Raw genomic sequence first — 141,766 nt, forward strand, 5'->3', positions numbered from 1 at the left:
TCTTCATTCTGATACTCAGATTAAACTTCAGCAAGCCTTGGGGATACAAGGGGATACAAGGACAAAGAAGTAAGGCGCATTTACCTTTAATGTGCATTTTCAAGCATTATTGTTCCTGTCAGCACTCCCTTCATTCAGTTTGCAGTTCTCTTCAGGTAATCTGTCATCTAGAAGGTTTCTGTCCTGAAATGTACACAATGAGTTTTCTAAATCTGGAGTTGAAGGTTGCAAAATACAAGTGAAATAAGTGTGTGTGACTATGAAAAGTAGTGTCTTTCACAGGTGTTATGCTCAATAACATCTCAAGATAAGGAAATGTCTCATCGGGAAGATAATTTGAGACCTCAAAGGAATTGTTGTTCCTAAGAAGAACTCCTTAAAGAAAATACCTCTGAAATCAGGTAAAGCATGGAAGTCAACTAAGTAAGTTTCATATCTTGTCAGCATTCCAGCAGTGACATGCTGTATCAAGTCAAAGTCCCCAGTCATGCAATCGAACCTCTAATTTTCACCAGCTGTAATAATCTTCCTCCAGATGTTGGGCTAAAAATACAAAGAGGAGGCTGGGCCTCTAAATAGCACATAAGTAGCAAGTGAAGGTGGACTTTCCAGATGGGAAATCGTTCAGCCCTGAAGACTACGTTGTTAATTATTGACAGCTCTAACTAACTTAGCAAACACATCGAGCTGGTCAAATATACCAAGTATGAAATGAAGACTTTGCATTAGATACAACAACAAAGAAACATTTGAAGTATTCCCCCCTCGTTTACACGATGAAAGCACAAAAGCAAAGACACACAGTTGGTTGAAAGTAGAGCCATCGAAGCCTTTTAATTGTTCAACAATTAGGACAACCTCACAACCACAGAAGCAGAAAGTACAGACGATAGAGGTACTGTTATGTGTCATCTGTACAACACAGGAAGACAATATGAACAAGAAATAGTCAAATATCTAAGAGTCCTCTCCTAGCATGTGGTCCTACTTTCTAATCAGGACACGTAAAACAAAAGTCAAGCTTTACTTTCTAGATTTTTAAATTATCATTGCTATTTCAATTGCATCTCACAACTTTTCTCAGCGCAAGACTAGCAGAAAAAGGTAATGGGTGGACAGTTAATTGGGACTTTAATGTAAAACTCAATATACCCAAACAGCTTAACAGCTTATTAAATCATTTGGTGATGGTTTCGAAATTGTTATCAAGAACCTGAACAAGTGTTTTCCTGAGCTTTAACCTTTTGGTTTCCACCACCAGAAGGCTGCCGGTTATTACATTGTTTTTTTGTTTAGAAGATGTTAAGCAGCTTCTTATCAAGCAGTGTCCTGTTTCTCAGTCATTTCCACTTTTTAAATTGTGTACAATTATTATCAACTGGTACCCCAAAGTGAGTTTCAGGCTTCTTCTGTGGTATTATTATTTAGCCTAACATGGCTCAAAATAGTTAATTATCAAAGCATACCAATAACAAAACATATCACTGTCCCAAAATTACAACCGGTACTAGAAGTCAACAGGATGCCTGAACTGTTTTTAAACAAATATACAATATCCATCACCATAATATTGATGCTTTAGTAAAGAAAACTGACAACTTGTACATGCAGCACATTGTTCGACTACATCTCCTCAAACAACAGTCGCTCAGGCTTTAAAAGTGCAGCAGTGGGGATGGGGGGGAGGGGGGGGTCCCTTTAGACGATGGTGGCCTTGTAAAGATCTGTGTTGCAGTCCTGGCCCTCCGGTGGGTTGCGGCCGTTCTGGGGCATCTGGGCGTTTCTCATTTTGCTCTGGCACTGTCGCAGCTCGGCGACATAGCCCTGAAAACTCAGACTCAACTCAGAGTCCTCACCCTGGGATGTCTCCGCTGTTCCTTCTTCTAGATGTACTCCCTCCACATCCATCACCTCCTGAATGGTATGTGCAGCGTTGGCTTTTTTAGGAGGTGACTTGGCATTAGGTATCGTTTCTGTCGCCTCTGTGCAAGGGAGAGAAAAACAAAGCAAAACATGGAAGATATAAGATAAATTGATTTAGAGACAAGAGATACTTGGATATTGCAGATGATGGGTGGGATGGCCCATTCTGCATTCAAATGATATAACATCATAAGGAACCATTCACTGTACTTTAAAGGGCTGTCCACCCAGGAAGTTACTAGCACCAACATGGCAACCACAGACCACCAAAAGTGACATTCAGTAACTGTAAGCGACAGAGAGCAAAATTTCTGCTAGTGAATGCAAAAAGTAGGTAGATGCCAAGTTAAACCTTTCTCAACTTTGAGGTGTGAGATTACCAATAAGAATGAAGGACAAGCAACCAAAGCCTGGAATGTCCACCAGTGATCACCCGTCAACTAAAAAGCAGCCAATAGGCAAATTGCTTCTAGTGTGAGCGCCCATGTCCACCAAGTCCACCAACAAAAGATCCTGGGGAATAGTTTTCTAACGTTATATGCAGGATGGTGTTGGGAAATGAATAAGCAGACCCAACAGCCAAGTAATCATACTTCTTTGAAGTCCACTGCCTCAGGCGCACGTGTAGTTAGCAGTAGATGGATGAGCCACAAAAAAAAAAAAAGGGGAGACACATGGATGTCCACACGGACCATCACTCTGTCTGATCCAAGCAGAAGGTATAATCACGCTTGAGAAATCCTACTACTCTGTAAGCTACACCCTCTTTCTGAAGTCAATGCAGGAAGTGCTAAAAAACCGCAGTTCCATTAATGGCCACTTGGACCTGACTCCAATCCCCAGAGACTGCCATGTTAAACAATTTGGTCTCAGCTAATTTCCTCTTCCTGACAGCATTTCATTTTGTTTTTTTGTTTTTTTGACAAATAATGTACAAACAGCCGGCCTGAAAACACTGCACTCCATTTTCAGTGGGTAAATTTCAAGTATTAACTTATATGTTAGCACTAATTAGCAGCTATCTAATTAGCAGCTATCTAATTAGCGCGATGTGCAGCCACACATTTTGTGCAGTTTCGCAGCTTGACAACCATGCTTGCCGGTGTTAACCAATATTCAATAACTTGATAATTTGTTTTGTCTGGGTAGCTACTTCCATCTTTTTGTTACAGTCCGTTTACACCGGGCTCAGTGCAGCTCCTCTTACCTTATACTTTATATGTTGATCTGTTGTTTAACAGAAACACTGAGTGCAGCTTTAGATAATCAATGTGGTTTCCAAAAATGTTCATTTACACAGGAGTGACTGCACAGATGTGCAAAACTATTCATTCTTGGCCTTCACATCTCTTTTACCTCTTATTACACTGGCTGACGGCCAGATGTTTAGCACAGCAATGCCAGATTTCAAAAGCACTCAAGCAAAATCTGTCACACCGTGCGAGTGCACATTTTAACTCCACTTTGCTTGATTTTAAGTTGAATAGTGGGCTTGTTTTTTTATATTTTAAGCATTCTATAGTTGTGTAATCATCCCAGCTGTTGTCATGATAGACTTGATGACATAACCACTTCTGCTTAAACTTGCTCAACTTTATAGCTGGTTCGTCAGAAAGATCGGACTAAAAACTGACAGGATTATATGCTGTACAGTAATTCAGTGCAATAAAATCTGATGCGACACATCTGAACATTACTGTCTTTATTTCCTTTAACCCCAGAGATGCATGACTTCATCGCAATACCCCTACAGGATAATAAATAAAACATGCTCAAACTTCCCCTCTCTTCGCTAATGCAAGCGCACTCAAGAAGCCACAAAGCCAGCGTTTCTTTTTGATGCTGGTGTTACAGCTATGGGTGATAAACTTTCCACATCTCATGTGAACCATGTGGCCTCCAGAGACTGTAAACACACGGACATAAGCACTACACTTCAACACACAGATGCTCTGAACTCGACTGGCTGTTATTCGTTGCTGTCCGATATATATGTAAACACTGTCAGTGAGCTCCAACAGCTGACCTTATGTAGACCCAGCAAACCTATCTAACCTGCAACAGCTTGAACAATCATACTTGGGGGGTGAGGGAGAAAACCTACAAGTACTTTTCCGGTTGTGTAATAGTTTCCAGCACTTGCGTTTGCTGGTTTACCTCATTTTGCTTACAAAGCATTTCTAGTGTTACTTGAATTTTGCTTTGCTTGCTAATAGGGCAATACAAGTGGATTATGTTCAGGCCAATTATTAAATAATAGTTAATGGCTATTTTACGCAATCTATAGAATGTGAGAGAAAATAGTGAAGACATAGGTTTTCACAAACCCTACCTTTAATTAAAGTCTTATTCTGTTGGTACAAAATAATTTGGGGGTAATTCAGTCCACAATCATAGAAGAGGAACGCAGCAAACCCTCACACCTACAGATAAAGTTTAGCCTGGCTGGAACAATTAATCAACTATAAAAATTAATTCATGTCAAAAGAATAATGAAGTCGCAGTTTGTTTTAGCTCTAGTCACAAACTAGAAAATTTGGGAAAGGCTTCTCTGTTCTCAGCCCCCACTCCTACAGTGAGGTTGTTAATATCGCAGTTCGTTAAAGACCACTGACTGAGCCACCTGGCTTTGTACTGATATGGTAAACCTTTTAATATTACTCACAATAAACCTACAAGATAGGGTTTAAATATGGTTTTTGCTTATAACATAAGCTTTACTTTGCTTAGTCATGGGAGATCAAACTCATGTAGCCATTACTCAAATGTAATTTCTGGACCTGGTGTGTGCACTTCTACCATTTACACATACACGCTTCTCATGCATGGATTCAGTGGTGTGCTTGCTGATTGGTCTGCACCATGTGATAATGAGGCACAACTGTTTAACATGGCCATTCCTCCTGTGGCAACTCCTTTCAGCAGCCATGGCGGCAGCAGGACGCTGAGCTCAAGCAGCCAGAACAGAACGGAACCAGCTCCAGTCCTCACTTAGTCTCCCTGCAAAAGATCCACATCAAGCCCTCCTCTGACCGCCAGATGGATGCTAAGGCAGGCCCGGGGATCAGCAGCTGTCTGCTTCGAGGACAGAAGACGAAGAAACGGGTGAAGCGGGCTTGAAGGACAGCTCAGTGGCATGGTGCCTCAGGTGCAGGCAGCTGAAATCGAGTCATTACAAAGCACTTTGTAATGCCCTGAGATAGAGTCTCAATTACCCCAAGGAATCCTTTAATCTTCCCTCAGCATGAGTGTATAAGAAGAAATAGAAAACTCAAGACAAACAAGCTCTTGTCGTGAACTTGCTGAATTATTCACTTCTGTAATTTATTGCTTAGTATTCAGACAAAGATGGCCGCCTGTTCTTGTTTATGAAGAGGGCAGCATTATTGTTGACTTAACTAAACACACTTTAAATTGAGTCTGAATCAGTGCTGTGTAGAGATACACTGTGTAATGTCGCCCCCTAGTGGGCATTCTATTCCCCACAGAGCCGTGGAGTAAGAGGGAGCATCAAGTTCAGCCCTGGTTCTCCTTTCTGATTTTGTCTTTTATAGTTTAATTAGGGCTTTAATTAAACTATAAAACTATTAAACTATAAAACTAGTACCCATTAAAGGTACTAAAAGCTTCAGATCACTGAAGAACTTTAGCCTTCTTTTGGATTCAAACCATATGCAGTTCAAGATATTTGTGTAACTGTCATGTGTGCACACTGGTGACTTTCCAGTAGAATTAGAGGAAATGTGAAAAATGGTACCGCGTGATGCACTTCTGCTGCTGTAGAAAGGATGTCTTTGACTTTCTGCATGGCATTAAAATGAGATCCATGTCAAGCTACCAAAGCAGCAATTACTGTATTCTTATTCTCTCGGAACAGCAGAGGGCGTCAGTCTAACAGTAATACAGAAAGCGAGGAGACATCTCTGCAGTGCCTGAAGTCAGCAGGATGACAGATAAAAGAAGAGGAACGCTGCTACTGCACAACATTGGCTTCGCTGCAGTTGGAATTAAAGATGCAACTGTACTCTGTGGGTGGTTTACTTTGTCTTAAACTAAAGAAAGCCAGCGAGCTTAACTTTCCACCCAAACTCAAATGTAACAACTTCATAAAGTCCAAAAAGTGAGAAAGTGAGAAAGTGGAGGCGTTTTAGCTCGCTGTAAAGATCCCAGCACAGCCTCGGTGATACCAAGGTGGCAAACTGCGCTTAAAGCGTGGCCATACCGAATCACTGCTCTGCTCCCGTTTTAGCAAGCGAGAGAAAAGAGAAACGGAGAGAAAGAGGCAGGGAGATAGATGAAAACCAGTAGTGACAGTTTCTATCTGTAGCTCAGACAACTCGTGGATAAGGTTACCATGGCGCCCGGTGGTGGGAAGAATCAGCCTGATGTGCTTAGCAACCAGAAAAGAGGAATGAGGCTGTATGAAAGCTGAAAAAGCTTCGATTTATCCTCCTCGTCTTGTGTGTGTAAGCCCTACTTTGCATTAAAAGCGTAGATATGAAGACAAGGCAATAAGGTCATGTTTGTGCCCCTTTAAAAAAGTGCTTTGAGGTGCATCAAAAAGAGCAGCCGGAGCTGCTCTGTAGCTGGAACACAGGAGTGTGGTTATCTTCTTTTCTGACGACTTCACAGCGTGTCAGGAAAGGCTTCAACTCGAAGCCGCGATCATCACATGTAGGATATCAAAGCAACACTGTCACAGATCAAATCACTACTTCACTTCACATAGCATCACAGACAACACACACATATGCACGGAGGAGCGGGAAAAAAAAACACATAAAGGCGGGAAATGTGTGCGAGAGATGGCCATGCACTCAGAGCACGATGAACCAATGCCGAGGCAAAGCTTTGCAAACCCAATGCAAAACCCACACACACGCGCGCGAACAGCAGTGGCTCAATTTAAAGAAATAAAAGCAATATGTGTTATATCATCAACAACAGCAACAACAAGAAGCAGGTCGGCTGAGCAACGACACAGAATAAACACACACCGAGAGATCCTAGGAGTAAAAAAAAAATAAAGACACCCAGCGAGCAGTGACACTTGTGAAATGAGCGCGCACGAGAAAGGACACGGAGGAGTGGGAGCTGATGAGAGGAGGAAGCCACTAGACAAGAACAACAACAAAAAACAGAAAAAGAAAAAACTAATTAAACAAAAAAAGCTAAGAGAGAACGGAAGGAGGCATGTGGAGGTGGAGAGGACAAGCGGCGGGTGGCGGGGAGAGAGAGGGGAGGAGTGGGGGGGAGGGACTGATCTGACAAACGTGTAAAAAGACAGACGAGAGTGATTTCCAATTCTAACATTTATTAGATCTATTCAATCACAGGTACAGAGATTATTGGCAGTGATTATCTACAAACAGGCACCTAGAGAGCGAATGAGCCTGGTAAAGAATGACAGGCACTTCAACAATGTCACCAGCGCCAAGGAGCACTTGTCCTCCAATGACTAATAATTTTTCACCGTTGCTCAAACTGCTACAGCATGAGCTGTTTAATGGCTCACCGGATTTGTAGCATTGCGTAAAAAGAGAATGAAAAAAACATCTAGCTTTTTGACACGGACATTGTTGAATTGCTCTTAAGTAGAGGAGGTGGGATGGATAGGGATACAGCATTTATATGTACCGACTGTTAGGTATTTGCAGGTCCAACACTGTGCAGCAGTCTGGCTCAATTTTCTTTTTTTTGTACATGAAAGCTGATCTTTTTTTTCTCCTCTGATTTCTAATCTTCGGTACAACATCTAGCGTCCACATAACTGTCAAATATTGATCATTAATCTCTACGCATTGTGTATATTTCATTGATATTCAACAGATCTGCAATCAGTCACATTTTGCATGCACCCAAAAGGACAAAATATATCACTGGAAATCCGCTTATGTCAGTCACATGTTCAACTCAACAATTTGTGGCGAGGGAGGTGATATACAAGTAAACGTTACTCACGGAACAAAATACACAGGTCATTATTTACAGATCAATCTTGAGTAGTGTAATCATCATGATCAATCACACACATGCTTTGCTGAGCTTGATAAAGACGAATCAGGCAAACTGAGAAAGAGTCGATATCAATTTGTCATTAAAGTGCATCAGAGTCAGTGTAGAGGGAGTTTTATTGTCAAAGTGGTCCTGTTCCTGACCACACACATGCATGTACAACACACACACGCACAAGCACACACGCAAACACACCGAGTGTTAGGTTGTTACACTGTAGAAATACCTGAACTGGACTTTCCCTCTTCACCCGTGTCTTTAGCCTGGGAGCAGGGCGGTGGCGGGGTGAAGTTGGCTGCCGGCAGGCTGCTATCGAAGGACGACACAGGGGATGGTGAAGGAGGCAGCAGGGTGGGGCTGCTGATGTCGCCTTCACCGATGAGAGTCAGGTCGGTGTTGGCGTCCTCCTCCACGGTGCGAAGGGTTGGACGGGTGTCTGAGGGCCGAAGGATGGGGGACATGTGAGTGCCGAAGGTTGGGTGGCGTGGAGGGGGCATGAGGCACCGCCTGGAGTGTCCGTTCGCACTGGAGCTAAGAGAGGAGTCGAGGCTCTCCGAGCGTAGGCTGGAAGTGAGGGGGCTCCGGGAGGGAATGCCATTCTCTCGAACCGGCTTCAGGGAGTTGGGGGTGGAGCAGGCCAGGTCGGAGGACACGGAGACAGAGGAAGTGGGCGGAGTCAGTCGCAGGAAGTCGGGAAGCACTAGGTCGTCTTTGTTCAGGAGACCACGCTGGTCGTTGGCTCGGGTGCTCTGCGCCCGGCTCAGCAGCTCAAAGAATTCTGGAAAACAGTTCAAGCACATTTCCTCACTTGAAAGTTTCCACACACACGCAAGAAAAGGATTAGCTGGGTGTGACGTGCAGCAGAGCAACCTCGCTCCTCTTAAGAGAAAAGAACCCTCGTGGAACTAACAAAGACACGAGTTAGTCTTAAAGGCAAAGCAAAGCTAAGAATTCCACCACAAGTTGAAAAAAAGAAAAGAAAGAAAGACAAATAAGGAGAAAAAGGGGGATTTACCTTCAGCTTCATCTATATTAATCTTTTTCTGTTTTCTCTTATCCCTTGGGAGTGCTGAGTCTGGTCCACTTGGCCTCACAGAAAAGTCCTTTGGTGCTGACCTCTCATCTCCCTGCAGATTCAACAATAACAAGGCACTCTATTAAGGGGATGGAGGGACGATGTGGTGTGTGGGGAGGTCGTAAGGGGTGGGGTGGGATGGGGGCGAAGCTAAGCACGAGCTGCTAAGCACCCTACTGAGCGGTTTGTCCAGATTTACTGAGACCTTCAGGTAAAGATGAGCTTGGTCCATCTGTCGGCTGTGTGTCTAAGGACCCTGATAGAATCCAGACTAAGCAGGATCTGCCTTCATATGGTGCAATAACTCGAGCGGAGAAAACAGGAGCGAGTGAGTCAGCCATAGGCAGTGTTAGGGAGAGGAAGACCCCAAAATAACAGTAATAATAATATTAAAAAAAAGGAAGTAAACACCAACTGATAGCTTAGCATTGGCTCAGTGTTAATAATGTTATTAAATGATGTTGCAGAAGCAGCAGCAGAAAAAGACAAAAACACCACTCTTTTTATCATTGTGTGAGAATAAAGATGTGACGAGTACTCACTGTCGCAGAAAAACTCCGGGTTGGGTGACTTTTTAAGGAGGAAGACTTGGATTTGTCTATTTGAGAGAGAGAGAGAGAGAGAAACAGAGAGATGTGTACATGAAAAAGCCTTCGGGGTGAGAAACTGATGAGGAAGAGCGTGAGACAGAGAGGGGAGGAGAGGGTGCTTGAGGCGTAATGAGAGAGACGTCTTGCAAAAACTCGTACACGTTAATCAGCAGGATGACTGAGGTGGGCGTGATTTACATTTTTCTGGTGCCTTGATGAGAAAGGACAAACCAGTTTTGTTTTCTTGTTCCATTCTACCTTTGACTGAACAGGGATCTGCTCGCTCCAGCACAACTCGCAGGCCGTCCAGACTCGATATGGGGGCACCCAGATCCAGAGGCTCAGTCTCGCCGCTCTATTATAAAATAAAATTTGAAGGTCAACATGTTAGTATCCTCACCTGTTGTGCGGAAATCTAAATACTGCTGCTGCGCGTGTTCCTTTGCTTAGTTTATAAACCACCTTTCAGCTCTGGTCTACTGTATAATACAGTTATAATGCCTGGAAACCCACAGGACTAAAATAAATCTGACAGGGGTTTAGGGGGAGGAGTAGAGAGTCGGCATGTTTGAGGAGTGTCGTCATTCTTAATTATAGCCCCGGTGTTTCGTCTTAGCAGGCTGGGCTGAGTCAGAGTGCTAACCACTGTGTAGAGATGGAAAAGGATGCGGTCGTTTTACCCCCCTAACCATGATACTCCACCCTGTGGCACAGTCACACACTACACAGGCTGCTGTCTGGACACACGGGAGCTTCAAAAGGATTAAGGCACTGGAGACAACTTACTATTTTGGCCACAAGATCAGCGAGGTGGAGACCATATTTGGCCACCACGGGCCGCAGGACCTCAGTGACTGGCTTGGTCGGCTTGGCTTTCAGCCCCACGGAGCGGTTAATGGGCACCAGATCCAACCTACCAGTGAGCCGAGAGCATCAAAGTAAATGTGACAGCAATGAAAGCAGAAACGCAAAATGAGAAACTGAAGGCGATTAACAGACTCAAGGGAACACTGATCGGTTGTTCATACCTAAACAATGTGCGCTTCTCCAGTCTCAGGTCTCTGGAGCTTAGTGTCATACAGTCTTGGTCCAACACTAAAGGCTAAAAGGGAAAAAAAGCATAAAACTGCACATTAGCAGTACATAAAGAGCCAGGATCAAACACAGTATTGAGCGCTATAAACAGCAATGAAAAAAATTATCTGTAATTCTCTTTTTGATTCACTTCACAACTTATATTTGCTAACAAGGACTCCTCAGGTGTGCTGTACCCAGATATTTAAGTGTCTGGATATTGGAAGTATTTGTTTTTTTGTAAATATGAAAAATATCTGCCATCTTAGCTCGAGTACAAGGCTTCTGTTTCACACTGAGCACTGATCATCACACTTCACCTCACCTCATTCTCGCCGTTATTAGAATCAGTGACTTTTCATGCACCTCTAATGAGCTGCTGTTAAAATTAACTGCCTAGTGAAAAATCTTCTGCTTCTTTCTCTTTCCGTCATCTTTTTACAAGGTCACACGGCCAAGATCGCGGCACATCCATCATCTTTTTTTAAACAATATTTTTGTTGTTTTTGCAGCAGCATACAAAGATTTGTTTTCACAGTAATATGCAGCAGTAGTAAAAACACTCCCCCCCTCACCTTCCACCCCTGCTCTCTCCCAAACCTACATCAAATAAAAACACATAAAATGTGCATACATTTGTGCAGTATGTGGTATTTATACATCCATCATCATTAAACTGTGTACACTAATTTTGTCAAGATGACATAAAAATTATAAAGTCACAAGACACACCCCGGCCTGCTGAAGTTCCTTTTTCAAGGTAATTATTAGACATGGCACATACCACTTTTTTATGTCCGATACCAATACCGATATCATAAATTTGGATATCGGCCGATACCGATATGAATCCGATATAGTGTTTTTTAATCAATAAAACTGGTTTTTTTATATCTTGCTGCATTTTGTATAAGTTAATACTCAAGTTTAAATAAACAACAACACTAAAGCTATTCTGTTATACCTGTATGCAAAAAATACACTGCACCCAAAATATTTCATAGTTCAGCAACACTGATCAATCTAATAAACTTAAACCTGCACCATCCTCCCTAATCTGGTATTTTAAAGAGTAAGCAACCTAACCAATAGGGTTAGTCATCGGGGTGAGAAACTGATGACCCCCCCCCCCCCACCTCATGATGCTTAATCGATGTAATCAACTTTAATTTGATGCAGTGTGAAAAAAAAAAATGGACAGATATCAATTATTTTTCAAGAAATATTAAATAGATTCAACATCTTTCTTCAACATAATTGCAGACTGCACAGATGGTACCTTCCCAAAGGAAAAAGTACTATAGCTTACTAGGGTATATATATATATTAGACTTAATAGTTACTATATACAGTAATGGACTTCTATACATTTTACATCAGATTAAAACTTTGGGTGTAAGATTCAGATAATTATTTATTAAAAGCTAGACATTTTAAATGAGAATAAAGAAAAGTATGTCTTTGTGCCCCCTTTTCCCTGTTCATGCCCTATCGGCCCCCCTGGCTAAACTTTGCTAGATCCGCCCCTGCACAGTTACCAGCCGTCAGGTACATAGAAAAAGATCCTGGTGTAGAAAGTAATATTAAATAAATTCTAACAATAGATTAAACGTGCTGCTGTTGTTCAGCCGCTGGTTTCCTCTTTCTGGCGCGAAGTGGGCCAAAAACAAAGAAGAGAGACGGACTCACGACAGAAAAGCCGATCAGCTGATCATTAATCAGTTTCATGATTGAAGTAGCAGCAGGAGAGGGAGGGAGAGAGAAGAGGCAGTCGCTCCATATATCGGTTGTTAAGCTTAACGCGGGAATGCTTTACAAACATTCACTTGCTTTACTTCTCTCTGGGTTAACTTCCTCGGAGATGAAATGCCGGATTGCTAGCGAGGCTACAAATACACACAGCTGCTCTATCACGTGACGCACACTGCTCCGACATGTTATGAGCCGAGTTACACCATGTCGCAAGTTTTGTGAGGTGCTTTTTTGATATTTAATGGATCGGATTACATTTTTTATTTCTCTCTGATATCCGATCCAGTAATTTTGGTCAGTATCGGACCGATACCAATACGCAATATCGGATCGGTCCATCTCTAGTAATTATGTGCATTTTTGTTTTGTTTTGCTTTTGTAATTGTGAAAAATGTCAGCTTGACACTCTCCTCATTCAAAGTAATGATTATCATGTTCACTGTTTCAAACTTCATCAGCTTTTACTGAATAATTATGGGTGCCCCAGCTTATATTAGAGAGAGCCTGACAGATATATCAATAGGGCTAATACTTCTTTGGGGGGTTCCTGGAAGCACACCTGCTTCATTATATTATTAAGCATGACACAAGCAATCCTTTATCTTAAAATTAGATTTTTGAAAACTGGGTTTTGGCATAGATGAGCTTCTCAGAAGGCCGATCATTTTCTGATCAATCGGTATCAGTATTTCTAAAGGCCAATAAAAGACAATTTTAAGAGGTTACACACTTTGTCCACAGAGGACACATTGGAGCATCCGTATTGGCAACAATTTTAGAACGCCACAAACGCAACGATCAGCTGATCCCAGCAAAACAAGGAGTGTAAATGAGTAATCTGTGAATCGTTGTAACAAGATTACGTTTAAACTGCGTTGTCATATTATGTCAGTAAGGAATCACAAATATTTGCACATAACAAATTTTAGGGAAATACATCTGTTTCATGTATCTGAAATTAAAAAGAAATATTTGCCAACATATTGGCTTTTCAAGTAACCGAATATTGGTATTGGTATCATTCTTAAAAATCCTATATCAGTCAGAGTAAGCAGTAAACAGAATGTGACCCCTATGTGAGATACTGTGTTTCTTCTACCCTTTCTTTGATGACTCTCAGATAGTTTTTTTGTAACCAAAGCTTTGTCTTTTTCCTTCTGATAAGTTCTACAGAACTCAAAAGTCTCTATTTGGGAGAGCCTCACCCCTAATGAAACAAAGCAACTCCTAAAGGCTACATTTTATTTTCTTAGTGTAAGCACAGCTGAATAACTCCGCTCAAATTCTTTCTGTAGCAGTGCTTAGCTTACTGGGACAGCAGCAGCAGATGTACGGTATGCAGCATTTGACAGCAGTTTGTTCTCACCTTGTCTCCTCCCACGAGGAAAAGGTCAACGGCGGCAACGTTGACACTAATGTTCTGGCAGAGTTCTTGGAGGACTTCCCTGATGGAGGCACCTGGCCGAAGGCTGACAGAAGAGCAGGAGCCGTTGGGTAGCAGCACGCTGCACTGTTTGGGAGCACGTTCCCACGCTCCAACCGAGTGGCGATTATCAGACTATGGTCAAAGAATTAAAAATAAACGCATATATAAATAAATACTTTTTAATATTATAAATATATATATATATGTGTGTGTTTTTTCTTCCATGTGACCCATAAACAAAAAAACTCCATGGTCTGAGAAGTATATAAAAAACTGCTGCGGCCCTATTATAATAGCTTCACCAGACACTGAGCTCTGTGTTGCCATGGTGACCTGTCCATAGGAGTCTTACCTCAATCTTGCCAGCGGAGCAGGAAATGGGCATCTCCAGACTGGTACCGGATGACAAGGAGCCCTGGGACTCCCTCCTCCCATTACTGCCCCAGTAATCTGCACAGCGCAGTGCAGAGTACGACAGATTAGTGCACGTCAGAGAGACATGAGCGCACTGCTCATTTTACATGACACTTACAATATGCAACACCGACGTGTAATATGACTAATAACAGTGTTTCAGTATCGAAGTTGGTCACTGGAAGATTTTGGCAAACAGAAAGGCGCGTTTTATCAAAGAGAATAAATAAAGGATATGAGTGGGAGTTGGAGTTTCATTTCAGGACAAATGCATTTAGAGAGAGTGTAAAATGTATATTTAGTCACATTAAGTAAGAACAGAATCGAGTTTTTTTGCACACAACTGGCATGAGAAAGAAACTACAAGTAATCATTACGGATGTAAGCCTAAAAGTCAGAAAATGGAATTGTAGATTAAAGTTTATGGCCAGTCTTAAATAAAATCAACCCAAAACATAATAACAACTTAAAAACAAAACAATAAAAAAAACACTAAGACTATCATTTAAACCCTTCCTTGGGCCTCCTCAGTGTGTCAGGACGCAACAGGTATGTTTTTGCCAGGGTACCAGTGGTATGTCTGTGTGTTTCTCAGTGTGTGAGAGACTTCCAGCTGTGTTTCTTCACTTCTACCCAGCATGTATCTCACTCCAGCCCTGGAGCTGGCACTGATTTGGTGTCTTATTCAAGGACAATTGAGCACTGCAGACGTTTGTGTCGGGGACGTTTGAAACATTCACCGTTGTCAGTTCACTCCTTACCGAGGTTAATGTCTCCGATGTCCTTCTTCTTTGGACCCTTCCCAAAGCTCCTGTTGCGCGACCAAGAGAAGAAGCCACGTTTCTTGTCGGCGCTCTCGTCTCTGCCGTCTTCATTCAGTGACCTCCCTGAGCGCTGCTTTCTGACGTCCTGTGGATTGGGAGGCAAATAGACCCGTTATCAGTCAGTCTGGACAACAACCGCACAACTCCGTGAGAAGTGTCTTTAATAAATGCTATACCTTTTTGGGGGTCGACAGGGTGGAGCGGTCAGAGCTGGCACTGTGCTTTGAGGGGGCGGGGCTGCAGGGGATTTGGTAGGGGTCCGGCAACGGCTGACCGTCCATCTCAGCACGCATGCACTCCTGGTAGAGGGAGGACTTGAGGAAACGCGAATAGCTGTCAAATTTCATCAAGTTGAAGATCTGCGGACGTGGTGAGAGGGGCCGATGAGTAAGACATCGCAAGTGAGGATTTGACCAAAAAAATACATAAATAAATAAAAAGAGAAGAGAAGATGTGCAATAGACAAAAAGCTGCTAGTGTTAACATATGGTTACAGCTCATGTTTTGACAGCAGCCTTAACGGTTAAAATTTAATCATACTCATGTGCACACTGAAAATATACAGATCTCTGACTGTGTGTCTATGGGGCTGTGTGTACAGTATGTGCTAGGTTCTCTGTGGGTGTATGCCAGTTTGTGTTTATCTCTCTGGTAAAGCCTCAGAGCCCTTTTGTAAACAAATGCAGATGGCCACCAAAAAAAAAGCCAATATGCTTGTGCTAAGTGACTAAAGGCTAGATGAGAACAGAACCCCCTACTGCACGCAGAATCCCTCCTCCATTAATACTGTCTAGAAAAAGCTTGATCCTCAGCTTGATACCGAACAACTGAAGAATTCAAATGAGGTTCTCACAAAGGGCCTGTCACTAAAAGTCAAACTGTTTGTTGAATGTTTTGATTACTGCGGGAGCACCGCATTATTTATCCGCTGCCTCATTTGGAACACTAATAAATAAACTCAACAGCTGTCTCGTTGCTACCTGTAGCTGCTGGGTCTTGAACATGTCAGGCCTTGGGGAGGTTAGCACGTCATCGGCCAGCTGGGCTTGGCTGTCGATGTTGACCGGCATGGTGGCCTTGCTGGACAGGAAGCTGTTATAGATCTCCCCTGCTCTCTGGGACAGCTGCAGGAAAGAGAATTGTTGAGAATTTGTGATGAGTGTGTGTGTTATGCTATGCCACAGTGACGCAAACACCATCATGCTTGTTTTATGGTTTGTTTAGCGATCCCCCCCCCCCCCAAAAAAAAGGGTATGCATCTAATGGAAACATGCTTGCATGCAGTCCTTAAACAACCCAGAACCATGCAGCTCTACATAACTTGAAGGTGATTGGTTGAAAAAGTGGACGGAAACAGGAACAGGGGAGTTAATGGGAAAAAGCACAAAAAAAAATCCAAAATAAGACCAAAATAAAGCATGAGAAGCACAGATGGTGGCCGCAGCACTTTTTTTTGACTGTTTTTAACACTTAGTTTCACTTCAGCTCTTCGCATGTTATAAGTTTGCCCTTTTCTATGGCTGGCTGAAGGACCAAAAATTTTACTTAGCCCACATACTGGCTGTTTGTGACACTGCCCCCTAGTGCAGTAATCAGCTACAACATGTAAGCGATATCTGTTACAGTTAGACGTATGCACAACTCTTTTTAGAACCTTTCTTGTAACCTGGGTAAGTGGCTTATGTCTTTGGCAGCATTCATTTATACTTTTGCGCGCTCTTAATGACCTTGTGCTTATGTCCAAGTGTTGTATATGCAGCGCCAGCCACAATAAAAACAAATCAAAATCCCGGGACACTGTTCTTTCCGGGGTCCTCACTTTTTCTTGTGCTTTTTTCCCCCTGTGAGCCTTCATAATGAGGGTATGACTTCTTCCTTATACTAAAGTCATTGTTGATAATATCTCAGTAATAAAAGTGCAATAGTTGCGGGTTGCGTAGATGCGTTGATGTAGTTACATTTCCAGGTACGTGCACATCAGGTCATGGCGTAAGTTACTTTGTAGGGTCTCAGGGGGGTTACCTAACTATGATGTAGATTCAACTGTAAAGCCGTCTGTAGGCAGTGCATACGACCACACCATGTTAGAGCCTTCCCCCTCTTTTTGGTTTCCCTTTCAAAATAAAAGTACATTTTAAGAGTCTACATCAGCTAAGTGAGCAGATTCGGTTTAGTCTGAACCTTTTAGAGAGAAGTAGGTAGATTAGCTAGAGTAGCTGAATCTTGAGTCACTGATGTAGATCAAAGCGATCGTGGCTCAAGAGTTGGGAGTTCGCCTTGTAATCGGAAGGTTGTCGGTTCGAGCCCCAGCTTGGACAGTCTCGGTCGTTGTGTCCTTGGGCAAGACACTTCACCCGTTGCCTACTGGTGGTGATCAGAGGGCCCGGTGGCGCCAGCGTCCGGTAGCCCCAGGGTGGCTGTGGCTACAATGTAGCTTGCCATCACCAGCGTGTGAATGGGTGGATGACTGGATGTGTAAAGCGCTTTGAGGTCCTTAGGGACTAGTAAAAGCGCTATACAAATACAGGCCATTTACCATTCAAAATAAAAGCTCCACATACGTTATAGGAAATTAGCAGTGTGCTTTAAAGTATGCTAGACTGTCAAGCTAAAAGAGAATAAATAAATAATACTTATTTTAATTGTGTGACAAATGATTTACAGAAAAAAAGAAAACTCAGGTCTTAAACACTTCATATTTTTTAGTATGACCTTTGGTTAAAGGGGATAATCCAACAATTCACAGTGGGCCCCCAAACAAAACTGTCACAGGATCTGCAGCTGCACACTGTAGCTTACCTGCTTTTTATCTGTTGCAGGGACATGACTGAAGTATTCACAGGCCTGCCAGAACAAGATATTCTCCTCGCTGAACTCTTTCTTGAGAAATTCCTGTGGAAACACACAGTAAAAGAGGGTTTTTTTTTTCCTCTGTCTATGTAATCTCAACTGGTGATCACATTCTCATCTTTCCAGTTCTGCTGCTGTTGAGACCAGTCGAGCGGGCAGATATTACTGGGTGTAATGTAACAAGATTGGTGTAAGTGTAGGCGCAGGATGGTGTAGGCGAGCGCAGCTCTGATCAGTACTGAGGGAAGGTGAGGAGGGAGGTGGTTCTGGGATGGAAGAACTTAATGTTGAGCTTTCTGAAGGTGTTGTGGGCTAAATTCAAAAGCACATCTTTTATGTGGGAGGAAATGGTACATGACAATAAACTCACTCACTCACTCACTCACTCACTCACCAGGGTTTAGTGTTGGTAAATGGCTCTTCACTTTAACCAGACGGAAAAGAATTCATTCATATATCACACTACAGCTTTTTTTTTTTTACACTATATCAACTCTTTAATACTAATATTAATAGTACATCTGGATGTAAATATTTCCCTCTGAAGACAGTGGAGCTCAGAATTGAGCTAAAATGGATGCATATTAGTCATCAGTTGAACAAGTACAGAACTAAAATAAACTGGCAGAGAGATAATTTGGAAGTGTTTGCTAACACGTCTGTCCGTGTTGCAGTTGGAGCTAGTTTCTATTAATCTCAGAAATATTAAATAATGCCTCAAGTATTCAAAATATTCTTTCCTTTTTTGCTCATTAGTCTCCAAAAGTAACATCTGGAATTACAGGACTTTGATCTACATCAGTGACTCAAATCTAAAGCACAGAGAAGCTTTCAGCAAACCCCTTAATAACACTCTTGATAACCTCCGAAAGGATTCTTTCTCCAAGCTTACCGAGAAGTAGCGCACACCCACGGGATCCTGGAGGAGACGCTCAAAGCAGGAGGACCAGCTGGCCACACGCTGCTCTGGAGCCCCTCGGTTGCTGCCTGCTCCTGGAAGGCTGCCATTACTGTTCAGGCTGCTCTGGCTGCAGCAGCTCTGCAGCTGGATCCCACTATAGTCTGCGAGACAGGAGAGTGCAGTGCAAAGGTTAGAGAGCGCTGATGCTAAAGGGTGGGTACCAGATCTAGATTCTCCACGGTGGCCTCTCACCCTTTCTAAATATAACAGTGGTGTTTTGTATGTTTTACTTCCTTTGAGCAGTTTTAACTTCACTGAATGTTTTTGAGAACAAAAGCTACAGTTGGACTGCAATTAAATCCATGGCAAATGGAAATGAGATCCTCGTTAATCAGAAATTTCCAAAGGTAGGTACATCAATCACATCTGGCGCTCGTGCTAATGCTATTCATGCAGTCCACTCAAAATTCTCACAACCTGTTCAATAATTTCCTTTCCTTTAGTTGAAGCAAATCTAAAATAAAGGAAAGAACACACAATTTGTCAGAAAATTAATGATCCTGTTAGAGAGGGGAAAATTTACCCTAAAGCTTTTTAGACTAGAAAGGCAAGAAGTGCACAAAGACACAGCAGAGGTTGCTCACATTGCACGAGGGAGCAGCAGAAAGAGAGTGCAGAGGATAAAAAGGAGGAAAGAAAGGCGACACAGCTGATTACAGGGAAGGCCACAGGGAAGTGTGGGTGACAATACAGGAGCTGGTACAAAGCTAAAGTGGTGGCCTCAGCCTACACAGTACCTGCTATCATGGCGGCAGATGGCCACTTTAGAGCTGTGAGCAGATCGAGTGAGGAGCGCACAGTAAAAACAAAAAGAACAAAAAGGGTCTCAGCCAAATTGGTTACACATACACGGTTGTCATTCTGTGGAAAGTCAATTCGCTGGCGCAGGCAACTGAAATTAAGCGGTTGTTTTTACATTTCAGAAAGGAATGGTAGCAGGGGCATGTAAGGTGTAGTACTGCATATCTTTATCTTGCCAATCCACCTGCATGAGTGGGCTAGATCTGCAAACAAAATAAAAGAACTCTAAATAGCAGATGACATCACTGACTGTGAGTAAGGCTGCGTTCTATTTACCTCGGGTAGTGACATCACTCCCAAGTTGAGCACATTCCAGTAGCTGGAATGTGTCGGAAAACCGAGGATTTATTTTGCTCCTTGGCGAGGTGGAACACTTCTAGCAAAACCATGCAGTACTTTTTTTTTTGTTGCACTTAAAAACTGTGCTTTCACAGGTCAGTCTGCATGTAGCTTATTTGTCGAGTCACAAATACACAACAGTGGTAGCACTGACTGCAAACGTACAAATAGTACAGCAGCACAAACTGCTTTACCAATGTTTAAAAGCACAGCCGCCATCTTGGATTGTTACGTCGGGCTCAATGGTGCCGCTCTGATGGGTCGTTCCAAAATAAGCTGGAAGTTCTCAGTTGGAATCTGAATGTGGAACACCGCCTGAATTTGTTAAGTCAGGGCAGCACCACCCACGGCTAGCTAACAATCTAAGATAGTAGCAGTGAATGTAAACAGTAGTAAACCCGTAAAACCTTTAATCCTTTCTGCCACTGTTGTGTATTTGTGACTCACTAAATTTGCCATATGCAGACCACTGAAAAGTCTCTATCCAAGGACGTGCTGTTTTTAAGCACACAAAAACAAGTACTGTGCTGTATTGTTAGCAATACCAGGCTCTGTGGTGCTAAGAACCAAAACAAATGTTTTTTTTTCCTTTTTCTTTTTTTTTAACATTACATTACAACTGGAACAAGCTAACTGGGGAGTGGTGTCACTCATGGGTTCCTAGGTGTCTGGAATGGAGGTATGACTTTCTGAGTTGGAAGTCCCACTTGAGGCTGTTGCTCCCATTAAAAATTCTGACTGGGAACTCGGAAATTCCCATTTCAAATGGAAAGAAACATAAGGTGGCCTCTGTATGACCTTCCAAGCCTACACCACATCCTAGTTAAAGTAGATGTCCAATTAAAATTAGACTAGTTTTCCATAAATTATGAGTAAACATATTTCTTTTAACAGTACAGTCAAATTAGTCCTGGTTTGAGGTTTTCTGACAAGCTATTTGTTTGGACTTGGCTTATTGTATTAGGACTGAGGGCCTATGTTTACTACACTGTTGGCTGCTCAGCTAATGAGACAGCTTTAGAAAGCAAACAGCCGTGCATGTCTGATCCACATCAACTGTGGAAGAAGCGGAGCTGCACTCCTCAACACAGCCTCGGTCAGCCTGTTAGCAAGCGCTGTTAAAACTGCTATGAAAGGGAAGACCAGACAGCATCCAAGCTTAGCCATGAAAGCAACCCAACCACGCTGGGTAAACAACATTTGTTAACGAGGCATGCTGCCTACAGCGAATACATCATGCTTGCTAAAAGACTTTTTATTAGGTCACTTTATTGAGCAGCTACAAAGTTCTGTGTTGAGGGCGGAATATAAAATGAGAAATAAAAAAGCAACAAAAATGAACCAAACGATGAATGCTGAAAAGACTTCAGTTTTAAGATTGTAAATATTCATAAGCACACAGATTGAATTCCTCTCCACACTCTCATAAAAAAAAAAAAAGAGTTGCACTTACCACCATCTGATGAAGCAGCAGACTGGAAGAGAACAAAGAGAGACATGAGTGAGGAGTTGCCCTCGTGACCTCCTGCGCAGACACAAGAGGCTGAATGCTGTGCTGGTAGCACTGTCCATTCAGGCATCCCTGTGAGCTGTGTGTCCTCCTGGTTTGTAAGTAAAACTGAGTGTGCTGCTTGGAAAGGGTTGGACCTTGGGGGGGCTTACACAATTACTTTATGTGGGTGGCTCTCGACCCGTACCATGGACAGCTGTTCACACCTCCACACTGGTACCCCACCCACAGCTCTGAACTAACGTGCGCATTCCTGCTAACTGAAGTCACAGGATCAGGAGTCATCAAGGCAGACTAGTTAACGATGAGCTTTTCACTTGTTAATTCGGAGAGTTGCAGTTTTATGCATGTGTAGCTGTCCCTAAGAAAGGCAAATGACATGAGCTCCCCTACTGGGCACGGACGTCTTTTTAGAAGTTTATGTAGAGCTGCAGGAATTAACCCATACACTGAAAGCAGACTGAGAGAAATTATCATTAGGAATCCCCAGCTGATTACTGGTTTGACTGACTATCTTCACATTTTCAGCTGAGACAAAGCAAGATGAATTGATTGGGATAAATAATATGTGGATTAATTCACAATGGAAATCATTTGTACTCAGAGCCCTAATTGGAGTGTAATTACAGCCAGAGAATAAGGCTCAATAAAAACACCACCCATGTCTGAGCTTAACATGGATAAGTGAATATTAACTTGGCAATACTTCAATTTAAAATCACTGCCTCAGCGTTAGGCTTGTGTAAACCCCACTAATAAAGAAAGATTTAACGTGCAAACTGGAGAGCCACAGCATAAATATATATTTACATGCAGGGGAGGATATGAGAGGCAGAATCTTAGGGCTTTGTCCAAGAAAACTCCAAAAAAAGAAGGAAAAAAAGTGTGCGTTGGAGGATTCATCTGAAAAGGAGGCACTATTTCCAGAGGAGTGTTTTCTGAGCTGCCACTTCAAAGTGTGAATACTCAGAGCTGATAAATACGACTAAACAAGGCTCTCATTGCCACGCTCCAGCTTTGGTTTCAGCAGCAAATAGACTTTGTGCTTTGGTACACTCACGTAATTCTGTATTGTGGAGCTGTAATATCATAAGAGGAATGACATAAACAACGAAAACAATGAACATCGACTGTTTTTGTCCCCCCGCTCTGATTTTACTCATTATATAAACTCTTATTTTTCAATTAGGAGCTTTAAATCAGTCAGCTTCAGCACAACCTCAGATGGCAGCCTATTCACTTTATGCACAAAGACTAGGGGGATCGGTCATGCTCACCGACGTGACGGCTTGTTTCCATTTTGGGAATGACCACATGTAAAAGCTCTATCAGACATAGACCGCTAAACCACTAATTGTCCATCACAGCCTTCTTTACAACTCTGCTGCTGCTGAGTCCAACCCCTATATCGTCAACACCCAAAAAAGCCACCCCTTCTGTGGTGGCTCGCATGTGTACAGTAATCATGGGTGGGTAGGATGAGGACCAACGTGAAGCCAAAACAGAAGAAAGAGAGAAAAGAGAGAACACCCACTCCATCTGTCTGTTCCTATGGGTCTAAAAACAGCTAAACCTCAAACCTTAAATATATAGTGCACCACAGCTGGAGTCCAGTTTAAGAAAAAAAGGTGGGAAAACCCCCCCAAAAAAAACTGTGACGTGAATTTTGGTTTGGACCAAACAAAAGGTTAAATACTGAAAAGAGCATTTTAGCTATTCTCGGTGCTTCAATACTCACATCTATATGGATGACAAATTAGATAACTATCCATGTTGTGCAAGAGCAGAAATTACACAAAAAGTGGGAGAGCAGCGATAAATCACTCGCTTGTGACATTTGTTGCAATCTCCTGGTTCCAACCACAATCATGACAGATTTATCCTAGTGACAGAAAAGTCTTAAATGTCTTAAAGCACCCAAATAAACTCAAATGTTGCAAAACCCTAATTATTTGATCTTATCCGACTAACAGCCACATGATAAATTATTATCCAATTTAATTAAAATTCATGTCATATTTTGAAATGGAACAGCGAGTTATCAAAATAAAGACGTTTCCAAGGCCGAAGGCAGTGGGTTCAAATGTCTTGTTTTGTCTATGCGATCGTCCCAAAAATACACAGACTGCATCACTGTGCCATAACCACCTTCAACCACCAAACGTTCATCGGCAAAGTTGAACATTTAGCCACATTTTGATCGTCTGAAAACCGGATGTGACGAGCGAGGAGGAGAGTAACTCACTGAGAAGTCGAAGGACTCTCTGTTCTTTACGCAGTTCTTACATCGGTGATTTGGGGGTTAGCTGTGGCTCACGAGGTCGAAAGGTCCCAGACAGCGAACTTTAAACCGAGATAGCAATTATTTTTGCATGCATGCCTCTATGTTAAGTCTTGATTATACGCTGTTGCTGGCACGAACAGACACCACAACCTGATTAGTCATACTTATTATAAGTCTTTGAGGTCGAAGCATTGTAATGTAAAGTCCACGTGGTCAAACGGACATCCACAGGAACCTCAGGCTCACAGTGTGATGACGAAGTTTGTGTCACTCGGACCCAAACAGACCAAATCGGACTTGTGGTCACTTAAAGTATAACAAAGACATAAATGGGTCCCTGTCAATTTACTTTCCTACCCCTTTTAATCACACAGCAGTTCCACCCTACAGCATACTCTGCTTTACGCTCAGTTTTATTGTAAATAGGAGTGCACTTTACTTGATACAGCTTAGTGTTAATGTGCTATGAGTGGCAACTAATTATTGACAACATAAACTGTTCAGGAAAGTGCTTACTGATGTTACACATATGCAAGCAATTGTGTCATTTTTCCACACATGTATTTCCAATTTTTATACAACTGCACTTCTTATTGCAAGCTGAAGAGTCACCCCCCTGCTGGCCATTAGAACTTATGAAGGTTTGCACTGGTCTCATTTTACAGACTCGGAAGCTCATGTCATCAATTTTCATGTCATCTAGAGCCTGACTGATATAGAATTTTTAAGACACATACCGATATTTGGTGGTTTAAAACTGCTATATACTGGCTGATATTTGTTTTTCTTTCAGACACTTGAAACATCAAAGGATTTTCCCAAAATTTGGATGTTTAGCTGATTACTTATATACACTCTCTGCTCAACTCACCTCAGATCATGGGTTTTTGCAGCATTCTTTTAACAGGGAAGGTGCAGAGTGTTCTCTGGTGGGCAGACTATGCAACTATGTATAACACGATTGAAAGATATTTTTTCTCAATCTCTTCAGTGGAGTTGTAATCTCATCCATGGGTTCACCAAATATGTGGCTGTTCAGCTTGTTCCTCTTTTTAAATATAATGATTTCTGCAGAAGTGGTTCCATACATGAATAAACTAACTTATTATCTAAAAGCTTTTTGTCAAATACAAAGACACATGTACAAATGTGTACTTCTAAAAGTTGGCAAGATAAGAAGCCAAAATGATATCTGCTGCTGGAGTTAGACCACACACAAGCACACATGTCAGTGTGTTGTGTTTTTCCAACTCATTATTGCTTCCTTGCCCACAAGTCTCTAACAATGAGGCCAAAGTGATGACCCTGGCACCTCTAGTCAGTAACACCTCCTTCCTCTGTTGACACCTCTGGTGACAAGCAAGAGCACTGTGGGTGGCGCAGTAGCACTGCAGGCCCTCTTTGATCCCTTTTATAGAGTCAAAAGTGAAAATACCCCATTTCCCAAATGGAATTCCCCTAAAAAGCTGCAAGTCTGTCAACCAAATGGCCAATATCACAACTGAAGTCATGGCGAGCTTGCTGGCTCTAAACAAAGCACGATCTGGCTCTCCAGCTGGAAACCACTCTTTCAGCTTTACTCGGGTACAGCCCCCCACGCCATACAGTCTGGCATCTCAAGACACCACATGCTGAAGGAACGTAGAGGATCACACCGACAGATCTTTGTTTGTGATCTACCACAACTGAAACTTTTATCAGTGTGAAATGGTTGAAGGACCAACTCCATTAACATCTAGTTAATCACACTCGCTATCACCTCTCACAGAGTGTGTTTCACATGTTTAAAAAGTGACTTCTTTTATCTTTTGAGCTTGTTTAGGCACGTCTCTGCCCTCAAAAAGTTAGGTCGAGACGTTGCCTTTCCAGAAATCCCTCACACTTCTGTACAAAAAGCCTGGTCTAAACTTTAACACAAATAATGGCCGATTCCAGCACTCCACAAAACAAAACAGCCGACAAGTCCCTGCCGCTTCAAACAGCTGTTCTGACTGAGAGAGTGAGAAGAGCGACAAAGAGGGAGATTAATGACAAAAACAGCTGAGTGAACACAAGTAGCCTCCTCATTTCACACAGGAGAGGAAGAGGAGAGGAAGAGGAGATTCAGCCGGCAAGCCACTGTTTACTTACAGTGTTGAAGTTCCAAGTCCTCTTGAAGGAAAGTCTCTTTTTGAGACTCATTGTTCCCTAGTCTGCAACACCAGCGGCACGCAGACAAAATATGTGTGTGTGTGTGTGTGTGTGAACGCATACCTGAACATTCCCCACCCAAAACTTTGCAAAGCATGTTTGTACAAGTTGGGAAGAGGGAATAAGGGAGGGAGGATGAGGAAGAAATCTGACAAGGTACTGGAGGGAGGGAGAGAGAGAGAAAGCGAGAGAAAGAAGGTGTGTGTGTGGGGGGGTGCAAAAAGAGGAAAGAAAGATTTCCTTACTCTGCAGCTGTTGCTACGGCAACCCGCTTGACAATACATACAGCCTCTGCCACAGTGGCATGAAGGAATCAGATGAATTAACCCCCTTTTATTCCCCTTGCAAAAACGCGCGCTCGCTATGTGAAAACCACACCGGCCTTCCCCCCTCTTTTGTTTCCAGCTGGGGCACTACTCCCTCTCGCTCCCTCTCTCAATTCACTCAAGAAAAAAAAAAAGAGAGAGAGAGAGACAAGAATGACCCAGTCAGCTAAAATTGAGACCATATGAATTTTGTTTAATCAAAATAAAAGTTTGTAGTCCACAAGCCAAATCCTGAGCTTCATTATCCGCTGTCACAGAGCGCTATTCTTAAACTCCAAATGGCAGCCGTGTCAACTGGCGTTTTTCTGCTGGCTATTAAAGCTCATGTACCAGAAAAAGTTTTTTTTTCCCCTTTCAAATCTGGCATCACTCCTCTCTGCTCTGCTGCAACACTGTGCCTCCACATAACTGGCAAATCTCTACAATCAACATGTCGACTGTTTTTAGACCCGCTATTATTCTTAAAGCAGGGGTTGCTCATTCTGAGGTTTTCCTGTGGCAAATGACCAAGCATTCGTCGGACTTAATAGACACTGTATCTCATCCACTCATTTCAGCAAAATTAACAGCTTGGTTTGCATGGTAGATTTCTCCTATTTATTAAATCTCCGCATGCTCGATCGCTTTGGAAGTTAAACATCTCATTTGAATGGCTGTGCTGATTATTTGGGGGTGGGGTTAGGGGTGGTAGTGGCATTCTTGTGGCTATCTGGAGTGGGTGTGCGCTCATGTATGTAAATGCATTTAAAAACAAATAGAAATGAGGGAAAGAAATTGCCGAGTATTGTTTCAAATACACTAGAATGCACATCTTTGGACAGTTTCTCCTTGCAGGCTCTCACATATATACACATATATCACTTCCTGTAGTATCAAAACCTGAGTTGTGCGTTTTAACCTGCACACACCCGGCATGGTTTTTTTTTTAAAGTTTCAGAAGTAGTCAAACTCAGGTTTGACATGCTGTCAGACAGGGAGCTTAAGGCCGTCTTAGTAGATGTTCAGACTAAAGCAAACCTACTCAATGTGACAGTCTGCTACGAGAAAAAACAACAACAACATAGCAGTACCTGTTGCCCATAGCTGCTTTATGCTGTGCAAAAAGCTCCTTCTTCTGCATTTTAAATCTTTTTCAGGCATCTTGAGGCAGGAAATAAAAAGCAGCACATGTTGATGAATCTGCTTTGAGATCATGCACATCTTCAGCTGCGTTTATTAACTCAAATGCAAATGAAACTACCCCATTTACCCCATTCAGTGCCACACGCACCAGGCTGGTATGTTATTATCAATCCTGTGTTTCATTGTGTTTAAAGTGCAAATCCCGGAAAATCTGTGTATCCATTTGTTGAGTTGTTGTTTCAAAGCAGTCACTGCCTTAACAGGCTTAGAGTGAATTTATTTAATCACAAACCCTACAATTTATATCCCGTTTCACCCAGGCTTTTAGCACCTGGTACTGTGAACCGATGCAGCAGAAAAACACCCACGCAGTGCATGCCTCCAAGACCTACCAATTTGCTCCAAACTAATCCACAAGGAATTCGCACCTTCATTTATCTCTTCATTTATCTAAGAGAAACACCCTCTCGCTGTAAGTTGTAGCAAAACACTTACACGTAATGTCATTTAGTTACGTTTTTTGTAAATATGGTCCTTTTTTTCCTGCCAGAGCTTGCTACGTAAAGCCCTCTGCATTAATGAAGTTGTCTTCCTGAAGTGAATGTGGGAACTACATTTACTGGTCTGAACAAAGCCTTACATCATCTGGTGTGCACTTCACACTTCCCAAAGAAACAAACAAACTGTGCTTTAGACTGGATCTTTTGAAAGGATTCTGCACAAAAAATAAATAAATCTTGCAACAGTGTCTGCCCGTAATTTAATAAATCTGTTTACTAGAGCTTGCTTTTATCCAGAAATTTAAAGAAAAAAGGGAGATGTATAAGACAAGCCGCTCACAGGTGAAAATTGTTATGATTTTAGACTGGGCTGACATAGCTCCAGGAACGTCTCAAACAACTAAGATTTGGGCTGTAAGTTTTGAGCACAATAATCTCTCTGTATACTTCAGTGCCATGATGGTGGGGACACAAAACCCAACCTCAGGATATCACAAGCTAGTGTAGTCCTTGTGTCCTTGTGTCGGTCCCAAATCCGGATAAATGGAAGGCTTTCGTCAGGAAGGGCATCTGGTGTAAAAAACTGAGCCAAATCAAATATGCGGATCCATCCGCTATGGTAACCCCACGGGAAATAACAGAGCAGATGAAAGTACCTTCTTGTACTTTACACTGTAGCGCAGAACTAAAAGGCTCAATGTGTACGCTTTCATGTAAAGCCACGCTGATATGTCAGCTGGAGAGGGTTTGTCTATCTTACTGATGTCAGCATTTGTGCTTGCTCTTTAGTTTTACAAAACATAATGTAAAAATTGTGGTATTACACATTTTATCCTGCAGAGCTGTTCGATGAATTTAGAAACCAACATAAAAGTGCCATCTGTACACAGCAAATTCAAAAGTGTTAAATTTTTTGGTGTTAATAGTCTCCTTGCAAAAGTAGAGTTAATTTTACTCTAAGCAGAGTCACATTCTTTTAATGTAACTCTGAGGTGTAAAATGATAGTAGTTAAAATCGAGTGTTAAAAATGAGTGTTTCTATTTCAAATCTGGAGGTGTTACAATGGAAACATTAACTCTTGACCTCTTAACTCTGAACTCCTAGAGGGGCTATGACACCAACAGAGTAAATTCACAGACTCCGCCCCCAGCACGGCTCCAATCGAAGCTGAAGTGAAGCCGTTTCAGAACATTTTGCTCTACATATTTGAGTTGTTTGCCATGCTTGGTAAGTCATTTTTTCAAAGATTGTTTCAATTGTTATTAGCTTTTACTTCTGTGGCTCTTTGGAGTTGAGACAAAGCTGTGTGAAAGGCAGTAGCCATGTTGCTCGCTGATAGCATAATATTCTGTTTTAGCTAGCTGAAAGGTATTGTTTGCGGGCAAATACCACAGCCTTGAAAAAAGCTTGCATGTGAATTTTCAGTCAAACTTTTGGTCAAATACACCTAAAACAATGTCTAGAATGTGAAATGTTGGTATAATGGTGCTACTTGAAGCCTGAAAACGATCGCCCATAAAAAAAAAATAAAAAAACGACCAAACAGCAGTAGCTGACGTCCTGACTGGATTCTACGTTAGCATAGATCCCTCCAGAGTTTTGTGCACACGGTTTAGGTAAAAATGAAAAAAGTTGAGGTTTTACATTTAGTTCAGTATTACCTGTTGCCTGTGTCCTTGTCTTTTGGGAAAATACTTTACACAAGTAATGGCTCAAAGAGGATTCCTTTTTTTTTTTACTGTGCTGCAATTGTTTACTGGATTATTTGTGCCGTTAATTAGTCTCAACTAATTTTTATTCAATCTCCACACAGGATATGCTTGTGAAGATGGAATATGGGGGAGAGCAGAAGTGCGTTGAAGTTCCACAAAGGGATGAATGAAGGACATGCATATTGTATTGAAGAAATAAGTGATGAGAATGCTGTTATTTGCATTTACCATGTCAGACCTTTTGATAAACAAAATTCTAATGAAAGTGAGAACATGTACACTGTTACATCTTTCAGAAAATGTTTTGAAATTGTGGTGCACAGTTCAGAATAAATGTTTTTCAAAAACCATTGCATCTTTTTAGTAAATGTTTATTTCCAAAAGAAATTTCTAGAAGTTCAGAACAGTAAAATTCCCGCTTTTTAGAATGAATTAGAAGATGACTCTTACGTAGTTAAACTAAAATACTCTTTGAGAGTTAATATATAAACTCTTAACACCAAGTGTTAAATTATCAACTCCAGACAGATTTGGTGTTTAACACTAAATCAGAGTTAACGTACCAACTCTCCAAAAAGAGTTAAATTAACACTCTCTGGTGTGGACCCATATAGACACTTTAATAGTGTTGAAATCAAATCCGACAGTGTTAATTTGGACATGCTGGATTTGCTGTGTATGAAGTGTTCTGGCATTGTTTTTACAACTCTTTGTCAGTTCATCTTACTTTAAATTTACTCTTATTTTTTGTTTGTTTTTGGAAGGATAGAACTAGAAACTGTATAATATGGACGTAGGCAGCGTGAAAATGGTTTATCGGACTTTTTTTTAATGTCTTGAGTTTGGTATTCTGGCTGCTGTTTTAAACCAAGCAAGTGCTGGATAACATAAAATCACCCAAAACTATAAGTTTCATTCTGTATTCAGGAAATCTTAAAAGTAGCGATTGAAACCATAAACTAAGTGAGTCAACCTTTGCTAGCCAGTATAAATAATGCTTATAGCGCCTTCCCTCATTCATCGTTACTAGCAGTGGGACATTAGATTGCAATGTCTCAAAGAAATGATGACATATGACATTTACATACATTTACAAACAAAAACAAATACTGAACATTTGAGTAACATCACCAGCTACTAGCATCTCTCCTCATCATGTGCCTTCATAGCCGGATTTGAGTCGACATTGTGTTTTTGACTCAGCTGGTGAAAACATTTTACAGTTTACTTTTTGCAGAGTATAGTTTATTATTTAAGGTTATTTAAGCTGCCTTTTTTTCAGTCCTAAATTGTCACCGGAGGCTGACAAAGGCCTCTCATTCTCAGACATGTCTGGGCTTGTCTCATTGTTGTGGGCACTAGCAAACATAAATGCGTGACATTGATTTATCATTGATGTCATGATATGAGATTTTTATATTACCTAGAAATTTATGGTGTGACATGAGGCTGCCCTAGTTGTTGCCTTATTTGACTGAAATGTATGAACTTCCATTCTTCTTAAATAAATGTACATTATTGGGCAAGTGAAACCCCAAACAACAAACTACTTAACAAATACAAAATCCGATTTAAACATTTGGTATGTGTAGCTAGTTAGGAATCCTTATAATATGGTCTAAACATAATCTTGCTTTGTTATTACAGCAAGCCATAGAGTGTTCTCTGGTGTACAAATGGAATGTCAATACTCATAATCTGGTTAAAGGCTGCGTCTCCCATCTCTTTTTTTTTACATTTTTAACTTTAGAATTTGTCCATCATAAATACAGATACCCATCTATCGCCAAACAGTTTCAGGTTCCTTTTTTGTACCCATAGGTAGATTTGTTCTGCAGTCGTCATTTATCTATCCTCACATGGACACTCTCAATACAACCACAACAGACAACAATTACACATATTACAAAACGGCTAATATCGACCACTATATTGGCATGTCAATATATCATTATGGTTCTAGAAGAGACCACAATGTTTCAACATAGGATGAAGTTGATCACTCATTTTGCATTTTCATCTAAGTGGACAAGAACTTAACAGAGCCACCAGATTCTCTCATTGTCGTGAGAGCAAATACAGTATAAGAGTACAAGAATATCTGCACATAGAGAGATATCAGGAACTTTTTTGCTCCCTAGAAATCAGCAGTGGCATGAAAAAAAACAATATAAGTGGGACTCTATTTTAAAGCAAGGATAAAATCTGTCATGCAGTAATTAGAAGCTATTTTTGGTGCAGAGCTGAGTCATCCATAGCTCCTGTCACAAAGGACACAGAACAGCCCTCCTCAGCCCTTTAAGTCTACTCCTGCCCTTTGACCTCCCTCGGGCGGAAAACCTTCTGCGTCCAGGTGAGCACGTCTCAGCACACAACAAGAGCAAAGCATGTTAAAATGCCTTGAGAAAGAGCTTTTTTCTGTTCTTTGCTTCAGCATTCACAGCTGAAGAAGCCGTCTGCTGCCACAAAGTGAATAGGTTTTGTGTGAGTGCTGAGCCTCTACTTAATTCAATCAACACACGAAAGATTTCTAGACAGGCTTTACAACAGCAATAAGTGCTGCTTGTCACAAGACTAATTGCATGGTAAGTTCTCAAACAACCAATCCTGACCCAAGACGGAAAATAATCTAGGCCTGCTATCTGTGGCTGCCGACAAACTATTCCCTGAAAATAACATCAGAAAGCGCCTTGCATGAAGGCAACTTCCTTTTGAGGGAGGGAGGTTGAGGGTGCGGCAGCTGATAAGAGGGAAGACACATCTCTTTTCCAAACATGCAAGGAGTGTAGGGAGACAAGGAAAGGGACTGATTTGGAAAATTATGAAACTCCTGACAGGCAACACTGTGTTTGATTTTTAGAGGATCCAATGTTTTTACTGTGATAATCTTATTTGTCACGACAAATCTGCAAGGCCGTCCTATCAAATTAGCGAGGATCTGATGAGGTCAGCATGGTTATGTGATGCAAAAGGGACAGGAATGGGAAAAACACGAACACAATGACCGTCTCGTAAGATCTGGTATCGCTGTTATGTCTGTGGTTCAAGGATTGTGAAACCACACTCAGACCCTTCGGAGAAGAAGATATTTGAGGACTTGTACAGAGCAAACAGTCATATTTGTGACTTAATGTCATGCACTGTTGAGTAATGCTGTTTGCCATAATAGGCCCAGAAATGAAGGCTGGACTGGTGATCCAACTGAGCTTCACATGTTCTTGGTTAGTTTTGATTTTACAGTGACAGTTTTGAAACTTGTTGATTCTTGCATGACGTTAGAAGGCATGTGACATCGCTAAAAAACACTGCTCAAACCATTCAGCATTTGAATTTGACAAAAATAAAATGTTTTTTGGTTTTCCTCCCCACTATTTCTAGATATAAACTTGGCAAAACCATTACAGCAAAAGGTCTCTGTTAATGTGTAATTATTCCATTATACTGACAGAGGAGTGGAAAAGAATAAAAGCATCGTCTTTTTGATCAAGACTGTTATCTCATCTCGCCATCTGCTTATTCCACAGAAATAATTTAGATTAAAACACAAAACAAAAACATACATGGAAAAAAAACTTGCTGAAGATACTGTAAATGTCATTTAGAAATTTTGATCTAAGCTTGTTGTGTTATTCATGCATACAAAGATCACTTCATCCTCCAGCGTGAGTAGGAAGCCAACATTTCCATTGTGCTACTGACCTCTGGGAAGTTTAAGTGAAACGATTTCTTATTTAAACAGATAACAATCCATAACAGTATAATGCTGCTGAAATGTCACATGTCTGGCCTTTGGCTATTAGCCACATGAAGGGTCCACTTAGTTTCCATTTAGTAAACAAATTATCTCTTCAAAGACTTGTATGAGTGATTTACATGGAAGAGACCGTCAGTACGCTGCCTTTCATCTCTTAATCCCAATGATCAGCAGTAATCTATTGCCTGTTCCTCAATAATTACAGGTTAGTCAGAGCAGATGGGTAAAGCTCTGCTTCTGTCTGGATTAAACTGGCATTTGTATGATTTGTGTGGTGCGACTCGTGTGCTTGTGCGCTTGTTGCTATTTTTTAAAAAGCTGAAAGGTACTTCTAGCATTCCTATAAATTGATGTGTTTACTCTACTGCTTTGCTTTTGCTTTACTCATTGGATGGTCAGAATTGTGTTGTCAGATCAGTTCTCACTACTGAAATTACTGTTTGATTTAGACACGAGGCCTTTAAACCAAACAGACACACAATTGCAATGAAAGCAATGACCTGTTTTATTCTTAACCATTAGATCATCAACTGGCTTATACTCGAGATAAATACAGTTCCATGCATGACATTGCATTCTCATATTCAGAGCTACTGTGTAATGATGAAAATGTAATAAAATTAATTACACAGGTTGCCATCATGTGTGAAAATGGTCTGACCACCAAGCCTAAAAGCATACATGAAAACATGACTTCAACTCTATTTGTTGTAAAGTAACACAGTGTTAAAGCAGGGCCGCATACAAAATAAGCAACAAATGAGAAGCCTTTCGATTTACAATTCACAGCTGAACTCCACAAAAACAGAACAACTTCAGAGAAGGCAACCAAAACCAGTGATCAGGACCTTTCCCACAGCAGTTTATTATCACAGTGAAAGGGCTGTGTACACATGAGCCTGGAGGGCTGGAGGTGAGTAAACCACATAAGACGCGACCACACCCTCCTGCTGCTCCCTTTCTTTTCCACAAAAAGAAAGAAAGAAAGAAAAACCACCAGAAATGGACTTTCCAACCTGAAACCAGACACCTATAATTAGCTCACAGTCCCTTCAGTTTTTTACCAAACGAATTTTTTTTTTAAAGTTTTCTGAAAAGTCTGGGTGTATGGCTACATTTGTTTTATGACGATAAGATTATACTAATACTATTTGCCATCTGGAAATGTAACAAGGCCATATGTTGCAGAATACAAGAAGTAGCATAATTCTTTACTTCCTCTTTAAGTCCTACTGACCTTAAACCCCTCTGTCTAATCCCTTTGGTCATGCTGGGAACCCAAAGCCACTTTAGTGAAATGGGAAAGAAGTGAAGGCAAGTTGGTCCAATGTTTATCACTCAGGCCTAAGATGTCCTGTAGATTGTAAGGATGTATGGTAAAGCTCACAATGTAAAATTACAAATAGGTCAGACAGTTATTTCTGTTTTGAAAACAATCAGTCAGCTTCTGTTTAAAGGTGACCTATAAAAACAATCACCATCATCATTTAACTGCAGCATCTACTGGAGCAGCTTTGCATGACTGCCAGTTCAAAATAATCCTTATTTATATTATACTGGGCCTTGATGCAGACATCATTGGAAGACTTTCTTCTGATTGGCTGCCCCTCCTAACTAGAAAAGCTGTGCTCTGAAGATGACTATATTAGGGATTTTCCCCTCTCTGTGACATCAGTGAGAGCCAAGAGTTGAAAAACTTTCTCAAACTGGGCATTTTATAGAGGCCTGAAGCCTGAGCTTTTGACTCACCGAGGTTACTTGTATGTACCCTGACCTAATTATTCAATACTCTGGCCATATTTAACTTGGGCATCCACCACTGCAACAATATACACATTTTAAAAAGGAAAACACTGAGAAAGGGTACAGTAAGTCAACTTTACTACACAATATGAGAATGATCTAGCACTACATAATTTGGCTAACCTTTTCTTTGAAACATCCTAACACATGTAGGTTGCAAACTGAGTAATAAGTGGTATTTTACACAGCCAAAAATAACAAGATCAGGCAATAACCAGGCTTTGGAAATACCACATTTGATGTTGACCAGAGAAAGATGATGTTAAAAAAATGTTTAAGAGGTAAAGTCAGTGTTTAGGCTTCACCAGTGGGCCATGTTTATGACTCCCACAGTGTAATATCGACAAGACCTTGGCCTGGTTCTGCATCATCTTGCGCCAACACAAGGCCAAAAAGATGCCAACAATATTAACTTTCCAAGCCTGTCTGCAGCCTTGCTCAATGTCTCATACGGGAAGTAAACATGCCCCGGCATTATCTGAGCTTCATGCGAGAGGTAAAAAGCTGAACACAACGAGCAGTCCACTGTACACCAGACATGTTTCAACTGTTACCAAGGAGGTTAAAAAAAGTCTGGCAGCTCTAGAGTCGTTCCTCATTGAATAACCTCCACACCCTTGGCAGTAGGTTCCTTTTCAGTGAAGCAGATAAGTATAATAATAGTAATAGTGAGCGAGGTAAACAGAGAGAGGGGAATGTATGAGCTTCAGAGCGTTCTGATTCACGCATACAAAATCAACAGGCATTGATGAAGGGCTGTGTGGTTAACTAAAAAAACAATTTTTTAAAACTCCCATAGTCTCAAATGTCGCTAAGTGATGTTGGTATGACAACAGCCAAGAGTGGAGCAGCAGTACGCCTGCATTTAGAGATGGTGAGGCAGCGGGTATTTTCCGTGGTTACAGTTGGGTCAAACAGCAAAGTCAGCAACCGCAGCCACATCTGTTCAGCTGGTTAAAGGCCGCTGCATATTCCAACACAGAGCAGCTGGACAGCAAAATAACTTTTATTGTGTTAATGCACCATTTTTGTTTGCTGGCTTTGTGTGTGTGTGTGTGTGTGTGTGTGTGTGTGTGTGTGTGTGTGTGTGTGTGTGTGTGTAGCCTAAGGACAAATATCGTGAGCACAGCTGTCCACCCACTCTAACAGAGCTGGCCATGTGATGTCAGAGACATAAAAGTGTGTCGTGTTCTCCTTACACTACTGCTAATTCACAGGAAGATTCGATACCTGCTCATCTTCTCAAGTCCCAACATCCGCATTAAAAAATAATAACCAAAAAAATAGGGCACAAATTTACATAATGAAGTATGGCATCTATGACTAAATCACTAGTCATTAAAGCTTAGTTTCATGTATGATTCCACATTACCAAAGAAAGTAGTTGTGAAATGTGTTAGGAAAGATATGTTATAGAGATGGCTGGTGAATCAAACACAAAGACATGCCTGCACAAAGCAAATAAGGGCAAGGTAAAACCACAGGCAACCATTTCAAGTTCAGACTAAACTGTGGTTGTTAGATGACTCCCTCAGAATAAAAAGCTACAGAGAATTCAATACCGATTTAATACCATCCGACAGCGACGACGCCGGATCTCAACGTCGCTTCAGCTAATCGAACTTCTCCCGGTGCTGCCGACTCGCTGCGGAAAGGGTCATTTCTCGGGGCAAGTGCAACAGAGCGCGCTTCATTGAAAAGGCCCCATGCAGTTTACAATAACATGCCTCCGGGTCACTTAACAAAACTCTTTCAGTACGACATCTAATTTAAAGTCGTCGTGCATCCTGATCTAGACGCAATGCCACATTTTCCTGCATACAGCAGTGTAGTGTGTGTCACACAGCACATGGGAGTCTCAGCTGGCACTGGTCAAAACATTCCTCTGACAGACCACACAAGCTAACCACTGTATGCTGCTCAGAAAGCTACAACAGGAGCTACAAAGAGCCCAAAGAAGAAGTAACAGTGTGGCAGCCAAGACATCCCTAGTGTGAAAGATGAAGGTGCCATCACCAAATGGGCAAAAAAAAGCACGCGTGGCAGGATTTTTGTGACTTACGGAGTTGAGCGTTAAAGTTTGCTCCATGTATGGCGCTGTGTGCTTTGCCCGTCTTCAGCGCTACTCCACACGCCTGGTGTGTGTAAGAGAGTCCATCCGCTGGATCTCGCGCGGTGCGTGTGCGAGTCTGTGTTTGCAGTGCAGAGAGGCAGAGCTGAGCGAGGGAGGAGAGAGCGTGCAGAGGAGCCGAAAATCCTGACAGCCACTGAGAGTTCAAAAGCTCCCCCTCTCTTCCTCTCTCTTTTCTCTCTCTCTCTATCAATATCCCTCCCCTCGTTTTCTCTCTCCCTCCCTCTCTCGCTCTCTTTGCTGTGAATTCCTCCTCATTCCTTCTCTATTTACCTCCCTCTCCGTCTGTGTCTTCATGCCCTGTCTGGGTTTCTGCTACGCCCACAGCATACATCTCTTACCCACAATCATGTAAACAAAAGCCGCTAATGTTTCCACACCTAAAAGGAAAGGAGAGGGAGAAACTTCAGGCACGGAGCAAAGAGGCAAAAAATTTCCCCAGCAAATTTACCCGAATCAAACGGCACGCATTAACCATTAACGGCTCGCAGGAACAGATGTTCTCAAATGCCGCAACACCTCCGAACATAGTCAGATTGAGCACAGTCGCAGCAGCCAGCTAATGGTGTCATCTTTGCAAAGTTGAACACACTGTCGTCTGCTGAGCGTGGAGGGCGCAAAGCATCTGTTTGCAGCTGAGTGTGTGATGAGTGAGACACAGGCTTACAGCACCGGGGCAGTGGGATGTGGGGGGCTGTGTGTGGGTGTGTGGGGTGGTGGGGGTTTGCAGTGGGGCTCTGAATGAGAAATAATACAAGGATGTACAAAACAGGACGCTCTTCAGCACGAAGAAAAGCTTAGCATCGGAGTACTCTCTGAGGGAAAAGCAGCAGGGGCAAAAAAAATGAATTACTACATACACAAGCACAGGGTTATATAGCAGTTTCTTCTTCTGGTGAAGAAGGAAGGCAAACACTGAAAAGCAACAATACTACTACTACTATGACATGTCAGAGCCGTGTGAGGAAAGATTCCAGAAGTATGCTCATTTCTGGCCACTGTGTCACCCATAGTTTCAGATTGTTATGGACACAAAATGCTACAAGAACGCATACAGAAGTTATCCATGAGGGGGAACTCGTAAAGAGCCTCACAGTGTCCTTGTGAGTCCAGATGCACTGAATGAGAGCTTATCGTGTGTTTTCTGAAAAGGCTTGTTATGAGAACAGTCCTTCACAACTATACACAAGTCAGAAAATCCTGCAGAAACCAAACACTTGGACAGGAGTTTCTCCCTGTATTAACCTGGACATCACATTTTGGGTTATTTAGACCAAAATACTCAATTTTGCTCTACAAGGGCCTTATTTCCACTTATGAAGACATTATACTGCTACTGTTCTATCAAGATTTTAAACAAATATCCTCATATGTGGCTCTAATTTTTCATAAAAACAAAAATAAGGCAAAAAAAAAAATGCATGCCGTAGAAGAGCTCGGATCTTAGGAGGTTAAAGAGTCTTCTGAGGTAAAGAGTTTACTACAGTGCATCAGCTTGCTGTGTCCATCATTTGTCACTTATTTTTGCTCTGAAGGGGACCACAACCTTCAAAGTAGGGGGGAAACAAGTCCTTAAATTTCACTTCATTCTTCAAAGATTCCCATGCTAAAAATCATTTCCTGAACAGGTCATTCTCCAAATCTGGTGCTTAAGAGGCACCACCCAATTCTGCATATGTGTAAGTCTATAAGAACCAAATTGGTGCCATTGGATGGCTTTAATTTGCTATGGGAGAACAGAGTTGCTTATAGAAAACCTGATATCTGGCCATGACTGCAAGATGAAAGCTTGTGAAATTAAAATCCAGAGCAGAGCCCGAGGTGCACACTGAAAAGTCTCTGAAAATCATAAATTCCCTAAACTCTTATTATTTGGAATGTATAGCAGTACCGTGACTTAATACTGCAGATTAAAAACAGATTTTATCACTGAAAATTTGAATTTGGGATTTTTGGAAATCACACACACCACATCATACTGACTAAAGAATAGTGATATCATACGGCTCGATCTGTGGAAGTGCATTAGTGCATGTGGCATGGGTAAAATACACATTTGTGAAGGCACCATTAATGCTGAACAATATATGCAGCTATATATCATCATATAGACATCTTATTAAAGGAGGGCCTATGCAAACCGCATTCTACATGTAGAAGCACAGCTCTGTAAAACAGAGTCTGGGTCTTAAACTGCCACCTGCTGAAAACATTTGGCACATTATGAAACAAAGACAAACAAACCCACAATACAGCAACCTGTTATGAAGCTCAGCTCTAATTTAAGCAAGGATGAGCAATATTTTTCTTTAAGCTACAGGCGTTAGTGTCGTCAGTTGGAAATACTCACACTGATGTTAAAAGAATCGTTAAACTGTCCATTTTGTTTTATATTGTTGCACAGCACAAAAAATGAGCCCTATATTTCAAAACAAGCAAAGTTACATTTTTTCATTTCATTGTATTCCATTTTTCTGTCATTTTATAGTGTTCCTACATAGATTATATATAAAACATGGACACAGCCACCATAAGATTACCCATTAATTAGTGAAATCTCATTGTGATACTCACAACTCATTATTTTCACTGTGGCACTGCTGGTGTTTTGAAACCAGGAGTAATGGGCACGTAAATGTGAGTGCAAAACTGAGAAAAACTAACTACTTGAGACTGAAAAGCTGTTAGTCTGACTCTTAATTTACAAAATGAAACCTTGTTTTATTTGAAATCTCCTGAAACTAGCATTTAAGCAAATAGGCCCGCTGTCTGTTTTGAATGCAAGTTTAAAAGCTCTTTTACAATGGCTTCATTTTTCAGACAATGAAGCTATAGTTATCTTTTAGATAGCATGTAATTACTAACAGAAGTCATGTAGTACTCTTGTCTGTAGATAATCAACACTTAGTATCAAAACATATGCTGTATTTAACTGAGCCAACTGAGACTAGCCTAAGCCTGCCTCTCTTTGTTTGTGCCACTGCAGGTCCCACCAGCATAGAGATGATAAAACAAAGATATCAAAGATCTACAAAACAATGTAACAGATCAAACTAACGCTGAGAGACAAGGGGGGGAAGAGATTAGATAATTTCACAGACTGCTTCAAGCATGAGAACACCTACCTTTCTATTCAGCCAATGTTATTTTGTACAAGCAGAGTATATGACAGCTCAAAACATCCCCTTTTAAATTTAACAGCAGGCAGGAATAGACACCTCATAACAGCACTAGAGAAGAGATGTCTTAGTTGCTAGGGGTGATGGCATACTCAGAGGCAATTTTACTCTTGATTGATGCAAAGTAATTAGCTATTTCTGGTAAGTCATAAAAAGTAAACAATGAAACACACCGTTAGACCCACGCACGGTGAGGAAATCTTTGCACACGAGCCAACAAGAAGTTATGAAACAAAATAAAAATACACTTTTTAATTTTTTCAATTTTTTTTTTACTGGTAAAAGTTTGTAACCTCGCTTAAAAACAAAAGCTACTCAGATTCGTACATGTGAACATACAGTGAGGATTAGGAGATGAAGTGGGAGGTGGGGTATTATAATCTATAGCTGATTAAGAAAGTAGCTTAAGACATCTTGGGGTAAACATTTTATTATTATTAACAGTGCTCTTTAGTGTGTGTTGAGACATTCCTGAGAAGCAGATTTGTGGTGTGATGTTTTGAGTGCAATGTGGATCCTGCAAGTGTGCTCCTATGTGGACCCACAATACAGTCTGCCACTTTCTGGATCATTTTTGCGCCTGTTTGTGTGCATTCGGAACAATTACAAGACATAAGAGCACGTGTGTGTGTAGTTTTGTGAATATGAATCAGAATCAGTGTGCCTAAGTAATACGTGCATGCACAGACCCACTGCAGAAAGAGGGTTCCTCAGAAACATTAATATGAGAAAATGTGAGCATGATATTCCATCGTGCAGCAGCGCTCATTAGTGACACCAAACAAACAGGAACATGCCTCTAGCTTACACAAAGACCACTTTGTGAGCCATCCCTTGCAAACACAGAGTTCAAGGCAACGGAAATGTGAGGTTAAAAAAAAGAAGAGAAAAAAAGCTGAAGTGTAAAAGGGAGGGGGTATGGTTCAAACGTCCACATTAATGAGGTAATTTTTGTACATACAGGCCAACCAGAATGGGAAGGACAGAAGAGCATCCGAGCATTAAAATGAAAAAACACTTTCCATGTTTCAAATTCATAGCATAAAGGGTGAGGAAGGAAAAAGAACTTACGTCAAGGTCATCCAGCGATCGCGCCAGGCTGAGACGTTTGGCAGAACGACGTTTAGACGCACGAATAGCGCCTATACCCCAAAACCTGGAACCCTGAAGGCAAGAGTATTTAAAATCACCATTACTGATTTAACTTTTGAACACAAGACACTGTCTCTCCTAGAAAATCAAGTTACCAAACTACAACTTAGTAACTGTTAAACTACTGTCACTGACATCTATTTATCTACAGAAATTTTTTGCTATGACTGTCGGAGATAATGTCATAATTTTCAGAGAACTGAAGTGTTTGTGACACGTTTTTGCCCGGAGAGTCAAAGATAATGGAGTTACTCGCGGATAGGAGAAAATGAAAATGTAACAGTATAAGCAAAGTGAGAATTGAATTTAAAATGAGTTTGTTCAAACACATCTTTCTGGGAATCTAAAATGATCCGCGAGATCTGACAGATTTCTCTCCTGGTGCCTCTACATTCAGATATAATTGCACACTAATGTCACAGTCTCTCGGACTGCAGATGGAAACACAATCGCTAATATCTTAAAGATACTGCATTCTAACCAGCCACCGCATACTCTTGTGACTGGAGAGGTTTTGTGTCTATTGCTTGCAGATAATTACTGCTGCATGACATGGGCTCTACCCTGTAATTTGTCTGGCTTCCTGTTCAAGATAGTCTTTTTTTCTGATCTAATGCAAGCTGCTGGGAAAAGATGCAATCAAGCTCTGACTTGGAAACACAGGGCAATGCTTCTCTTAAAGAAATAAACTTAAAAAAAATATATCACATGAGATTATTCTGTAGCCAAACTTAATCTAAAGCCCGCTGCACGTGTCCCTGATTACAAAGTTATTTACAAACACAAGCTCGCCTACATGCTGACTAATTCGAGTCTGTTGCTTAGTGAAAAAGCCGACTTCAGAGATACTTTAGACGTGTAATTGTGGTTCTTGGAGCTCATGGATACACAGGGACATCTTGTGGACAAAGAGGAAACCAACAGTAAAACAAACCTCTTTATAGAGTTGCACATTAACTTTCAGCAGGTGTTTTCTGAGCTCAATTGACACACTGCACCAACTGAGCGTTGAGCAGTGGTGTTTTATTTCATGTTAGGTGCCACCAAAAACAGACTTACTAACACCCCCTTGATGTCGGGAAACTCAATTCTTTCTGAGCATTTAATAGTTCAAGAGCCACTATAAGCACAGAAGCAGATGCTCTTGCCTCAAGGTGACAGGAATAATAAACTTTACATTTTAGCAAAGAAACCTGCACAGCACTTAAGTAAAAGCATTTAATTCAACAAGAATACAAAAAAAAAGTTTTAAAGAGTTTGTGAAAGACAGGACACCTCATGCTTGTTGCTGATCACATAAAATGTCTCTGTCAGGACACCTATAAAGATCCTATAAACATCACCAGGTACTTCAAGAGGACATATTAAGGACCTATTACAGGGACGTCATTTCTGACTTGTATTCTAGCTTGCTAGAGCTTTGCATGACTCACACCTCAAAATAATCCTTATTAATTTGATGATGGGCCTTGGTGCAGTTGCTCAGTCTGAAATAAACTATTTTACATCCTCCCCTTTAAAACTACTTTCTTGGATATGCTGCAGCATACAAAGAGCAGGTAGTTGGGCTGCTGTGTGCCATTTTTAATTTGAGCATCTGCAATTTTAAAAGTACATATGAGATAAAAACAGGGGGGGGGGAAGCATATAATGGCTCCCTCACAAGTGAAATTAAAAAAATATTTTCTAACATTTTTGCCCTTTTTTGTAAATAACTATCAAGAAATTGTAACCTTTTGGGTTCAAAAACATGATAAATATATGATTTTTCATATTTGACTCTTGTGGAAGTTAAATGCCTGAAACCTGTATTTCAGATCACAGGTTATTTATACATACTCATAAACCTCATTAACTACTTCAATGGCAGCATAAGAAATGTTTATTTTTAAATTCTTTAGATTGCAGCTTTAAAGTAAAAAAAAAAATTGAAAACAAGAAAGAGTGTCTTACTTACATTTCTAGTGCTGCCATCCTTTTGCTGCTTCTGTCTCTGTTCTACAAACTTTCTGGTCCATTCCTCCCTGGGAGGCAGCATCATGACTTCAGCTGACTGGTATCTTTCCGAGGGTATCTGGCTCATTGGAGGTGGCAGGTTATTGGTGCTGGCACTAAGACTATTGTGTGAGGGCCAGTTGTTGTTGGATGTTTCACATAGTGCTGGATCACTACTCAGGACTTTTGGCCACTTTGGCTTTGAGAACCACCGTTGGCTCCCTCTGAGAGGATCTCCAGAGAAGTTTGTTTTTTTATCCAAACGCATAAGAGGTGGTGGGGGCTTGAACTGGAACTGTAGTCTGGGTGGGGGTCCTCCATAAAAGCTAACTAAAGAATCTGGGCCAGGTAATGACTCTGAAAGGGAATCTGTGCTGGTAGTGTTCTCTGGATTAAGTTTTTGGCCATTCTTGGAGAGGGTTATTGGGGTGAGGCCCTCAGCCGGAGGATAATCCCATGGACAGCTGGGGAGGTGGGCCCCAGGATGGTTTTGGATCACCGAAGGGAAATCCCTGTCCGCTCTCTCCTCAGGGGGAGAAACATTTCCAATACCACTGTCCCCATTGCTGCTTGCACTGCCACGTTTGGCAGTGCTGACGTTCTCCTTGGCATGCTCCTGGGCTTCTGCGTCCAGTTTCACTCTTAGTCTTTCCACAGCTTCCCCCATGTCGCTGTAAAGTACTGTTACAAAGTTAAGAACATCCGGGGGAGTCTGTGGGAATTCCAGGCAGCCCGAGGCATCTGGATCTGGAGTGCAGTTGAAACCAAAACGGCCAGCAATCCCAGTGTGATCCTTGTGATTTCCCAGATCTGGGTCAATGAAAAAAACATGGCAGGAGGCACGCAGAGGACTATCTTCTGGCACACGGCCATTAATAATATGCCCTGTGGTGACCAGGCAAAAAAAACGTGGGTCTTCAGTACACACAGCCCCCAAGACCAGGTTCTCAGCAGGGAAAGCTGCCAAAACAGCTCCAGCGTCGTCACAAAGACGAATGCAATCAAACATGATCTTCATCATCACAAGGGTATGGGTGTCCTGCTCAGTGCCCAGCTGTCGGATTCTCTCCAGAATGGCCTTTGAACAGTCCTCTGATTCACTAGTGTTCAAAATCAGCTCTGTGGAGCTCAGGTAGCCAACCACCAAAGTCATGTTCAAAACACCCCAGTCTGGATTGGCTTCGTCTGTAATAACAGAGTCTGCATCCCCAGACGTGGAAGTCTCCTCCCTTGGCTGCTCAGCTAAAGCACTCCACTGCTGTGACCACTGTGACATATCCGGCTCTGAAACCGGCCTCTGTTTGGCGGCAACCGAACAACTCGCGTTAAAGGAGGAGTTGCTTGAGTCATCTGAGACTGTGCGGAAAACACTTGCCTTTTGGAAAACGCCACTTTTCTGAGGAAACCCAAATTTCACATCATTAAGGATTGGGTTTCCCAACACTCGGCCTTCAGCCTGCACCACCAAGCACAGGGGTCCTTTGCAGCTGCCAATCAGCTGCACCACAGCCTCATGAGAAGCAGTAGACACGTCACTTCCATTGATGACCATGATGCAATCTCCTTGTCTGAGCCCCACCAAGTATGCCGGGCTTCCTTCCAGGATGCCGCTCAACATGCACGGCCTCTGTCCTGAAATAGTAAAGCCATATCCAGCCCGACCACGGATGACCTCCACGCTCTTGAACTCACCGGATGCATTCATATCGAGACGCCTCCTCGCGCCCTCAGGCTGTCCCTGTATCCTCATCTTTGTTGCCGCATGTGGGAACTGTAACACTTGTCCGTTGCCAACACTATTGTGTTGTTGTCGTCTTATGGTAACACAAAGCAAAACACAAGGACAAAAAGTAAAGAAGACGACATGTTTTTCCACCACATCAAATTGTTCAAAGACTTAATAAATTACAACTCATGCATTAAAATGTCAAAAATACTTGCAAATAAACGACAGCTCTAAAGTTCTTTGTGAAAACTAATGAGAAGTTCTACAGCACATTTTATTAATTACATTAAATGGTTATTTTATTGATGAATACTGCTAATAAATAATGTAAAGACCATATACTGAAAACAGAATAACATTTTTTAAGCAGTGTTAGAAAAAGCAGGGTGTTTTTCTAGCTTTCTTTGCTCTCACCTAGTCAACAAATTAATTTAATTTAATCAGTTTCATTTAATAACCAAGTAACGCAACCCACATCAATCTTATATCTGCAATTATCTGTCAGAGCTAAAACAGAGGCAGCTTTTATGTGCAAACACGGCTCGCATATTACTCCCAGTCACCCCTCCACCCACTCCCCAAAACACACCGCCAGCTGGCTCCCTGCTCACCACCACTTTAATGAAGGACTCTGGTGTCGGTAAGCCAGTTTTTAAATGTTCCAACACTTAAGTCACCGCCCGAGTCATTTTATGAGGGCAAAAAAACCGAAACAAAAATAGCGAAAGCTAGCTCCTGCTTTACTTTTTTTTAGAGTTTTGGCAACTTTAAAGCGACAAAAAATGTTAACGTAGCTCGAAACTTTGACAACAATTAAGGCCTTATCGGGAAAAAAAAAATTAACAGTACCTGCTTTTAAAGTTGTGCCAGAAAAAAAAAGCCCACGGGTTTTACGTTTACGTTAACACGAGTCTACCACGTTTACATTTTCCGCTTCACGCGTCCATTTTTTTTCTCTATTCTCTCCCTGCAGTGATTCGGTATTCCATATGGCAGAGCTCGAGGGCACCACCTCCATCCATTCACTCATCACGGAAAACACAAAGCGTCTTTCACTGTAACCATGACAGCGTAACGTCTCCGGAACATGTGACTCCTCCCACTGGCCAATCAGCATCTCCTTTGCGTTCAATATTCAAACAGTGGGAGTGACGCTATTGGCTGACAATGATGGCAGTTGACAAGCTTCATTTTTCCCTTAAGTAAAGTAAAGTATGTATATATTTTTTTATTTATATATGATATTTTTAATAAATAACTCTGCTTAAGTATACAAGTGAGAGCACAGAAAGTTCTCTGGAGACTCTGTAATCACCCCTGACATATGTCTAAAAGGAGGAATATAATGAAATTTAAAAGGCACTGCCCATGCAATGGTGATAAGTTGATCACTTAAAAACCAAAAAGTAAAAATAAAAAAGGTCTTACCCATATGACTGCGGTTACTGCAGTATGTCTCATCCACTTTGCCTCTGGTTAACTCCTTCCCCTCCACTCGACTGCGGCTCTTTACGGCGGATGGTGTGTAAACACTAACTCTGGTCAAAGGGCTGCAACGGTTGCCTCACCCCTGGCCTTACTACTCATGTGCGGTGTAGCTTACTCATTTGCAAGAAGCTGACAGCCGTTTTGACAAACCACTATATAACAACAGGATTAGAAGTCTAATGCAATGACGTTGCACTTTATGATTTATTTATTACGGCTGTGAGCAATGAGCATACTATGCAAACACAGGCCACACAGTTCAGTGTGTTATAAGGAAACAAATGATGTTGCTTTCTCATTTTCATGAAGGAGTGACTTCCTTTGAGCTGGTGTAATGGAACTAGCCTAATCCCCCCTATTTCTCCAAATCCTCTTAAAATGGGCTGAAAGGCAAAGACCTTAATATTTCAGCTAACGTCAGCCTCCACCCTCTGTGTATTTTGCATCCCAATAATTGTACCGTAGAGTCACGGAGATGGGGGATGTTAGAGTGAAAGACAGCAGCAGGTTATCTTTGCATAGTTGTCAGTTCTCAAGAAACAAATCTGCGGGTTTCTGCCTTGAATGAAAGCTTCCATATATATCAAATCCTAAAACTAAATGCTGTAAAAATGCTGTTATATGACTTTTATTAGCCACTATCAGTGTCTTTGTTATGATACGAATAGAAGAATCTGTCTGACTTGTCAGAGTCTTATTATGACTAATGACCCATATTCCTAGAAATATTTATGTGGATATCAGTATAACACTATAAATATCAAGGTTACCAATCACTCTGTCACATTCTCACGCAAAAGAAAGTCAGGAATGTTTCATTAAAGCTACTATTTTGCACAAAAAGACATAGTCAAGCTTTCTTTTTCTGAGAAATCTCAAGCAGCTTGTGTTGCCATTTGCTGGCAGCTCTTTACCAAATGACTGCAGTAACAGTGGGGATTACGGCCTAAATTCCTGGTTCATGGTTGCTACAAATTGCCCTGTTTTGGCATCAGACCTCCCATGTAACATGTAATTATCCTGGCAAAGAATAAAAAGTGATGGCTGTTGTTCCCACAGTGATTTTTATTAGGGTACTTGGCAAATTATCAAGAAATCTTATACAACTGTTCCTAAAATGAAAATGTACAGTGGAGCCTGACTTAATGTTGATGCTAAAGTGCTAACAAATGCAATAACATGTTTATCTTCTACAAATGATACTCCTCCAGAAATGGTAAAAGCCTGTATTCATGCCTGTCTCTACCATTTCTACACAGAGCTTTACTCACAATAGGATAAACCTGGAATGCCAAAATAAAATACATCATTTTTTTGTATTCAACAAGGTTATAGGTGAGGCAATGCCCCCCAATAAAAAACAAAACAAAAAATATACACTTTATGGTTTTCCCGGATCCTTCACACCGCTCTGACCCCATGTGGCTGATGCAGTGGCGGGAAGCTGGATCATCTTCTCCAGGAGGTTCATCATGCGCTCCTGCAGCTGCAGGCACTGGACCTGGAGGAGGTTCTGTTGGTGCACGGCTCGACGCACCTCCCTGCACGTCTCCTCCATGGCCCGGCTCGACTTCTTCTGTTGCTGCAGCATAGCCTGCAAGACTCGCAGTTTCTTCCGCTTCAAGGACAGGTGCTTGCTGGCCTTCCTCTTCCTGGCCGAGATAGGATGTGAGCTGGGGGAGCAGAGAGGGGAACCTTTCAGAGCAGGCAGTGCCTAGTAAAAAGAGATCACACTGGGTTCGCATTTTCACAGGTTAGTTCCACGACCTTCAACATAACATTGGTTTGTGTGCATCGGCTCCTCGCGCCGAAGGCAGAAATCATAGAAGTAAATCATTGCAAGTGTTTTACAATGCTATGGACGGCATTTAAAGGGAGTGAAACATGGCTTATTACTGGTAGCTACAATCTACAGATTTTTCTGACAATTAAGACAGACAATTGAGAGGCACAGTTTTAATAAGAAGACAGCCCTGAGGACACATCAGCTGGATGCATGTTTCTGATTTTGCCTAACCAGTACAGGCAGATTGTGGGCTGCAGCTTTCTAGAGAAGCAGCATGAGTAGGGATGGGTATTGATAAGATTTTCACGATTCCGATCCAATTTTGATTCTGTTTAACGATTCGATTCTTTATCGATTATTTTTAAAAAAGGAGAACACTAAGGTCGATTAGCTTAGAACTTTGTTTTATATCTTCTCTTTGAACAAGATAGAAATTTAGGAGTAACATGGCCTTACAAACCCAACAGTGAGATCTTAAGAGATACACAGCCTACGGCTCTTCAATGGGGTGTCACAGGGTCCCCAGGAAAAAAATTGTAAATGTAAAATAATAACATAAATATTCTTCTGTAGCAATAATTACAATTACACAAGAATATCCAGTAATGTCCCTGCCTACAATTAAACACATCTGCTGTGGCAAATGGGTGCAAACCTTTGACCACAAACTTAGTCACTGCTCGGTGACATTCGTCTATCCTGGCCTGAAAGGAGACGCTACCGGTAGACTGCAGCGAGAACTGGCAGCATCTGAGCCAGACTCTGTCTGTCTGTCTCATCATGGTCACCTAAATGCACAGTAATGGCAGGTTTTGTAAGAAGGCAGATCACGTTAACATAATATGCACTGTTAGTTGATTATTTACCTGCTGCATTAACGGGAGAGGACGTGCAAACGTTACCGCTGCTGCTGGGTTGAGATTCACGAGTCCGGAGCGGAATTAAAAACACGACATTCATTTAAGGTCATCGTGTGTTTTGTGAGCAAATGCTTTTGCATATTCGTAGTGTTTCCTCCCTGAAATGAAATATCTACTTTTCAAGTATTGCAAGTTACCCTGTTGTCATCCGTTCTCGTAAAGTATAACCAAACTTTTGAGCGTTTGAGCCGCCATGTTTCCTGCCAGGTACATGACGTAATTCGTGGCGACGGGAATCGATAAGGGAATCGTTTGCAAAAATGGCAAACAATTCCAAGGAATTGAAACAGAGGAACCGGTTCTCAGCAAGAACCGGTTTTCGATACCCATCCCTAAGCATGAGTGAGCGTTTGCTGTGGTGTGCCACAGGAAACTAATGCCAACAACAACAATAATGACAAGAAAACACATCCAGATTGAATTTTAGTGCATCAGAGTGATGAGGGGTTTTTTTTAAAGCCAGAACTTTTTGACTCATTTTTCAGCCCATTAAAAGTTGATTTGAGGGCTAAGGCTTGGTTTTAGGGTTAAAGAATTAGGGTGAATTTAAGACTTTAGCACTTAGCTGTTATGGCTAAACGTAGAGTTAAGAGGCTTGGGATTGCATGAATGTCCCCAGAAAGATAGTGTGTGTGTCTGTCAGTGTGGAAACACTTTTAACAAGGAACTACATTTAGCCCCCCCCCCAAAAAAAAAGAGAACCGCTCATCTAAACAACCTCAAAATTGAGCACTGCCCTTGCCAGAGTCCCCAGCGACAGACTCACCAAGTCTGGAGTGGATCAGAGGAACAGACAGACCTACACAGATTATTAGTAAGTAAGTAAAGTAAGTATACTTTACAGAAACTAACAAAACTGTTAAAACGCAGAGAGAAAAAAGCAATCGTGTATATAATTTTAGCATTCAAGGTTTAAATAAAGCATAGCAACAAGTAACCCAGCTGAGGAAAGGTAGTCACTTTCAGTTATAGCTGGCAAGCTGAAAACTGCATAAAACTGTATATCTGGTGGGTTGCTTCTCTGAAACAATAGCATACAAAGGTCAGTTCATCTATTATTATCTTTATGAGTGTTTCAAAAGTGCACATATTCACTATGACACACACATGCACTGTGTGTCTCCTCTATTTCCTGTTACCTGGAGCCCTGTGTGTGCTCACTATCAGAGCTCAGCGAGTCCAGCTCTTGTTTGATCTCCATCTCGTCCGAGGAGCCTGTGTACTCTGGCAGGAATCCCATCAGCCCCTCGTCTGACTGTGGCACCAGGTTGTCTGTCGACTGGGAGGAAGTGGAGGGACCCGCTGCAGAGGCCTGAAACTCCAAAGAGTTCACCCTGCCGTTCTCCAGCGGCTTGGAGAGGATCTTCTCTATGGCCTTGTAGTACGGCCAATCCGGCGCCTCGCTGCCTTCGCCAACTGTAGCTTTCAGTCGCCTGTTAAAGCAGAGAAAATGTAAAACAAAAACAAAAAAAATGGGTGGTGGTGGTGGTGGTGGGGGGGGGGTTGGTCATGCAGCAGCTGGAGCCACGACTTTGGACCGGGGTTTTGCACTTGCCTGTACTGAAAAGACATATTGGTGATTTTCATCTTGATCTCTTCCTTGAAGCGCTGCTCTCCTGTCAGCTGAAAGAACCTCTGGGACATCTTCTCGTAAACCTTAGCGTTCCTCTTGCTCATTTTCAGCTCGTTGTGGTGTTCCTCCCACACGTACAGGAGGGCTTTCATTTCGCCATCGGTCCAGTTCGGGGCCCGTCTGTGTTTCTCACTGTGGCCTGGCATCAGGTAGCTGAAACCATCCTCTGATGCCATTTTTTTAAAAAAAAATTTTAAATGACTCTCTTGACCTGTGCTGGTTCTGTTTGCAGAGCTTTAGAGGTTGGTTTTGAAAGCCTTTTACTTCGCTAAAGAGCCGTGTTGAGTCTCCAGTAATGGAGGGATAGAAGCAGGAAGGCACACACACACACCACCACCCTGCCTGTGCCTTTCCCCCTAGTCTAGCTGAAAGAGGACTCAAAATGGGGCCTAAGGCAGGAGAGGAATCCGGTTAAAAGCTTTTAGTGGTGCGTGATGTCACCGTGACATCAAGTTGCCCTGGCAACGGTGAGGGAGGCCCTTTATTTTCCCTCCCCTCTCCTCTAACCACTCCCATCTGCTCTCTCTCCCCTCCATTCTGCTTCACTGGAAGCACAAAAAGCTTTTAGTTGAAAGGCAGCAGTGTGAGCGCACAAGACTGCTGATGGTTTTGAAATATGAGCCTCCGGGGAGGGGAGGAGGGGTGGGAGGGGGGAAAAAAGCACTGAGAAGGAGGAGGAGTGGAGACCATGGGTATGTGTTTCCCTGGCAACAAGGCAGTGGATTTGGTAGTCAGCCAGCACTCTGCTCCATTTAAAAGCTTTTAATAATACACAAGTCATTTTGAGATGAGGAGAGGGAGGATTTGCTTTATCTGGCAGGATGCGGGGAAAAAGAGAGCAGAAACACTCGCAGCCTGCAATTCAGACCTGAGAAAGCAAGCCCAGGCATCGCACCGCAAAGCTGTGAAGCTCTTTTTTTTTTAGGTGGGGATAACAAAAGGGAGACATCAGACGAAACGGCAACGTGTAGTGATCAACTGCAGGCAACCGTTGAAGCAACACAACACGCTGTCTCCTGTAATCAGCTTTCTTTTCATAGTCATGGTCAGCAGACAATGGACCCCTGCAGAAAGGGTTTCTCTGACCATTTGGGGACTCCCTCCCCCCACCCCCATTCCAGTCTCTGCAAAGGGCGGCTCTCCCCTGCCCCTGTGCGCATTAACCAGTTTATGTGCATATTTCTTTCCTTTCCCTCTACCTCCCCTGGTCTCATGTTTCTCTCAGTAGCATTTACGCACTGAAGCCCCACCGTCGTTCACACACAGACAGCGAGTTGGCAGCAATTCAGCCCCTGCTTTGTCTCCCACATTTTTTTTAAATTTCTTTTACTTTTGCCACCTTAAAACTGGCAATGCAGCAATAACCATCATGTATTCTCACTTTAGGTGCATTAGTGCCATTAGCTGCATTGCGTCCAGCTTAACTCAGTTGCAGGCTGATTAGATCTTTAACCCATCTGCTCCCCACTAACCTGACAGGCGGGCGCTGCATGTTCATACCGCTAATTGGCAGCTTTGCCCGATCCATCACATCTGTCACTTAAAATAAATCTCTGCCGTTGCAGAAATGGAAACGCAAACGAAAGTTGACGTGAAAGGTTCTCGGTGTGCTTGAAGAAATGTGACTGACACTTAAAAAGATTTTTTTGAAAGGGTTGCGATCGTTACCACGTCGCGTTTTTGCTCCGGATTAAACAGTTGATCGTTTTTTGACTGAGTCTCAAAATATTAAAAATAATCTGTCACTTCGGCTTATTTCAGCATCACGCCCCGCCCCCTCCTCTCTGTCTTTTCTCTGCGGTCCTTTAGGATTGCATTTTAGTTACCGTTGTGCATTTTTTCATTCAATAAGGTGGAGGTAATCCAGACTAGTAATCCAGGAGCCAGACTAATCTGCGGATAAACTGTTTGATGCACTGCTCACGTCTGCAGGCAGAAGTCACCGTTGTGAGTGATCAGTAAAATAGAGCCACTTGGTAGAAATAAATAAATAAATTGTATATATGTAAACAACGCATACTCGGAGATCTCGTTAAGGAATCTTTCATTTCTAATTTCACCTCACTCACAGTGTAGTTTGTATTCACACAAAGCATTTCAGAAATGATCAACTGTTGGATTAAAATGTCCTATCAGCCGATTTAACAAAGGTTTTCAGGAGAAACTGAACAACTTAAAATCTAATACATGCAGTCTCCTTAATAAGCATGCTGCTTATTTTTCATGCACTCTGTAAATGGTAAATGGCCTGTTCTAATGAGCCTTGATTTCTGCTGCATTCAGATGGTCTTGCCTTAATAGTTCAGGCTGCCAGTGGTTTAATGGTGCAGGGATTTAAACACCACAGCATACCTGAGTGTTGTTGCTTACCCTGTCCATTCCTTTATGACTGCAGTGTAACTATCTTCTGATATCTGCTTCCAGCAGGAACACAAAGCTCACATCACCCTTAACTGATTTCTTGAACATAACAATGAGTTCTTTATACTCAAATGTACTCACGGTCACCAGCTCTCAATCCAACAGAGGAACTCAGGGATGTGGTGGAACAGGTAACTTACTGAAGTGCTCAGATTACTTTTTGTCTTAAGTGATATCATGTGGCCTGCTATTGGTAGCATTGAAAAAAAGCATCATGTAAATTGTACCGGAGTGGAAAGTACCTGTTAGCTGCAAAGAGCAGACATACCTGCTAGCTAAACACAGCTCTACAACCTTCATGACACATCAAGGAGGAGAATGGTGCTAATGCTAGGATAACTTTTAGTTCACTTACAATTGTTTGGCACCAAATCTTGTGGGAAAGTTGATAAATGCTTCCAATATCAACTAGCTGTAAAATTAGCTAAAGTCAACGCATCCCGAAGCAGACTTACAGTAAGCTAAATTCCCCTGAGCAATATAACAAATGTTTGAAATATGGTGTTAATTTTTCTTATCACAAAAATAACTATAATAACAAGTTACTTTATTTAATAAGTAAAGCTGTAATATCTAGCTAACTTTTTAATAGCGTCAGTGCTACAACTCACTGCTAATGTTAGCAGACTCAACACAGACATTACTACTGTGCTTGGTCACACACCGGGACTGCTTCTTATCAAAAGCCACTAAAATTTAACCCCGATATCATTTGCTTTTTTGTTTTGTTTTGAATATACCTGTTTTTAATAAGTTTTTATCTTAGCAAAACAAAAGTTTAAAGAGCTACCTTCCAAGAAAGTCAAATAGTCAGACTTGATCATCACGTCTTAAAAATAAAAAAAATAAAAAAGTTGAGGCTTCAGGCTTTCTCTTTGAACCTTAGAAAAATGTTTAATGCAAATTTATGCACATAAAACATATACATAGAATACAGTGCATACATAAAATATCATAAAGTAAAAATGCTTTTGATGTTGGCCTACATTAGTATGTTGACACATACTGCTGCATTTCTCTTTAACATAACAACCTGGTCCACAGTGGACCACTTTGGCCCAAGCTGGACCCACATCAAGATAGTCTTTTAGACCGCGCATGGCAAAAAACAAAACATGACAAATACAACCGCTGACCACATTCTGTAGTGTGATTAGAGCATTTGAGGCTGGTGTGTATCCTACACAATAAAAGGAAAAAAATACAGTAGATACAAGCTGTTTCCTTTTGACACTAAGTAAAAAACACTGTGCAAATCTGAGCTCAGGCAGGAGGTCCAATCCTAGCTTTTGGGGAATTTACGCCTCCTAGGGGGGTAATGGATTAATCCACGATAGGGTTTCTTCTATCAGTCATTAACATTAATGCAGATACAAGAAGACATAGAAAGCTGTTAAATACACCCATACTCTCAGGGCCAAAGGATTCAGGAATGTCAGCTTATTTCTTAAATAGAAAAATACTAAAAAAAATGATTGTTTTTAAAGAAAGGGGCTGGTAAATGACATATAAAGTATCAGGCAAACTCTGGTACACCAACAGCTTATCTAAACTTCCCTCCCATGTCTTTGTCTGTCAAGCCAAACCCAAAAACAATACAATGGAACACAGCATATTAAACAAAATGTGAAATTATAGTATAAAAAACATGGATTAATGGAACCGATATCATATAATATATGAAGTATTCATAACATACAAGAACACAAGTTAAAAATCAAACCTAAAAAGGAATGTAGTTCTGGAAAAGTACCACTAGAGGTCAGCAAATATCCATGCTCAGATATCCAGTCAAACATTTGGAGGATTTATATGCTTCTGCTTGTGGACTAACACTTTAAAAACGAACCCACATTAATTTCTTAAATTTCACTTCCATTCGGTTCAGCAGCAGCAGGAGTGGTAAACACTTCATCACTTAAGAAAAACAAAATCAGTTAGTTACATTCTTGATATGAAGTCTGACAGTATAAATGACAGTTTTTGTTCCCCCCCCACAAACTAACAATGACTCGTATGTGCACAGTGGTCTCAAATGTCTCACTGAGTAACATCGGCAACCTTGACACCATTACTGCATCAGGAAAGAAAATGATTCCCCACGTACGTATCAAAACTGACTCATGCAGTCGTAAGAGAAAAAAAAAATTGAGTCGCAGCAAATTCTGCTGAAGCTATTTCAGTTGGGGCTTTTGTTTTATAGTCCTTCTCCATCATCTGGTGTAAAAGTTTCCTCTGTTCGTTTCGTCACACTTTGAAAAGAACTGGTCCGTCTAGCTGCGGATCCCCGTCCCAGGATTGTGTTTAAAGACTCACGCCTGGTATCTTCTAGTGTCTTCAGTGCTGTGAATGTCTCTGCTCAGTCTCTGGGTAGACACTCCTCCTCGGTGATGCCCTGAGCTTTGAGCTCTTCGAGGACATTGTCCAGGTGGCCGGGGTCGGGGTACCCGTGGCCCGTGAGGTTGGAGCCGAACTCGGTCTTGTGATGCACCTCGTTCCAGATGACCGTGTCGCTCTCACCTGTAGTGCTCGACGTACCCACAGAAAAAATGAGCCTACGATCCCACGCTACCAGAAGCAGCCTCAGAACCTGCAAAGGGTTAATAAAGAACACGTGTTAATATATGACCATCTTGCCCATCTGAAATTCAAAAGAAGAGACATTTCTATGTATACCTTGCGTCCCTTCTCGCTGTCAGGAAGGTAGCAGTGTCTGGGGAACCCACGTGCAGTGAAGGGTTTGCCTGGATTTGGGTGCTCTGGGCCCTGAAGACCAGAAGAAGAACAGTTTGTCACTTCATTCAAAAAGAGACGCTGCTAGCACCACATAAACACCGATATACTGAATGTACCTGGATGCCAGGAGGGATGTTGTATATGATCCGGATGGTTTTGCAGTCTGGGTGGCCAGGCAGGGAGTGCGGGATGACATGGTACTCCATCTTGCCGGGTGGCTGGTTGCCAGTCTTTACTCCGTAAATTGTCTTGCAGGTGGGACACTGCAGGCTGCCGTCCTTGTTGCCGTTATTGTACATAGCAACGAGGCACTGCAGGTGGTACTGGTGACCGCATTGTGCCAGACGACCCACCGACTCGGCCCTGGAGATGCCACCCACACCAGGACCTTTGTAGCCCGATGGTCCGGGCAAGGCCTCCATACAGATGGTGCAATCCTGACATAGAAAGATAAAGGACAGTTTGAGTTCTGTCCACTGCAGAAAAGAGATTTTCAAATTATCAGCACGTGCCACATCATGCTGTTTGAGATAATACCGGTATTTTATGTTATCAGATATCTGTAATCCAGCGACTCCAGACATTGGAGTGCTTACATTTGACTTGCGCTGTGTCACTACTACTGCACTACAATAAATGCTGCTCCCTGCAAGCTGCAATTAAAGGTAAAATGTTATTCAGGTATCTTTCCCTATGTCATCAGAAATATCGTTGTCACAAATTTCCCTAAAATATCACGACACATTGTTGAGGCTACACTGTGCAGCTCTTTTTTAATGTTTGATCACCTCCCAACAACTTTCAGCACGTGTCATGGCTTTGAGCAGCATTAGTACACCTTCTACACTTCTACCACGTAAAAATATGGACACCAAAACAATTCTACTGAAACTGAGAATAGTGCAGATGTGGTTATTTTCCCTCCCACCTTTTTCAGTTATATAATCAGGAGTATAAGTCCTGAGCCTCAAAGAGAGAAATTTGGCCCAATATTTTACGTTTTTGCTGTATTTTGCTCTGAAAGTATTTTAAAAGTTATTAAGAATGAATCCCATCAAAGTCCAACATCATTTTACTGGTCATTATTGTCCCAAACACGGGCTCTGTTTTATACGTTAGATTTCTAAGAGATGTTGCTGGAAGCTATGACGTCTCCATCATAAATAGACTTGCTAGATAAATGCCCTCCATAGGGAGAGAACTCACCTCCTCTGGGGGGTTTCGCACTTTCTGGAGGTAGCGCTTCACCACTTCCTCTGGAGTCTTGCCTACAGACAGAAACACAAAATTCAGTGAGAATTTCATTATAGTCACAAAGCACATTTGCTCTTCTTCAAATCACAACTAGCTCACCTTTCCGGGCCTGTTTCTTTGTGGTCTTGCGACAGCAGTGGCCCAACCCCGGGACAGGTTTGAGGTCGCTCTTGCTGACAGGTGGAGGATGAAGCACCAGCTTGGGAGGGCGGGTCAGGCAGACAGGAAGCCCTGCTGCGCTCATCAAGATGCCTGTTATACCTGAATATAGCCAGAAGAGGGGGCATGAGACATACTACTCATACATTCCTATTGCATACACAAAGCTGGATGAGCTCTTGTGTTATGAGAATGATCCAGTCTAAATCATTTGGATTGATTCAGGTAGTTAGCATAGGTTACCTGCCAGTGCAGGATGTACAGGACTGGATCCATTCAGGTTCTTCACTGGAACTGTTGGCACTCTGCAACAAGGAAAACAAAGCTGTATGAATCTACTGATGGCTGACACAGGCCAGGTCACCTCCACGCAGACTGAAGAAATCTGACGAGTCACCTGTGAACAGGTGCAGTTAGATACAGCAGATGCTCGCCTCCACCTTACTTAGAGTCAGCAGGTTAAGGAGCTTTTGCCGAGTCAAGTGGAGAAACAAACACGGATTGACATGCTGCCCTATAATTGCCACATATGTTTGGGATTAAATGGCAGCACCAGAGCCTTGGCTGCTTTATTTTCTCAGTAACAATACTTGTAATATCCCAGGGTCGGTGATCACAAAATTATAAACACTTTAAGCTAAAATCCATCAACTCCAACAAAAGCAGCTTTGATTTTTATACAAGGAGGTGACATGATTGTTCATTTTAACCTCCAGTTTTTGTTCAAGATATTTAAAAATGCTGTTTAGTATGTCAAATTTGTTATGAACATATTGAAATGCTACAGTAACTTTAAGCACAGCTGTAATGTGTATAGCACACAGGGAGAGTCACGGCTGTGTCTGACCCATCAGACGAGCGTACTTACGGTCTGCCACTTTTGATAACAGTCATCGCTCTTGCTCGAAAGTGCCAAAAACCACAGATACGAGTCAAAAATATTCCAGCAGCTATATGCAGATGATACGTTTTTTAAGCTTCCTCTCCACTGGTTTCTCACTCTTCTGTTCTTTAGTGTGTCAGTGTGTCTGCCCCCGTCTCCCTCTTCCTCTGCCTGTGTGCCGGTGTTAGATCGCTCTCCTCTTTTATAGGCCTAATCCACCTGTTTCCATCTGGTGGCTAAACTCTGGTTGTAGGCCAGAGATTCGTTACAGCAGGGATTACCTGTCAGATGCTACATCACACTGCCAGGCTGTCATAAGGCAGCACCAGGTTGGTGACTGTACGAGTTACAATATGGCGATACAAAAGAATCCCTCTGACTTTAAAAAGCTGATTTAGTACTCTGATGTCGTTAGTGAATCAACATGTACTAAATCTGAAAATCACAAACATAACTGAGACCAGCCCGTCCGGCACCAACTACCACACCATGATCAAAGTCACTTAAATTATCTTTCCTCCTGATTCTGACGCTCAGTTTGAAGTTCAGCAGGTCGCTTCGACCACAGCAAAATAGACATGCATGTTAGGGTGACTGGTTTACATGTGGGGTAAACACAGCAGATATAGAGTGTAAAATAAAGGACTCTATGTATGACTGAAAATGTGGTTTCTAGTCTAAAGTGTTTCGAGTAAGACTACAAAAGCAAACATAAGGCCCTGGTTCTAGAATTGGCCTAGTAAAGACCCCAATCCGGCCGGCTGGATATATGAAGGAGGGCATGCATTTTGGATTTTTAACTGTACTTTTAAGTTTTAAAGCTTTTCCTGCTGATAAAAAACCTCCCCCACAGCCATTCATACTACACCAAAGTAGTTAAGTGAGTGTAAACAATCAAGTGACAGACAAGTTCCTGTTTCTCATCATCTATTTCATCTATTAGAGATTTCAAAGATTTTTTTTTTCAATCAACAAAAACGTTGTTTTATAAATACAGGACAGTCTGGGCAGAACGTTTTCTGTAATTATACTCCTTTATCACGTAGAAAAACTGAGAGTACTTTTATTTCTCTTTGTATAAGTTGATTGTGTTTTTGGTAGTCATCAAATTCAAAATGCATTTCTAGAGCTGAAGATAAATGACTGATACTTTCTTCACTTATTATAGATTCATATAATGTCTTATTTGTGATCGTGACTTAGCTTTGGACAGAGCTTTAAATAGATGCGATGACAAATCTGGGAGTCATTTTAACATATGCAGAATTGAACCTGCTTATCTTGAAGTCACTAAAGAAAAATTGAGCTTTTGAGGAACAGTGACTCCTGTGTGACTAGAAGAGCTCAGACTATTCTACAGTTAATAGAATACATAATAAAATGTAAAAAAGAAAGAAAAAAGACAAGAAAAAACCCTGTAATTTCCCTCTCTAAGTAAATGATGTGACGATGGCATGGAAAACCTCACAGTAAGGAATTACTAGACTGTTCAGGTTCCTGTACTGGTCAACCTGATTACACGGTGCTGTGGCTCTATATTTGTTTGTTTACCAACAAAGTGTCCTAGCTGTGGTATTAACTCCGTCTGAGCATGCTCCTTACGTGACTAAGAAAACGTTCAGCCGACCGACTCGATCTCTAACGGGTAAATGTTGACTGGCATTTTATTTGTGTGTCCGGCGGGAATAAGTGAGCAGTATGAGGTGGAAGAAAAGTGGAGAAAGGTTAAGAAAACAAGCCGGGGCGTGTCGGCCAGTCACGTTTCTCTGATCTCGGTTAAGCTATCGGCATTAGAGCGGAGTCCATCTGGAGCGCTGGATGATGGAAACGCACAAGCCACCGCATATGGCAACACAAGCTCACACCCTGAATCAAATCTAATAAACAAATTGGTTGATTAAAACTTGAAGCAGAAGTAAATCCAGTCATCGGGCTCGAATGATGACGGGTTACTTTTTATGGAGACAAGCATAGGCAGTGCAGAAAAAGCAGGTGCGCCGACCAATGGAAACTCTCGTCACTGTGATGCATCTGTGACGCTGAAGACCCCCGACACGCTAACGCCTCACTTACAAACCATCTGCTCAATTTCACTGCAGGCAAACTCTCAACAACAGCTCATCAATCCATCTACTAAAGGAAATTCTTTTACATAACAAACTTACATAGTACTATTTTTTAACTAAACCGCATAAATGCTACAATATTTTTGTTTTTTCAGCAGACTGTTTAAATCCAGTATGAGAGTTCTTTAACATCTTCTGGTACCACACTTCCTCAATTTGTCATCATGTTTTCTTGCTACAGTTTGTATGTACATGTGTCTTGTGCTTCCTTTGCTACTGCAGCATGTGCTCATCTTTTGTGGTCTTAAAGAAATTCTACTTGATCCTCTCCAGAAAGTAAAAGTGAGCTGCTTGGTTAAATTCACTGCAGCTTGAATTCTTCTGTAGATTTGAATAATTAAAGCTCAACACATAAATATTTTGGACCCATTGACAGCAAAAGAGGATATGTGCAAGGCAAAAAGTCATCAGTGTAGTGATAACCCACATACCTTTTCACGCTGGCTCCAAAAGGGAGAACAGCCCAGAGACTTCCATGTTAATGTTTTACCAGCTTTAGAACAGGAATGTTTACTAGTTGGTACAAAGAAATTGTTTGGGCAACTCGATTTAATCTTCCTCTTAATAACACACTCTCAGAAGGCCCCAGTCATATCTGTCACTAGGGAAAATGTATTGGCCAACCAGCTGGTGGGGGATTGCTGCAGGTTGCTCATTGTCACTCAGTGAAATTGGTTGAAGAGTGCAATGCAAACCAGAAATGGAAAAATGTGCCTTTGGAAAGGTGCTGGTTTCAGCTGCAGTCAACATCTTTCAGTCAATGAATTTGGTGTCTTAGATGCAAACTATAAGTGACCGTGGCAATCTGCTTGCAACCAATGCAACTGCAAGGATGGTTTTGGTGCAACACACTCATTACAACTGTTTCATGCAGCAAGCATTCAGTAACCAGTCACATTTTTCAATACATATTTTTCCCTAGCGGCCAAAAGTTGCCAAGGCGCTCACTGACTGGTCGCTAGGTCTGTGTCACTAACCACTAAACTGTATAAGTGCAACAGATGGATGGTGACACTGGCGGCTTTTTGCTAATCGTCATTTCAGCTAAACTGAGTCACTGAACTGGTATCTCAAGTGCATTTGTAGAGAAATTTTAATGCAGTTATCTGAAAATAGTAGCTAATCATACTAACAGAAATTCCAGTAAGTCTGTAGTCAAGTCTTAATAAGTGAACTTCTATCTTATTACTAACTCATTACTATTTAGCAGGCTATCTGTTTCTGTGCATTACACCTTTACAGTTTTTGGATGCAGCTTGCTAACATCAGTGGATAATTTAGCTCACCATCCATTGCCACAAAAAGAAAAATAAGAATAAAGGAAAACATTATTGATGGGGCCAACACGCTACAATTAAGACTTCAAAACTGGAAGTCTGACTATATACAAGTCTGGAAAATATCCTCTTACATGATTTTATTATCATTATCATTTTGTACATGGGCATGATTTAGAGTGTGGTTACTCTGTGACTGATAATTTACTACTATAAGCCCATGTTTCATATACAGCCTGGTTGACAGTTTACTCTATATAATGAATGCAACCTTAAAATTAACTGAGGACCGTAGCGCCGAGTAGTGTCAAACAGTAACAGTTTAAGGTTTTGAATGATAAGAAAAATTACAATTTGAAGTAATTTCTGTTAAGACTTTACCCTAATCCCCCAGCAGAATTCATTTTGCTAAAAATAATTACATGTAATTTCCTTCTGTGAATAACATCATTGCACAGCAGGTGAAAGGTCCCACTGGAAGGTGAAGCAGCAATTCAATGATGTTAAATGCCTCACAGGGGCAATAACTCCTGATTGTTGTACTGTCTTAATTACTTACTTTTTAAAAAGGGTGAACTTAATTATCCACACATTTCAATGGATTTAAATAATGACTGGTTTCAGCGGGTTTAAAACAGTTTGGATGTGACCGCGCTTGTGTTGCATGGATATGGGGATAAAGCAGTGAGCAGGCTGGCAGGATCAGAGCGATTCTGAATCGGTGACGTCGGTGGTTTTACCGCAGCAGCAGGTGTGACCATCTGCTGGACTCTCACCTGATATGTTTAAAGAATTGCTCTGTCATGCAGCTCACCTGACACAAAATGAGGAGATTAACGAGGCAGAAATATTAATCCTGCTGTGATTGGTGTTAATCTGAGGCTTAGCTGGTGTAAAAACTGGTGTTTCACTGAGGTTGTTTCAGTTAATGCCAGGATTCAGACAGTTGGGTCACCGTGCTGGGGACATGGAAATTATTTTTCAGTGTATGGTTATGTGTCTAATGTTTGGAACTAGAAACTAGGTCTATGCAGAGCAGTATGCACGCATGCATTTTCTCTGCATGTCTGCAGTTTTATATATAAAACAGCTACCTCAGTCACAGTGAACGCCACAAACAACTCCAGCTGCAAACTAAACACAACAACTGTGTTTTAAAAAAAAAAAAAAAATTCTAGTTACACAGCAAGAACAGTGCACCTCCACCTGACCATGACCAGACATCCAACTAACCAGCGCCTTCTGGCTCCGACACGTGGATACTGCGACTTCCTTCATTAATCCTCATGCACTCAGTTCGTCAACACCGGAAGATCACGCGGTCATAAAGCGACACTCTGATAAAGAGTTTCAAAATTCTCTGTTACATCAAACCCTTCTCCCTAATAAAAGGAGATCTTTTTGTAGGTTATAGCAGGTAAAAACATCTCGTATTCCAACTCAAATCACAGCAATCACATGGCAGGAACTGGATGAATGTGATGGATGACTGCAAAATGAAGTATATAATGTTACACTTTATAGTTATGTTGTATATGAATTACAGCATGTTACTGTTAATTATATGTATACTCTTTGCTGACTGGTGCTGCAGAATATGCAGTAAAAGCAACATGAACGCCTATTTTTAAATCCTAGTTTTTATGCCATTAATCCTCCTGATATATTGCATTCATTAGCAAATATTTAGATAAATTCCCACTGCATGGCATTTTTAGTTTAAGTTACAGCTAACACCATGCAAAAAGTTCCAGATGACATGTATAGAAATTGCTGTAGATTCATGGATTTCAGTATATTACAGGAAAACATTTGGTTGTATGTATATATCTATTTATTTTGTTTAATTTTAAACAGGAGTGCAATCAGCAGTTGGGAGCTCCTTGTCTTCAGTCAAAATACAAGGGCCTTTATTTTAATGATAACTGTGGCTGCTAGCTACCATAATTACTTTGGTCACCATGATGTTGTCTGATGCACAGTTACAGGCAGTAGAGTGACTTGACAAAACGTTACTTTCATTTTTTACTATAGAAATTTGTTTTTACAATAATTTAAAAATTACAACTTTAGCAGCTACACAGCTGATGTCTGTACACTAAAATGTTCCTTAGTGGAAATTTCTAAATTCTTATCAAGATTTTCAGTGACACGTTTTGGACATCCCTGACTTGTTTTACAAGCATTCAAAATGTTTCTTGATGCATCTTTGAGTATCTTTACATCACATTACACCACATCCACATTTTTTATATTTAATTGTACCAAAGGGTTTTTTTTAACCAAGTTACCCAGACAATTCAGTAAATCTTACCAACCCATCTCTTAGAGTTAAGTACTTGCAAACTAAGTCTTTATCCATCATGAGTACATCCAGGCAGGTTCCTGGTCCTACATTCACTCTGTACATTTAAAACAAGCTCAGCCATATAGCCAGAGTCAACAACTGTCCTCAGCGACAACATTTCAGTAAATTCTGGATTTCTTAAATTTTATGTTACAAAGTTTTAAAAGCTGTTTAAGTTGAGCCTGATGTTTCTTTACACATAACGAGGAAAAAAAGCTGGATCAGGTCATCATTCATTGAAAGACTAGCAACGAATACCAGAGTTCTTCTATTTAAGTGACAGATACGAACTATTCATGACGCTGTTTTGACAACATCCTCACTTTACTTTGATTTAAGATGACACTTGTGCTACTGTGTGTTTGTAGAGCTTTACCACCATTTGCTGTTTGCGTGATTAATCTCTGGAATGTGCAAACACTTGAGAGAGCTTACTTTGTTCTCTATGAATGCCCTTCATTGTATTTCCGTGAAAGTAACTGAGCCTGGTGGACTTTGTCACAAAGATTAAAGGCTCAGAAATACTAATGAGCATCGATGTCAGACATGGTTGTTTGGGGCTGTCACGGTGTAATGACAGCCCCAAACAAATAGGAAATTGCTGTCTAAAAATGTTTTCTTTTTACATGTCTTGATGCCTGATTGGGCTTTTTTGTGTAAAGTGAACTGGCATGGGATCTTATGCCCAGAAACATTTCATGTATTTAGTATTACATAGTGTTAGTGCTTGGATCATGATTTGTAGGTACCTTTCATATCATATGAGCATTTTTATACTGCTGGTCTATCTGGAAACAATTCACATGATATACCAGGAGAGCATGCGAGGCAAAATACACCAAGGAACTGCAGGCTGTGAAAAAACGGATGTGAAATTGTTGTGACAAAAATACAAGTGCCTTAGAAAGTTATTTGTTAAATTTCCATGTACTGAAAACATGGTTTACAGGAACTTTACAACCTTTGTTTTGCTGACAGAGCATATGACAGAGAAGCTCAGAAAAACACATAAGCCTGTCATTCAGAAGTGTGGAAGGCGTGTTTAATTTCACAGCTGACGTGTTGAAGTGTGGAGTGAGTGAGAGGGTTCTCATCATTGATAGGTTTTGCAGGATACGAGCAGGTTCTGCGTACAGAGACAGGTGCTGAAACATTACAGCGTATTTCTACTCACCCAGAGGCGATAAGGGCACGCGACTGAGCCATGGCGATACGCTGCAGCGCCGGACGGCTCAGCCCTGCGAGGCTAGACCGAGGTGGCAGGGGCGCCGCGCAGGCAGCAGCCGCGGCAGCGCCGGATGAAGACACCGGACCCAGGACACGGGCAGAAGGTGATGGGGTGCAGGTGGATGTAGCTGTGGAGATGAGAGGTGGCCCTGAGGCAGGTGCTGCGGGGGCAGAACAGGAAATGGAGAGAGAGGAGACAGAGGTGGAAGGGTGAGGGGTGGAGGTGGTGGAAGATGATAGCGTAGTGGAGGGCGGGGGGGGCGGTGGCAGCGGTGGTGGGAGAGGAGGAGGTGGGGGCCTTGTGGAGGAGATGGAGAGACCAGCTGTGGCTGACCCAAGAAGGGAAAGAGAATGGGTGAAGCCTCCTCCGTAGCCAAGGCTCGTAGTGCCAACGCTGCTAGCACCAACCATGCTCATACCTCCTGCACCTCCCATACCACCTATGTTGAATCCACCTGTCGCCCCAACCATGGATGTCCTGTGGGGGGAAAGCGACCTCGACAGGGTTGGAGGCCGAGGGAGGGTTAGTGAATAAGAGCCTCCTGGGATGGGGAGGCTGCTTAGTTTGGGACTTGGTGGTTTAGTCTGTGGTGGTCTTCGACCGAGAGTGTGAGCGGTCGACATAGTGCCTGCTTTGACACTTAGCACCAGCATACACTGCTGACAGGCGCATGGCTGTCCCAAGGAAGTGATGGCTGAAGCCGGGAGCGCCCCGCTGGGGTACGCACTCCCGTTTCCAGTCCCACTGCTGCTCATCCGGATCCCCATGCCCACTCCAGATACATCAACACTTAGAAGTCCTCCGTGTCCAGGCATGGACGTTGGCCCCCAGGCATGGTGAGACTTGGGTAGTGGCCCAGATACCAGCGGGTAAGCCAGATCAGAACGGCGCTGGATGCGTCTGCAGCGCTGCGTTTGCCCATTGATTTGGGTCATACTTTCGAAGTCAATGAGGTAGCAGAAACCCAGCGGCGCCAGGTCCAGCCAGGGCTGCTGACGGTCGCGCGCTGCCTGGATTGCAATGCCCACCTCAGTGTCGTATGCCGTCCAGCTGCCAGCGTCGTTCTCCCACTCCCACAACCAGCCCTGGCCTGGCGCTGATGTGGGGTCGTAGAAGCTGCGTCGCACCGGTCTTAGGGTACCTGAAGAACACGCCACAATGGACTGAATTACTGAACAGTAAACTATATTAGTATACATTAAAAAGAAGACTTGTACTGTGAATATGAAGTTCTGTAGCGACTTTTCACTGAGTCTGCTCAACATGACGCCAGGCGATGAGAAGTAGACGCGAGACGAGGAATGCGACTGCACTACAATTTGCTGCGGAGAAGTAGATTACAACCATAACAAATTCTACATGTCTGTGTTTGCTTGCTAAGAATTTGGGCAAACAGGTTGCCCCTGGTAACAGCACATGGTGTTCTGAATTCCGATTGGCTGGCAGCCTTGATCCGACCCAAAGCTGACTGTGTTTGCTTTCCCTGGGTGTCTAGAGAAACTCCACAGAGTCTCTATACTGTAAAAGCTCCCCACATCAAATCCCGGCTTCCGATAGCACTGCATACGTTGCGTTAAGAAGGATGCTTCACACTTGAGCCTCTTCACTGGCAATAATAACAGGGAAAAACAGAAAACCGTACAAATTCTGTGAAATAACACTTTTCGCAACTGTGACTCTGGAGCTTTAACATTGCACACTACTAATGAACACACAAAACATAAAGCACTGTTGAGCACATGAGGCCTGCCACGCACAGACGCATAATAATATGGGCTCGTTCACGAATTCTGCTCCTGTCAACCCCATTTTTTCAGTGTCCTCGCACTCCTGAAATTCCTCTCCTCCTCTCTTGCTGCTACTGCTTTTCTTCCTCAGACTGGGGCACCCTGCCTGTCTCCCTCATTTCAGCCTGGTTTCGGGTTTAGAAAATAAACCAGACAAAAGCTTTTATCAGCCAGCGCTGAGAAAAGGCCAATGTTGGGGTGTCTGCCAAAAAGAGGGGAAAAAAGGGGGGGGGGTCTGACAATCCCCTTCTTTGTCTTATACCACCCTGCCTGGCCTGCTCGGTGAAGTTGTGGCAGATCACCGCTTGTGTCTCCTGGAAGACAATACCGAGGGCCGTGTTTTGCAATGAAAACCTTCCCATGCATGGGCAAGCACACACTTCCTGCCAGGAATGACTCACTTCAGAGCTGACACCTTTCAAAATCCAACCTCTTCAATGCTGGAGTGCACAAATCTAGGGGCCGTGTGGAGGGGGGTGTCACTGAACTGGTGAAGATGGCAATTCAATGATTTGAGATTTTAAGATGAAAATGATTCAATTTATGTCACTGAGTGAGATCTTTAGACCACTAAACCCATCAGCTTCTGCATGATGATTATCAATAACAACCCGCCAGCATAAAAAAAAGAAAAAAAGGCCTCCACCTCAGGCTCAGCTTCAGCATTACACCCCCCCCACCACCACCACCACCGCTCTCTCTCTCTCTCTCAAACACACCCTCCCTCTCGCCCCTCTCCCCCCTCCCGTTTCTCACCTGTGTCCTGTCGGAACTGGTGCATGGAATGCAAATCGATGATGTAGGGCGAGAGGCGAGAGTCCACCTGGCCGAGGACGACACTACCACAGCGCGGGTCGCTCCGGATGACTGCCTCGATGTGATGACAGACAGCCGGGCTGTAGGGCCGCCAGCGTCCGTGCTCGTTCAGCCATTCCCATACCACTACGGCGGATGCTAGTAACATCCTACTCCTGAAAAGACAGAAAAACAAAAACAAAAAATGACAATACCGAGGCACAAATGAAGGAGAAGCCGGGGCGACGGGTGTTTAAAGGTACCCCGCTGATGCCTCTCCGCCGCGCAGCCCTGCGCACAGCGGCGCTGCATCCATCTTGGACAGTTTGCAACCCAGATGTGTTTTCAGTGCTATCTGTGCTTCTAAGTGCATCTTTCGGGATGACAGCACATGCAATCCGTACCTTCCATGTTTGTAGTTTCGGAGGTGCAGCAATTATTAGGTCCTTTTATTGCACGGGGGAGATACAGAGCGTTTCGTGGAAGCAAAGACAGAACAGAAGCCTTCCAGGATGGTTGCATTTTACTCCCTATGCAGATGAGTGACGTCTACCGAAATCAATTCTCAGCCACAGTCAAGTTTGGGTGAGAGGAGAAAATGCAACTTGGATGCTCACGGTGGTGCGGCGGTGGTGAACTAGGTTACTGTCATGAACCGACTTTCATAGTAAACTGTAAGATTTAAAAATATATATATAATCAGACAAAAAACGGAGGATTTTTTTTTTAAATAGATTTTTAATATTTACCCCGTTAAATCGTCTCCTCCTGTAAAAACAAACAAACAACAACACTGCTTTGTAGAGTAGTTTGTTTAGTATTGATCCACCAATATAACTGTAAGAATGAGGTAAAATCCCGTGTCCGTGTTACATAATCGCTCTAATAAATTTTCGGAACACTAAGTTTGGAGTTAGCTTTACTTATTGGCTCATCCAAAATGCCTCCATCGACCAGCTCTCACTTAACTATCAGGTACTGGACGGGTGAAAATAAATCTTTGAGGCTCGCGTGTATGAACACCCCCACGCCTCCAAGGCATCCACCGTCCAATCACATTCGAGCACGGGCTGCTTTGGGCCAATCGCAAACCTACCTCACCTCGCGCACACATTGAGGTGACGGTGTTTGCTATATAGTTATGCCGTATTGCTTTAAAATTTTTTACCTCTTCTTCTGTGACTTCTGTGACAATATTGCACTTTATAACATTTACAACTTATACGGAAATAAAAGTTGAAAAAAAATCTTTGGAGATGCCGGGGATTGAACCCGGGACCTCATACATGCGAAGCATGCGCTCTACCACTGAGCTACATCCCCATTGGCTGAATGATCAACAAGGAGAGGATTTATCTGTAACTCACGGCTGTACCGCTATTGTGGCTGATTTTGGTGTAATTACGACTTTAATATTGAAAGTTATATTGTTATTCATATGTATTTGCTCCGGTTAATGCATACAACAGGAAACTTGTGACGTACCGCTAGCATGTTTTTTCTCTAAAACCCTAAAAACATAAAACACGGAAGAATTTTAGCTTCGTCATGCTATGATCACGTTATGTACACATGCTTCCGCTGATAGCATTACTGCATGTTTTATATATTTTTAAAGTATACAATTCATTCGTATTTTCAGTATGTGGTTTATTAAATTTTCAACCATTTACACACCATATAAAATGTATGTTGACTTAAAGTTTGATCGGTTACATTCACTTGTTTTCAATAAAACAAATAACGCATTATTTTGTTCTCACTATATTTAATTACTACTCTTTTTTTTATTTCTACAAACGGCATAAAGAACAACAAAAAACAGAGCAGAAAACACTAAAAAAAAGTTTCCAGTTTTCAATTTCTTATGTAGATTAAAATAAACATTTAAAGCAAAAAAGTATAGACAAGTATTGGGTTTTTTTACACTTTACAGTTACAATCTAGAGTACCCCTGTATGTTTATATAACTGCTTTATTCATCAAAAAAATTTGACCAGAGGAAAGCAAGGTCAGTGAGGTCATGAAAGTTTAAAGCTCTTTGGGTTTAATGGGTGGGTGCATGTATCTTTTATTTTATTTTATTTTTTTAGACTAATAGAAGGAATTTGCAGTGGGGAGACATTTAGGGGATGAAGCTGATGTTTGTGAAATCCTGATTTGGCAGTTTCCTCAGTCTTATTCATTATTTCTGATTCTCACAACGCCGTCACGTCACCTTTACCCTCACCACCTTCTTCAGACCAGATCGCACTTCCAGAGAACTGCTTTAGATCTATCAGCAATCCCGGCCCTCCACTTGCCTCAGCTTTACTCTGCTCTTCTCCCACTTTCTCCTCCTTTTCTTCACTTTTATCTTCCGTCTCTCCCTCTGGCTCAGACTCATCGTTAAGTTTGGTTTGCTCTCCTGCCTCTGAACTCCCAATACTTGAGTCATCATTTGAAGTATTACTTTCTTTCTCCTTAGCATTACCAGTGTCGTTGTCCTCCTCCTCTTCATCTCCCTCTGTGTCACTCTCCTGACTACCACCACTATCCACCTGTTCTTCTTCATCTTGGACTTCCTGCATTTCCTCCCCTTCCTCTTCTTCATCACTTCCAGGCCACAGCTGGACCCCAAGACGTGCCCCCACAGCTAACGCTGCACTTCTCGCCTGGTCCCTGAGACCTCCTTCCTTGTAGACGATGCGTCGGACTGTATATTCCCCTTCAGCCTCCCTGTTCAGCTTCTTGTACAGTACAAAGAGCACAACAAGGAGGAATAATAGGATGAACAAAAGGCCCAGCACCAATGGAGTGCTGTTTTGTTCAGAATCCCCCATCCCTGAAGGAAGGACAGAGAAGAGGTTCAGAATTAGTATGAACACACATGGGGAATCAGTTCATTTTCATAAATGTTTTGGTGATGTAGGATTTCAGAAAACACATGTTTACATTCTTGCCGAGTTAGATTAGAAAAATGACATTTTACATCATTCTCGTTTCATTTAATTGAAGCCTGAAATCTGATAGAGTAGCGAAATACGAAGGGTGCAGTACAAGGAAATCAGTCACAGGTGGACACAAGGGGCAAAGCTGATGTATAAATTCCTATATGATTTTTTTTCTTCATAAAACCCATTAGGCATTTGAAGATAACTCTCTTTCAAGCAAGCCTTGCCTCTTTGAATGATCTTAATGTGAAATCATATGCATTCAATCAATAACTTGCCAACAGGGTGTGAGGTGTGATATATATTTATCTGGATTTGTATGTGAGCATTAAAATGTGTCTGTGGGTGGAGCTTGCAGTGGAAAGACTGCTCGGTCTAGCAGGAGCAAACCGTGGTCAAGTACTAACTAACCTTGTCCCTTTCATAGTCTAGCTTGTTTCGTTAAATGAGAGACCCATTGTAACGGATAGCTGCGCATTAATCACCTCACAGTAAACAGGTTCTGGGTCTGAATGTGTGCAGAACTGCTTGTCAGGTTAGCTGGTGGTTTAAAGTTGGATGAACATGTGTCATTGCAATTATTTCATTTTACAAAGGCGCTCCGAAGACATTTTTTAACTCATAAATTTGACTCTCTTATAGTCAAAAAGAGTCAAACCTGTGAACTTTATCCACCAGTTGAAATTCTGCAGTGAAACGGCCGAAAATGATGATCAAATTGCATAAATTAGAAATTTTCAAAATTCTAGAGTGACAAACACGCAATTTTTGGCACTTATATCCACTTTTGAAAGTTTGTTTCAGTCGTTTGCTGCATTACAGTTTGCTTTGGTCCCAAGAACACCAGCTAAGAATCATTCTGACACAACAAACTAAATCTGACAGTTGCGTTGTGGTGCAAATTAAAAAAAAGAAATAGCAAGCAAGCAAGATTTACAGCTGCTTTAGGCCTTTTTTCAAACACAAAAGCTGTGTGTTTTTTTCTAACACTGCTTAGCAAAGCTAACTGTCTGCATCATCTTCGTATTTCTACACATGACAGTAATATGATTTTTTTTTATCAAACTTGGCAAGAAAGTCATTAACACTGTTTATCACACACACACAAAACAAGCACTTCTAAAAATAGGTTCATTTTTAGCTTTAAGAGCAGCTTTCACTGTTTATTTTAGCAAGGGTGTGCCTTATCACTTAAAACAATGCAGTGTGTGCACTTGAGGGAACACAAAAGCAGAAAGCTGTTTCTCTCTTTGCACTTTTAAACAATGGAAACTGAGAGTCTGCCACAGACTTTGTGTAGGGCTTTTAACTCGTTGCAATGACACAAATCTGACTTTGCTACAATTAAATGTAATTAAAAATGTGCATTACCTCCTTAGGAAGAAGTTACAGTTGAATTAAAGAAAAAAAATTCCTGGATGGTTTGGAGTCTCAGTTACAGGCTGAACTTTACAGTCACAAACTCCTGGTGCTTTCAAAGCAGCTGTGAACTTGTCATCAGGAGATCCATTGGTGAATTTTATACTCAGGATCTAAACATGAAATTAAAAAAGAGGTAAATTGACAAAGTTAAGGCATGCACAACACTGCACAAAAACGGCAGTGGTACTACTGAAATGACCTATCATCTGAACAGCAAGTGCACAATATTGCACGATTTATGATGAAGCATCACTAATTGTAGCTTTCTAAATCGAGAGGAAACATTGATGCATTGCTCAGCGTTAACCTGAAACTTTTTCTCCATATACAAATGTGTTCTTTGCACATTAAAATTTAGAAAGTTTTTTTTAAAATCAATCTTTACCAAAACATAACACAGGCTCACAGGTTATAGTTATATACATACTCACACTGGAGATGTTACAGGAAGTCTGCCCTTGTTAAACTCTAAATTGTGTTCACTAGGATGACAGGAAGCTTTGCAGACCGCTCAGAGCGTTTGCTGGTTTCCTGTCAAAATGATAATTGAACAGCATCAGTCAGCCCGCCATGGGTGGAAACTTTTTCACTCGGAGTTCATCAGACCGAGAGCCGACATCAACTATTGCAAAATTAATCAAGAACTAAAGCAGGTCCACTTACAAAGAGCAATTAAAGCCAAAATGGATCAGAATAACTGATCTAAGTTGCAAATTATTGCCTGAGGTGCTGTAATTGTACCTCAAATGTAGCTTAGCATAGATTAAATAAATGCTTCAAGTACTTCAAAATCCAAAGTATTAAAAATCACAACAGGGGAAAAGCAGACAAAGCAGTTTCAGTGTAAAAGATGTGCGCAGCAAAAATGAGCTTAAGAGAAAAACAGGAAGGACATTTTTTTTAAAAAACCCGAAAAACTTACCAAAGTTGTGAGTGAGAGATACTGTTTGTGTTGCTGGAGAGCGAAGAATGGCAAAGAGGCTGACTTGTGTCATTTAGGGTGTGTTAGAACGAGTGCGTAGAAAAAGAAGAAGAAGAAAAAAAGTGAGAGAGAGAGACAGCAGGGGGGTGATGCATGACATGTGATGCAGAAAGTGCTCGCTGAAGCCCTCCGAGGAGGTGGTGAGAGCAGAGATTAAAGAGAGACTTTGACGGGGTGTGGTGATGAGCACAGATAAGGAAACACACAATTATTTATGGAAAGAGGAAGGTGCAAATTTGAATTTGTTCCTTGCGAGGTTGACAAGTCACTTGGAAACTGCAGGTGTGAAGTCTGTGAAGTACACGTGCAGAACATGCATGTCTCATTACTTGTTGCACAGGTCTGTGAATGAACTTATATATATAGTTTTCATTTTTTTTTCAGTTGGAAGTTTGTTAATTTGGTTTGGTTTTGCTTTATTGGACATATAAACCAACAAAACAAGTCTGGTGGTGTACATGAACCCGAAGGCAGCCTAAGAGCTAAACCCTGATCTATATTTCTTTTTAATCAACCCCCAAACGAAGGACTTAATTACATATTACAACAGTGATATCTGAACCTATCAAAAGAGTGCATCATGTTCAAAAAGCTGTGCTGAATATGAAACCACTTTGCCACATCCTGTTTTTGCTCCACCAGCCTGCCTTCCACAGCCCCTACACCCAACAAAGACAGCTAAACCAAATCTGTACAGTAATACTGCACTGTACTACACTCTAAAGCCAGCCTACATCTGTTTCCTATTTCACTTTTCTATTATCTTTCTATCTTATTATGCACCTGATATTTTTTGGCCGTTAACCCTGAAAATCCATATCTATACAACTCTAATCATAACTCTGTTGTTTTGGGTTTTTTGAGGGGGAGGTTAAGCACTCTTGTGTTGTTTACATAATTCAGTGATCTACTGTTCTAACCTTGGGTTATTAACACTTTGAGCTGTTGTGTTTCAGAATGGTACTAAAGCTCCACATTGTTACTTTTACGCTGACTTGAGAGGAGGAACTGGGTGGCCTCTTTTTAGGCTTTTGCATGGTTGATTGGGTTTGATTTTCATTCTAAAAAGATCACAGGTTGTTCTGTTATTCTTTTTATTGTTGTTATAAGCCTTTCTAACAAGCCTCCAGCTGCTTTCTAGTACAAATCAGATAAAATGGCCTTTGCTGGGTGTGAGGAATTTTAATTGATCTGACGAGCAGTCAAGTACAACACGTTAAACTGTTTTGTTTGTGTTTTGTGCATCTGCTTAAATGCACAAAGCAGCAGGCGATGGCACGGTTACCAAACCCAAATACCATAGTCTCTTGGCCATTTATTAGGTACACGTCGCTAATACTGGATTGGATCCCCTTTTTGCATTGCGAACTGCTTTAATTCTTCATGGCACATATTCATCAAGGTGCTGGAAACATTCCTCACAGATTTTGGTCCTTGATGTTCATCTTGTGTCAGGGGTGGATCTAGAGAAACCTTCTTAGGATGGCATGAAAATCAAATGGGGTGGCAAAAAAACACACACACACACACACACGCACGCAGGTGTTACATATGGTTAAAATGATTCAAATGGATGAAGTATACACACCATGGGGTGGCTCATTCACAAACACAAGTCTAACTTAAGTTTCACACATAAAATCTGAAATGACTATGGTGTTGATTTAAAATGTGCTTTGGCACATCACTTGCTACTGACAACAAGAAAAAAAGCCGGTCTGTGCTATGGGTTGAACCATTTGTTAACAGTGGGTGGGAGGGGGGGTAACACTATGCAATATATTCAGTTTTAGAATGTGTATTTCAGGGTTAACTGTAGCTAGGCTCAAAGTGTTAATGCTGTCTTATTTTAATAAACAACACTGTCATATGCAAAACTAGGGTGGCAAGGGATCAGTTTAGGGTGGAACATGCCACCTTGAAACCTTTGAGAACACATCTCAAAGGTGTTCTGTTGAATTGAGATTTAAAGACTGTGGAAGCCATCTGAGTACACTGAACTCACTGTCATGTTCAAGAAACCAGTCTGAGGTCATTTGAGCTTTGTGAAATAGTGCGTTATCCCACTAGGGATAGTGTACTAGGCAGAAGATGGGTGCACTGTAACAATGCCTGGTTGGTGCTAAGGAACCCAAAGTGTGGTAAGAAAATATCCCACACAGAACTGTTGAAACAAGGGAGCTGTCACGCTGTTTATGCTAAAAGACTAGCATCTGAATGCTGCAGTAGAAATCGAGACTCATAATATCCGGCAGCATTTTTCCAGTCTTCTGTCCAACTTTGGTCTGTGTAAGCTGTAAGCCTCAGTTTCCTGTTCTTAGCTGACAGGAAGTGTCACTCAGTGTGGTCTTCTGCTACTATAACCCCCATGTGTTGTGCATTCAGAGACGCTCTCCTGCACACTTTGGTTGCAATGAATAGTAATTTGAGCTACTGTCTGGCCATTCTCCTCTGACATTTTCACCCACAGAACTGCTGCTCACTCAGTATTTTCTCATTTTCAGACCACTCTCTGTTGGTAGAATGTCATCACACATACACACCGTGATCTGACTACTTCATATGAAAAAGGCCAATTCACATAAAGTAAGAATTAATGTTTATTGAACTTTCACAATGTAGTCTGATTAAAACTGCTACTTTTTTTTTTTTTTTTTTTACAGTCAATGTTACATCAGTGCATAAAGAAATAAATAAAGTAATAAAGGGGTAGTCTTTATGTGGAATGTACCAATGTTATTCTACATTTGTAAGCAGAACAGATTAATAACAGATCAATGCCTCTAAATGTAAATGTCAAATGTAATAGCAAAAAACACAAAACTACACGAATCTAAAAGTGCTTTTTCATCAACACAAATACAAGCGCAAAAACGTAGAAAAGCCTCCACACTTGAACCTTTTTCTTGCTGCTACCAAATCTGGTCTGCAATCCGGAGTAGATTTGGAACAGTTTAGTCAGACTTAGCTGCACGGTCACTGCAGTGTAAGGTTGAATATTTAAAAGAAGAAAAAAAAGGTTCCCGTCCCATGCCCAGTCTGCAGGTCTTTCATATCATTGGAAGCAACAACTACAAAATGTGACATTTGCTGCTCAGATCCTGATTGGTTCTCGAGTGGTCGTGTGACACTGCGGCATTTCCGCGTGCTTCAAAAAGAAAAGAAAAAAAGAAATTCTGTGTTGTGTTTATGACAGGTTACAGTGTAACATAGTGTTATCTTTACGCTGTTCTCGTATGACAACATGAGGTACAAAATCACAAGTGTCACCTTCTCACTGATTGCAAACACTACACACAGCTACGAATACACATAAATATTCAGCTACGCTCTCATCGGCCATCATTCACACAGCTCTCGCTGCCGAGGACAGTTAACTTTACACGTGGTGTTCTATTATGGAGTAGTAAAACAAAGCACGAGTCACGCAGTGAGATAACAACCGGGGGTTTGATATGAAATCACAGTTTAGCAGCTTAATCTACCTGATTAAATAGCCCTAATGGTTACATTTGTTAGTGCGTCAGAGAGAAAAACGTACAGGAGGTACTTAATAGCTTTGCTATAGACTGTCAGCCTTCGTTAGCTCCAATATAATCCTTTTCAACACAACTTTGTGCGTCAAATTGAGGCAACTGTGCCGATGCAACTCCTTTAGGGTGCTTCGAAATTAAAGCAAAGATCAAAACTGCATTATATGCTCCGTCACACAGCGGCAACGATATCCTTTACCCAGTTGTCACCCACATATTGTGGTCTTGGAAACAATAGCTGTAAGCTCCTATTTATTCACAATTAGTTGCTGCTCTACACTACATTCTTCAGCCCACACTGCTTAAGGTACTGTTGACTCTAGTAAGGCTATGGTCTATGGATTTAAGGGGGAAAAAAAAAAGCCATCTGAATGTAGTGAATCTTCCGCTTGCTCATACATCCCCATCTTCAATCCGTGCTAGCTGTCTCTCCAGCAACTCAATTCTCTGATTCTGAGCAAGCACGACGGCCCGCAGAGCTTTCATTTCTGCTAACAGCTCGCTCAACACGTCATCCTGAAAGAAGAGAGAGAGAGAGAGAAAAAGCAAGTCAAAAATAGCTTCAAAAAATCTTAAATCAGCATCTCACTTGCTGCTGACCGACCTCTCTCTTTGGCCTATCGCCGTTTCCATCCGTCTCCCTCGTGGCCGCTGTCGGCTGTGGCGTCTCTTCTTCTGTCTCCTTGGCGGCAGAGGTAGGTGTGGACGTGGGAGCTGCTACGTTCCCTGCGGAAGGTGGGACGGCCCCGGTCCCAGAGTCCTGAGAGACGAGCTTGGGCTTGCTTCTGAGAGTGTCTCTGTGTTTGGATGGAGGAGCTGTGTAGCCACCACTCAGGGAGACCAGCAGCGGTGGCGCGTCCTGCCCCGCGATCCACTCGTCAGCCAGGAGGGCTGGCTCCAGGCCGGCTGTGTCTGGGTAAAGGTCTCCCTGGAACAGATCTGACTGGAGAGGAAATATGGAAACTTCATTAGCTATTAAAAAAAAGCAGTTTATAAAGTCCACTTTTAAAGTATGTGTGTGCCTTACCTTTCTTGGTACAGTCATAGAAATGGGTTCCACCTTCCTCTCATGAAGCTTATAAAACCTGCCGAAAAAGCAAGGACAAAGTCCCGTCTAACGTTATTCTGCATTATTCTTTCCCACTTTTAGGAGACTGGTCAGTTCCTGAAGTAGCTGTGTATTGTAGTTTTTACTAGTTACGGGTACGCATACTGTTCTTACCTGGCAATTTCACACTTATTGACATCCACACCTCTTTTACTCTGAAAGCCTGCACCCCTCTGAGGCTCTTTGCTGCTGTATAAGCTGAGGAAGTGAACGTACGGTGATTCATCAGTCACTTCAAAGTATCGGATGGTGCAGTCCCCCTGAAAGCCATGAGATTAACAACAAAAAAACAAAACAATCACGATGATTGACGCTGCATAGAACAAGCTAAATTTCTATTTGCCACATGATGCCAAGGCTTCACCTTCCCACACAGGTAGACCATGTTTGTGTCGGGGTCATAAAAGGGCAGCAGAACTCCATTACTCGTATCCATTTCCTGTATTACCATTGGCTCTGAGAGGTCTTTCTGTAAGATAAAAGCATTTTCACATCACTAGAATGCCTACTTTAACAATCACACATGTTTTTTGTGTCTCAAACCTTTTCCATGTGTAAAATTCAGTTCACCTGCATTATACCACATGTCTAACAAGAAACTTACAGTATCCCACAAAGCCAGCTGCCTCTCGCTCATACGGCTGAAGCCTGTCGTCAGGATTTTTCCATCAGAGAGGAACACGGCTCTCATGGGCCTGGTACCATCATGGACTTTCTCTCTGACCTAGGAAAGCAGTCACAAGCTGATCACTGACGCGTTATACCAGAAATGAGAGCCGAGCCGTGCTCCACGCTTTGCTCACATCTTCACGGACAGCATGAATGTGAAATCACCTTGAGGACGGCGCCTCTTCGCGGATCGATGACTCGGAGGGCTTTGTCCTTGCAGACGGTACATATCGCACTGCCGTCCTTGTTCCAGCTGACATTGTAGATCAAGTCTGGGTGGGCGTCATCAAGCTGGTACACTAGCTCCCCCGTGCCCACGTTCCACACGCAGATCACATTATCACAGCCTACAGAGAGGGAAAGACAACATCCAAGGAAGAGGGTGTGAAGCCTGAAATTGTACAGGGCAAGGATGTGAGGATAAACAGATGCAGATGTTGCCGATGTTCCTATAAATTCATTTGCTTTTCTTGTTCGTCTTGAGAAAGTGACAGGTTATCGGTGCAGGTGTATTATGAATGCATTATGACTAGGGATGGGTACCGGTATCTGGTGCCATCATCTGACATAAACGGTAGTAACCAGACCGAAAAGCAGCGCACATTTCGGTGCTTTATTTCCTGAGCTGTGATACACTTCTAGCCAATCATTTTACGTTTCCGAGAATAGTAGGCGGGCCCAGGTACGTACGTTCTTTTAGAGCAGAGCTACAGATTAAAAATGCCCAAGGCGAAGCGGTCAAAAGTCTGGCTGTACTTCATAGCAAAATATGCAAACTCAGCAGCCTGCAACAAGTGCTTTAAGGTGATACTGTGATACTGTCAAAGGAGGTAACACCTCAAATCTGATGAAACACCTGGTGACGCATAGCGGTTTTTTTAAAAGCCGAGAAATGCGCCGTATTTGATAGCTTGCTGCGAGACCTCACACCGAGCACATCTACTGCGGGTGTGGTGCCTGTTATCGGACCCGGAGCAACATCCCCCAAAAACCCGAAGAGGAGAGTCCTGGCCCCTAGCCCTGCCAGTGTAGCAGAAATGATGACGGATGATGATGGCAGCAGCAGCCGTTCTTCTCTGCGTGAGTAACTTAACGTTGTTTGTGTGTAATTTACGTTGAGTAGGCTAACCACGTTATTACATTAATGCATGTAAGGTGAACTAGCAAACACCGTCGTAGTTACATGCAGCTGTCTTCTTGTTTGATGGCAGATACTCCCTTCACCCTGGCCAAAAAGGCTAAAATGACCAAAGAAAAAGTGGGAAACAGCTAAACATGAGAGGTTTAGGACAAAGTTTGTGTTTTTCCATTGTTTAAGCACTGCTTCCAGCCAAGAGGGATACCATATATGCCCCATAGCTGCAGAAAAGGCTAACATTGTTATCTTTTTACAAAAAAAACAGCTGAACATGAGAGGTTTTTGGACCAATTTTGTGTTCTCCATTCTTTAAGCACCGGTTCGAGCACCGTTTAAGCACCGGCACCGTTTCAAAAGTACCAGTTTGGCACCGGTATTGGATAAAACCTAAACGATACCCATCTCTAATTATGACACCACATATCAATATATAATAACAACAGGTTAGGGCGATGCTAAATTGAACAACAGTGTGAATGGATGTCTGTCTCTGTGTTAGCCCTGTGACAGATACTACCTACACACACTACCTCAGTATGTCATTAACTTTATCAAAGTAAATATTGGTAAAGTGAACTCGCGGTGAGACAAGCAAAGAAGCAAAGTATTAACTGATCTGACACATTAAAACTGAATAATAATGACAATACACACACAATAGCACAATGCAGTGAACAAATCCCTTTTGCATCTTTAAAGGAATTCCCCAATAGTTTAAAGTTGCTTAATCGAAACACCATCTGTGCCGTTTTCAGCGTATTGTATCACGGCTCGCTCTGTGATTCCAAACTGGGCTTTTCTGCCTTCTCCCTGATATGTTCTGCATCAAGTCTCAACTTCTAATTACATGTGTCGTACATGGAGTGTGTCCTATAAATGGTTGAATCCGTCTTGCTGGTGTAGTTACTTTTCTCCATCAGTGGCAATGTCACAAACAATCACATCATTTCCTGCCTAATTTTGAACAAGTCATTGTTGTTGATCTTTCACATAAAAGATTCATTTATTTGTGTTGTTAGTTTAAAGAAGATGTAGCTAGAGTGGAAAGACGAGTCGATTCCTTGCACTTCAGGCCAATATTTTAATTGAAATGGAGTGAGAGCAGTGGAGCTGTTTGCTGGGAGTCGATCTGTGACATGATGTCAGTACCTCAATATTCTTTTTTGATTCATTCCCCTTTACAGTACAATTAATGATAGCCTGGTAGCAAATATTGATGTTCATTTAAACAAGCAGTTGCACTTAAACATGTTTCCCCTATCAATGTTATTCAACTGATTGAGTCCTTGCAGTGGATCCCAAAAGGAATATGACAAAGTGAACAATTAACAGAGCCACTTCACTGACACGATCAAGAATCAAATAATTATGATAACTGTACACAGATAACATAATACACTGTATTTGATGCTATATCACGATACCAGCAGTTAATGTGAGTGATTTGAAAGTGTTATATAATTGAATACAATTCTAATCTCACTCCATTATGGAAATTTAGCACAGTATAACGGTGTTGTTGTGTTGCCTTTCTCCTCGCTAACGCTAACTTATACTGAGGAGCAACAACGCCTGCAGAGCTGCTTAAAAAAGCTGGTGGTAAAATAATGCAGCGTGAACAATATGCACTCTTCTCAGTATGCATTAACATAAGTGGGCAGCTTACATTCTTACACTGCCATGAGGATCCCGCAGGCCAAACATTACTTTATGTGCTTGTGCGTATAGTAGTGCCTCCTTTGCGTAGGCTACATTTCCAATGGAAACCAGCTCTGGCAGCTTTTCAGCAAAGTGTAATTATTTTTCAGGTTAATCACATGCTGTGAGTTGCCTAGGAGGGAAATCCTACTCCATACTTGTATTATGCAGCAGTATTTGAACTGGCTGTCACTGAACACCAACATAGTAAGACAGGAGCTGCTCCTCAACTCTCACTGTTTACAAATGGACGGGTGTATGTCACTTTTATCTGGATAATGAGGAATGTTTAGCACGGGGAAGCTACGCCTCGAGTTTCACTGTCACCATATTTGGAGTTTGTTAAAAGGTAAAATGATCCCTGGATGTTTATTACAAGGCAAAGGTTACCTTAATTCACCATATAAAACTCAAGTACAATACATTTCCAGTGTGCAAACACAAGCCCTTTGTTTTAGTTCACTTTTTTATGGAAATATATGTAAAGCAACATACAAACTACACCAGCCTGCTTCCACAGTGGCGCAGTTTAATGTTTAGACCATGTTCTCTACACAACACACTTAAAAAACACACCAGTCATAGCCAGTTATCACTGTTATTTTCCACAGATGTGAACCATGTTTGGTTATAGGAGAACAATGGGAGCACTACAATGCTACAGATGGTCCTACCTGCAGTTAGGAGGATATTGAAGGCAGTTGGGTGCCAAGCCAGGAGTCCCACTCGTTTACTGTGTCCCTCAAGGGTCACAGTGGCATCAGTCATTGGACTTGTGAGCCCACCATCTGGGATCTGCCACACCTTCAACATAAAGCAGACATATATATGTGTGTCGTATAATTTTTACAGTTTTCCTGACATATTATTAAGCTTACTGCTATCAGAGCCTTCATTCCCCTCACCATCTCCCTCCTAAACAGTTGAACTGTCACACTGCTAGACAGCAACAGCAATTTATGCACACTCTGTGGTATCATTTCTGCAATCCTGCATTTTCTGTATATAAGATTTAGATTGGTTATTTTATTGCCAGTTTATACATATATGTATGTGTATATATAGACAGACAGACAGATAGATTAGTGCTGTCAGCGTTAATCTCGTTAAAATGACTGTAACGTCACAACCGCAATAACGAGGCAAATCTCTGTTAGCGAGTGCATTGGGCTGCATGGCGCTAACACGTTAACAATCTAGCCGTGCTAACGTGTTGACGCCATGCAGCCCCACGCACACGGCAATCCGCGCTAACTCGCTAATGTCATTTTAACAAGAATAACGCAGACAGCACTTGGAGTACATCATCATTTCTTCATCCAAATTTACTCAATACCACATTTATTTTTACCTGTTAAATATAAAGCTACAGCCAAGACATGATTGGCTTTGTTTAATAGTAAGGCTGTTAGAAGGAAAAAAACAGCCAGCTAAGCTAGTCCTGCACAATACACCTTTTAAAAGATTAAAAAAGCTCTGACATTTTAGGAAGTGACCTTTGAAGTAGCTCCATAGCTTAATTTGCTACGTTTGGTCAGCGCTAGCCTAGCTACTACCCAATTATCGATATCAACTAAATATGCATTTAGGTTCTCTTTCAACATTTCAGATTTTTATTAGTTAATATATATTTGTATTTTTTTAAAACAGTATCTATATCCCAGTATAGCTTTTTAGTAGTATCAAAAGTGATTTACTTTCTGTTAAAAAATGGTAAGGTGTGCCTGAAGAAAAGACTATGGGTGCTCGTCAATCATTTATCTGGAATCAGTGACATTCTTTTAACCCCCCTCCTCGCCCAGCCGTGTCTAACAGCTGAGGAATGCCAACTTGTTTCACAGAGACCTCGCCGTAAGTTTACACAGCTGTGATCAGAGAAACAATATTACCTACACCTAAAAAATGCTGCAAACCAAGCACGCACCCCTGGCAGTCGTCTCCTTCAGCTGAACAATCACTGTTTAAAAAAAACAAAAGCTCTGGAATTTCTTGGATGACTTGACAAAGCACCTAAAGTGTTGATCCAGGCTCCAACCTAACCTCAGAAATGACACGACCTCTGTCCCCACACCACATACTACAGGAAACCCTCATATGTTTTGTATTCACACCAGCACTGGCATTATGGACGGACCCAGGGCACCAAAGACCTCTCAACTGAATTCTACTGACATAATTTTACAATTATAAGTAAAATTAAGTCATACAATATGATAAAGAAAGTGTTAAATACACAATGTTAATTATTATAGTAGTTTGAAGCACACTCAAGGTCTGCACCCTGAAGTCTGATGTGTTTTCATTAGCAGCAGAAGAAGGACCAACACAGCTTTAGTGGGTTAAGGTTGTGGCGGGTTTGATGCCTACGGACGTCAGATTACAGATAACTTGACCACAAACCACCAGCACAGAACTTCTACAAGGTTTGAAAATTTTACCTTCACCGTGCAATCTTCTGAGGCACTTGCAATGACATTGTCATCATGAGGACTCCACTGGATGTCCAACACTGGTGCTGCATGACCACAGACTGTGGGACAGGACTGGTCGATTCTTCCACTCTGTAGAGAAAAACAGAGTGTTTCAACCATTAATGCATTATCCAGTCCTGCTAATGGTCTCGTAAGTGTAGAAAGTACTTTAGTCAGGCATGCAGCAGGCTGTTAAAAAGTTGGTGACATAATGCTTTTAGTAGGAGAGTGGAAGAAACATCGATCTACTGTTTATCTGATACTCTGTAATGTAGGAGACTGAACCTTGCTGACTGGAACCACGAGGAAGGCCCCTCCTCCACCCGCTTCAATGATAACAGCAATGAATTTGGGGTTGACTGCACAGAGTGGACTGTCCCACGTCACCCGGGACACTCTGACATCATCGATGCAGTGCTCGGCTTTCCACGCCTGGGCGAAAACATGGCGGAATTTGCTCTGCCTGACCACACCTCGCCGGAAAGACATACCTGAGGAGATTAAGATTACACAGAGGAACAGTTACAATTCAGCAACCTTAAATGGACAGATGCTGCTGAATGACAGTAAATTATTAACTCATCAGCTGAAAAGTAAAAAGCTTCTGTCAGCAAACAGTAATCAAATAAGCAGGATAATTATTAACCAAACAGCCAATAAGCTTGAAAAATAAATTCTGGTTTAATCATTTGGACTGTGAAAAAAAAAGATATTTTGCCCAGTAAAATATGGCTAAAATGAAATATTGTAACCTTTTAAAATGGACTATATCTTATTTAAAATGCATGTTAACTAAAACAAGCAACAATACATGTCTTCTTTATCTACTCAGATCTCCATTTTTCAGTATATTTTATGACGGAAAATAGACCTTGACTGTTACAGGATTTTTAAGAACGATACACATACCGATAATATTATTGGTCCTTGATAAGTTCACGATAGTTTAAAAATATTCTTTTGTATATAGTCAGTAAGTACTTTACCGTTTTTGTGTTTTCACTTCTAGTTAAGCTGTAGAGTGCCCACTGGTGGACAAAATAGGCAACATCAGCACTCATAGCACAGTTGAAGGGTGTTTCTCTCATCTCTTCTTTACTTTTTAAATTTTCATTTATGGCCTGATATAAATGTTGATACTGATATATCAGCAAATATCTGATATCAGCTCTCAGCAATATATAATTAAGCTCCAGTGAAAATAATAAGAATTTGCCATATTTAGGACAATTAAATGGACAATTATAACACCCCACTGTATACCTCCGAAAATATAATGCTGTTATATGCATATTGCATATTTAATTGTCTGCATATATCATATATATTTTATTCTGTATATATGGTATTTATTTACTGTCATCTGCTTGGCTCTCTTTTTGCACAAATGTGGGACAAGTACTACAACTAATGAATGTGCAATGACAATAAAGTGTTAAAACTTAAAAATAAAGATCCTGTTCTTTTAAGTTGAGTGTCACATAACAAAACAGATTCTTTTTGTTTTTATGAGTTACCAAGAAACACTTAGTTACACTTTCCCACTTGGGATGGGGAAAATATTTGGAATTGCATAGAAATAAAAACTGGCTGAGTATGCATGCTTTATTAAAACTGTAGTCTTAGTCTTTTGAATCCCCAAACTCTGCACTAATGCTGCTAATGTTGCTGTACAGCTGGTTTAGTAAATCCTCACCATCTTCATATGGTCAGTGAAAAAAACAAGCAAACAAAAAGAAGGGGCAGCCAGGACAGCGGACAAATTCTTTCATACTGGGAGCCTGCCCTGAAAAGTACAGTCAGGCTTCAGTGGACAAAAGGGCATGATCCGCCTGAAACCAAAACATGCCGTGCAGGGAGGAGAAGGGGGTTGGGCAGTCATAGCTGCTGTGAGAGGAGGCAGTAACTCTATATGCCATATACCAATGGTCAAAGCAAACGGCATATCAGCAGGTATGAAGCCTACAGAGGGCTCCAGCGTGAGGATAAAACCGCCCCAAATCCAGTTCGCTGGATTCCACTACGTCCAGTCTGCGTTTAAACCTGTGTTATTAAACAGCGCGATCTTACTGCACGATAATGTTCATTTCTATATATACCCATTTAGTAAATATGCTGCATCCTTGCACCATTTCTCTATGTGTTCCCATTGTCTGCTCACAATAGGAGGTGAGGAGACAGCAGTTGTTTTTTTCTTCTTTTTTTGCAAAGAAACAAATGCAGACATGAGCAACAAAGGACCCGTTTTAGATAGTCCCACAATGACACATCTCGCGTTATTATTTTCCAGTCCAAAAGCGCACATACCTGCGGTTTTTGAGAGACCTCTCTTAATTGGAAGAAGGATCACCAAAGACTCGGGCGTGACAAGAAGAGGCCAATAAAATAATCCGCCGCCAACAGCAGTAACTTAATCCTCTCCTGTGTCCAGACAAGCGTTCACGTAGATTGCGCAGACCTATAACAAAAACGTGCTCATTAGAGGGGGGCAAATCCGATTTATTTATTTATTTATTAACCCAATTCTCAGCTGTCTTCTCGTTAGTTTGCTAGGAATTGCGCCTGTCTGCTGTGGCAGAGGTCTAACCTGACAGAGCATGTCCCGCGCTCATAAAGCCACGCTAAAAAGAGCCCGGCTGCCGGTGATGGTGGAGGGAGAGATGCGGACACCGCTTGTCCCCGTCTCCCTTTACAAACGACTGTTTTGAAGCGACGACTCGAGCAGAATCCCAGACACTTCCGCTCAAGGCAGGATGTGTCAAAGACACGCAGGAGTAAAGAGAGATATCCTCCGTCTACGTCTACATTCCCGTCGGCCAGACCGGATATGTACTACATAGACCTAAAAACGGAAAACAGACCGCTATTACGGGTACGCTGTTAGCTCAAACTATCAGCAAACCTCAATTGAAGCCATTAGCATTTGAGCACTTAACTTTTAATTAGGGCTTTAAATGTGGAGTAATATATCAATTTTGGGGTTTCAAAACCTAATCGACTGTTTCTCGGAGGATTTATGCGTGTTCCCAAACTGATATCTGAACTCAAATTTAGATGAAGATGATTTGAAATGATAATGATGACAATTAACAATTTTAAAACCTTTTGCTGACATCCGGCCTTTTAAAAAATCGTTATACGCAGAGGGTTTTTTAAATAGTCTTTGTGCTCACTACTCAGAGCTGTGTCTCGTGTTGTGGTAGCACCTTATAATACAGTGCAATTGTAATACAATATGGCGTAATTTCCAAATCTTTGTCATTATTCTAAATTTAAAGTGTAAGGGCTAATGTACAGAAAAATGAGAGAGTAAGAACTTGAAGTTTTAAAGGAAATGTGCATTTATTTATTCATTCATTTAATGTAAGCTTCTTAATATTAGGAGTAAGGTTTATCAAGCAATGTTTCTTTGTCTTACATTGTGATTACACAATATCACGAAGGGGTTAGCTGTATTATAGAGTATCCTAACCCCCCCTTTACATTGCAATTGCCCATTATACACATATATACTGTACATACTGGAATACACTTATTGTATTCCGCTTATTCTTGTCTTATTAATATTATTTTATTTGTATTTTTAGCTGAACATTATTCAGAAAGATATATTTAAAAGATTATTGGAGTATAATTAAAGTATAATGTCTTAAGTCAATTAAAACAAATGTAAGGAGCACTAAGGTGTTGAATAAAATGTCAAAGAAATAAATTCATGATTTATTTGTTCCATCAATTAAATATACATTTTCCCACTCATTCCCAGACAGGACTTATAACACATTCTACTAACATCCAAGCTGCACATGAGACCTATCACACCAAAGGTGTGAGCAAATAGCGCTACACTGCAAACCCAATCTAGAGATACTGCAATCAATTTACCTATGGGCATGCACTGCAAACAATTTGGACCTCTGCACAGCTGGGAAGCAGCGCTATGACCTGCAACCTGGGTTTATAAAGGAAGTGGCACAAACAAATAAACGGAAAAAAAGAAAAAGAGAGAGGTTAGTTCGTCCTTACAAGACTCACTCTCAATCATTCATAACAGCCCTTACGGCTGGACGGACTAACCAATACAAAGTTACAAATCAACCAAAAGAACAACAAAAGGACAGCAGAAGCAGCACAACAACAGCTGCAAAACACAAACAAGATTATCGATTATTGACCCGACAATGAGTTGAAAAGGGAACACACTTGAAATTTTATTTATTTATAGTCTATTGTGGCCATTTAAATGGGTTTGAATGCTGTCCAGCAGTCTTCCTTATCGAGCCAAGTTGGCTACACCCACCTCATGTTCTTGGTCCCCATAAGAATCCAAATGGGGCACACTCTCATCTGTGAGACTTGACATCCCTTCCTTTAACACCACAGAATCACCATCTCCCTCTTCTGTAAACATCTGTTCCACTTTATCATTTATCAGAGGAATTCAAATCTCTCTGAACCCTTTGCATTTCTAACCGTCGCTGCACAACATCATATCCAGCAAAAGCAGCAAACTGCCAGGTCAGACTTGTTACACAAACAAACGAACACAAAACTTTCGGCTGTTCTCTTAATTACAAAGGTTTGCCACAACGAATTCCACATATTTATCAGAGTTTTACGCCAGATGCCGTTCCTGTAGACACTCCAAAGGAATTCATGTCCAACCCCGGGGCCCATTAGTTAAAAAAAAACACGGAATAATTTATATGTTTTAATAAGTATTTTAAAAATGCATTTGAAAATATGGCTTTAATTTGTAAACATTGCACTCTAAAATTGTTGAAATAATAACATTTTTTTTTAAAGCCCCCAAACAATCTTAAATAATCAGGCCTCATATCATCTCAAAGACCTCATAGTACCATATCACCCCAGCAGAGCACTTCGCTCTCAGAGTGCTGGTTTACTCGTAATTCCTACACTATTTAAAAGTAGAATGGTAGGTAAAGTGTTCGCTTTCAGGCCCCTCTTCTGTGGAACCAGCTCCTAGTCTGGAGACAGACACCCTCTCTGCTTTCAAGATTAGTCTTGAAATTTCCTTGGTGATAAAGCATATAATTAGGGCTGGATCAGGTGACCCTGAATCCTCCCTTAGTTACACTGCAATAGGTGTAGCCTTCTGGGGCTTCCCATGATGCATTGTTTCTTCTTCACTAACCTTTTTTCACTCATTATGTGTTTATAAACCAATTTCTCAATTTAATCGTTAGTTATTATTCATCTCTGGCTTCACAGCGTGTCCTTGTCCATTCTCCCTCCTTTCACCCCCAACCAGTCAGGCAAAGAGCTGCACCTATCTCAGCCTGGTTCTTCCAGAGGTGTCTTCCTGTTAAAAGGGAGTTTTTCCTTCCCCCTGTCAGGAGGTGCTTGCTGATAACGACTCATCTGATTGTTGGGGTATTTTATCTTCTTGATGCACGCTCAATTATCCAGGTAAGTAAATCCCCAAAAGGTTGATTCTGTTCATCTGGATGTAAAGTTTTTAGTGGGAGAAATGTTTCCTCACTCATCCAAGTGACTTCTTTAGTCTCAGCTGACTGCAGGTTTCCCCAATCTACATTTGCATAATGACTGAAACCAGCCCACTGAAGGAACAATGGGCTGACCTCCGAGCCTATTGCCCAAGGATCGGGCCCCAGACACAAACAGAGTAATATAGTATTAAGTGCCAAGAGGATTGCCATGATTTATTTATCTGGGAAACCAAACAACCTCTAGCGAAGCCAATATCACAACACAGAAGAGCTACCTTGTCAGGCCAGGACTCTGCAGTCTATTTACACCTACAGGCCAGTGGACACTCTTTCAATGATGAGGATGCACACATCCTGGACAGGGAGGAACGCTGGTTTGAGTGGGGAATCAAGGAGAGCATTTATGTGAAAATGGAAAGCCATCTCTGAATCGAGGAGGCGGGCATCTTTCACCATCTTCCAATGCTGTGATTGCAGCCATTCCCCAAATCTGTGAATGGTACTCATGGCCATTGATCAGTGGTCTTTGATCAGTAGTTGTTGATCAATGGTCATGAGAATCTGCATATTAATGATCAAGGAACTGACCTCCAAGCCCACTGTTCCTTCAGTGGTGCTAGTTTCAGTAATTGTGCAAATGCACTGTTTATAAAATTGGGGAAACCTGCAGTCAGCTGAGACTGAAGAAGTCACTTGGATGAGTGAGGAAACATTTCTCCCACTGAAAACGCTACGTCCAGATGAACAGAATCTATCTTTTGGTGAAGCCGTACTTTAGTAGAATTAGAGATTGCATTTAACAGATCTTGTCATTATTTGCAAATAAAGTACAGAGATTTTTATTTGTGTTTGTCAAAGTAAATTTGGTTAAAATCCAGTGGCTTCTCATTGTCACCAGAAATTGTGGTGGTTTTTGAGGGTTATTCAGGTTAATGCAGCATTGTAGCGCCATCCAGTGTTTGATATACCATATTGACGCACAGAGATCATTTTCTTTTTAAAAATCCCAGGTGTTTCCCTAGGTTCCCCACATGCAGAGAAGGCATAAAAATCTAAAAACATGATAAAATATGAAAAAAGAAAGCCCTCTCTAAAACGATAGGGTGAAAATGAACGTTTATTGCTTGGTATTGTCTGAAAGGATGTTTCAATTCTGAAGTAAGGGGTCAGTTTCACATTATTTATACACAATGTACGCTATATTACAATATTCACAACCCCAGAAATCACAATCTAAAACCTTTGACAATATCACCCCCGAGTTCGACCTATTTACACTATAAATACCATAGTGTTCAACATGTGCAACAGGTGGCTCCGTGGCGCAATGGATAGCGCATTGGACTTCTAGGCATAGATGCAGACATTCAAAGGTTGTGGGTTCGAGTCCCACCGGAGTCGCATTTTTGTACTTCTTCTGGAAAACTTCGGCCATGTTTATAGTCACCTGTATTACATACCACTACATGTCACGAGTGTCAAGCGATTACAAAACAGTGATTGTAATTATTAAAAAATCGCAATGTTTTATTGCCTCACGGGTAAATGTCTATTTTTTTCCTCTCAGTTGCGTTACACTAACATGTAAAGTCATTGTTGGTGGAATAAAGTATTAACCGTAGTTACCTTAACTGTGAACAGTGTAGCGACTGTTGCTTTATAAATGAATTAAATGTGTCAAGATGTGTAGTTTGGCTTAATGCTAAACGTAGTTAGCCATAGCTGCGTGTTTCCACACGGAGACCCAGCACTGCTGCACCGGGTGTAACCAGCGAGCTAACATTAGGCTAGTTAGATGTAGCTAGCTAGCTATAGATATTTGTGGGTGTACGCAGCTGTAGAATGAACCTTATACACGCAAATATTGAGGGGCAGCAATAAAACGTGTTGCTGTCACTTCGTTTTAAAGTCGCACTGTTGTTGCCGTCGACGTCTTCGGTCTGTTTGTTTGCCCCATTAGCTGCCTTGTGTTGGTTTGTTAGCCTCCTCAGCTAGCCAGTGTCGTATGGGTATCAGAGTTAGCAGTGACTTCACCCGGCTGCTGGTTGCCCGATCTTTCATTTTGGACACGTCAAGGTAAACATTTAGCCATCGGCGAGTTTGAAAGCTAGCTAGTGATGAAGCCAATGTTTAGCATTTGCTCTTCTTCGCAATGCTTTTTAAATATGCAGACACTAGCTAAATAACTTGGAACAATCGTGTCAGATTGAGTTTATTCACTTTAAGCTCCTATCAGCGATGAATTGTTGTTACCGACACTGTCATTTATCTTAACTGGGGCTAATGTAGGCTAACCTCTGTTGTCAAGTTCGTCAGTATGTTCAGATTTATCTGATTTATTTATCCAGTTACTGTTGTTAAAACCTGTTGTTGTTGTTGTTCTGTTTGCCCCTTAAATTACAGTAATTTTCCCTAAAAGAGAATTGGACTGAATTAGACTCAAATCTGACTCAAAACTGTTAATATTTGGACTATTTATCAGTAAGAAGACAAAATAACACTAAAAGTTTTTATTAATCTCTTCATCAGGCGAAAATAATAATTAATTTTGGTAAAACGTGTCACGAGTAGTCGGTATGTATTGATCTCTCGGCCGACCTTTGACCTGTCATTGCACACTCAAAGATCAGTGTTGACACTCATTAATAATCAATATTAAAGACTTTCAGCTTGGAAGTAGGGTTGTAGTCAATGAAAAGAAGTGAAATTGTTTGTGTTTAAGAATGTCAGAAAATGTGAATTTGACTTCACACAGTTCAAACTAACATTAAATTTGGACCATTGGTTTAAAATCCAGAGATATTCAGGTGTTTTATATATTCAGGTTATATAACAACTGTTAAAATTTACTTTGTAAGAGCTCAGTGAATTACATTTGTGGAACTTTTTATAAAAAAAAAAAAAACGTGTTCTGTCCATTGTTGTGCTGATGAAACAAGTCACAATACTAAGACTGTATTTATATAGCACCTTTGAAAGCAGAGGTTGACAAATGACATCGAGAGCAAGGGGGGGGGGGAAAGGTAATCAGAAGGTGAATGAAATGCAAACATCTTAACCAGAAGGCTTCACATGGGGGCCTAAAAAAACAGGATGAAAGCATGTGATTTAAAGCAAGATGCTGTTTTTGCAACCTTAGTCCTTAACCAGATTGTTCCAAACCCAGTGCACCCACATTGCAAAAGCAATTTCAGTTAAATTAAAGCCTCGCCTGGGGAACGCCGAGAATGGTCACACCTGAGAATTCAAGGAACTGGCTCCTAATTGATTCACCGAATCACTGTATCAGCCAGTCTTGTTATGTAAATGATACAACTTTCCATCTTCCCCCTCAAGGTCCCTCCAGTCTGTAGCTTAAGTTTAGGGGGTGTGATGTCAGAAGCCAAGACCCCCACTCCCACCCCTCCTGGAGACACATACAAAGGATGGGTGTTCAAGTGGACAAATTACATCAAAGGTTATCAGCGGAGGTGGTTTGTGCTGAGCAATGGGCTGCTGTCATACTACAGGTACACCTTTCTGTAGAACACTGGTATAGTTTAAGGATATTTCTCTTTTCTTTTTAGTTACTTTTTATTCCCAAAGTCAAATGAGGCTCTTCTGATTATTAGGACCCAGGCAGAGATGGGTCACACGTGTCGGGGCACCATCAACTTGGCTACAGCTACTATCACTGTGGATGATGCCTGCAACTTTGTCATCTCCAATGGAGGGGCACAAACATATCACCTCAAGGCCAGCTGTGAGGTGGAACGTCAGCGATGGATCACTGCCCTGGAGCTGGCCAAAGCCAAGGCTGTCCGCATGCAGGCAGAGTCAGGTAAAACAGACTTCAGGGGAATTATTTAGTGCTTCTGTACATATTTACACGCATGTCCACTTTGTTAGGTACACCTTGTGTCTACTGGGCTGGACGCCCTTTTCCTTTCAACAAGATTCAACAAGGTGCTGCAAACATTCCTCAGAAAATTTAGTCTGTATTTTCATTATAGCATCACACAGTTGCTGCAGATTTGTTGGCTGCACATCCATGATGTTTAACCACACCCTAAAGGTGCTCTATTGGCTTGAGATCTGGTGATTGGAGTTCATTTGAACACAGCGAACTCATTGTCGTGTTCAAGAAAACAGTTTGAGATGTTTTGAGCTTTGTGACATGCTGTGTTATCCTGCCGGGCAGTGTACTAGATGGGTACACTGTGGTCATAAAGAGCTGGACATAGCCAGCAGCAATACTCAAGTAGACTGTGGTGTTTGAATGATGCTCAGTTGGTACTATGGAGTGGACACACTCTGGGACCTTTAGTAAAAACACCAGCAGCGGCCTGAAACATTGAATGTTGCAGCAGAAATCAAGTCTCATCAGGTCAATGTTTGTCCCAATCTTTGATTAGCCAGTGTGAATTGGAGCCTCAGTTTCCTGCTCTTAGCTGACAGAAGTTGCACCCGGCCTGATCTTGTGCTGCTGGAGTCCATTTGTATGTGATGTTGGACGTGTTGTTCCTTCAGAAAAGCTCTTCTGCACACCTTGGCTTGTAAAGAGTAGTTATTTCAGTTACTGTTGCTTTCCTGTCAGATGAAGCAGTCTGACTGTCCTCTGTCCTCTGACCTCTGACATCAGAAAGGCATTTTTTTGTCCAGAGAACAGCTGCTCACTGAATATCTTCTCAACAGCCATGACACTTTAAGAGTCTCTTAAATCACACTTCTTCCCCTTTCTGATGCACAGTTTGAACTTCAGCAGGTCGCATTGACCAATCCTAAATGCACTCAGTTGTTGCCATGTGATTGGCTGATTAGATATTTGATATTAACAAGCAGTTCAACAGTGTACCTTAGAAAGTGGCTAGCAAGTGTATTTATTTATTTATTTAATTTTCCTTTCCTTTTGTTTGATTTCCTAACAGATGACTCGGGCGATGACTTCCCTTCATCGTCACCACGCATCACACAAGGTGGTGGGTCACAAAATTCAGAAGTCCAGTCTGCTCTCAGAACCCTGAGCAACAAAGTGGAGGATCTGAGCACCTGCAACGATCTGATCTCAAAGCATGGCTCTGCCCTCCAGAGGTCAGACTTAAACCCATTTTGCCTTGCTCTTTGCTTTAATCTTCAGGCAACAGTCTCATTTATGCCTCATGTCTCTACTAGTCTACTATGTGAGCTCTAAATTTGAAGTTATAATTCTGTAGGTTTGGTAATTCAGTGCCATATTCAGATGTTTTGTACCATTTGCAGAAGAGTCCTGTTATAAAATCATTGATGTGTAAATTGACTACATATTGTCCAAACATCCAAAGTTCATATTTTTTTCAGGTCATTAGCAGAACTGGATGGTTTACGTCTGACTGGAGAGGCTGGGGATAAGATTCGCCAAGTCACAGAAAGAGCCACTCTGTTCCGCATCACCTCTAACGCCATGATCAATGTAAGTCTGACATCCTTGTGTGTTGATCTCTGAGTTTTTAATATATAATGTATATATACCAGAGAAGACCTTGTCTATGTATTACTGCGCAGCTTTTCAATGAAACACATTGAAAAGTGTTTCAATGTTATGCTTCTCAGGCGTGCCGAGACTTCTTGACGCTGGCACAAACTCACAGCAAGCGATGGCAAAAGGCCCTGCAGGCTGAGCGGGAGCAGAGAGTGCGGCTGGAGGAGACTTTAGAGCAACTGGCCAAACAGCACAATCACCTCGAGCGAGCATTCAGAGGAGCCGCACAGGCTAATGCTAGTCCAGACAATAAAGGTAAGTTGTGATTCTGACAAGATAACAATGAAGGATGATGCACATGTCTATTGACATTCTACAAGAGTGTGAGTTAATGTTTTCAGAAAGTTTTTATTGTAATACCAGCACTTATTTTGTAAATCTTACTTCTGACCTCCATACAATAAGTAAAAAGAGTAAACTAACCCTGAAAATAATAAAAACTAAACTAAAACTAATTTTTCAAACAACAAAAACTAAACTGAAATATGAAAATCGATTCTGAAAACTAAATGAAATTAAACTGAATTCAAAACCAAAAGTCAAAGTGAAATGAAAATAAAATACTAAACTATTATAACTCTTATCAGGTACATGTGGCGTACAACTCTTTCGAAATCAAAGATGTGGGGCCACCAACTGTTTGCATTCGACTTCGATTTCTGAACAAAACTCATTAAACCTCATTTCCCACAGAGATATTTTTCAGTGGTAATCCAAGAGCCTGCGAAAAATTTCATTGGCTTTTTATCAGGGGAACCAGGGAGATGCTAACTCCTGGGTGACCAAGATTTTCTGTGGCTGACATACGAGAGTCCTTGTGATCAAGCACTTAGCAAGAAAAATAGAATCAAGATGTGAAACTAAAAGAACATTATCAGTTTCAGTCTCATCAAACTTTTTAATTACTCCGTTATTGACTAAACCCCCATTTGAAATCCCCTTGGCAATTATCAGGTAAATGTGAAGTCAAGTTTTACAAGTAGCAGTACCCGTGATTACCTGATTCTGATTCCATGTAACCAGATGTGAGGAATTGCAACTTCCTGTTTTGTTTGTTTGTTTTAAATTTTTGTTTTAACACTTTAAATGCTCTGAATCAGAGGTGTCAAACTCCAGGCCTTGAGGGCCGGCGTCCTGTAGGTTTTAGATCTCACCCTGGGTGAGATCTAAAACTTCAATCAAATGATCAGTTCATTACCAGACTTCTGGAGAACTTCAAGACATGTTGAGGAGGTAATTTAGTCATTAAAATCAGCTGTGTTGGATCAAGGACACATCTAAAACCTGCAGGACACAGACCCCCGGGGCCTGGAGTTCGACACACCTGCTCTATATTACATGTTGTTTTATTGTTTTTGTGATACCTGGAGAATCATCTTTAAGCTTCTGTATAGGGAAAACTTAGATGTTTGTTTGTGTTAAGGTGCTGCTGGGCCTGGAAAAGGTGAGGCCAGTGATGAGGATGATGACAATGAGTTCTTTGATGCCATGGAAGAAGCCCCCGAGTTTATCACTGTACCTGCGGACCCCCAGTTTCACAAGTCGGTATCTTTCCCTTTACCCGTCGGTACAGATTGACAGATGGAGTTAATTAGGGGTTTTCCCCAAGACTTTGTGTGTGGCTTGTCTTTGTTTTTATATATTTAGACCACTTCCTTGTATCACATTCCAGTATGTATTTATCTTAAGTCAATCAAATTGTGTAATGACAGATTGGTGTGTGTGTGTGTGTGTGTGTGTGTGTGTGTGTGTGTGTGTGTGTGTGTATCAGGTCTTTTTTTTTAAGCCTCTCTTTTCTCATATGTGAAAATACCTGATTAACTAGTAACGTTCACGTCACTAACAGAATCTATTTGCTTTTTTTTGATCTCTTACAGAAGGTCAAGCAGTAATATCAGCGGCCTCAATAGTGAATTGTGTGCAGATGATCAGTCGGTAGGCCTCATTCTGTCCGAATCATTGAAATCTTATTATAATGCTGTATCCCATCTTTTAAAATAACACAGTCTGAATGAAAAGCTGCAGTAGGACGGGTGTTGTATGGATATTCTTTAAACATGATTTTGTTGCTATGGTAATAAATCAAAAATATTTCCGTTTTATATTGATAAACGTTTCTGCTTCTTAGCTTAACGAGGAGCCTCTTGCGATGAACCAGGAGTCCCCCTCCCAGGAGCTGGTACCCTTAAAGAAGAGGCGGACACGCATCCCAGACAAACCAAACTACTCCCTCAACCTTTGGAGCATCATGAAAAACTGCATCGGCAAAGAGCTGTCTAAGATCCCGATGCCTGTAAGGATTTCTTACTGAACGTCCAGTCAGAGTTACTGAAAGCTTGTTGTTCTTCCATGTGTGCTTCGTTGTTCACCTGTTGAAAAAGACGTCTGATCAGCTTCATTTTGGACAGTCAGACTCAAAGAGTTTGAGTGTTAAAATATTTGTGTCTTACTCATAATATTCAATTAATGAAAGATTTGGGTGCCTTTTAACACCCCTCCTACCCCAAGTTAAAACCACATTGGAAATATGGTTTGTGTGCGTTTACAGTAAAAATACAAAATCTATGATAAGCTCATCATTAAATGCCACCGCAGTGCCTTCAGAATGTGGCAGCAGTCAGTTCAGTGTGACGAAATTGGAGCGTAGATACTGATCCCTGTCCTTTTTCCGCTGTAAGGGTTGTCAGCATTCTGCGAGAGCTTTTGAAGATGTTTATCGGCAAATCTGCCCAGATTTTGTTTATTTGTGAAATCGACTGTAGGTCACTTGTAGGATGTGGGTCAGCAGAGTTGTCTAAAATGAGCTACCATCACGGCTTTTTATAGGAGTCCAGACAAACTGATTTGTCAGACTGATCACTGCTGAGATAAATGGTCACGTGTTTGATTTGGCTTTGTTCTGTCAACTTATCACTGCCATTGTGTCGCCCTGCCCCCACTCTAACAATAAAGAGTTTTGTCTCTGCCACATTACAGAGATACTTTGACATTGACACATGTCGACTTCCTGTAGCTTAGCAACACTACCCGCCAGGTCACTGCTGACCCATCTATGGTTGTGGTTTAGAAAATGGCTTGGGCTTTGCTTAAGCAAAAGGCTAAATTAGCAGATTTTCAGAAACTGGCAATACAGGTTTTCTGTTAAAAGCTTTTCTATTTGGTCTTTCCAAACAGAAGACGTTACCCAAACCATACCTGTACCTATCTAACAATCTACACATATATACTTTTACTGAAGTGACACTACATAGCAAGTGTCAGTGTGTGTGTGATGGGCCTCGCTCACATTGAGTGTAGCAGAGTGGAGACAGATGCATATGCTGACAACAACTCTTAAGGTCACCGAAAGCGTAATAAAAACTTTCCAAGAAGTGAAGAGGGAACACAAACCTGACCACAGTTTGTGGTTAAGTCACAAACTACTGCAGCAAGTGTGAAATTGCTCAAAAACTGCTGACTCTTTGCTATTAGCTTCCTCTGTGCTAACAAAGCTCTCCCAGAAGGAAGCAGTGCACTGCTGCAGATGCACACAGGACAGTATAGAACCGAATTGAACAGATCAGCCTGTGGTCACTTCTACCCAGTCTAGCTTTTTGAATCAGGTTCAGATCCACGTCTTAGCCATGTGTGAGATTTGTTGCTGGAATTAATACATAACACAAATATAAAAGTAAATTTCAAACATTTTGCTTTCTAGGTTAATTTCAATGAGCCCATCTCCATGCTGCAGCGGTTGTCTGAGGACCTCGAGTACCACGAGTTGCTGGATAAGGCCGCAAAGTGTCAGAACTCTTTGGAGCAGATGTGCTACGTGGCCGCCTTCGCAGTGTCTGCCTACTCCACCACAGTCTACCGCACGGGAAAGCCTTTCAACCCTCTGCTGGGAGAAACGTATGAGCTGGACCGCAAGAGAGAAAGTGGCTACCGCTCCCTATGTGAGCAGGTGAGGGAGGAAAAAAACCAAGAGAATGGAAGTTTTCCAACCGAGAACTGTAACCCAAGAGAGAGATTGAATGTCAGAAAGGAGGAATTAAAAAAAATCCCACTGACTTGGCATTAAGAGAGAATCTTGCTTCCTTTTTCTGCGCAGTTGGGGTTGAACATGCTGGCAGGGAACCAGAATTATTATTATTATTATTATTATTATTATTTTAATATGGAGACATGAAGTGGCGACTTTTTTAAAAAAAAATCAAAAAGTGTCATATTTCTGCCCCTTCTTGTCATAAAATACACCAACCTAAAACAATCTAAAGTCACTGGTTGATCCTGAATAGATTATTTGTAGAGGAGGAAATCAAATGGTGTGTGTGTGTGTGTGTGTGTGTGTGTGTGTGTGTGTGTGTAAAAGCTGTCATGTCACATGTCAGGTTTATGAGACTAAATGTGAGTCACATCTATTGGGGATGACTCAGACTCACGAAGAATAGGACTTGATGTTTTGTTGCATCAGAAAAACATTTTCTCTTTCCAGGTGAGTCACCACCCACCTGCTGCTGCACATCATGCTATCTCTGATCGTGGCTGGACGTTGAGACAAGAAATCACAGTTGCGAGCAAGTTCAGGGGGAAATACCTCTCCATTATGCCTTTGGGTAAGAGGCAAGCTAGGTTAGAAAACAAAGCATACCATTCTTCCATAGTGTCAAGGACAAAAGATGTACACACAACTATCATCAGAATTTATAAGTGACTAAAGAGTGTACCAGCCCACACCTTTCTTTAGTGAACCATAAAACGGTAATTACTAATGAACAAAGGTTTTGCTTTGCTTTTTGTTTTTTTTTTAGTTTGTTTCATATTTCTTTTCTTCGTCACAGGCACAATTCATGCAGTCTTTGAGAAGAGCAATAATCACTACACATGGAAGAAAGTTAACACCACGGTGCACAACATCATTGTCGGAAAACTTTGGATCGATCAGGTGAGACGCTCGGACACGTCGTTGCAGGGCCACAGGGCCTGATCTGCAGAGGAGGCAGGAATGAAGAGCAAGAAAGGATCTGTTATGACGCTCCTAACAAGGAAAAATAAACATGGGTTTATCTTTTACAATCAGCTTTGCCACGATATGATTGACATGATGTCTTTTATGGAGAGACAATAACAAGTTCTCATGCTAGTAACATTAACAAAGAAGTGACATTTGAATAGAGTTACTGACGCCTTTAATCGCTTCAGTGATTCACAATGACATTAATATGCAGGGTGAATACCAAAAAGAAAACGCACAAAGAAAACTTTTGAAAGGGTGTACTTCAGCACATCCGTACACTTATCTGATCTCCTGCACGTACACGTGTACATGTTAGTCATCAGAGATCTGCATAACTCATTCTGTGCAGATTTTTACGCAGGGTGCCCTTCCCACTACTGCCCTCCCATTTATTTGGCAGTTTGTTTAACAGCTTTAACTCACTTTAACAGGTCAGGTTCTCGATTGGTTCTCATATCTAAAATTTAGAAGTTTTCAAGTTTCACTTGGTAGCATCTGGGGTTCCTCAGGGCTCTGTCCTTGGTCCATTACTCTTTAACCTTTACGTATTCCTGCTTGGTCCCATCTTAAAGAATCGAAATATCATTCTTATGCAGGTTAAACATAGTTGTACTTATCATTTCCCTCTGATGTAACCTCACACACTAATGATTGATTAGACTGGATGTCTAAAAACTTTTGTAATTTAACAGAGAGGTGTTGAAGATATTTGTTGTCAGAGACTAGTTTTCTAAAACACAACAAGCAACCCAGGAATCTGTACTGCGGTCACTTAGTTCACTTACAGTTCAGTACAGAATTACCTTTTAGTCCTTCTTTTTGTTAATATAGCTTTCTGTCTTTAGGCCTCCCGGTACACCTCTGACTTAGTGTCTATAACAAGGTCAAACCTCTCAGGTCATCAGGGGCAGCTCTTCTCACTCCTCTCAGATTTAGATTCGAGTGTGCTAAGGGAGCTTTCTGTTAGTGCTCGCCTGTTCTTTGAAACAAGCTGCCTGCTGACCTAAAGGTCAGTTGCAACTATGCCTGCCTTCACAGACAGACTCGGGATTTTACTCTGTGTGTTTGTATGTGTTACAGTGTATTTTATTCCTTTGCAAAGTCTGATTTGTTTTTTTTATTGGTTAATCGCAAAGAGTTCACATGTAATGAAATGTGCTATATAAATGAATTTGCCATGGCTGGTTGCCATCACATAGCATTAAAATACCCCATTTCTTTGCTTCCAGTTCTAATTTTTACTCTACAGATAAAAAGTAGAGTAAGAGCATTGCGTTGCAGCATTTTAACTTGAGTGTGAAGTAAAATTTTTATCTAGTCGATATCATCCCCACTTGTGATTTTTTTTTTTTTTTTTTTTTTTCTCCCCTCCTCACTGTGTATCCCTGTGTTTCCCTTCCAGTCTGGTGAGATAGACGTAGTAAACCACACCACCGGAGACCGCTGCCACTTAAAGTTTGCTCCTTACAGCTACTTCTCCAGAGATGTAGCCAGAAAGGTGAGAAAGATGCAGAAGACCTGAATAGATGTAGTCTGTTTTTCTCTGACTTGCTTTGAAAGAAAACTCACACACAGTAGGTGCATCAAGTTTGAACCAACAGACAAATTTTAATATACAGGCGGTATATTGTGGTATTGTGGTAACCTCCCCTCTCTTCTGTTTTTAGGTTACAGGTGTGGTAATGGATAAAGATGGAAAGGCACACTACGTGCTGTCGGGCACATGGGACGAGAAGATGGAGTTCTCCAAGGTGATGCAGAGCAGCCGAGGAGGCGAGAACGGCACTGAGGGCAAACAGAAGACAGTCTATCAGACCCTTAAAGCCAGAGAGTTGTGGAGAAGAAACCCTTTACCGTAAGTGCTGTTCTAAAAAGTAAAACCGGGCTGTGCTGCATTAGTTACGATTTAGAGGTGCGCACATAGCTTTCTGAAGCAGAAATAAACATTAGACCTAAACATGGATGGCATCAATGCCAGTATCAGGGTGTAGTTTTGTGTGACTGAAAGCGCTGCTGTGCTGTGCTCCGTCATCCTCCTCAGCGATGGAGCAGAAACCATGTACTACTTTACTGCCTTGGCCTTGACCCTGAACGAGCCTGAAGAGGGCGTGGCTCCCACAGACAGCCGACGGCGGCCTGACCAGCGCTTAATGGAGGAAGGTCGCTGGGACGAGGCCAATGCTGAGAAGCAGCGGCTGGAGGAGAAGCAGCGCACCGCCCGCCGTGAGAGAGAGAGGGAGGCCGCAAGCCAACGCACCTCGAGTCAATCAGAAGAAGGTTAGAATCGAACTTGTTTGTGCTTCACTTTTTCTTTACCGTACTCCTCTCCTCTCTGCATGGGGAAAATCATGGAACAAAGGGGTAAAACGATTCTCTGTGATCCCCTTTTGTCTTCCAAAGCTGTCGATGAGGACTCTGTTACCGATCCCTCCTTGAAAGGCAAGTATTCCTTTTTTTTTTTTTTTTTCTTTTCTTTTCTTTTTTAGATAAAAATCGATTAAACTGTCTCCATTTCATGTTGAAATTCATGTTGCTCTAGTGAGCAGCTCATTAACTTTCTGGGGATCTTTTTTTTTTTTTTTTTTCTTTTCTTTCTGTCCTTCCCTCTCTTTCAGGCGCACCTCATGACAGCTATCTTGCACTTTGGTTCGAGCGCTGCGAGGACCCAATCACAGGTGAGGAGATTCACATCTATAAGGGAGGCTACTGGGAAGCTAAGGAGCGCGGGAGCTGGGAGAGCTGTCCCAACATCTTTTGATCTTGGCATTGACTGCAAAGTGCCGTGAAGAGACACCATCAAAGGCCTGCTGTTCCCCTTCTCTGACGGCTGCTCCCCTCCAGTTGCTCTCTGTTCTAAGAGATCTCCAGGACGGTCACTGCTGTCTGATCCACAGGGAGAGCAGGGTTTTCTCTCCCTCGTCCCATATTTGGTTTCCCCATCGTTGCTGTCACATATCTGAGAGGACTGGAATGAAAATTTCTTTGCTGTTTGGGTGCTTTTGTGTTTTGTTTTTTTTTTAGTTTTTTTGTTTTGTTTGTTTTTTCTTTTGTCCCGCTGAGCATGAGTGGGAGGATGTGAAACGAGCAGTGCTTCCAAATCAAGTTTGCTCAGTCTTTTCAGATCAAGAGTGTTTGATTGAGGTGATTCGGGTTTTATTTTTTGTTTCTTGTTTTTCCTGTTGTCACCCATAGCATTATCTGCTTTGGTAATAACTCTAGAAAAAAAATAAAGGGGGGGGGGATAAAACCTGATTAATATATACATTTATATACAGGTATGATTAAAAGTAATTTTCATTAAACTGTCAACTGGTGGCCTTCAAGACATTAGCAAGTTTTCTTTTGTTAATCTCTGATTTAGTGTCTTAACGTAATGAAGTGAAAGTTGTAGCGTGCTCGTATGTATGACTGCTTATCTGCTCTTCCATCACTTTACAACAGGGCCACTGTGCAGTGTGCTTTAAAAAAAGATGACCTTTCACACTATCACGTTTATAATTAGGTTATTTTTCTTTACCAAGGCCTAGTGGGAAGTATGACAGTGAAAATTGTAGTGTGGCAAGGCCTAAAAAAAAACAAAACCTTTCTTTGCCTTAGAAATGAAGAACCTGCACTTGTTGTTGCAAATTGTCTCATATAACTGTTTACCTTAATAATAAATAATAAAACTACCCCTTTTTTTTTTCCCACAATGCTGGAATAATATTTTGACATTTTTGTTAATCAAGTGAACGGTAACCAAATTTACTGTAAAAAAAAACAAAACAAAAAACAAAACAAAAAAATGGTTTTAAATAGTGCAGGATACTTGCTGTGCTCTTGTATTGACTGTAAAACAGACAAATGAGTGAAGAAAACATAAAAAAAAAAATACATGTTCATACATATGCAACTACATGTTGACACCAAAAACACAGGATATATGTATGTGTGTGTGCGTGTGTGTGCGTGCATTTCATAATTTTGATTGTAAGTGTACTTAAAAAGTGAAGAATAAAGAATTGAAAATCATTGCAAATAACTGATTTTATAAATGTATAGAAATTCATATTGTAGTAGTAAGGTAGACTTTTTTTTCCCTTGTATTTTTGGTTCCTCATAATATTGGTAGGCTTCATTTTCCAAAAAAAGGGAGTTTCAGTACTTGACTCAGATGGGCGAGGGACGTGGCATTGTTCAGTATTTTGTATTAACAAAGAGAAAAACTGAAATAAATGCTCTAATGTCAAACAGCACCTTTATACTGTTTTTCTTTAATCTGCATTTCCAGGTTTTCATTCTTAAGGTTCACTAAATTAGTTTTTAAAACACATTGATACATAGTTTAATTTTTTTTTGGTAATTTTTAAATGTACATTATCACAGTGGGTTTTAAATGAAAGGGGAAGTGACTGAAGTGCACAGTGTAAGCTTTGGCTGATCCTGAAGGTGTTTTTGTTTATTCGGGTTTTTCAGTCCAATGACGCTTCTTCCACTTGCATCTCTTTGAACTTTCTACACTGAACAAAAATATAAACGCAACACTTTTGTTACTGCTCCCATTCCCCATGGGATGGACGTAGAGACCTAAAATTCATTCCAGATACACAATATAACCATCCCTCCCAAACAGTGGTCACAAATCAGTCCAAATGTGTGGTAGTGGGCACATCTGCTATATTGAGATAATCCATCCCACCTCACAGGTGTGCCACATCAGGATGCTGATCTGACATCATGAGTAGTGCACAGGTGTACCTCAGACTGCCCACAACAAAAGGCCACCCTGGAATGTGCAGTTTTTTGCGCTATTGGGGGTCTGGGGACCCAGAACCGGTCAGTATCTGGTGTGACCACCATTTGCCTCATGCAGTGCAACACATCGTCGCATGGAGTCTATCAGATTGTCAATTGTGGCCTGTGGAATGTTGGTCCACTCCACTTCAATGGCTGTGCGAGGTTGTTGGATATTCGTGGGAACTGGTACACGCTGTCGTATACGCCGGTCAAGCACATCCCGAACATGCTCAATGGGTGACATGTCCGGTGAGTATGCTGGCCATGCAAGAACTGGGACATTCTCAGCTGCCGTCTGCCCTGAACAATGTGAACCATGATTCATCCGTGAAGCGCACACCTCTCCAACGTGCCAGACGCCATCGAATGTGAGCATTTGCCCACACAAGTCTGTTACGGCGACGAGCTGGAGTCAGGTCAAGACCCCGATGAGGACGACGGGCATGCAGTTGAGCGTCCCTGAGACGGTTTCTGACAGTTTGTGCAGAAATTGTTTGGTTGTGCAAACCAATTGTTCCAGCAGCTGTCTGGGTGGCTGGTCTCAGACGATCTTGGAGGTGAACCTGCTGGATGTGGAGGTCCTGGGCTGGTGTGGTTACACGAGGTCTGCGGTTGTGAGGCCGGTTGGATGTGCTGCCATATTCTCTGAAACGCCTGTAGAGACGGCTTATGGTTGAGAAATGAACATTCAATGCACGGGCGACAGATCTGGTTGACATTCCTGCTGTCAGCATGCCAATTGCACGCTCCCTCATTGCTTGTGGCATCTGTGGCATTTTGCTGTGAGACAAAACTGCACATTCCAGGGTGGCCTTTTGTTGTGGGCAGTCTGAGGTACACCTGTGCACTACTCATGATGTCAGATCAGCATCCTGATGTGGCACACCTGTGAGGTGGGATGGATTATCTCAATATAGCAGATGTGCCCACTACCACACATTTGGACTGATTTGTGACCACTGTTTGGGAGGGATGGTTATATTGTGTATCTGGAATGAATTTTAGGTCTCTACGTCCATCCCATGGGGAATGGGAGCAGTAACAAAAGTGTTGCGTTTATATTTTTGTTCAGTGTATTTAAAGTTCCAGTGAACAGCTACCCAGCACTAGTTCAATACTTGGACTTAGCTCCAAATCTTTTATGTGTTTAATTTGTAAAGAAATAATACAGGAATAGACTTCATTGGGCCATGAAATCGCTGGCCAGTCAGTTGACCAGGTTACTATATAACGTTTTGTGTTTTATATGTAAGGCTGTAATTCCTAAACAAGAAAACTTTGCTAAACCCCTTGAATTAAAGCTCAAAGTCTGGATTTCAGTCACAATGTATACTACACAATGGCAACGCAAATTACACGTAAAGGTTCAAAATTAAAGTCATAGGAGCAGATTAGTGTATTTCACAGGTCAACACTGAGTATATTATCTGATAAATATCATGTTTGAATGGAAAAATTGTGCTTTGTACAGGCATACTGTTATATAGTTTGTCCACTAGAGGGTGCTACTCACCACAAAATGAGCCACAGGATAGCGTTTCCTGCCTCAGAATGGATGTGTGTTACTGGACTTTAAATGCCCTCTGAGAAAATAAACCAAATGAACCACTTAACAAAACTGGTATATTTTCATAGTAGCGCTGGTGAGAGGGGGTAAAAACAAGCCTCCTGTGGGGCTTTTCCTGCTTTTGGAGTTTTCATGTACACTTCTTACACTTTTCATCACCTTTCACCAACAAAAGGTCTTTTCTTTAAATTTATCCATTACATTTATAGCGTGACAATTATCTGTCCCTTCCCATTTGATTGATCGAAACACTTTGAAGCGCAGTTCTGATTGAGCTACTTTTACAATTAGTAAAAACTATTACAAAATAGAAAGAAATACAGAAAATATGTATTTGAAAAGTCACCTGACGATAATAGAAAATCTATTTGACTTCTTATATGTACTTGTCTATAAATAGTCCGCCTCCCTGTGTGTTCCCTTTAAATCTCCTGCTTGCTTCCAAAGGAGTTGCTTCTTCTATTGTACACATCACAGGCACCTCTCTTTGCTGTGTCATGCCAGCAGATTTATTTTTAGCCAGTTTTTTTTTTTTTGAAAGGCAGACTGGAACCTACCATCCTATACACGGGGCAAAGAGAAACAGGGAATACGGGGAAAGCTGGGGAGGGGCTTTTCAGCTCATCTAACCTGACTGATGCTGTGACTACAGGAAGCGACCGACACACTCCATCACACTCGGGACACACCCTTTCCTACCACACAGTGTGGTACAGTGCAGTGCAGTGGACAGGAGGTGGTTGAGAAACGGTGAGAGTTTGTATAACAGGCAGCAACTGCCTGAACAGAGGGAGGGATGGGAATGCTGAATCAGTGAAAATGCATGAAAGCCTGGGAGAGGGTGGAAGAGGGTAAACGGCAGGGGGAGAGGGAAGAGGAAGGTAACAGCGAGGGGTAGACTGGGTAAAATGTACAGTGTTATTCCTTGTCGTTCATTCATCTATAATTTGTGAATATTGAGCTGGCAGTTCACCCTGATTTACATCAAGCTTCTCCTTAAGAGTCTTGCATCTCAGTGCTGATTTACAGTACAGTGCCTTTAAGCTGGAATTGTCCCTTTACAGTGTTCAATAAGTCAGGAAAGTCTCTCAGCTCTCAGTCAGATGGAGGTAGACCAGATGGTGCCTTTGCCAAGGTTGCCCCGGGTCGCCGTGTGTGGAGGTACCCATGGCAATGAGCTGTCCGGTGTGTATTTGGTGCGAGAGCTGCTGAAACTGCAGAGAGAAGTTATGAAGAAAGAGCAAGAGGAGGACTCGAAGCCTGCGTTGGTGCTGCTGGTGCTGTCAAACCCGCGGGCAATGCAGCATTGTCGCCGATACGTAGACACTGATCTGAACCGCTGCTTTACCCACGCCACCCTCAAGTAAGGCAACAATCAGAGATAACACTCATGGTGTCAGTTGTAAAATCAAAGAGCGTGCTGCTATTTTGTATTTTTCTTTATCCCGCAGTGGTCCCTTCTCAGACATGGCCCCCTATGAGATCATCAGGTCCCGAGAGCTGAACGCCCTGCTAGGACCCAAGGGCAGTCTGGAGGCAGTGGATCTGGTCTGCGACCTCCACAACACCACTGCCAACATGGGCCTGTGCTTCATCGGATACTCTGACTGTGACTGGATCTGCCTGCACATATTTAGACACCTGCAAGTGAGTAAACCAGCTTCTTAGTTTAGTGAAATCTTTGCGCCCTGCATGTTTGTGAGCTAAAATTTGAGTTTTTTTAGAGGGAGATGCCAGATACACCAATGAGATTCCTACATTTTGATGTGTCCAACAAAGAGTCCTATTCCCTTGATTCACTGGGAAAACATGGCTTTGGTAAGTTTTTACAGCTTTTATAAATCTAGTCTAGTCAAAAGTGGCATTAGTGCGTGATAACTCTCAATTTAAATCCTTGATCTGCAGCCATGGAGATCGGCCCTCAGCCTCACGGCGTGGTGAGGTCAAACATCTATACAGCAATGAAAGTGGGTGTCCAGCACATGCTTGACTGGGTCCGCCTCTTTAACTCAGGTACATTTTTATAGACATATTACGGGCTGAGCTGAAACAATGCATCTTTGAGGCTCTCAGTTGGTTTCAACCACCTTCTCTGTTTATTACCAGGTAATGTGTTTGAGGGAGGATTTGTGGACGTGTTCACCATGGTTAAACACATCGACTACCCGAGAGACAGCGAGACCCGCAATATCACAGCAGCCATTCATCCTTGTCTCCAGGTACGGCCTGAGATACCTTCACTTAAAAGCAAAAAACTCCTCGGAACAAAACACTGAATTACTGCCAAGCAATTATGTAAGTTAGACATAACCAGGGAGGCTGTAAAGTATGAAGAGGCGCACATGACATCAGAAACAAACTTTATAACAATAAAGTACGAGACATGTACAAAACACAAACAAAGAAGAAGGTCAAGGTCAAGGTCAGATTTATTTATATAGCACATTTCCAACAGCCGATGCTGCACAAAGTGCTTAACAATAACAATAAAATTAAAAACTACAGTGTAATACAATAATAACAATAGAGACAATAAAATAGAAGAATTAAGAAGAAAATCCTTGTAAAAGAAGAAGAAAGGCCCTTTGTCCCAAGAAAAATAATCACAGTCTGAACTCAAAAGCTGTTTGTGCAAGAATGAATCAAGTTTTATATTTAGCCTGTCGCCACACCTGCTGTCCAGAAGTGATTCATTCAGTCAGTGTGCGTTTTCTTTTACTGTAAAGTATAAACAATTACAACACAAGGTGAGGCCTTTTTTATTAAAGGAGCTTTGTCCCAGAGATGATACCTGTCAAGGGTTTGTGTTAAGTTGAAATCTTTGTTTCACCTATTTGGAATCCAAACGGAAAAGGATGGCCAAAGGTGACCGGAAACAAACTTTATAACAATAAAGTACGAGACATGTACAAAACACAAACAAAGAAGAAGAAGAAGAAGAAGAAAGGCCCTTTGTCCCAAGAAAAATAATCACAGTCTGAACTCAAAAGCTGTTTGTGCAAGAATGAATCAAGTTTTATATTTAGCCTGTCGCCACACATGCTGTCCAGAAGTGATTCATTCAGTCAGTGTGCGTTTTCTTTTACTGTAAAGTATAAACAATTACAACACAAGGTGAGGCCTTTTTTATTAAAGGAGCTTTGTCCCAGAGATGATACCTGTCAAGGGTTTGTGTTAAGTTGAAATCTTTGTTTCACCTATTTGGAATCCAAACGGAAAAGGATGGCCAAAGGTGACCGGATTAAAAATTAACACCTTTAAGTTAATTCATGTGGCTAAAAGGCAGGCTGACTGGGTCAATGCCAACCTCGATAGTAAAAAAACAACAAGTCAGTTCAATTTATTTAAGATTAACACCGCTAAATGTCAGAAGCAGCTGTACAGGCAGATGCAATAAATAAATGTCTTTATCCATTATACTTTACACTGTGGTTTTTAAGGGAAATGTGTAATGTGGACGACATAGATTAAACTGCTTTAAGCTTTAGTCAACTGAGGAAACTTTAGTGAAAACTGAAATAAGAAAAAAGCTGAAGTAAAAATAAAAATGTGCTGGAAATGTCTGGGAGTTTCGTTAAATTTGTCAACACAACCAACCTGAGGAGGCTTTGGTAGAGATGTTTACTGAGAATAGGATGGTTGCATAACTATCAGTCTGGTATATTGTATTTTTAAACTGTTCTGCACTTCTTAAATTTAGCTCCTGACATATGACATATGATTTTTTTTATTTGCATTTAAAAATAAGCACCTAGCATCACTTAATGATATTGCACTTTAAGCCACTGGAGCTTTGTTATGGCACTTTTATGTATTTATGGTTAATCCTGTTAAATCCGACAGGTGTTGCTCAGCACCTAAACCATCTGCTTGTCCTCACAGGACCGAGACTTCTGCCTGCTCCACCCTGAAGACCCCCTGTTCCAGACGTTCTCAGGAGAAACAGTGAGGTATAAAGGCACTGAACCTCTCTATCCTTTCTTCATCAACGAATGCGCTTACTACGAGAAGGGCATCGCTCTCTCCCTGGCAAGAAAGAGGCGCATCACGATTCCTGCAATCCGGGTGCAGACGGAGCAGGAGCAACAAGCTAATGAGCAGGGATTTGCATCAGAAGAAGAGGAGTGAAGACGTTTCCAACACGAGAGTGATGGCTGAATTAAATTTTTACAAAAGCTTTCATTGAAATGATGGCATGCGTTATCTTTCACAGACATGCCACTGTGCATTCAAGAATTAAGTTTCTAGTAAGAATTGAATGTGTAAAAACAGATGGCATGAATTCATAGGCAATTTAATTATTTTAAATATTTAAATTAAAAAAATAGAAATTCACTACCGATTACTACAGCGATGATCAGGATATGTTCAAAATGAAGTGCAAAGAAGCTTGTAATAACATGACCTTTAAAGTACAGTCACTGTACTGTTTCAGGTTCCTTGAAATTAATAAGTCAACTGAGGAACATATATAGATCAAATAAATAACATAAACACCAGATTAAAAACCAATTCACAAGAAAATTACTTTTTGAATGTAAGCGGTCAGCAAAACAAATTAGTGAATGAGCACTACTGTATTTGCCTCCTTTTCTACAAAATCCGTGACAAGATGATAAATATGATCAAAAAAAGTACACTGGGTAAAATTATACCACAATCTGAAACTAAAAACTAGCATAAATTCTAAATGAGTAAATATAACTTGAGTGAAACAATTACGGAAATGTATGCAAAGTATGTTCCCCTGAAATCATGGGAACATACTGCAATGACAGTAATCAGTGTCACTGCCTTTGTTGTTCTTCCCGAGGCCAAATTCTTTCAGTCTGTTCCAAAGAAGCTACGTAAAAAAAAACCCATTACGAAACAACTGGCCCAGCTGACAAAAAGCATGTGCGTTTTTGTTATACTCGGGGTGTGCCCAGTAGCTGAAAGTGGATGAACTAAATAAATAAGGATTAGTTTCAACTGTGAATCATGCCAAGATATTCTTTTACAGATGGCTACTACAAGCTGAAATGTGTACGATAGGTCCACTTTCAAAATGGCTCTGCTCTGTTCCCCGTCTATCGTGACATGCTGTACAACCACAAACTGTATATAAAAGATGGACACTGTGACCATGCTATGTCATTATAGTTTTCAGACCTTTTGACATTTTGTTTTAAAAAGTAAAACAAATCAACAGACTGAACCATACTCTGTGGAGCTATGGACATTTGACTATTGATATTGTTAGCTGCCACGGTTAGCATGGCAAATCTATAATTCACTGTGACATAAAATAGGCTGGGTATTTTGTTTGCCCCCAAAAAAAGGTATAAAGCAAAATATAATTATAATTTGCAATGTTATAATTACTTTGAAAGTATTTGTCAAACTGAAATTACATTTACATAAATAACCTAATTTTAGATCAATGTTCCCTCTAAGCTGCGCGTGCGCAATTGCGCATGCGGCATGGTCTCTGCGCACAGAAATGAAATCTAACCTGAACTGAAATTAAAATAAATACGTTAACAATTCTGTTTTGCAGTGTTAGTCAGTGACTGGCTGCTCCCGTATGGGATTAGAATGATGCCACCTTATTCCATAGTCCAGCCAATAATGCGATTCACATTCGCAGCTAATCAACGTCGCTGACAGGCTATGACAGCGTCCTTATGTGCCGACACCGGTGTTTTAGCTAGCAAAGCAGCGTGGCTGATGTGGAGTGAAGCCACATTAATGACAACATGAACAACCATGGAAGATGTGAGCAGGACAGACGGAACAATTGACGGAAAAAGTGTGGACTTAATCCCAGTTTTTAAATTGTGTTGATAGGCCACGTAAAACCAAACCAAACCAAAATCAAAAAATTACTTTGGTTGGGGGGAAGTTTAGGAGTGTTTAGAGATGTGAGAGACTTGTGACTTGCGACGTTTAGCGCAAATCTTGTGTAGTTAGTGTGCAGTGTAGTCAATAGTTTTGTTGTGTGTGTCAGAACATTGAGGTGACTGCTGAATGTTACAGGTGTTACAGGAGTGATACACCTCCTGTTGTCAGGCCTGCAGGTATCAGGCCTTTGTTCTCCTTCATCTCATAGTGGACAGAAAGTATTTTTTGGAGTGACACAGATAATTTGTGTGGCATCAGATTTGATGCAGAACAGCTGATTGTTCTGTAAATTCTAGAAAAACGCCTTGGCTGCATTTTTAGGTTAAACAGCTGCAAATAAACTTCGTTGTTTGCAAAACTCAGTTACTTTTTTGAAGAAGCAACTATATAATTAATTGCCCAACATAGGTCATTATATTCTGTATTATGCAGACAGAGAGTTACAGGACTCTCTCCCAGACCACAAACTCATAATACAAGTCACAGCTTTATAGGAAGAAAAAAAAAGAAAGTTGTGTTTTCAAAATTGGAGTTCAAGATATTTTTACTTCCAATAGTGTTAACATACTACACAGTTCATGAACAAGATTTTTTTTCATTGTATGTGGGCTAAAGCAGTTAATTAAAAGTAGTCTAACATAAATGTAAATGCTGTAATTTGATTATTTTAATAAACCATGTAACTTGGATGGATTCGATGCTGGCGTGACCACAGTGCACACGTCTGCTACCAGAAAGCAGATGAACCACTGCTATTCTAAGTCAGAATCCAGTCAGACCTGCTCAGAAACTGGCACCTCCATAGGTCTGCGCATACAGAGAGAGGGAGATGTGAGATTATTAGTAAATGAGGCATTTAAGTACCTTCCTCTGCATGTCACAAACTTCTGCATAGACTGGGGTAATTATTCAACATCACATGTAATTAATGCACTAGTATAGCTGAAGTTACATATGTGCAGCATGTCCTCCCCGCTGTTGTGGTTCCCTGGTTCTTTGTACTTTGGAGTAAACTGTTGAAGTAGAGTGAAACTTCGACACTCCAGCACCATCTTGGCACCTACAAGAGATCAGTTATTTCAGTGTTTAAGCACATTAAACTCCATTTACTGTATGAATTACATTCATTTCAAACGTTGCAGTCGTTTTTTTTAAATCTCGGTGTATTTTCTATTTCCTGAGGAGAAACTGGCTGTACAAGCAAAGTCAAAATATAAAAGAAAAAAGGAAGCCGTGCAAGAGGCTGGCGCCGCGTCCAGGATGTACTCAGTGACTCACTCTGCGACAGTTGGGCTACGGTGATGATTCCTGCAATCCGAGTGCAGGCAGAGCAGGAGCAACAAGCTGATGAGCAGGAATTTGCATCAAAAGATGTTAACCACATGAGACTGATGACTGAATTCAGTTTTTACAAAACTTTTTATTGAAATGGTGACATGTGTTATGCTTGTTCACACTCACACACGATATTTAAATACATAGTTATCAACTGCTGCAGCTCATAACAGGGGGATTAAGCACTCTTTCACAAACAACACATGGTAGTGTGCATTCAGGGATTGAGTTTCCAGTATTTAAAGGGTGAATGTGTAAAATACAATGTGTTTCATAATGAGACGAACAGTGCATCATTTCAGATATTCATGAAGCTCATAAATCTTTATCAGCAGTGATATTTCACAAACAGATATCATGAATTTGTGGGTAATAGTGGTATTTTTTCTCTCCAAATGTAATTATTTTAATATTTACATTTTAAAAATATAGAAATTGACTACTGATTACTACAGCAATGGTCAGAATATGTTTGAAATTAATTTAGGTGCAAAGAAATGCTGTAGCTTATCATAATATGGCCTTTAAAGTACATTCATAGTGCCAACCAGGGAAATGAGACTAAAACAGTTTGTTTGTTTTTCAGCACATTAATCCGTCAGCTGAGGGACATACATCGATCAAATAAACAACAAAAAACACCCAAATATGAACTAAGAAAATTACTTTCATGAATGTATGTGCTCAACTAAAAAAAAAAAAAAGTAAATGAGCACTACTGTGGTTTTCACTTTTTTCTACAAAAATCAGTCACAACATGATGTGATCAAAAAGCAAACAAAGCAATGCAATACATACATCGTGTAGTAAACAAATTATACACACAGTCTGAACATAATAACTACCATAAACAATAAATAAATAAATAAACTTAAGTAAAAAAACAACAACAACAGAGGATTTGAAACAGAATTGTAAATTAAATTCTAGTCATGGGAACATTGTGTAAATACAACAAACCTGTGGCCACATTCTTCAAGTGCAACGAACAGGAACGTCATCACATTCAGCTGCAATCACGTGTGGCAGACTAGAAAATTTCACCAGCAGAGGTCTGTAAATACACACTTTTCCCAGACTCTAGTACTTCTTTTATTACTAAGTGTGCTTACTTATCACTAAAGTGCCTTCTGTCATCGCCATTTAAATGATAAAAATCACACATATCAAGGAACAGTAGTCAGTGTGCAGCTTTTTTTTGGTTAAATTAAAAAAACCTACAAATTTGACTTCCTTTGCGAAATACGTCATCAACAAAATCAACAAAAATTGCGCAAGTTAAAATATTTTCCATTATACGTCAGTTGACTTGATTATATTTTTACAATGGAAGATTTATATTGGACTGAAGAAAACTATGACAACAACTGTGACGTTTTTAAAAGATAAAATTAAATCCTGTTCAATTTTCAACAGATCAAAGATGTTTAAAAATGTGCAGTACGCATGTGCCCTTATGACAAACAGGAAGAACAGCAATATCACAAAATCTCTGTAATCTGATAAGATGGGATGAGAAGGAAGGAAAACTGAAGTCAGTACACATGAAACCTGTGTAAACTGTCATTTAAGAACTTGCTTTTACTTTTCTTCCAAACAAGATTTTTTTTTTTAAATTTATCTGGCACTCTGATACCAGGTATGCAGTTCACGGGGTCATGCCTTCTTATCACTGCCTCCAAAGAACTAAACTATGAAAATAAATCGCAATATATCTACTTTTCCGATGTGACTGACCTGCACTTTGGAGATTTTGATAAAATTTATGTTGTATGAAAGTAGGGCACTGCTAATGCTTCTCTACTTCGTTTCAAGTTAGTCTGAAGCACACGTATACTACATATTGTTCTGGTAAATCTGATTTGCAAACCATTTCCATCCCCCAGGAGATAAAAATCAAATCTGTTAACGCAGCAAGAAGGGTCATTAGTGTACAGGACATGCAAAAATTCTTAATCCTTGAGAGACAAAAACACGTAGAGGAAAAAACCCCCACAACTCATTAAGAAAACGAATCTTGGTGTCAGACTCTAAACAGGGCTTAAGATCCAGAGCTAAATCTCAGTTTATGCCACCCGGTAGGCAGTCATGCGGTAGTAGTTCTGACTATGGCTGCGCGCCGCCCACACTAGCAGGGCGGCAGCCATCATGTGGAGAGGTGAAGAAATGAGGACCAGGTACAGCGACCAGCCGAGAGAGCCGTCCACTTTGTCGGGTAGCATCGACACCCTGTGGAGCAGGTCCATCCCCGCCAGGTAGCAGCACACTGTGGCTAAGGTGCAGAGACCTGGATGGCGTACAGACACACTTAGTTAGGGTTTAATCACTTATCAGATTTCAAATTTATGTTTAGGTAGAAATTTTTGTGCTTATAGTTTGGTATTCACTTCGTAATAAGTCAAATGCTAAGCGTCCAGATAGTATATTTATCATTTTGCAGCATCACTGCTTGTTTCACATTAGATTGGTTAATGTGGAAAAAGCTCGACTATTAGGAAATAATATTAATGGAAACCTTCTTCTCGTATGGAAAAGTATTCGCTGTGAGCTAAAAGCTTGAGCTCCAGACTGCTTGAAACACTCTGCTTGTTAAATTTAATGCAAACAGTGTGTTTCAGACGGTGGTTGAACTGAAAAATAAAGATTATTTTGAATGTTTCATCAAGTTTCTTTTAGTTACCAAGAATAAAAGCTGAAAATGTGCATGATAGGTCCACTTTGCCAACAGATCTGCTTGGTTCCCAGTCATGACAATGTGAGATTGACTCAACATGCACTATAACCACAGACTGTGCATAAAAAAATGGACACTGACTAGATTATGTCATTGTGATTTTCATGCCTCACAAAAGCAATAACAAACCATGGAGAGAACTATATTTAAATAAGTTTGTAGAGTTACTTTCAGATGTAAAAGTTTACATCCCTGAACCCTTATTAAAATGTTTAATTGCACAGTCTGACAACATGTATGGATTTCAACATTGCTCCTACCAGCCAGCATGTGAAGCACTCCTATTCCAAGAGTTGGTGTGAGGCTTCGGCACAGACAGGCACAGAATCCAGTCAGACCTGCCAACACCACTAGACCCAGAGACACCAACGGCAGCAGAAACTGGCACCTCCACAGATCTGCGCACACACAGAGGGATGTGCGAGATAAGATTCTGCCCTGACTGGGATTAATGTAGTACTCAACATCAGATGTAAGTAATGCACTACTTAGACAAGAGGCTGAATCTAATATAGAATATTCTCACAGCTAAAGTGTGGTTTTTGCATATTTTAAAAAGCATAAACTTGTGGCTGAGCTTACATGTGCGCACCATGTCCTCCCCGCTGTTGTGGTTCCCTGGTTCTTTGTACTTTGGAGTAAACTGTTGAGGTAGAGTGAAGCCTCGACACTCCAGCACCATCTTGGCACCTACAAGAGATCAGGCTCCCGTTTATACTCCATTTACTGTGCATTTGAATTAAATTTTCATTTCAAACATTGAGTTTCGTACTACCTGTGGAGAAACTGGTTGTACAAATGCGCACAAAATGTAAAGGAAATGTGAAAGCCCTGAGAAAACTTTCTCACATTATGAAGAGAAATATAGCGTTAAGCACGACAGGAAATACCTACTGTACGGTTGGTTTTTCACCTACAAATGAAAGTGATCGTAAGGCCCAGGTAGAAATTGGTGATCAAAAAAACTGAGTGATCAAACTAATTGGCAACAGTGGTTAAAATTGAATGGCATGTTGGTGTGGTGGTTAGCACCAGAAAGCGAAAATCCACTCTGTTTGGAGTTTGCACGTTCTCCCCGTGCTTAGGTGTGTTCTCTCCCGATAGGCCAGCTCCCTCCCACAGTCCAAAACATGCAGTTAGTGGGGTTGGGTTAACTGGTGATTTTAAATTGGCTGTAGCTATGAATAATTTTTTTGTATGTGTCAGCCCTGCAGGGGACAGGCAGACCTGTCTGGGATGCACACAGCCTCTTGCCCTGTGACAGCTGGCACAGGGTCAAGCCCCCCCACGTGACCCTATAATGAATAATTGGAGGAACAGGGTTGGAATTGATTTCCTGTCTAAGTCTGTGTAGTGGGAAACAAAATAAAATGCTCTGCATAGAGATGTGATGAAAACAGAGGAGAGGCCTGGGAATATACCACACCTGCCTGAGACCAGATGCTCAATTAGAGAGCAGCAGCCATCTCTGTATAGTTTAAACCATCTGAGACGTGAATGATCCAACTTCACGTAAAGCTACAAGGACACTGTGCTACTGACGTCAGCACATATACATACCTGGCTCTTTGTACCAGTGAGCGTTGGCAGGAACAAGCACACACCGCCACCAGAGGCCCACAGTCCCGTTAAGACGGAACAACGTGTCGCTGTAGGTTTTCTCATCGAATTCTCCGTCTATGAACTCCTCGTACAGCGAGCGCAACTCGGAAATGTTGGCCTCTCCGCGCACCGTGGGGCTGCTGTACTGGTACCAGTGCTGCGTTCCGATTGCCACCGACAGATACACGGTGGCTATGATGCTCAGCACGCAGGCGATGACCAGAGCTGTGGCGTAGCGATTGTCAACCATTGTTCACCGAGACAGAGACACGTCAGAAGGGATTAAGTTGATGCCAGCGGTCAAATCGTCGCCCGATCGTTGCGCCTCAATTTGGTCGACATACGATGCTTCCAGTCCCCCCACCCTCGCTTCTATCGCAACCACATTGGCATTGGTAACCTTGAAAAACGCACTGTGCTGTATACAGCGGCAGTGCTTTATTTTAATGATTGATACTGATCTCCAGTTCTGCACGAACGCTCAGCGTCAGCAACCCTGCAGCCCGGCTTGGATGCGCCATCTGTTCCCTTGTCCCACTTCTACAGATGGTGGGTGGCCCGACGCTGCGACGGTTCCAGAACAACAAGAGTCCACCACCACCTAAACAACAATCCAGGAAAGAAAGCAAAAAGAGAAGCTGTTATACGATAGGCTAAGCCCACCAGCTTGCAAATGCAAATTGCATGTGTCTGATGGCAGGTTGATGCACCCAGGATGCTAGGAGTTGTAAACACACTAATCCCTGCGGTTTTCTCTTCCGGTTCCGCCGGTCAGCACAAATTAAAAATAGCCTCGTTTAATAGCGCGTACCTCAGTGGTTCCAAAACTTTTTTTTTGCTAGGTCCCCCTTTGTTTTACAAGGAAAATGTTTTTTTCCTGTGTAATAATATTCAAAATTGCTATCAATACATTTTTTAAATGCCTCTCTGTGCAAAATAGGTTCAAAAACATAAACAATTGTGGGATACTGTTTGTCCGTGATTTGGACAGCCCAGCGCTGCTCCCGATGCAGGGGAAAAGCAATTCTGCAGGGGAGACCTACTTTGGCACTTGTGCAGGTGAAGCCAAGGGGAAGATATGCTTCACCATATTTTCTAGTCTTTGGCTTGGAAGGAAGTTGGTTTGGAAACACATTTGGCGATGCTTCATCTCCTGCTTTGCGTTTGTGTGGAAGCCCCGTCAAAAACCTGTCCATTATGCTAGCGGTGTCCAAGCCTTCTTTTTTTTTCTTTTCATACCGCCCCCCCTCTGGCGTACCTGGTGAGCAGCCACAGACCCTCACAGGCTGACAAAGTGCTGCCTCGGTAAACATGGACTTTTGGGACTAGCTAGTCTCAAAAGCTGCCCAGTGATCGTCCAGCTTTATTTTTTTTTTAACTTTTCGAACACTTTGGTCAATTACGCGTTAGAAAAATGTCCTCCAAACCCACTAATGCCTTTAAAATTAGTAGTATTATTGTAGGGTCCTTACTTTACAATATAAAGCGTCTTAAGCTTACTGTTATTATCGCCGATCTAAGCCGACTGCGCTATATTTTTTTACGCATTGAATGCGTAACCCCCCCCCCCCTCCCCCAAACTGACGCTGTTTCAGTCCTCGAATGTGCTTTGTAAAACTTTGAAACACGCTTAACTGTTTAAACAAGTGAAAGGCACTTGAAAAATAGATTTGGTTCGATTTGATTATTAATAAAATTAAGTAGGTGAGAAGTTGGCCCATAATTAAAATCACATTGTGTGGTATGCAGAAAACAAGACTTGGCCTATAGCTTTGCCAGCCTGTAATTATTATGTACAAATGTAGGCCGCACGGCCTCCAGTGCTAAAATGAATTAATGAAATATATCATTAAATGGACTGGTTCTGATATAGTGTATTTCTACTCTATCTGAGCACTCAAAGAGCTTTACACACCTTGTCTCATTCATTACAAGCACTTTTTCTTAAGTTCTTTCTACCTAACATTCACACTCCAGATGACTGGAGACTGGAGCAGACAGGGATTTAAACCACCAACCTTCCAGTTAGTAGGTGACCTGCTCTATCACACGAGCTACAGCTACCCCAAAAATGTGCTATCAAATAAATACAATTTCAAATAAGTACACTGATGTTTTAAATGAAATGAATAGACATGTATGTATCTTAATAATGACACATTTAATGGATTATTTAATTATATATTTATTTAATTAATTTGCCACTCGTGGCCCTCCACATTGGGCAGGCTTACTGGTGAGTTGTTAGTAGTGAATGTTAAATAGAAAGCACCCCTGAGTATGTGGTTGACCTTCTGGTCGATTGAATGCGCGTTGAAAATCTCCAATGGTGATTTCATTCTTGCAAGGTAGTTAATCAGGCACCATGGACTCCCATGATAAAAAATGGCCAACTTTACAGCTGAAATGAACATGTTAAACCCTGTTTTGTTTTTGTTTGTTTAAAAAAAAAAAAAGACTCAGTAGCCAATTTGTCGCTATAAGGGGGTTAGTTTTATATTTGTATTTTTTAATAAGATTAAATGTTGTTATTCTTATCATGTCTCCCTTGAGTAGTTTTAAATGCAGACTATCCAAAAATACAGAAAATGGGTATTTAAAAAGCCATCTCACAATAAAAGAAAAATATTTCGGTCAGTGCGCCCCAGGGTGGCTGTGGCTACAATGTTGCCATCACCAGTGTGTGAATGGGTGGATGACTGGATGTGCAAAGCGCTTTGGGGTCCTTAGGGACTAGTAAAAGCGCTATACAAATACAGGCCATTCACCATTTCTTTCTTTCCTTCAAACAGTCCACCTCCCTATGTGTTCCCTTTAAATCTTGTTGCCTTTATTTTCCCTGCTGAAGAAGCTGTTTCTTCCACTGTACACATCACAGGCGCCTCTCTTGCTATGTCATGCCAACAGGTTTTATTTATAGACACTCCCTTTTTTCTGTCTCCAGCCTGTCTGTCTATCTGTGCATCTATCTATCTGTAACTTGTACAAGAAAATCACTGTGCGTTACTTTGAAACACACACACATGCACTGTGATGTTTCTTTGTTTTCTGTTTAAGGAAACAAAACGTTTGCTACTATTTGTCAATAACAGTAAGTTATGATTTTTACATTTTTAAATGATGAACAAAATAAGACTAACATCGACTAACAAGAAGTCAATGAGTCAGTATGTTTCAAAATAGAACAACAGCAACAGTCACAGTGAGTGCTGGGAATCAGTTTATGTGTTTTCTTTTTGGTGTTTCCGGTTTTACTTGTCTCTCAAGTGCCGATAAACAAGACAGCTGTTGCAGTTGTTAGGATCTTGTATACAATTTCAATAGCAGTTCACTTTAATATTGTAATTTTTTAACAAAAATAAAAGCACAGCCATTTTAATAGTAACAAAAAAAGTTACTATACAAAAAAGTCAGTTAACCTTTTGGAACCGAGACTTAAAGCTGCTGTTTTTTAATAGTTCTTGCATGATGGGCATTTGCATTTGATGAGTCAATCACATTTTAGCTTGGAGCATGTTCTCACTAAAATGCTATTCTCCTGAATCTGACTAAAGTCTGCACCCTCAGTATTCATCTGTTGTCTTTTTGCTTTCTCTACTAAATTTAAATGCTGTACAAAATGTACAAAAAAAGCAAGCAAAGCCTTTTTCTTGGACATCATACAAGGAAAAACAATAACGACTGCTCTCTATTATTGTACTATAAAAAGAAACTTACCCAGAATGAAAAGCATATGAGATGTAAAGTTATTCAGTCCCCTTCTATTATCTGCATGTTTTCCAAAGTGTTACTGACTCACACCTTATGTGACAACCCCCATTTGTTAGATTTCTTAAAGTTGATGAGATGGCTCAACAGGTTTGTACTGAGGTGTTGAAACACCATACTGGTAGCCAAATAATAACAAGCATCGCTTGGAAGTCTTTCAGTTTGCTTGGTCTTGTTGAATGTCCCTATTCTTTGATCTTTGGGCTAAAGGAAAAACAACACTTGGTGTTTAATGCTCAATCAACAATCTCTTTATTCAATAGACACTTTGAGCATTACAAACTTCCGGACGGGACATGTGCACGGGAGGGTATCCGGCAAATCTCGAAGTGTCTGACCATTTCTCCAAAGTCATAAAACCTAAACATCCACATTCTTTCTCTCTCTCAGTGTTAGAGAATGTTTTATATCAGGAATGGGATATAAAACAGTGTTATATCCCATTCCTGTTTTTCTTCTCGGAATAAACAATCAATTACAATCAAACAGTCAATCTGCTGGTCCCTCTCTAGTCTAAACAACAGTGTTTTCAGTAACTTTCCACTAGAAGATGGTCCCCTGTTATCTACTTTCTCCCAGGCAAGCGTAAGCAAAAGTCTACAGCATTCTACCCCCCGAGGACATGTAGTCTAATGCCCTTATTTTTCAGGGCCGTGTCCTATTTATTTGTATCCTTGGGCTTTGTCATAGATTCAGATAAAGAAATGGTGCCAAATGAGCTGTTTTTGTAGTGCAAGTACAAGTCTTTTTTGCTAAGTTGTCTGGTATGTGTAGAAGCCGTTTTTTTAATGCACCAATGACTCAAAAGTCAGCGTCAAGTGTCTGTCAGTGTTCAACGAAAAACTCTGGAAGACATCTAGAATCCCTGGAATACTATTTCTCAAGACTATTAAATAAAAAAAAATTGCTACAAAGTCTGGCTCTATGAAGAAATAAAGGGCGGCTCCAGACTTTTGCACAAAGTTATATGGGATTCTTTCGAGTGACTGCATATTAACATGAGTATATACGAGTGTAAAATCATTTATGTGTAGAGCTGGGATCACGTGTTGCAGTAAGCTCATCTCAACACAGTATTGTGCTTAGTGATCCATTTTCTACTTCATAGTTTCTACACAAAGCCTGCCAGTTGTATAATATCTGAATCAGTTTAAATATCCTATTTCGCTTCACAGACAGTGGAGCAGATTATACCGTAATTTTGAGATTGTGTTTGTCTGACTTATCAGCAGATCATTCTTAAGTATCTTAAAGCACTGAAACGTTTCATGATATAATTTGGCTGAATTTTACATCAGACATTAATTAACTAATAAATAATTAAGCCTCACTTGTTCTCAGTATGCACAACTTTTATTTGAAGTGTTGCGTCAATGTCTGTGTTGTTTTCTGCTTTGTACTTCCCCACATATCATCTGCCAGTCAAAAAGGATTAGTGATCCTGTCGCTTCAGGGGAGATTAGGCTTGCTGCATACTTTTAAACCTGCATAACAACAATTCTGCTAAACCAAAAGAAAAGGCACATACAAACAACTTAACGAACAAAAGTGCAGCTTACGTGCTTCTTCAAATTATACTCAAGGCGGTTTTGAGCGTTCATCTGTTAAAGGTCATCATAATACATAGCACAAATAATTTTCATTCTTCACATGTGAAGCAGTCATTACCATAGTGAAATGCTGTTTGGAATATGAGATTAAAATATGCATGGCACACATAGCACAATGCACTAGCAATGGTGGTGTTGTTTTTTTGTTTTTGTTTTTTTTATTTAAAGTGCTTTATTGTTTGTTTTTTGGATCTGAGGAACAATCTGTGTAGTAGTCTAATGAAAAAAGCTGCTGCTTTGCCATTTTTTTCTTTGAAAAGAGTGGTTTTAGTTATGTTAAGACATAGATGCATATAAAAAAATCATCAGCCTACTGGTTTTGCCTTTATCAGACTAACATTACTTCTAATAGGCGTAATGTGTAGGTAAATGTAGGTGTGATGGGGAAATCCATGTCATGAAAACAGTATCATCTTGAGGTAAGTAACTGATAATTATATATAGTTGTGTGCAAAAGTCTTAAAGCTGTCACCAACAAAGTGTTTTGTACAAAGTAGTAAATACATTTCAGTAAGCATGTTTAATACTTTTTCTCTGGGTCAATTCTCACTATTACACAAAACTTAATATATGAACATCTACTGGTCTGATTTCTTTCCTGTTTGATGGGATGAGTTGCTGCTGACCACAGAATTTCATGCCAGTAGCACCTTTAGAAATATATTTAGGTATTCAGTACTTAGATGTACAACAAGGTTTCTCAGACTTCATAAGTGGTTTCTCAATAATTTTTTCCCCCTCAAAGCATTTTAATTGCAAGGGGCTCTCAAAGAATGCTGTTGAGTTGCGCTTCAGAAATGAGTACCCTGTAATCTTGTGCCTGGATGTTTGTGGTGACTTGAAAGAGAGACAAAAAGCTGTCCACAGGGTTGCACAAATGTAGGCGGAATTCCCAGAGGTCTGTAGGGGAGACCGGGGATAGTTGTAACATTTTTGACATTTCTGTCTGTAAATTGGAGCTCGTTTAAGGTAGTGGATTCAAAATGTAATGCAAAGTATTTACATGTCTCTGCTATTAAATAGTGCAGATATTTTCTCTGCAGCACAATTACCCATTGCATGGTATGGTCTCAAACACGAAGAGTGAAATGTTACAATTAACCCCATAGTCTGGGTTAGTTGTAACATATCCTGGGGTAAAATGTAACACAATGAAATAAGGGTACTGACAAAACATTAACGTGTAATCTTTGTTTATTCAACACATGAATGCACTTAGAGCCATTTATGTAATTATGTGTGTGTGTGACAGAATGCAGAAATCTAGCTTTTGAACATATTCCAACCCCCCAAAAAGACAAATTATGGAATTTTCTGCAACTGAATATTTCATTAATTTTGGTTGGTCTTCCTTGAGTTTGGCCTCATTGGCTCAGTGGGCATTATAACCTACAGCTCTTGCACCAATTTTGAACATAACAATGAAGCTGAAAAAATGTAGTTGTTCACCAGCATCGCAATTCCATTACTTTTTATCATGGCTTACCTTGGTGTGGTTTGCAAAGTGCTTCAGAAAGATGAGGAAATCTGTTTCTTGCACCCATCCTGATTTATTTCCACTACCAGTACTTCCTACTGGTCCATCTCTGACACAGTGGTCTGCATAATGTATGTGTGGGAACACAAACAGTGGAGGAATTGTGTTGCCAATGGCATTAACCACATATACAAATGCGACCAGTGAACCTCTCTCTGCTGATGTCGTTGCCCCAACTTGTTTAATATAAGTTAAAGTAATAGTGTGGTAAGTTGCAACATCTGCATTATTGTTACAACTAACCCAGACTGTTGCTGTTACAACTGACCCAGACTCCTATAGCCATGAACTAGCTAACATTACAGCCAACGGCTAAAACATTAGCACTAAAGACCTACACAGAATATATCCCCATAGACATACAAATAACATAATTTAAGTTTGATGAGTTTAACTGCAAAGCAGATAATGCTATTAGAAATTGAAATAAAGTAGAAAAACGTACTTTTTGGCATACAAATCACTTTTTTTCATGTTAAATTGTCTGTGTTTGACAAAATGTGCTGATTTTTCACATGTGATAGCAGAACTGAATTGGGCATGCACAGGATGAGTCACATCATTTGAAACTTAGCCCTGATTGGAGAAATTGGAAGTGTTACAACTGACCCACGTTACAACTATCCCCGGTCTCCCCTACTATTCAAGGGAATGCAACAGAGGACAAGAGTAAGATTGTTAAGATTATCCAAAGTAAATAGCAAATACTCATGAATTTTTTATTTTACAGTGCTGGAGAAGCACGTTGAGCCACCTTCATTTCTTTCTGTTTTTATTACAAGAAGCCAGACTTTGTAGTACTTTACTTTTAAATGGTAATGAGCAGTAGACTTCATGAAGATCTTTCAAAGTTTTTCTTTGAACATTGGTTGCTTTTTCACTCATTCTCAGAGGAATGATGCGGCCACATGTCCTGGACACTCGGGTAAAGAGAGGGGCTGAGCTGTCAACTGATCACCACCTGGTGGTGAGTTGGATCAGGTGGCGGGGGAGAACGCTGGACAGACCCGGCGGCTGAGGGCTTTCACTTAAGTGGCCTCAGAATCTCATCTCTGCTTTTCGCGGATGATGTGGTTCTGTTGGCTTCATCGGGTGATGGCCTACAGCTCGCACTGGAATGGGTCGCAGCTTAGTGTGAAGCGGTGGGAATAAGAATCGGCACCTCCAAATCTGAGGCCAGCTGAGGCAGAGGTTCTCAAAAATTGATTATACAGTTTCATTTTCTTTTCCTTTATTTTGTTCCAGCAAACTTTTACTTCACTAAATTTCTTCTCTGCATTTTCTTGCAAAGAACTGAAAAAATAGTGAATAAATAAATAAAACAAATTCCACTTGACAAATGAGAGAGCTATATGACAAACCCAGACCCGGCAACTCGCCAGATTTAAAAGCGACAATCGTTCATGTTTGACTTGGTTTTATGCTGGTGTGGCGTTTCAAGATTTCATTACAAACCCGCTGAGTCATCTCATCAACCTTTAGAGACGTAAGAGATGTGGCTTGTCAAGTAAGGTGTGAGTCAGTAACATTTAAGAAAATATTTAGAAAATAGAGGATGACTTCCTAATTTTACATCTTACATACTTTAATTTGTGTCCTAAGGAACAGGGGGGGAAAAATCCAGCAAAAATCTGACACAGGACCTGAGAGATACATGTGCCGTGATGCGTGTGATGATTTCAAAAGGTCATTTGTACATCTTTTTTGAAAAAAATCTAATCAATATAATCACAACTGATGCAGGATTTGAAAAGACTGACATGATACGTGTGGAGAAAAGTTAGCAACACAATGCAAAAAAGCATCTGTTAGTTGATCAGGCAAGACTGATCAACTAACTGATCTGAATAAACTGCTGGTGTGCTGAGAATTAACAAGGGTTAATAAAATAACAAAACAAGAAACGAAATATGCATAAACTAAGATGAATGGTTTTGTTGTAAGAAAAAAATTAACCTTTGTTAAGATTACTTTATGCGGGGGATCATGTCTAGTAGTTCTTAAAACCTTTTTATTTGCTAAGCAGTCCCTTTGTGCGTCACTATCAAAGGAGTTATGTAAACAAAATTGGGCGTAGTTGCTTCTTGTGAAAAGGTTTCATAACAGAATTCCAATGAAGCCAAGTGACAGTACGACAGTTCTTAATCTGTAATTAAAGAACTGGCAATTGACGTGTTCAATGTAAGCTGATAACTTCAAATAATTTACAGTGAACTGTTTGAGTCACACTTTAATTTACATGTCTGCATTTTCTAAATTATTCTCATGCAATTTTGGTATATTTCCTTTGTTCAAATAATAAATTCAGCTTAACCTGGAAGATCCTCTTAGTCAAAGCATGGCAGCTAGTTAAGCCATATGAAAAAAGAAGGCAAATATAAACCTGAATGGTAGGCAGTATATTTAAATTTATCTTCTTATTAATTATAGCTTTTGGTGTTATCTTCTTGAACTCCTTTTTATATTCTTATGAGTCATTGCCTTAAAACTGCATTTGCATTAAATATTCAACATGCTAATACACCAGCAACTGCTTGAGCTGTTGATACAAGGCAGGACGGATCCACACTTTCATATTGTTTATACCAGATTCTGACTATGTGTAGCAATTTCAGATTCTGGTGTCCCTGGGAAAGACACTAAATCCCACCTTAGTCCCGATAGTAGGCAAGCACCTGCACGGCATTTCTGCTGTCACTAGTGTGAGAGGTTGAATGTGTCAGTGAGAAAACCAAGTAAAACCAAGCTAAGATTTATAAGGTGCTATGTAAGTGCAGAATAAAGTTATTTGACAATGCATCAAGCTGAACTGTTTTAGTGTTTATGCATTTTATAATGACATGGCAAAATCAAAAGGGGTTGGAAAGTGGTTGAGAATAAAAATAAAACAATAAAAAATAAAGCGCCTTTGGTCTAACTTGACGTCAGGATAGACACTTTGGTGGTGATCTGAGAAAAAAATGTCATGCTCTGAAAGCAACTCTTCCCCTCATTCCTTGAGACAGTGTGTTCATAGATATAAGCTTGAGTACAGTGCGCTCAAATCCCTGTTGATATTGCTATTGTTCTTTACACTGATTCTTCTCTTTCTATTTTGGAAGGTGTGTTGCGCCATGGGTTTGTCTGAACGCTCAGTAGTACAGTGTAAGCGGGTGTGTTCTTTTGTGTAGGTTGTGTATCGCATTCAAGGATTTTATGTAAAATCTAAACATAGCCATTCTAAACAATATCTCATATAAACTTTATACATTTTGCTTGTCAAGTTTTTAAAATCTTAAAAAAAACCTTGTAAGTAAAGCACCGCAGGACAAAGTCTTAACTTTTACTCTTCTTTTGACTGCTTCCTTTAAGGGTTTCTAAAGCAGATCATCTGCTTCCATCTCATCCTATAACTCTGTCACACCAACCCCCTGCATGTCCTCCTTCAATACATCTGCGAGACTCCTCTGTGGTCTTAACTTTCATATGTAAAAACATATCAGTGGGCATAATTTTTAATCTTAGTAATTTATGAATGACTGCCATTTGCCTTTTTTAATGTGAGTGGCCCTAATGTTCAATAGTGACTGCTTACTTTACAGGCAGCAGTTTATCCATCATCACCCATTATCAGGACAAATATTCAGTTTCAAACGTTGTTTTCCCCCCCTAAAATTCATTCACATCAACCTTAATTTTTATTTAATGCATAAGCAATCATGGTGCTTCTATATTGATTGATCAGATAACATTTTAACACTGGTTGTTCTAAATAAAATCTCACCGCCTGCAAGTGTTTTTCTGGTAGAGGATACTGAAAATCCAGTCTTATCTATACAATTGCCTGCTTGGTTTGGCAGGCATTTCACAATCTTTTTATTTGATTGTGTAGTTACAACTTGTGTTTCCTTAACACATCTTGTGGCAACCACAGCCTCCTACACTGTTGAAACCACCACCAATCCATCTGAGGTCATGATTGTGCTAACTTTAAATGTCCTGAAGAACCTGTGTCGAGCTGTTTTTTTTTTTAGCACAGTCACGAAGACTCATTGTTAATACAGCATGTGGTTATTTTAAGTATTCAGTTAGGCCTTTGTCCATTCCACAACACAACCTGTTCTTGCACGCCTGGATCCCTACACCCAAATTCTCAACCACTCCTTTAAAGTGCTGCTTTGTACTCTGCAAGATCACTCAAGAAACTGCTTGCTTGTTATTATTATTATTATTATTGTTATTTTAATTTTAGGCTAAGCGAAGATTGGCTTCATACCTACAGGAAATAAATGTCTTATGATCCCTTTTACAAAAATCCAGTCTGGTTCAGAACACATTCAGCATGTTTGCTCTTAATTATAGTAAGGTGGTGTAGGATTAGAAAACACAAAGACTCATATATTATTGTTTTATTCTAGAAAATTAATGGACAAAGCTGAAGGAATTAATTGGTTACAATTTATTACAGCAGTCACGATCAAGAAGCTCATGAATAATGAGCACTTTTAGAATGTGACCCAGAACCCAGCTCTCTGTCCTTTGTCCTGTGGAACCAGCTCCTGGTTTGGATTTGCGAGACTGACACCCTTTCTAATTTTAAGATGAGATTCAAAACTTTCTTTTTTGATAAAGCTTATAGATCAAGGTGGATCAGGTGATCCCAAACCCTCCTTTAGTTCTCAGAACAGAAGACAGAAAAGGGTATTTTTGAATTTACACTGCAAACCCCGTATGATTTTGGCTGGCTTTGTGATATAAATGTATAGTTATCCATTCATCCAACATATTGTTGCTTTGCCTTGCAAAGGGAATCTGGAGCGTTTCCCAGATAGCATTGTGTGATGTAAAAAGACGACTAACACAGAGAAACAGACTAACTCACATTCACAAGTCAATTTAGAACCAGTGTACTTCACAACATGAAGGTACTCCTTCAATAATTTGTTTTGGTAAACCAAAAGGAAATCATTTGCATTTCATTCACTCAACTGAAATGACATGAAAATATAAATATAGCCTACACATGACTGAACTGTAGATGGAAAGCCTTGATCAATATGGAAAGCATTTCCCTGAACATGTACTGTATGTGGTTTCTCAAAGCATATCCTTCCTGACGGACAGGAAGCAGCATGTGAGGCTGGGAAAGAATGTCTCGGACTCCCGGACCATCAGCACCGGCTCCCCTCAGGGCTGTGTTCTTTCTCCTCTGCTCTTCTCTCTGTACACCAACTGCTGCACCTCCACCCACCAGTCTATCAAGCTAATCAAGTTTGCAGATGACACCACCGTTATTGGACTCATCTCGGACGGGGATGAGTCTGCCTACAGGAGGGAGGTTGAACGTCTGGTGTCCTGGTGCAGCCACAACAACCTGGTGCTGAATGCCCAGTAGACAGTGGAGATTATTGTGGACTTCAGGAAGCACACAGCCCCACTCCCCCCCATCATCCTGACTGACACCCCCATCACCTCTGTGGACTCATTCCGCTTCCTGGGTACCACCATCACCCAGGACCTGAAGTGGGAGCCCACCATCACCTCCATCATTAAGAAAGCCCAGCAGAGGATGTACTTCCTGAGGCAGCTGAAGAAATTCAACCTGCCAACATGGACGATGATGCAATTCTACACTGCAATCATCGAGTCCATCCTCACCTCCTCCATCACCGTGTGGTACGCTGGAGCCACTATCAGGGACAAACAGAGACTGCAGCGTGTTGTGCGCTCTGCTGAGAAGGTGATTGGCTGCAGACTCCCATCTCTGCAGGACCTGTACACCTCCAGGACACTGCGGCGTGCAGCTCGGATCTCAGCTGACCCTTCTCACCCTGGACACAGTCTGTTTGACCTGCTCCCCTCAGGCAGGAGGCTCCGGTCCATTTGCACCAGAACCTCTCGCCATAAGAACAGTTTCTTCCCCTCTGCTGTTGGACACATGAACAATAACCATATGACTGTTCCCACCACTAACACATGACCCTACGCTGTGTTCACTGCATCATTCCATGTTTGGCACTGATCACCACCTGCACTCATGTAAATGGCCTGTAATTATATAGCGCTTTACTAGTCCCTAAGGACCCCAAAGCGCTTTACATATCTAGTCATCCACCCATTCACACACACATTCATACACTGGTGATGGCAAGCTACATTGTAGCCACAGCCACCCTGGGGCGCACTGACAGAGGCAAGGCTGCCGGACACTGGTGCCACCGGGCCCTCTGACCACCACCAGTAGGCAATGGGTGAAGTGTCTTGCCCAAGGACACAACGACCGAGACTGTCCGAGCCGGGGCTCGAACCGGCAACCTTCCGATTACAAGGCGAACGCCCAACTCTTGAGCCACGATCGCTAAGTAGATAGATATGTATATATCTATCTACTTAGCACTTTTAATTCTTATTCTTATTTTTATTTTCATGTCTATTTTAGTGTAATTTATGACAGTATGTTTGCACTAAGCACCGCAGCAATTTCCTAATGTTGTAAACCTGCTCAACATTTGGCAATAAAACCCTTTCTGATTCTGATTCTGATACAAGCCTGATTTACTGCATAGTTTCACTTTGCACCTTATCTAGTTGTCAAATACAGCTGCACCCACATCAGGCAATGAGAACTGATGATGATCATGATCATGATAACAATTCTGTCTTCATAAATTCAGACCATATACATTTTTTTAAATTCCCAAAACGAATCAATCATTTCTTCCTACATATTTGAAGCGTGCACTTTAGGGGCTAAATAGAGAAGAAGAAATCAAACAAAAACTGGTTTAAATAGTTACTTTAGTTACTTTAAGTCATGTATTGGTACAATAATGAAGTTCACAGGGGAAGATCGGCTGTTTCTTGTTTGATCTTTAGATTAAACAAGAGTTTATCACCACCACCATGCCCTTGCACATTCCTTCATCCAATCTGTTTCAAGTTATTGCTCTTTAAATATAATATCTTCATTCATTAATCTCTTTTGTGACGCATTTGTTATTAAATAAGGTCACACGCATGGTCCATAAGGTAACAAGAAACTGAACTTAATGACTGTCATGGATCTTTATGCTTGAGATTTTGGTTTTAGATTGTGCCACTTGGAATGAGCGTAAAACCGGTTTGGTTGCAGTATCTGGATATGTTTTTCCAACATGCTCTCACTCCCAAAGCGTAACATTTTACACTAGGTAACAAATCGTCAACATATTACGTTTTCGGGCACCCAACACGTTCCTAAATGACAAGATTGGGAAAAAAATGAGGAAATATGAAAATCGTTTAGACTCAATCCACACATGTTTGTTAATTTTCTTCAAATCGCTTGGGAAAACACTATTTAACGTCATTAAAGTGCTGGTTATGGTCAGGAATAAGGTTATGGTTAGGGATAAGGTCAGGTTTAGGGCTGGAACGTTTATTACCGCAGGATTTAATCTATAACCCGGCGCGTACCATAAGAATGCGGAAAGTCACCTCAGGAACGCTGCAGCACGTTGAGATATTACGCCTTGGGAGTGGTTTTTCAGGCCTGAAAATATCATGTGGCTGTCTCGTGGACATAGGAAATGAAGAGAGCTCAAATATACTGGAGAGAATAAGCACACTTAAAATGCACAAAATTTCAATTCAACTGTCTAGTTTTAGGGGGTGTTAGTTGTAAAAAGGTTCATAGTATGAAAATGATATTGATTAAATTAAATATATTATACTAATATATCTTTTTTTTTTTTTTTTTACAAAAATATCAGCTGATTGTTAGCATGAATTTAACAATTTGTCTTTTAAAACATATATGTTACCATAACTGTCATGGTCCTGGGCCATGTTGGCCCAGTGTTCTTAGTTTCCTTGTATGTTTGTATTTTGTTCCTTGCTTAGGCCATGTTTTCTGAGTTGCCCTGTTGTGTTGTTCCCTAAGTGTTTTCCCTTCATGGCTTTTACCCCCTGTGTGCCCCTCTGTGTATCTGTGAGCCCTCGTCTCTCCTTATGTTTTATTCCATGTTTCCCCTGCCCATTATGTCTAAGTTTTCCCCGTGCTCTCTCTCCTCCTGTCTGAACCTCTGTGCACTTCCTGTTTACTTTGTGACTCTCACGCCCGTACATGTCATGTTCAGTTCACCCCGCCCTGTCTCGTTATGATTATCAGTGTCACCTGTGTTCCCCGTGTGTTCCCACTTTCCTCGTTAACCCTCTGTGTATTTCTGTCTGCGTCTCCCTCTGTTCAGCGTGACGTCGTCCCTCATGCTGTGTGGGTCTCCCTGTGTGTCTCTCTGTGAGTTTTCCAAGTTCCCAGTTTAGATTAGTTTGTATGTTTTTTCCCTGCCAGCAAATAAAGCTGAGTTTTGAGTTCACCTCCCTGAGTCTGTGAGTCCTGCACTTTGGGTCCAACTCCTGCCTGCCGCACAGCGATTCATGACAATAACTGTGTTTCCTAGTGTCATTTCAAGGTTATTTGATCTTGTCTGCTAGTTGTCCATGTCGAGTGTAGCTTAAATGCTCTTGTTAGACTTGTTGGACAAGGTGAGGTTTGTGTATAAGAACTGTGTTAAATAGCACCCTTTTTATTTATTAAAATTGTATTTATTTATATTTGGCTGAAAGAGAACAAAAAAGCACTGCCCCGTCAAGGATGCTGGGACCTTGTTTGTTTTAGCATTGAAAACACTATTTTGACTAAAGACTTTGCATATATTGGGGGGTTAACTATTATAGAAACGCAAAAAATTATTTTGTTAGTTACCAGTCCTGTTAATGTAGGGCACATTAACAGGATGACATAAAACCTTTTACTGGGTTTTGGTCTAACACATTTTGTAGGCACTGCGTGCTGTTCTCTACAAAAAGACAATACTATAATAATAATGATGAATACTTTATTGATCCCTGTGGGGAAATTCCTCTCTCCATTTAACCCATTCACTCAGTGAAGCAGTAGGCAGCCATTGTGCACCCGGGGAGCAGTGTGTAGGGATGGTACCTTACTCAGGGGTACCTCAGGGTAGCTGTTCAGTGGATTCAAGCCCCCAACCTTTCGATCATGGGGCCACCACTCTACCTACTGAGCTATCCCTGCCCCAGGAATAATGCCTCATAAGAATAGAGATGTCAAATATATATAATAAGAATTTTTAAAACAATCTAACTTTTGTGAGCAATGATCACTGTGTGATAAATCAGTGACAAACAGGAAGACAAACAGGTTGGTTTAGTTTAAGATCTGTAAGATTGCCACTTCTTCAGTCTGAAGAAGTCACTTGGATGAGTGATGAAACGTTTCGCCCACTGAAAACACTACGTCCAGATGAACAGAATCAACTTTTGGAGATTTACTTACCTGGATGATTGAGATTGTATGCTCATGACTTACATCTGCTTTTACTCTATTCTGTGCATCCCTATACACCCCCAGCTGTGGCTTCCCATGTCCTTTTATGACAGGCAGACCCCCAGTATCAATAAATTCCCCCCAATTACTCAATTACAACTCACACCCACACATTCACAAATCCTTACCTATTCTTCTGATCAACAGCTGCACCCTATCAAACAAACTTGAGCATATTTTATTCTAATCATTGTTTTCTTGTACTCACACTATTCATATTTTGTTAATATACAGTTAGGTCCATAAATATTTGGAAAGAGAAAACTTTTATAGATTTTCGTTCTTGTCATGGTCTGGAGTCTGTGACTCTGTGTTTATGTTAAGTTTATTATTATTCTGTGGTTTTGGTTATCTTGGGTTTTTGTACTCTCCTGTTTCACGTTTCATGTTCCTATGTCTGTTCCCCAGCCTGTGTTTAGTTGGTGAGTGTTGTCTTCAGTCGGTGTGTTTCCTGTTTTACTTTGACGGTCTCTGTCTGATGTCAGTGAGTTCTGTTTACGTTTCCCCTGCCTCGTCAGCTGTTATGTCTCTCAGGTGTGTTTCCTTCCTGTTTCCCATCCCCTGATTACTGGTGTGTGTACTTATAGTGCACAGCAAATTCAAAAGTGTTAAATGTTTTGGTGTTAATAGTCTTCTTGCAAAAGTAGAGTTAATTTTACTCTAAGTAGAGTCACATTCTTTTAATGTAACTCTGAGGTGTAAAATGATAGTAGTTAAAATAGAGTGTTAAAAATGAGTGTTTCTCTGTCAAATCTGGAGGTGTTACAATGGAAACATTAACTCTTGACCTCTTAACTCTGAACTCCTACAGGGGCTATGACACCAATAGAGTGAATTCACAGACTCCGCCCCCAGCACGGCTCCAATCGAAGCCGTTTCAGAACATTTTGCTCTACATATTTGAGTTGTTTGCCATGCTTGGTAAGTCATTTTTTCAAAGATTGTTTCAATTATTATTAGCTTTTACTTCTGTGGCTCTTTGGAGTTGAGACAAAGCTGTGTGGAAGGCATTAGCCATGTTGCTCGCTGATAGCATAATATTCTGTTTTAGCTAGCTGAAAGGTATTGTTTGCGGGCAAATACCACAGCCTTGAAAAAAAGCTTGCATGTGAATTTTCAGTCAAACTTTTGGTCAAATACACCTAAAACAATGTCTAGAATGTGAAATGTTGGTATAATGGTGCTACTTGAAGCCTGAAAACGATCGCCCATAAAAAAATAAAAAAAAACGAGCAAACAGCAGTAGCAGACGTCCTGACTGAGTCCTACGTTAGCATTTAGATCCCTCCAGAGTTTTGTGCATACGGTTTAGGTAAAAATGAAAAAGGTTGAGGTTTCACATTTAGTTCAGTATTACCTGTTGCCTGAGTCCTTGTCTTTTAGGAAAATACTTTACACAAGTAATGGCTCAAAGCGGATTCGGTTTTTTTTTTTTTTACTGTGCTGCAATTGTTTACTGGATTATTTGTGCCATTAATTAGTGTCAACTAATTTTTATTCAATCTCCGCACAGGATATGCTTGTGAAGATGGAATATGGGGGAGAGCAGAAGTGCGTTGAAGTTCCACAAAGGGATGAATGAAGGACCTGCATATTGTATTGAAGAAATAAGTGATGAGAATGCTGTTATTTGCATTTACCATGTCAGACCTTTTGATAAACAAAATTCTAATGAAAGTGAGAACATGTACACCGTTACATCTTTCAGAAAATGTTTTGAAATTGTGGTGCACAGTTCAGAATAAATGTTTTTCAAAAACCATTGCATCTTTTTAGTAAATGTTTATTTCCAAAAGAAATTTCTAGAAGTTCAGAACAGTAAAATTCCCGCTTTTTACAATGAATTAGAAGATAACTCTTAAGTAGTTAAACTAAAATACTCTTTGAGAGTTAATATATAAACTCTTAAAACCAAGTGTTAAATTATCAACTCCAGACAGATTTGGTGTTTAACACTAAATCAGAGTTAATGTACCAACTCTCCAAAAAGAGTTAAATTAACACTCTCTGGTGTGGACCCATATAGACACTTTAATAGTGTTGAAATCAAATCCGACAGTGTTAATTTGGACATGCTGGATTTGCTGTGTGTGTGTTCCCTCGTCCTCGTTGCTGGTTCGTCTGTGTTATTCCCCTCGGTCATTCTGTGTATTTTGCCCCGTCTTCCTGTGCATTCTCCCCGCGTTGTTCTCTCTGCAAGGTACCCTCGTTCATGTTCAGGTTTTGTTGTTTAAGTTTTAGTTTTCCCAGTTTAGAGTGTTTTCAGTTCTGTTTCTCACCACCCTTTCTTTTGTGTTGTACATCACTGTCGCAATAAAGCTCGCTCACCTCAGAAGCCACCTTCATTTTGGGTCCTTAATAATTCACACGGCTTGCCCCGTGACAGTACGAACTAGCCAGCCAGTTTTCAATCCTTCTGAGGAGCTACAGGATGACATCATTTACACTGTTGAAAGTTTTCTCAACCTGTGGCTGGAACACCCCCCGGAAACACGCCTACAGCGGCTCTTCTCTGGCCTTCTGTGGCTGTTTGGCTCACTTTCCCCGACCATACAGGCCTTTCTCCAGCACACACCACACCATCTCCCAGCCACTACTGCCTCGCTGCCCGACCCGCCGGATGTGGTTTTGCCCAGCCTGTCGGAGCTGTCTGCGGGGAGGAAACGACGGTTGCGCCGCCGGCGCGTCGCCCCACAGCTGGACGTGGGGACTTCAGAATTGCCGGCTGTGGTGAGTAGGGACTCTTTTTCTTTTTTTGAACTGTGTGACTGTTTATTCAGGGACTGTGTTTTGTGCGGCAAACAGCAATAAGAACTGCTTATCCCCTGCCCAGCTGCCTTCAGCCCAGCTGGCTGCCCAGCAGCCACCTTCGGCCCAGCTGGCTGCCCAGCAGCCACCTTCGGCCCAGCTGGCTGCCCAGCAGTCACCTTCGGCTCAGCTGGCTGCCCAGCAGCCACCTTCGGTTCAGCTAGCTGCCCAGCAGCCACCTTCGGTTCAGCTAGCTGCCCAGCAGCCACCTTCAGCTCAGTCTCCAGTGTCTCCAGTGTCTCCCATAGTTCAGCTTCCTGTGTCTCCAGTGTCTCCCGTAGCTCAGTCTCCAGCCTCATCCGGCCTTCATCTCCTGTCTCCACTGGAGGGTCCAAGGGATCCTCCAGCGATCCTGCAGCGCCACTGACTGCGGCTGCCACGCCGCCGCCTGCAGCGCCACTGTCTCCGGCATCCACGGCCTTGCCTGCAGCGCCACTGTCTCCGGCATCCACGGCCTTGCCTGCAGCGCCACCGTCTCCGGCATCCACGGCCTTGCCTGCAGCGCCACCGTCTCCGGCATCCACGGCCTTGCCTGCAGCGCCACCGTCTCCGGCATCCACGGCCTTGCCTGCAGCGCCACCGTCTCCGGCATCCACGGCCTTGCCTGCAGCGCCACCGTCTCCGGCATCCACGGCCTTGCCTGCAGCGCCACCGTCTCCGGCATCCACGGCGTTGCCTGCAGCGCCACCGTCTCCGGCTGCCACGCCGTCGCCTGCAGCGCCTACATCCTCGTCTGGTCCAGCTTCAGAGTCGTCATCCTCGTCTGGTCCAGCTTCAGAGTCGTCATCCTCGTCTGGTCCAGCTTCAGCCTCATCACCCTCGTCTGGTCCAGCTTCAGCCTCATCACCCTCGTCTGGTCCAGCTTCAGCCTCATCACCCTCGTCTGGTCCTGCAGCAGCCTCATCTGCCTGGCCTGCAGCAGCCTCATCTGCCTGGCCTGCAGCAGCCTATTAAATTGGGTTCTTTTAGATTCTTTACGGCCAAAAAAGACACAGCTCAGAAGTGGTCCTTTTACTTTAAAAATGATCTTTATTTTACATGTCCTGGATATGGAGACCTGAACACAAAACACACAACCCCAGGTCTGAAGCACAAACGGAAGCCTAGGTATTTATATACTTGCTCTCTACGTCACACCACACTTTAAGTTTCAATCAAACAGCCTAGTTGGTTTCACTTTCTAGCTGCAAAAGCACGCTCTGCAAAAGCATGTAATTTCCTGTCAGCCTGCAACCTAGTTTTACACTGAAGTCTGGGCCTCTCTTATATAAACCAATATAATCAGCATATAAGCATTTAAGATTATATATTTATTACCTAACAGACCCCCTCTTTAACTAATTCTATTAGTTAAACTAATTAACTGATTCCCTCAATAGCTACTGTTTACGAACAACAGATATAATTAGCTTTTCCTGGTCAAAGGGCCTACTTACGTTTATCACTCTTTGGAAACAGCCTCTGTAGAGTTAAGTTTTCCCACCCCCTCTACGGATAACATAAATCCGGTCTTAGCACTATTTCTTGGGCAATTTACCTAACATAGAAAACCTGGAAACTATTACTAAAGTCGCTCTCATTACTCTTCATTACTTTTATGCTCACATTTAACCTTAACAAGCTTTTAATCTCCTAAACAACAAATTTTGTTCAACTGTGGTGCTCTGTGCTTCTTATGGGTGCCCCTCTCTGGTGGTTCCGTTCGGTACGGTGCTCCCTGGAGTCTTGCCACCTCTGTGGTCGCTGTGGTCCCAAAATCTCCTGCAAATGACACAAACACCTTTCCCTACTACACCTCCCTAACTTATTATGTTCATCAATTGTTCTCTTAATTATTCAAACTTAGTTCAACCTATCATGTTTGGGACTCTCTAATCAAAAGGATTAATCTAATTATGTGTATAAGTGTATTAGCATCTATCCACCGGCCCTCAAGGTCCTCCCTACAATATATCAATTCAGTCAGTCACGCTGAACCAGGTTTTTGACTTTTATTTATATATATTCTTCAGTGTTACTCATCTCAGTAAAAAACCTTTTAACACCTTTAACACACTTAAAGCGCCGCTTTCACGTCCCCCTAGGTGCTTCCTGTTGCTCGCTCTCTTCTCTCTTATCTGATTATCACCATCCTGTACACAAAACTGTTGCTTCTGCAAGTGCGAAAGTTTCCAAGCAGAATGTGCCTTAACTCTGACCTACAAGCAGTGTTGGGGAGTAACGGAATACATGTACCGCCGTTACGTATTTAAAATACAAAATATGAGTAACTGTATTCCGTTACAGTTACAGTTTAAAAAGGTGGTATTCAGAATACAGTTACTTTGTTGAAATAAATGGATTACACTGCGGTACTTTCCTGTTTCATTTTGTCGCGGGTCAGGACTGTTTGGGTTTTGTTTGACAGCTACGTTCTGTTGTTCCAGGCGGCAGCGTTACGGTTGCCATGGTTACAGGCGGACGCGCTCTCTCTCTCTCTCTCTCTGCGACTGTGTGTTTCCTGGGTGAGAGAGCGCCTTTTCGTTGTTGTTGTTGTTGTGCTAAGCTAACAGGCAGAATGCTACAAGCATAGCTCTAAAGAATGTAGCATCATGGGCAGTGTAGTCCGTGTTGCAGGGAGAATGGACTGCCATACACGTTATGGGTCTGTGAGCGCGAGGAGGGAGAAAAAGGGGAGTGGAAAGGTACGAGTTGTCATCGAGGAAAAACGGGAGCTGGAAGCATGTAAATATAATAATAACCACTGCAGCCAAGAAGAGTGCCTGACGAGCCCAGTTGTAAGTAAGCTATTAAGACTCGACTGTACACCGTGTTCGTGTTTTCCTCCAAAAACAATAAGTTCCGTTGGAGCAGCCTTTCAATGCCTCTCTCTGTCTCTCGCAAGAAAAGTTGACCCACACAACAAAGTAAAGCTATTTTTCGGCTACGAGCCGACAGGGACCCCGCCGTATTAGTCAGAGGTCCCTCTACTACAGTTCGGAGTCGCGGACCTTCAGTAATATTAATAAATCACACAGCAATAGTACATTCACGTTGTTGTAAAAAGCATGATAATATATTAAGTAATCCAAAGTATTCAGAATACGTTACTGTCATTGAGTAACGTAACGGAATACGTTACAGAATACATTTTAGGGCATGTATTCTGTATTCTGTAATGGAATACATTTTAAAAGTAACCTTCCCAACACTGAGTACAAGTCACAATACATGTTATCTGTTTCTGCAAGCATCTTCATTGACCTTTTACACCGTGACACCTTTCACAATAGATTAGAAGAAAATCATTATAACCGCTTATTCTACTAAAAGATCAAAGAGAAAACAAACATTTTAATCAATTCAGTTTAAGCATAAAAGCAATTACTTATGCGTAAGTTTTATCATAGCTAAATCAAACTCCCACCAGGTCCTACCATGATCATAAAGCCCCTTATTTCAAATTAAACCCAAAATCACCCCTTCTTGACACATCTCATGTATCAAATACGCTAAAGCTAGCTACTAAAACATTATAACATGTTCTTGATACAGCACATTTTGATTTTATTTTGCTCCTCTCAATGTAACGGTACATTCTAATTATACTTTACCAGACTTAACCAAAATATATATGCTTTCCTTACTTTGCTCCTGCTTTAAAGGAAAAAACCTTGGTCACTTCGAGAAGTGTTTGTTATTCTATTACTGCATGTTATATGAAAAGTCTAGCAATCTCCTATGTGACTCATGAATATTACTTTTGTTTTAGTTATATTCCTCTACAAACTTTAGTTGACTTCTACAGTGGCCTATTTTGTTAATGGCATGAGTTAAATCAAAAGGTTTCTCTCCTTTAGCATTTGGCATTTTCCCAACAATATAATCTAGTACCATAATCTAAACCCAGACAATAAAACAGAAATTTTATTTTTAAAGCAAACATCAGCAACCCAAAATCAGCAGCCAAAACATTACAGTGGGGCAAAAAAGTATTTAGTCAGCCACCGATTGTGCAAGTTCCCCCACCTAAAATGATGACATGGGTCAGTAATTTGCACCAGAGGTACACGTCAACTGTGAGAGACAGAATGTGAAAAAAAAATCCATGAATTCACATGGTAGGATTTGTAAAGAATTTATTCGTAAATCAGGGTGGAAAATAAGTATTTGGTCAATAACAAAAATACAACTCAATACTTTGTAACATAACCTTTGTTGGCAATAACAGAGGTCAAACGTTTACTATAGGTCTTTACCAGGTTTGCACACACAGCAGCTGGTATTTTGGCCCATTCCTCCATGCAGATCTTCTCGAGAGCAGTGATGTTTTGGGGCTGTCGCCGAGCAACACGGACTTTCGACTCCCGCCACAGATTTTCTATGGGGTTGAGGTCTGGAGACTGGCTAGGCCACTCCAGGACTTTCAAATGCTTCTTACGGAGCCACTCCTTTGTTGCCCGGGCGGTGTGTTTTGGATCATTGTCATGTTGGAAGACCCAGCCTCGTTTCATCTTCAAAGTTCTCACTGATGGAAGGAGGTTTTGGCTCAAAATCTCACGATACATGGCCTCATTCATTCTGTCCTTAACACGGATCAGTCGTCCTGT

The 141,766-nt window shown here is 41.3% G+C and overlaps 8 protein-coding genes, 1 long non-coding RNA gene and 2 other non-coding genes across 17 annotated transcripts; 4 read left to right on the top strand and 7 right to left on the bottom strand.

Annotated features, from left to right (window-relative positions):
- Positions 1-804: 804 nt before the first annotated feature.
- rgs12a (regulator of G protein signaling 12a) lies at positions 805-46,980 on the bottom strand. 2 transcript variants are annotated; one of them, XM_085266986.1, is made up of 18 exons: positions 46,858-46,980; positions 43,666-45,517; positions 41,628-41,720; positions 21,498-21,519; positions 18,836-19,005; positions 17,893-17,985; positions 16,074-16,217; positions 15,270-15,452; positions 15,031-15,178; positions 14,208-14,305; positions 13,796-13,987; positions 10,632-10,705; positions 10,390-10,516; positions 9,862-9,958; positions 9,556-9,611; positions 8,954-9,065; positions 8,165-8,716; positions 805-1,982 (listed from the first exon to the last, which is right to left on the bottom strand). In XM_085266986.1, the coding sequence occupies exons 2-18, from the start codon at positions 45,451-45,453 to the stop codon at positions 1,699-1,701; spliced, it is 4,233 nt and encodes a 1,410-aa protein (XP_085123112.1). In that variant the 5' UTR covers positions 45,454-45,517; positions 46,858-46,980; the 3' UTR covers positions 805-1,698. The 2 variants fall into 2 exon arrangements, with proteins under 2 accessions (XP_085123112.1, XP_085123111.1); XM_085266985.1 differs by lacking the exon at positions 46,858-46,980 and adding an exon at positions 46,279-46,505.
- Positions 46,981-47,981: 1,001 nt separating this feature from the next.
- Positions 47,982-54,309, bottom strand: msantd1 (Myb/SANT-like DNA-binding domain containing 1). Of its 4 annotated transcripts, none has more exons than XM_085266976.1 (4): positions 54,033-54,309; positions 51,179-51,422; positions 50,763-51,056; positions 47,982-48,590 (listed from the first exon to the last, which is right to left on the bottom strand). In XM_085266976.1, the coding sequence occupies exons 2-4, from the start codon at positions 51,400-51,402 to the stop codon at positions 48,299-48,301; spliced, it is 810 nt and encodes a 269-aa protein (XP_085123102.1). In that variant the 5' UTR covers positions 51,403-51,422; positions 54,033-54,309; the 3' UTR covers positions 47,982-48,298. The 4 variants fall into 4 exon arrangements, with proteins under 4 accessions (XP_085123102.1, XP_085123103.1, XP_085123104.1 ...); XM_085266977.1 differs by lacking the exon at positions 54,033-54,309 and adding an exon at positions 53,759-53,866; XM_085266978.1 differs by lacking the exon at positions 54,033-54,309 and adding an exon at positions 53,627-53,651.
- Positions 54,310-54,545: 236 nt separating this feature from the next.
- Positions 54,546-69,787, bottom strand: dtx4a (deltex 4, E3 ubiquitin ligase a). 2 transcript variants are annotated; one of them, XM_085266972.1, is made up of 10 exons: positions 69,019-69,787; positions 68,674-68,941; positions 68,231-68,445; positions 65,634-66,828; positions 58,070-58,131; positions 57,767-57,928; positions 57,620-57,681; positions 56,530-56,850; positions 56,354-56,443; positions 54,546-56,267 (listed from the first exon to the last, which is right to left on the bottom strand). In XM_085266972.1, the coding sequence occupies exons 3-10, from the start codon at positions 68,436-68,438 to the stop codon at positions 56,037-56,039; spliced, it is 2,331 nt and encodes a 776-aa protein (XP_085123098.1). In that variant the 5' UTR covers positions 68,439-68,445; positions 68,674-68,941; positions 69,019-69,787; the 3' UTR covers positions 54,546-56,036. The 2 variants fall into 2 exon arrangements, with proteins under 2 accessions (XP_085123098.1, XP_085123099.1); XM_085266973.1 differs by lacking the exons at positions 68,674-68,941; positions 69,019-69,787 and adding an exon at positions 68,533-68,572.
- On the bottom strand, positions 69,521-69,592 carry trnaa-cgc (transfer RNA alanine (anticodon CGC)). Its single transcript has one exon. It is a non-coding gene; the product is annotated as a tRNA-Ala (tRNA).
- Positions 69,788-69,958: 171 nt separating the features above from the next.
- On the bottom strand, positions 69,959-73,709 carry LOC146580312 (uncharacterized). The gene is made up of 4 exons (XM_085266979.1): positions 73,547-73,709; positions 73,056-73,155; positions 72,574-72,734; positions 69,959-71,093 (listed from the first exon to the last, which is right to left on the bottom strand). Exon 4 carries the CDS (start codon positions 71,089-71,091, stop codon positions 70,468-70,470), a length of 624 nt encoding a protein of 207 aa, XP_085123105.1. The 5' UTR covers positions 71,092-71,093; positions 72,574-72,734; positions 73,056-73,155; positions 73,547-73,709; the 3' UTR covers positions 69,959-70,467.
- Positions 73,710-76,188: 2,479 nt separating this feature from the next.
- On the bottom strand, positions 76,189-86,965 carry coro1b (coronin, actin binding protein, 1B). The gene is made up of 12 exons (XM_085266980.1): positions 86,811-86,965; positions 86,531-86,681; positions 84,509-84,714; positions 84,191-84,313; positions 82,427-82,556; positions 79,082-79,263; positions 78,852-78,971; positions 78,612-78,716; positions 78,362-78,507; positions 78,167-78,224; positions 77,744-78,082; positions 76,189-77,655 (listed from the first exon to the last, which is right to left on the bottom strand). The coding sequence occupies exons 3-12, from the start codon at positions 84,710-84,712 to the stop codon at positions 77,533-77,535; spliced, it is 1,530 nt and encodes a 509-aa protein (XP_085123106.1). The 5' UTR covers positions 84,713-84,714; positions 86,531-86,681; positions 86,811-86,965; the 3' UTR covers positions 76,189-77,532.
- A 4,045-nt stretch (positions 86,966-91,010) lies between these two features.
- trnar-ucu (transfer RNA arginine (anticodon UCU)) lies at positions 91,011-91,098 on the top strand. Its single transcript is given in 2 exon segments — positions 91,011-91,047; positions 91,063-91,098. It is a non-coding gene; the product is annotated as a tRNA-Arg (tRNA).
- Positions 91,099-91,428: 330 nt separating this feature from the next.
- Positions 91,429-104,422, top strand: LOC146580315 (oxysterol-binding protein 1-like). Of its 2 annotated transcripts, XM_085266981.1 has the most exons (17): positions 91,430-91,773; positions 93,034-93,206; positions 93,309-93,517; positions 94,605-94,767; positions 95,014-95,125; positions 95,266-95,449; positions 96,618-96,735; positions 97,072-97,129; positions 97,323-97,487; positions 98,892-99,137; positions 99,669-99,789; positions 100,015-100,118; positions 101,593-101,688; positions 101,858-102,045; positions 102,232-102,467; positions 102,591-102,629; positions 102,806-104,422. In XM_085266981.1, the coding sequence occupies exons 2-17, from the start codon at positions 93,070-93,072 to the stop codon at positions 102,946-102,948; spliced, it is 2,319 nt and encodes a 772-aa protein (XP_085123107.1). In that variant the 5' UTR covers positions 91,430-91,773; positions 93,034-93,069; the 3' UTR covers positions 102,949-104,422. The 2 variants fall into 2 exon arrangements, with proteins under 2 accessions (XP_085123108.1, XP_085123107.1); XM_085266982.1 differs by lacking the exon at positions 102,591-102,629 and having other exon boundaries at positions 91,429-91,773.
- Positions 104,423-107,067: 2,645 nt separating this feature from the next.
- Positions 107,068-112,046, top strand: LOC146580316 (N-acyl-aromatic-L-amino acid amidohydrolase (carboxylate-forming) B-like). The gene is made up of 7 exons (XM_085266983.1): positions 107,068-107,283; positions 107,598-107,896; positions 107,985-108,180; positions 108,258-108,351; positions 108,439-108,546; positions 108,640-108,752; positions 110,416-112,046. The coding sequence occupies exons 2-7, from the start codon at positions 107,637-107,639 to the stop codon at positions 110,659-110,661; spliced, it is 1,017 nt and encodes a 338-aa protein (XP_085123109.1). The 5' UTR covers positions 107,068-107,283; positions 107,598-107,636; the 3' UTR covers positions 110,662-112,046.
- A 2,123-nt stretch (positions 112,047-114,169) lies between these two features.
- LOC146580317 (claudin domain-containing protein 1-like) lies at positions 114,170-118,851 on the bottom strand. Its single transcript, XM_085266984.1, has 4 exons — positions 118,046-118,851; positions 117,068-117,175; positions 116,746-116,883; positions 114,170-116,038 (listed from the first exon to the last, which is right to left on the bottom strand). Exons 1-4 carry the CDS (start codon positions 118,335-118,337, stop codon positions 115,818-115,820), a joined length of 759 nt encoding a protein of 252 aa, XP_085123110.1. The 5' UTR covers positions 118,338-118,851; the 3' UTR covers positions 114,170-115,817.
- Positions 118,852-135,219: 16,368 nt separating this feature from the next.
- LOC146580318 (uncharacterized) lies at positions 135,220-136,131 on the top strand. Its single transcript, XR_014891248.1, has 2 exons — positions 135,220-135,290; positions 135,883-136,131. It is a non-coding gene; the product is annotated as an uncharacterized LOC146580318 (long non-coding RNA).
- Positions 136,132-141,766: the final 5,635 nt, after the last annotated feature.

This window comes from Mchenga conophoros, linkage group LG3, assembly GCF_057382185.1.
Source record: "Mchenga conophoros isolate Kocher_MC1m ecotype Shallow Benthic linkage group LG3, M_conophoros_male_GT1.1, whole genome shotgun sequence".
NCBI classification, from domain to species: domain Eukaryota; kingdom Metazoa; phylum Chordata; class Actinopteri; order Cichliformes; family Cichlidae; genus Mchenga; species Mchenga conophoros.

Bases quoted from the DNA above. Each gene is read 5' to 3' on its own strand.
- rgs12a (XM_085266986.1), bottom strand. From the start codon at position 45,453: ATGAGGATACAGGGACAGCCTGAGGGCGCGAGGAGGCGTCTCGATATG. The intron at 10,706-13,795 runs GTGAGAACAAAC...TTTCCCTTTTAG, and splicing joins TCCTCGTGGGAGGAGACAAG to CCTTTAGTGTTGGACCAAGA. The intron at 10,517-10,631 runs GTATGAACAACC...GCTCACTGGTAG, and splicing joins GAGAAGCGCACATTGTTTAG to GTTGGATCTGGTGCCCATTA.
- msantd1 (XM_085266974.1), bottom strand. From the start codon at position 51,432: ATGGCATCAGAGGATGGTTTCAGCTACCTGATGCCAGGCCACAGTGAG. The intron at 51,057-51,178 runs GCAAGTGCAAAA...CTGCTTTAACAG, and splicing joins AATATGTCTTTTCAGTACAG to GCGACTGAAAGCTACAGTTG. The intron at 48,591-50,762 runs GTAACAGGAAAT...CTGCTCCCCCAG, and splicing joins GAGCACACACAGGGCTCCAG to CTCACATCCTATCTCGGCCA.
- dtx4a (XM_085266972.1), bottom strand. From the start codon at position 68,438: ATGTTACTAGCATCCGCCGTAGTGGTATGGGAATGGCTGAACGAGCAC. The intron at 66,829-68,230 runs GTGAGAAACGGG...CGTGTTCTTCAG, and splicing joins CCAGTTCCGACAGGACACAG to GTACCCTAAGACCGGTGCGA. The intron at 56,851-57,619 runs GTGAGTTCTCTC...TTTCTATGTCAG, and splicing joins TGCGAAACCCCCCAGAGGAG to GATTGCACCATCTGTATGGA.
- LOC146580312 (XM_085266979.1), bottom strand. From the start codon at position 71,091: ATGGGGGATTCTGAACAAAACAGCACTCCATTGGTGCTGGGCCTTTTG.
- coro1b (XM_085266980.1), bottom strand. From the start codon at position 84,712: ATGTCTTTCCGGCGAGGTGTGGTCAGGCAGAGCAAATTCCGCCATGTT. The intron at 78,508-78,611 runs GTGAAGCCTTGG...CATGGCTTTCAG, and splicing joins TGGTCTACCTGTGTGGGAAG to GGGGACTGCACCATCCGATA. The intron at 78,083-78,166 runs GTAAGGCACACA...TTTCCTCTCCAG, and splicing joins CTATGACTGTACCAAGAAAG to TCAGATCTGTTCCAGGGAGA.
- LOC146580315 (XM_085266981.1), top strand. From the start codon at position 93,070: ATGTCAGAAGCCAAGACCCCCACTCCCACCCCTCCTGGAGACACATAC. The intron at 95,126-95,265 runs GTAAGTCTGACA...TATGCTTCTCAG, and splicing joins CCTCTAACGCCATGATCAAT to GCGTGCCGAGACTTCTTGAC. The intron at 100,119-101,592 runs GTGAGACGCTCG...TTTCCCTTCCAG, and splicing joins GAAAACTTTGGATCGATCAG to TCTGGTGAGATAGACGTAGT.
- LOC146580316 (XM_085266983.1), top strand. From the start codon at position 107,637: ATGGAGGTAGACCAGATGGTGCCTTTGCCAAGGTTGCCCCGGGTCGCC. The intron at 108,181-108,257 runs GTGAGTAAACCA...GAGTTTTTTTAG, and splicing joins ACATATTTAGACACCTGCAA to AGGGAGATGCCAGATACACC. The intron at 108,547-108,639 runs GTACATTTTTAT...GTTTATTACCAG, and splicing joins GGTCCGCCTCTTTAACTCAG to GTAATGTGTTTGAGGGAGGA.
- LOC146580317 (XM_085266984.1), bottom strand. From the start codon at position 118,337: ATGGTTGACAATCGCTACGCCACAGCTCTGGTCATCGCCTGCGTGCTG. The intron at 116,884-117,067 runs GTAAGCTCAGCC...GTGTGTGCGCAG, and splicing joins GGAGGACATGGTGCGCACAT to ATCTGTGGAGGTGCCAGTTT. The intron at 116,039-116,745 runs GTAGGAGCAATG...TACGCCATCCAG, and splicing joins AGTGCTTCACATGCTGGCTG to GTCTCTGCACCTTAGCCACA.